The 144179-nt window shown below is 42.7% G+C and overlaps 1 protein-coding gene across 2 annotated transcripts; it reads right to left on the bottom strand.

Moving 5' to 3' along the window:
* Window positions 1-37161: 37161 nt before the first annotated feature.
* On the bottom strand, window positions 37162-116413 carry RAB28 (RAB28, member RAS oncogene family). Of its 2 annotated transcripts, XM_066281079.1 has the most exons (8): window positions 116130-116413; window positions 111140-111236; window positions 106016-106104; window positions 95160-95289; window positions 55258-55361; window positions 49466-49543; window positions 39417-39511; window positions 37162-38176 (listed from the first exon to the last, which is right to left on the bottom strand). In XM_066281079.1, the coding sequence occupies exons 1-7, from the start codon at window positions 116202-116204 to the stop codon at window positions 39422-39424; spliced, it is 663 nt and encodes a 220-aa protein (XP_066137176.1). In that variant the 5' UTR covers window positions 116205-116413; the 3' UTR covers window positions 37162-38176; window positions 39417-39421. The 2 variants fall into 2 exon arrangements, with proteins under 2 accessions (XP_066137176.1, XP_066137175.1); XM_066281078.1 differs by lacking the exon at window positions 39417-39511.
* Between the last annotated feature and the right edge of the window lie 27766 nt (window positions 116414-144179).

Genomic DNA, 144179 nt, shown 5'->3' with positions numbered 1-144179 from the left:
GGAGAATGTAAGCAGGGGTGGATGACATTCTCCCAGGACTAGGGCGTTGGGTGGGAGCCTCACCACAACCTCAAAGGCATGCAGCTCTGAGAGTCTGATTCCAACATGGCGCCCACGCACCTCCCTCAGCAGTGCCGGCTGAGTTTGCAGGGGAGGAATAGGGCCCCTCCTGAGCAAACAAAGGTGAGATCCTTGCCGGTGTGGGCCTCATTCTATGGAACGTCTAGAATTCCAGCTGACCCAGCCTTTCCCTGGGCATTCGGGCCCTCAGCATCTGGCCTCTGCCTGTTTCACGAAGCCCCCTTCCAGAGGCACATATCTATTACCCATCTGCTCCATTCTGCCCCGGCCTGCGCTTGATGGCAAGCCCGTGAGAGTGAGAGCCAGGCCTCACTGGTTCACCAGGCAGAGGGCTTGCAGGGATTAAGAGCACAGGGCCATAGCCTGGCCACCTTCCTTCCCTGGCCTATGTGTCTGAGACACCCACAGAACTATAGCAAGGATTCAAGGGTCAATATGCATAAAGTGCTTAGAATGTTCTAGCATAAAGTAGGTTCTCAAAAGAAGTTAGTTACTCTTATTATATCAGTATGTCCTGTACCCAGCACAGTAGCTGCCAATAAAGATTAGCCGAATAAAAAACAAAAGAATAAATTAGCAACTAAATATTAATATAGCTTTGCAGTCACTGACTAATCAACAAACATTTCTTAATCTCTAATAAGCCCGCAATGCGCTGCTGGGTACGGAAAAGACAGGGTGAAACAGATATGTGGTTCTTATTGCTGAGGACTTTGCAATCTGGTGCTAAAGACAAATATCAATATTGGTTAAGCTGATACATTTAAAACAAAACCTAACACAGGTTAATAAAGGAACCGACAGATCAGGCCCTTTTAGAAGGCATAGGTGATCTAATCTGATCAAGTCCTCAGTTGGAAGGGACCGCCAACGAATGCTTTGGGGGGGGGGGGGTGGGGAGGAATCACGTGGGCTTCCTCACGAGAAAGGTTTTGACTCTCTTGAATAATGCTCTTCATTTTCTTAATATTTTACCAGTTGCCCGGATTCAATGGTGAAACAAGGCAACATGGGGAGGTGAGGGAAGGGGGCATAAACCCAGCTGTGTGAAGACCGTTGGGTTTATACCCTTTATCCACGTTACTATATTTAATCCCAGCCTTAAAGCCATTCAGCAGGTGTGGCTTTTCCCTGACAAATCCTGGCGTCAGTCTCCGCTCTCCTCTCCAGTGTGCGGATTCACAGACCCGCTTCCCTGGAAGAGCAGAGAGCTCCCAGGGGCCCTGCCCTCTGGCCTGCCCGGGGCGGGGGAGTACTCTGAGTTTTGGCCAGTCAAGCAGAACGAGGGTTCCTCGCAGTCAGTCATGGGATTATGTGCAAATTCACCATCAATGTCCTCACAAAAGAAAACATAAGCACCATTGATTACCTTCTAATAACCATTTTATTACACATTTTATATTTATGAAAGGGCACTGGGAGAAGACTGTTATTATTTCTCTAATGCAAAGCAGATGGGCCTGACAGAGGTAAATGGGACTTTCTGGGTGTGGCCCTGAAAGTTTGTGTTTTCCCGGAAGGTTTTGAGCCGGGGCCAAGCCATACCCAGAAGTTCCCATCCACCCCTGTCTCGACACATGACTTTCATTAACAAAATTGCATCGCTCCTTTCTGCAGAAAGTGGTACCATTACTCTAATAAAAACACGTCCATTATGGATCAATTGCCACCTACGTGGTGGCGAGAAGGACTCAGAAGCAAGAGGGCAGGGACTGGTGAGAACAAAGGAAAGACTGGCCTCGCAGAGAAAGGCCTGAGCCGCTGGACCGCCTTCCCAGACTGGGGCCAGACAGGAAGGCTATGGATCAAACATGTACCCTGAGTGTGATCGCCCTGGGATCAGCCCTCACAGACAGAACCCGGCCTTAGGAGTTTCTGCTTTAACCGTTAACCAGCCCTGCCCCCGGCGTGCTTCTTGTCAACGGAAGCTGACAAGGCGACACCGGGCGCGCCCCCTCCAGCCCCGGGCTCTGGGCTCACCTAGACATGTGCGCCTTGCTCCACCCCAGTACCGGCCCCTGTGGTGGCCAGCCTCGCGCTCGCTTTTTTATTTAATTTGAGCTTCTTGACTTGGTGGCGGTCATGCTAGGTTCACCCACTATTCCCACCTGCTCCCGGTGTGCTCAGGTGGACCTGCCTGCCCGACCTCCACTCCGACGCTGAGCCTTCTGAGAAACGACGATGTTGCCTATCTTGGTGGAGGTGTTTTCCTCCACACCCGTGACTCTCAAGCTTTTATGTGCATGAGAATTGGCTGGGGAGAGGGAAAAAAAGAATTCCTGAGTCCTATCTCTACAAACTCCAACTGTAAGGTCTACAGTGGGCCAAGAAGCTGCATTTCTGATGGTGGATGATGGGGGAGATGGGGTGCCCGGGAGGCCCTGGCCTCCGGCCCCCGCACGCCGCCGGCACTGGTGAGCGACCAGCGGAGGGTGCGCAACAACCCCTCGTAACTGTACAGCGCTCGCCCCCTTCCGAGCACTTCCGCGTCCATTCTCCTCTGTCCTGATTCCCTCTACCCTGATTCCCTCTACCCATGTAAGTTATCATGTCCAACTTACAGAAGAGGAAAGTGAGATCAGAGAGGGGATGTGGCTCTCCAAGGGCAAGTGCTCAGGCCCTAGCGCACAGCCCTGCCTCCAGCCTGAGCCTCGGCTCTGACTCCCAGCTGGGGCCCCACGCCAGGAACAAGGCCTGGCACGCGGCAGGCACGCAAAATCTCTCCTGAATGAGTAAGTCAAAGTAGAGCCGGGTCCTTGAATAGCATCCCTTCACCCCCATCCCTCTGCCACTGTAACAAGCGCTGGCCCCGAGCAAAGCAGACTCACCGGAGAGGCTCTGCGCTGACCTTTGTGTGCGCCAGGGGTAGTCAACCTTTTTATATCTACCGCCCTCTTTTGTATCTCTGTTAGTAGTTAAACTTTCTAGCCGCCCACCAGTTCCACAGTAATGGTGATTTTTATAAAGTAGGGAAGTAACTTTATAAAATTTATAAAGCAGAGTTACAGCAAGTTAAAGCATATAATAATAATTACTTACCAAGTACTTTATGTCGGATTTTCGCTAAGTTTGGCAGAATAAATCTTTATAAAACAACTTACTATAGTTAAATCTATCTTTTTATTTATACTTTGGTTGCTCTGCTACCGCCTACCATGAAAGCTGGAGCGCCCCCTAGTGGGCGGTAGGGACCAGGTTGACTACCCCTGGTGTAGGCTCTGGGGACAGAGACCAGGGGTCGGACTCCTCTGAGCCCTCACCAGCGTCTGGGACTGGACCTGGGGCGTGCCTGATGACTCTGCGTTGAAGCGTTGGATGTGATTGGGGGAAAGTCATTGGCACTGACACCCGGTTTCTTCCCCTGAAGGGACTCCGGCTCTCGCTGGGAGAATCCTGAGCCGCTGAGCAGGTGGGCACAGCCCCACAGCTGTGCGAGCAGCAGCCTTTGTTGGGAGCCCACAGGAGCCCAGAAATGTCAGCAGCAGTGTGGCCCCACGGAAGCAGGCTTTGGGGCCAGACAGGGTGTGAGTCCTGGCTCTCGCCGCTCACCCTCTGTTCACACTGACCGTCAGCTTCTCAGCCTCGGGGTCCTTGTCTGGAACGTGGAAACACTCTCCCTCCCTCTGTTCTCTGGGAGTATCAGGAGGCCAACGCTTGTAAAAACCTAGTTCCTGATAGGCACTCAATCAATGGTAATTTTATTATATTCTGGTTTTCAACGTGGATTTAAAAGTACAATCTAACCAGAGAAAGAGGAGTCACACGCAGGAACACTGTGAGTCAGAGCCGGAGACTAAACAGTGTGGTGCTCCCCAGAAGAGCTGAGGGGTCTGGCGAGGACCCACGGCCTGGACAAGCTCCGCTCCGGAAGGACGCGGCCCAGCCCGGGGCCTCAGAGGATGAGGATGTGGAGAGCCAGAGGGTGGGAGGGCCCTGTGAGTGGGAGGGGTCCCAGGTGGGCGGGGCCTGGCCGTGCAGCAGCAGGCGGGCAGGTCCGAGGGGCCCCTGGGGGAACGGCGCATTCTCTCATCCAGGCCTGCTTCTGCACAGACAGGATCTGAAACAGTCAGGGCCTGGAAGGCAGTGTATTTTACAAGTGGTGGTCAAGACCAAGAATGGACATAAAATCAGAACGCTCAGGTCATGAAGGCCACATCAATTTATTTGAGGGCCATAGCTGTTGCCCGAAGCATCCTGGCAACTTGAGGGAAAGGAAACTGAGGTGGTTCTTTAATTCCGTCTGCCGGAGACAAAGGAAAAGCAGGCGTTGGTCCTCGGAATACAGTGTTTTCCCTAGTGTTGGACTGTATAAGAAATGTCTCATTGGAGTTATGTCAAATAAAGCTTCACATCTTGAATGAGAGTCGTTCTCTATGATGGGGTCTACCAGGTATCCCTGAGAGCCCCTCAGCACAGATGAAAGGATGAGGCAGAGCCTGGCAGGACAGGATGGAGAGGATGGCATGGCCTCCGGGCGCTTTCCGGTGCCGAGAACGGGCAGCAGAGGGGCTGTCCACCCGGGAGCGCGGCCGGCTGCTGGCCCCTGCGGCTGGGCCCTGCGGCAGCCCCCACTGCGGGCACAGAGGCCAGCAGGGCCGGGCCCTGCCTGCCCCTGGCTTCTCCTTCCCACCCGCTGGGCACCACTGCACGCCGGCCACACTGGCCTTCGGGAGAGCTGCAATCCCTGTCCCACCTCTGACCCCTTCTGCCTGAGCACTGTCCACAGGGCTCTGCCCTCAGCCTTTCACGTGGTGGCTGCCTCCTTCTGTTTCAGGTCTCAACAGTCACCTCCTCCAGTGGGTTGACCCTGCCCAACCCTCTAAACAGGGCCTCCCCTGTCACTTTCTGGCTCGGTCTGATGTCTCTCCTCCAAGGGCCTGATGACAACCTGGACTGATGTCCCTCTAACCCATCTTTTCTCATGTCTTGGGGTCTCCCCACTAGCATGTAGGAGGGCAGGCAGGGTCTCACCTAGCTTTCCTCCATCACGCCCCAAGAGCCCAAGATAGCAGCTGGCACATAGTAGGTGCCCAGAACATATCTGTTGAGCCAATGGGAAAAAACCAAAGGCCTCCTATCAGAGCCTGGGCGGCAGGCTTTCCTGCGCAGGACCCTGCCTTGAAGATCCACCATTCGGGAAGATAGGCTTCCGAGGAAACGACCTGCCCTCCCAGGAGAGCCAGCCGACTCCAGCACACAGGGGACCCGGTCCCTCCGCAGGGGTCGGCTTGCCCTGGGGGTCTGGGAGAGCCCGCCCATTCTTTGCTGCCCTGCTTGGCATGGTAGGTGGAGAGCGGCACACACCAGGAGAGAGGGTCCCCTTCTTCTCCTAGCCTTTCCTGTCCAATCCCCAAAGGAAAGTTCCCCAGTGGGAATGGAAACATACCTCCAACCCCAAAGCACCCGGAGTGCTCCATGGAATGACAAAATAAAAAGAGACACTGTCTGCAGATGAATTTTAAAAATTCCCTTACTTGGCCCTTTTCTGGTACCAGGGTCCGCTGGCATCAATATGCGGCCAAGGGCAGCAGCCTCTCTTGAGGTGAGCCTGCCACCCTGCCCCCCGCCAAGGCGAGTGGTAACCAGGGTGAGGCCACCCACCGGCGGCGGCAGCCCGGGCTGAACTGAGGGCTTATTATCACCCTCCAGACCTTTCTGTTCCCTCTGGTTTCCTCCTTCTTTCCCACACTCTCCTATGGCTCCACCAGGGCCACCTGGCGCCCGTGCCCAGATTCCTGCCTCCCGGCGTGCGCCGCTCTGCAGACACCTGGAGCTGGGAACGTGACCTAGAAACTTCCCCAGCTGGAGACCAAGGTGGTCAGAGACTTCATTCCTGCCCAGCCACGCGCAAGCTGTGGGACCTTGAGAAAAACTCTTCCCTGCCCTGGTTTAGTCTTCTGTGAAAGAAGCAAACTGTTCTCGTCCGTTGTGCCACCTTCACGACTGTCCCCGCCGCTCCACGCCGCCTGGCCCATCACCGAAAACACGCGCCTCTGGCGTTGGCCTTTATACTTCCTCTCTAGTTAAACAACAATATCGTGGGGCGTGCTATGTCTATTTTTCTAAGGCACACTCAAAATAGAAAGCTGTTAAAAAAGTCAACCATCTACACTGAAAGACCTCTTGTATTCCATCAGTCCAATGCAGGCTCACTTTGGGAAACACCGGATTGGTCCACTGACCTTTGAGATAGGTTCTGACATGCGCAGTTCTTAGTGGAAGCCCAGAGCACGGAGACCGCCAGCCTCATCCCTCGGGGCACACACACTGCGGCTGGGATGTCATCACACCGTGGTGATGAATCTGCTCTCTGGTATCTTTGGAATCCCAAGTTCACTGCTGACAGTAATGAGCCCCAAAAGAGAAAGACCTATTCTCAGCACAACTTGGTTTTTCAAGTGGGTAAGCCCCTATTGTGTGTCATACCTGATGCCGGATGCCCATGGGACAGTCGCAGCAGGAGACACAGGGTCTGTCCTCTGTCCTTTTTCGGTCCAGCAGGAGATGGTCTAAGGAGACAGCACATGAAGGCACAGTTCCAGTACAGGCTGCAAATCTGAGAGAGGACACTGCCTGCCCCCACCTGTGATCCCAGCACCTGGCACACGCCCCCCGCGCACCGGCGACATCACTGGCTTATCTGCTGAGGTTCCATAACGGGGACATGTACAGAGTGCAGGGCATTAATAGAGACAGAGTCGTTCCTCACAGGGGCATCCCAGAGGCCCCCGCTGAGCAGGCTTCTAACAGGCGAGGTGTCCTCTAGTGAGGAGGCGCCTCCAGGCAGACGAATTAGCCTAAGCAAAGACCTGGAGCACGGGGACGCGGGAGGAGTGCGGAGACCTGTGAGTCACCTGAAAGGGCAGGCCGGTGGGAGTGAGGGGAGCTGAGGAAACACAGGCAAGCTGGCCACGTGGGGGGCACGGAGGGGCGCGCAGGGGACTGACGGCCATCTGGCCATCATGAGAACGGAATGAAGAGTGACCGGCAGTGGGGCCTCCTCACAGAGAGCTCCCTGGCACCTGTCTCACCGAGGAGCATGGCATGACAGAGACCTAGAACCCCCGAGCACTGTGCAAACGGCCTCAGAGTCCAGGCAGCCCGATTCTATTCGAATTTCAAACTACGTGTTCAATGTATTGAACGATACTGTCAACTGACTTGACCTAACTGGCATTTTCTACACCCAGTAACTGCAGAATAGACTTCCTTTTTAAATACCGAGGGAACATTAACTAAAATAGATCACGTGCGGGACCACAAAACGAGTCTCCAAGATTCAAAAGGAATAAAATAATCAAAGCAGAGTATGTACTCTGACCAGAGTGGAATTAAATTAGAAACAGATAACAACAACAACAAAAAATCTAGAAAACTCCCCAAATATTTGTGAGTTATTTCTAAATGATCTGGTTTAACCAGAAATCAAAATAAAAGATAGAAATATGTGATAATTAAAAACCCAATACATGAAATTTGTAGGATTCAGCTAAAGCTGTCATCACAGGGAAATGAAAGGTAATGTGTGTGGTAAACGCCTTCTCCCCAGAGGCAGCACACGCACTTCCCTGTCCCTGCCACTGAGTACCGCCACAAACCCTGGGCGCCGACGTCACATAGAAAACAACATAAGAAGGCTTGTAAGATGGAGAGGAAGGCAGATTGGCTAGACCTCAGGCCCCAGAGGACAACACAGCAGAGAGGTCCCTGCATTGCCTGTTTGCCTCAGATGGTCCAGACTGGGCGCTAGAGAAACCCCCAACCCCAAACTCCAAGAGGGGCGACAAAAGGCAGCCAAGGACACGGTGAGATGGAGCCTAATAAGATGGAAACTTCTAGATGTTAAATGCTCTACTCCTGCCAACAGGAAAAAACTACGCCCACCCTCCTGGCGCCTACCACCATCAACAGAAGCCAAGTGAGAGCTTAGATGGCCACCCTCCCCAGCCTGTCACAACACCCCATCCCCTCCAGCAGGGGGCGTCAGAGAAGCAAATTGAGGCATTCATCCCTGCTGGAGGCTACAGGGTCCTGAACTTCCACCCCTGTCTGATGGTAAGGAAGCCCCCTCCCCCAGCCCTACCCCTCGGTGTCAGAAGTGACTGGTGGAGCAGGACTTTCACCATGCCAGCAGTAACAAGACTGTGCTCTGTGCTGTTGGTGGCGGACCTTGGGAGCAGTGGACCTGTCCCCCTTCCAGCCAGGACGGTATCCGCTGATGATACCCACCCAGGGGTAGAAGTCCACCTCCCCCCGGGGGTTCACAGGGCGGAGTCCTCCTCTCCACGAGAGAAGTGTCAGAGGGAGCTGAGGACAACAGAAGGTTGAGAAAGATCCAGACACTCCCAACAGAATCCCTAAAGTTGTCCAGGTGTCAACCAAAAATCACTGATCATTCTAAGACCCAGGAAAATCGTCACCTGAATGGGAAAGGCGCCCACACCACGGCGACACAGATAACGGAATGATCCGTCCCAGATCTCAAAGCAGCTGTTATAAAAATGCTTCAATGAGCAACACTCGGAAATGAAAATCTTGAAACAAATTTTAAAAAATATAGTCTCAGCAAAGAAATAAAGAAGAATCAATTACAAATTTTAGAACTGGTCTTTTTTTTTTTTTTTTTGTATTCTCATTGTACAGAAAAGAACAAAGATGTTGTAGTCATAGAAATAGGCAAGATTATACTTTGGTTAAAAAAAATCTTACACTTCATTAGCTTTTTCTTCTTCCCATAAAGTCCATTGTGGATTCAGATGACCCCAGGGCAGATGGCTTCCTGTGGAGGCTTCAGGATTCCTCCTGCCTCAGTCCTGTGGAACCCTATTTCACCAGGTGCTCCCACCAAGGCCCAGGTGGATCTCACTCCGGCAGGTGCGTTAGCCTGGAGGTGACCCACCTCTCCTGTGCTTGTAGCCCATTGGCCGGGGTGGATCACATGACCCACCTAACAAGGGGAATAGAGAAAGGTGGCTCTCCCATGAACTAAGATCCGGTTATGGGCGACACTGGAAATCTCTACCACAAAGGTCCGTTCAGAAATGACTTCCCCAGGACTTCCTGGCTAAGCAGGGGCACTGACAGAATGAACACCAGGTCTACCCAACTCCAAAACCCACACTGTCCCAGCACATTGCGCTCTGCCACACAGGACTCTTTGGCAAAAAAAAAAAGAAAGCTCCTCTCAGCTCCCAAGTGGCTATGGCATAAAATCCGAGTCAGAGGCACTCCAACGTCAGAGTTCACTGGAGGTCAAAGGAGCAGGGTCACCCCCAGAGCGTCAGAGGGGGCTTCTCTCTGGGCTGAAGACCAAGGTAACGTGCGCACGTCTTCAAAGCAAAGATAGTACCTGTGACGCTCTGGAAATGCCACTTCTCCACAGCGTCCTCTGCTTACCGTCAATGACCCACCCACAATTCCTGGGGCCGGACTGCCGGGACATGATGATTGCTCTGTTCCCTGATCTCTGTAGTCAGATAGTCAGACCAAAGATCTGGCTTGTGTCTCCTTTATTGGACAGCTGCACAAAGCACCATCATTGCTCTGGTATTCCGACAGTTGAGCAGGGCCCGAGGCCAACAGTCACCTGTGTGTGGGGAGAGCCACTTCCACTCACTTAGATCACCCAGAATGTGACTGGGTTGCTCCCCACTCCTGAGACGGGAGAATCCCTGTGACCAACAAAGGGTTCCTGTGTAGACCAGACCCTGGTAGAAGCAAGCATCTTTTGACGCATCTCCAAAGACAATAGTACTCGACAAGAGCACTCACAAGAAGATTGCATTGAAACAGGTGCTCTGCAAAATGGAAGCCGAAAGCCCAAGAGGATGCATGCTTTGGAGAACTATGCATTCACATCTGCTGCTTAGGAAAAGCCTTTTCACTTCAGCCCGAGTAGCTCCAGCTGCGTTCCCCGTCCTGCCCAGGCTGCTCCGAGCCGAGCCGCGGTGGCAGGGCAGCACAGAGGCCGGGTGCGGCCTCCGGAAACCAGAGTCCTGAGTTCCAGGTCGAGTGCCCTGTTCTCGCTGTGTGACCAGCTAATAGGAGAATGACATTACTGCTCGTGCAAAGTTGAGTTAAATGAAATGACACATAGTGAGACACCGAGCACAGCATCTGGCCCAAAGTGGCCATTCAATATGCTCATGCCTGTCTTCTTTAGTTATGGTGAGTACCACTGATTTTGGAAAGGTGCTGAGGAGGTAACACCAGAGGGTGACCGGCTGGTTGGTGGCCTTCCGTGGGGCACGTCCTTTGGGAATGCGTCCCAGTCCAGGTCTGGCCCGCAGTCTCTGAGGTTTAGAGCCTGGTTCTGCACGCCCAGAGGGTCAGTCTCGGGCTGGTGGATGGACATGTCTTGCGGCCCTTTGTTGGTAAGGAAGTCTCTCTCCTTCCTGGGACCCCTTTCATACGGATCCGGGTTAGCCATCAGTCAGGGTCATCACACAGTGGGCATTCTGAAAGCCGAGTACAGAGAGGCTGAATCCGGATGGTGCCTAGACCACTGTTCCCCGAGGATTACATCTTCATTCACATTTTGTTATCTTTTAGATGACAGTCTAAAAGAAAAGCATATAGGCATATTCTAGACCTGCGCTACCCTCTGTGGCCACTACATTTTTTAATTCAGATGAATAAGAATTAAGCACATGTAAAAATTCAGTTCTTCAGTCACTCCAGCCACATCCCAAGTACCGGTGACTACAGTGCTGGACAGCATAGGGAGTTCCATCTGACGGAGCTGCTCGGGCCATTCCACAAAGCACCGGCGCAAGGTTTAAGACCTCCAAGTACGATTTGTCCTTACCACTGAATCAGAACCAAACAATACCACTTTGACAGAGGCTAACGTTAATTAGCGTGATACGTTCCCAGCAGAAGCGATTCTAAGAGTTGTCACCCTAGCTAAGAGGAGAACAGGTGACTGACAGCAAGAAGGGCCGCTGTGATGGGATCTGTGGCTTCTCGGGCCAAAGGCAAAATCGAGTCCACGATCATAGTAAGAACACAGTACAACCAGCCTCCGCAGGAGCCCCTGCCTCCTAACTCCTCCTGACCCACTCAGAAAGTCTCCACAGGGTGGCCCCTGTGACTTTACGTGAGGAACCCAGCCCGCTGGTCCTCCGGGCTGGGGGACAGAGCCTACCACTTTGTGTTTGGCTGCCAGGCCTGGTCGGGTGACAGCTCGTGCACTCCCCGGACCAGAATCAGGAGGCTCCTGCGGGTGCCTCTCAGCCGAGGGAAGCCTAAGGGAAAGAGACACCTACCTTCTGTGTGCCTCTGCCTCTTTAAGTGCCATTCTGAGATAGTGCCATGACGTGCGGTCTTCTCTGTCGCCCTATTGCTGCACCTGCCTCTCTTCAGGCCCCGCCATGAGTCCCCGGCAGGAGGCATGACCACAGCTAGCCTGCGGCCGGATACCGTGATGACACCATGCTTCACTCACCGTTCTTCAACACCAAACGTTCCTCAAAGTATGCATTTTTGTCTTCTTCCCCACGGACGTGTATACCTCCAGGCTAAGTGGAAAACATTTAAATTGAAAAAGAAAGAACCAAAGATCCTCTATATAGAATTATGTTCAGTGTACATGTATGAACAAGGAGAGAAAACACATTCTGTCCTGTGGCTACGTCCGGGCAGGGGGACCCAGTTGTTCAACATCTGTCTACCGAGAGCCTTCTGGGTGCCGAACCGCTCGGGCTCTGAGGATGTGGCAGCGACCAGCTTCATGGGCTTCCGCCGGGAGGACCAAACAGGACCAGGAAACAAGCAGGTGGAACGGTCTCTTCAATGGTGACATGTGTCAGGAAGGAAAGTGAAGCTCAGAGGGGGACAGGGAGGCTTGGGAGGAGGTGGTGAGAGTGGTTGGAAACAAGATGTTCACTCCGCAAAGGGCCCCTGACAGGACGGCGTGTGAGCGCAGACCCACCAAGGTGAGGGTGTCACTCCAGCCCAGGGGGCCTGAAACCCTCCCCCGGGGGCTCAGCCCTCTCTCCCCGAATCCTTAAGACCCCCTCTGTCCTCCAGGGACCACCTCCCACCAAGGCTGCCTTGACCTTTACTTCCTGGTACTTGCATTAACAAGACAATATCCTGAGCAGTTTTGCTTTCTCACATTCCAAACCTAAAATTGTTGTATTAAATATTCTCTTTCAAATGAAACAGCCACTGCCCAGAAATTCTGACAGACCCCTTGTCCCCAGAAGACTAACTGCCTTATGGAAAACAATGGTATAGCAGGTGGTATTCTTCCTCTTTGGAAAATCTCATTTTGCACATTCTGTCTGTCACAGACAGTGTTGCGTATGTATACCCTTATCAGTAGTGGTCAAGGATCAACCAGAAAAAGACACTGTAGGGATGTCAGACTGGAAGGGAAAGATATTCTGTGTGTGTGTGTGTGTGTGTGTGTGTGTGTGTGTAAGTGAGAGGAAGGGAGATAGAGAGACTCCTGTATGTGCCCCAACTAGAATCCACCTGGCAACCCCTGTCTGAGGTTGATGCTCTGCCCATCCGGGGCCGATACTCATATGCAAGCTATTTTTGCACCTGAGGCCGAGGCTTCATAAAGCCAATCTTAGCACCTGGCACCGACCTGCTTAAATCAGTTGAGCCATGGCTGCAGGAGGAGAAGAGAGAGAGAGAGAGAGAGAGAGAGAGAGAGAGAGAGAGAAGGAAGAGGGGGAGAGAAGAAGCAGGTGGTTACTTCCCCTGGGTGCCCTGACCAGGAACAGAACCCGGGACCAGGAACATTCCACACGCCAAGTCAATGCTCTACCACTGAGCCAACCGGCCAGGGCTGGGAAACAGGTACTAACAGAACCATTGGGGGAGCTGAAGGAAAGAGCAAGGGAGGGCTCCCACCAGTGCACAGATTCTCACTAGCGAACAGAGCATCTGAAAGTCAAAGGGTCGCAGAACCCCCACTGAGGACAACTACAGCAGCAGAGGGACAGGTGATCTGCCTAGCCTGGGGGCTGCTGCAAAGCCCCACATTCGCCAACACCCACACCTCTGCCCAGCAGTGCCAGGGAGCGATGATACCGACTGTGCCTCTGTTCGCCTTGTAAATCACGCCCCAGTGCCTGTCGCCCCTGAGGACACCTCATCTGGAACCTTGCCGCAAGGAGTCTGCGAACTTGTCTTTCCTGGGCTCTGGCTGCTGGGACTTGGGGAGGGACATGCAGTCTTCACCTGCCGACATTGATGACAGACTCCCTTGCACAGTCCACTCACTTTCCATTGATAAATGGCACCTGTGTAATCGTGGGATCCCTTCCCACCATCCCAGCCCAGGGGAAGCATCCTGGGGGGCTCTGGGGGGCGTCCAGGAAGAATACGGCAGCTCTCCCGTGCCAGGCCTCCTGAGTCGCACAGCCGTCCTGAGGGAAGACGGCAGGGAGAACCTGCCCATGGCGGGACTTAGCTCCCTGGGGCCGCGCGCAAGCAGCGGGTGGGCTACTGATCCAGCCGGTCTCCCCGGGACAAGAGAGGTGGCTAGCGCTGGAACCAGGACCCCTGCCATCCACGTTCTCTCTTTCCTCCCCCCTCCTCCTTGCAGCTCCCTTGCCCCACCCCGGCTCACTTACCCTCCCCTACAGACAGCCCTGGACTTTAATATCCCCTCGGACAGGCCCTGTGGTGCCCAGAAAGGGCCTCCGTGCAGCAAGTAAGCAGATTCCCTGGGACGAGCAACGCCCGCTCACCCCCTTCTCCAGGGTTCCAAGGCCCGAGCGCAGCAGCCTCGTCTTACCTCCATCCCAGACAAGAATGCCCCAAAATAGCAATTCTGCAAATTCCAAGAAGGAAGATGGAACAAGCTGAGTGTTCCTGTAGTTCTGAAAAGGTTTTGAGTCGCCGGAGGGTGCAGGACAGGAGGGTTTCCGAGCGTCCAGAGGGAGGTGAGCTGCGGACTCCCTGTGCTAGGGCGCTCCTGAGCTCTGATTGGCCGGAATTGGGGGCGGGGGGCGGGGTCCTTCAGGGGTGCACAGTCACCGGCGGGCAGGCTGGGACGAAACCGTGTGGTGCGCAAACTCGGTTTTACAGGGAACAGAATTGTGTTCATTCGCTCAGAGTAAACTGACGATGGCCCTATCGGTAGGCTGTGCGGATGAACTGGACCCAAACACAATACGTCTCCTAATAAAAATTTTAAAAAAACTGAAATCACTAATTCATTTCTCTTACCGAGTGAGTCCTCGGAGCATAAAATGGGCAGAAAATGTGTTCCCGTTTAAAACCCCCATGTTCTGCCTCCGAACGTCAAGTCGGAGGGTGGCTAATGAGATAGAGGAGGTGGTCCATGCTGTGGCCCTCACCCCGAAGAACACCGCAGTTTCTTAGCCCTTTTTGATCACAGACGCTTGAGGAATCTGGTGAATGGGAGCCAGTGTCTGGAGTCCGCTCTACCAGCTCCACGTGCTCCCCATCTTTCTTCTTCTGGCGGCTGTGTGAGACTCCTGCCCCGCCCCACGTGGTTCCGAAAGACTGTCGGTGCCAATGAGGGGTCTGGGGTGCAGAGGGGACCCAGGCTGGTCCACCACAGCTCAGTGCTCTAGTCCCACTGGATGGAGAGGGCACGGCTGTGAGACCCACGCCGGCGACTGAGGGTCACTCTCTTACCACTGGGTAGGACTGAGCCTGCAAATGTGAGTGTGGGGTCGCTGGTGGCCCTTTTTGACCAACAAGTAGAAAGATGTCCAATTCAGAATAAAGTCCGAGGCAGGCAGTACAGACAGGTGGATGGAGGAGAGAGAAACAGCAGCCATCGGCAGCTACTCTGGAAGTTATTAGTGTCCTGGGTAGGAGCGCGCGGAAAATAAGCCAGGAAATTGTCTTCACGATCAAGGTTTCCGTCCTATCCAACCAAAAGAGTCTAGGATAAACAGATCCACTTCCTAAAGAAAACGCAATACCTACCCATGCATAAAACCATCCGTATAACTTCGAGTGTGCCGCCTACAATATTCAAGGCTGGAGCCCCACCCAAGACCCGAGGTGAGCAGCCTAACCCACACCATTTCCTAAGTGGTGTCTGCTCTGACTGTCAGAACTGTCTTCCTCGGCATCACGCTCCTGTTACACGTTAACATGTTAGAACCTGGAAAGGGAAACACCATGAGCCATTTCTAGTCAGTAACAGCCATTAGCGAACAGTCTTAAGAAAAAAACAATTCAGCCTGACCAGGCAGTGGCACAGTGGATAGAGCGTCAGACTAGGATGCGGAAGACCCGGGTTCGAGACCCCGAGGTTGCCAGTTAGAGCGCGGGCTCATCTGGCTTAAGCAAAAAGCTCGCCAGGTTGGACCCAGGGTCGCTGGCTCGAGCAAGGGGTTACTCGGTCTGCTGAAGGCCCACGGTCAAGGCACATATGAGAAAGCAATCAATGAACAACTAAGGTGTCGCAATGCGCAACGAAAAACTAATGATTGATGCTTCTCATCTCTCCGTTCCTGTCTGTCTGTCCCTATCACTCACTCTGACTCTCTGTCTCTGTAAAAAAAAAAAAAGAAAAGAAAAAGAAAAAAACAATTCAGAACCACCTGCACAGAATTATTTGGGCACTGGTGATAGACAAGGGACATCTGGCTCTAATGATTTGAGTTCAAGCAAGTCACCTCCCCCGTGGGGACAGTTTCCCTCTTGGTATAACGAAAAGCGTGAACACGTTTACAGAGCTCCTCCCACGAAGATTCGTCAAATGAACCACAAATGCCTCTTCCATTTTCTATTAGAATACCGTTTAAAAAGCCAAGTCAGAAAGGAATGATTTCTTCCCAGAGCATGCACTCAGCCTCCACTCCCCACCCCCCCTCCACCCCCGCACCTGTGAGTCCGAGTATTTTGCAGACTCACCCTGGTTTCTTCTCTGCGGGGCTGTTTATGAGGATACTACACCGAGGAACCTAGCAAAATGCTAAATGCATCACCTTATCCTCTAATTCCAGGAAGACTCCAAACTCAATTAAATCTCCCTGGGAGGGTTGGGAGATGAATGTGTTCATTCATTCCTATATAGATTCGTGTGTGTGTGTGTGTGTGTGTGTGTGTGTGTGTGTGTTCGCGTGCGTGCACGCGCGTAAGCGGTTTTAAGATAAAATGCCAAAATATGTGGGAAATAGTCGCATCGGAGGAGTAAAATTTAGATCCTGCAATTTGAGACACGGAAATACATTTCTGCTAGAATCCTCTCAAGAGAAAAGTGAGTGGATGAAAACCTGTAGCTGAATATATAGTGTTTTTCTCTTTAAAACAACGCAGCGCCATCATCATGAGCCCCATCCTCGCTCACCCTGAGACGCCGTCATAGCCGGCGGCGGTGGAGACCAGAGGGGCCCACGCCGGGCAGATTTTGACGAGGAGGAGAGGAGAGTATCCTGGTAGGGCACAGCTCGTCCTGAAGAGGGGAAGTCCCTTTATATGAGGGTGACTACAGAGCAACGTGCTGGCAGCGGTGGGGAGGCTCTGGGTCCAGTCCAGAGGGCCCACTGGTCCCAATTTGTAGTAAGGGGGCTGCCATCAAAGAGCAAGTATACATTAGAAAACCGGGACCCCTGCCGGGCGCCCGCAACCGTGCAGGCAGCAGCCGGGGCAGCGGCTGGACGCGTGCTGGAGCGCATCGCCAGCGGCCGGGAGGCGGACGCTGATGGGCCTGGCAGCCCTACGGAAAACTCGGATGAGCAATGCCTGGCAGACACGGGGCTCCAGAGGTCAGGAGTGGTAGGGGAACACAGCTGGAGCCGCACAGCTCTGAAGAACAAGATCCTAGAGGACACACGGCGTGTCCACTGGTGGCGATTCTCTGAACCATTTGGAAGACTTTGAGAAGACCCGGAAGCGGGAATTTCTCCCCTCCACCCCCTGCGGGAGGGAGAGCTGCTGTGTTTTCTATGGTCCAGGGCACCAGATGCAGAAAGCCTCCCTCTTCCCCCGAGATAGCACAGCCTGGGCAGCAGAAGTGTCAGGAAGGCAGGCCAGTGCAGCCCTGCCCAACAGTGGCCAGAGGTCATTCAGAAGCGGGAGCGGAGGGCTGGGTTCTGCCACCTCAGGCCCCGAGACCGGCGGCCAGACTTCCCACTCTCCTCTCCCTGGGTTCCCCGTTTCTGCAACAAGGCTGCACTGTTTGCATGAAAACCTTTTAACTGGAGGTGATGAAATGAGATTGGAATATTCCAGACTCAAATCAATGTAAATGATACTTAAAAGTCTTGGGCCTGGAAGGAGGAAAGGGTGGGAAGCTCTCCTTGTTGGTGATGGAAGGCTCTAAAAGTCACAGCCATCGCTGTTCCCCGATCTGTGAGCCAAACATCTGCCCTCCATACAGCACGACAACAAGAAATAAACAACCTGGACCAAAAAGGGGCAAAGGACACACTGTGCCATCTCTCCAAAGAAGCCGTACCCGTGGCCAGGGAGCGCGCACCAAGAGGCTCAGCACCGCTGGCCGTTAGGGAAATGCGATCGAAACCACGTTGAGATAGCACCTCAGCCCAGCCGGACGGATGGACAAGAGGGAGCACATGGACAGTGGACCATCACCTGGCCATAAAAGGGAACAAAACTGTGACATACACTACAACCTGGATGGAGCTGAAAGACATTATGCAGTGGGAAGTACACACCAGAACAATACTGCGTGATTCGGCAGACAGAGAGGGGCCCACGCTGCGTGATTCCGCCTGTGGGAGGTTCCCAGAGCAGTGAGAGTCCTGGTGACAGAAAGCAGCAGGGCCTGGGGGTGGGGGGTAGCGGCCGGAGGCTGGGGGCAGGGACACGGGAACCTCTGCTGAACAGGACCCATTTCCAGGGACAGATGGTGGCAATGGTTGAGCAGCAACATGGATATATACTCAGTGCCACTGAACTGGGCTGCTAAAAATGATTAAGCCGGTCAACTTTAAGTCGTAGACGTTTTCCCACAATGTGAGGAAGAAGCTGTACTTTCCATACTCTGCATGCGTCTTTGAGCCACGATCACACACCCAGGTTGAGAATCTTTGGCTTTCGTGGCCTGGTTGTTAAGATGAAGGCCCTGTCACCAAGACGTGGCCTGAATCACCCCTGTGAATCAGGTGTTCACGCCTCATACTCCGGTTTGCAGTCACGACTAAGTGGATTCCCAGGGTTCTGTATGACCCAGGCTACCACCATGTGGCAGAGGACAGGAAGGGACAAAGAACTGAACGTTAATGTCACAGGGTAAAGCCCCAGCCATCTCAGGCAGCTGGAGGGGCCACAGGAGGCCCCGGCACCCACCCCAGAAGGCCCTGTTTTGTCAGCCGACCTCCCAGGCCCCTGCTCTCTCCCAGTGAGCCACTGGCTTCATTTACGCAGCTATGCGGTTACACAAAGGGGAAGACCACACCCCTCCATCTGCTAGGAAGCCCTTGTTTAGAGAGGCACAACGGGGAAGTTCTTAGGCTATAATATCTCCTGCCTGAAAGTGCCTTCCGGGCCTCTTCCAACCTCAGCACTATATAGAGATGTCAAGTGTTTATCCAAACGGCCTCCCGCGGGCTGTGGCCTGTGGCCCAGCCTCCTCCGCCTGCGGCTGTGTCTGACCCACTGTGTCCCCGCTTCCCCGGGGCTCCCCATGCTGACTTGCTAGCTGTCCTCCTGGCTGGCCCGGCTCAGTTTGCACATTCATTCCAACTTTGCCTAATCTGCCCAGGAGGTTAGTGAGGAGCCTATCTGCAGACAGGTTAGCAGAGCAGAAATCCAGGGTGCTGAGGGAGGAGGGGAGGGAGGACAGGGTCCCTCTGTGAGCACCAAGGCGGCGGCTGCAGCGGGCTTCGGGATGTGAGACACGTTGTCACACCAGCGTCCTCGTCAAAGCGGAGGCACCCAGCGGTGTCGGGGGAAACAAGCTTTGGACAGGGTGGTGAATTCTGAAGTCTCTCAGCCTATGGAAGGGACAGGCGGCCACACAGTGGCATCCTGCCAGCACGCTGATGGAACAGGAACACGCGTGTGGCCTTGTCGTGTTCCGGTCGTCCTCGTGCCTCCCCCGCTGGGGACTGGCCTGCACGACAGGGCAGGACCGCTTTCTCTCGCGTCCTATTCTCTTGGCCGTGGCCAAGCTGGGGGCCAAGGGCTCCTCCGACGGTCAGCTTTTCTGTGTCCTGTGTCCTGCCCTGTGGAAAAACACAGGCACAAGGCAAAGCCAGCGAGAAGCCGCCGTGCCAGCCTGGAGGTCTTCCCCCGACGGGTGACCCTACCTGCTCAGTCCCCTACCTGTCACGTGCCTGTGGCGGCCCAGCCCCTTCCCGGCTGCTGCCTCCCGTTACAATGTTACAATGTCCTCTAAGCAATGGAGAAATGGATGGAAGAGTCAAGTGGCAGCAACTCTCCGTGACAAATGGGGACAAGGGGCTGCGTCCTATTCCCTCCTCCTCCATTGAACCTCTCGTCCACCCTGCGGACAACACGGATGTGAGTGCAGACCGCATCCCGTCTGTTACGGCGTGCCAGAGGACAGGCTGGGGACCCCGCGGTAAGCCCACGAGGGAGAGAGACAGGCCAGGAGAGGGGAGGGCAAGCGGAGAAGTGTGCTGGGACAGTGACCTATGAGGTACTAAATCCCCAGGTTGCTAATTTAGGGTAGCAGTCTTTTCTTTTTCATTTCCATTTATTGATTTTCAGACAGAGAGAGAGAGAGAGAGGAAGGGAGCAAGACAGAGAGAGAAAGAGAGAGGAAACTTTGATTTGTTGTTCTACCTATTCATGCCATCATTGGTTGATTCTTTTTTTTTTCTTTATGACAGAGACAGAGAGAGACAGAGAGAGGGACAGATAGAGACAGAGAGATAGGAAGGGAGAGAGATGAGAAGCCTCAATTTTTCATTGTGGTACCTTAGTTGTTCATTGATTACTTTCTCATATGTGCCTTGACCTAGGGGGCCACAGTAGACCAAGTGACCCCTTGCTCAAGCCAGCGACCTTGGGCTGAAGCTGGTGAGCCTTGCTCAAACCAGATAAGCCCGCACTCAAGCTGGCGACCTTGAGATTTCAAACCTGGGCCCTCTGCGTCCCAGTCTGATGCTCTATCCACTGTGCCACTGCCTGGTCAGGTCATTGGTTGATTCTCATATGTGCCCTCCCTGGGGGATTGAACCCGCAACCTCAGCATGCTGGGACGATGCTCTAACCAAGCGAGCTACCCGGCCAGGGTGGTAGCAATCTATTTTCTGTTTTAAACAATCCCAGTGAGTCCAATGGCAGACTGGGAGGTGGAGTACCCTCTGGATGGGCCTGCTTGATGAATTCTTTCCCGTGTGGCCGACATGTAGCTGACTGAGCAGCTGTTCTTTCCAGCCCTACCACCTTAACCACACTTTCTAGATTGCTCTAAAAGCTAAATCTCGATCTCCCGGCCTGCCCGGAACTAGGGACGGCCTGGTAACCATCCAGCGGTGGCCAGTGGGCAGCAGGAGAGAGCCCCTGGGAGGGTGTCAGTGGTAGGAGGAACAATGACTTCCAAAGTCGTTCATGTTCTCATCGCTGGAAGCTGTGAAGACGTCTCTTCCTCCAGTCAAAGGCACTCTGCGGGTGGGAGTAAGGGGAAGATCCGAAACTGGGGAGATCATTCTGGATTACCCAGGAGGCCCGAGATTAGCACAGGGGTCCTTATCAGTGGATGAGTCAGAGAAGGCCAGACAAGGCGATGTCAGAGCCACGTGATGAGAGACTCGGGGCAGCTGCTGCCGGCTGTGGAGGGGAAGAGCTGCACGAGCTCAGGCACGTGGGCGCCTCGAGCCCCCACGAGGCCAGGAAGCCATTCTCCCCTGCAGCCTGCCCGGAAAACAGCAGCCTTCGGACCCCTCGACGGCAGCCCAGTGAGAACCCTCTCAGACTTCTGATCCAGGCCCGTAAGACAATATACCTGTGTTGTTCTTCGCTGCTGTCGTGTGTGTGTGTGTGTGTGTGTGTGTGTGTGTGTGTGTGTGTTAACTTTGTTACAGCAGCAGTCAGAAACTAACACAGCCTCTCTTCCCAAATAAACGCACGTCATCCTGTCTCCTTCCTCCCCCTTGCTGCATGGGATGTGGACACAGGGGCTGGAGGCACCGTGCCATCTTGTCATCATGCGACACTGTCGATCAGGACGAGCACCTCAGACTCAGAAGGGCACTGGGTCCCTGTGGCTTGCCCTGGGCTGCCCACCCCTGAACTCCTTGTCACAGGAGACAGATAAAGCTCAGACTGCGGAAGTGCCTGTGGTGGCACTTTGTGCACTAGTGAGCTGGGGCTAACACCCCCCCCTCCCGGAGCTCCCAAGAGGGAACGGTCCCCAGTTCAGGAACTTTATGGGCCAGCCAGGGAACACAAGCATGGCTCCAAATGAAGTTCTATAATCTCACAATCAAATAAGTTACGTTAAAAAATACAGGTAGTCAGTACTCAAAACTCATCGATTCCTAAATAGTTGACAAACTTTGCTGTGCTCTCGAGGCTACGAGGCTATACACATCTACTCTACCTGAGCGGTGGAGACGCCCTGCGCCTCCCAGCTCTCTCCTGTGTGCCAGCCTACACCGTGTGAGGGGTGCTGCCTCTTCCCAGCTCCGCGTTCAGGCCCATCGCACGGGGAGCTTGGCTGGAATCGGCCATGGTGGAAGTGTTTCCGCCATGGAAACCAGCAAACACTACAAATCAGCGTTTTATTTTTCCCCAAGGAGTCACTTGTTACTCATTTACTGACCTGCCACTGGTTTTGAGTTTCTGCAGCCAAATACACTTCTAACTGATGCATCCCTAACGGTTTGTAACGGTGCTTGTTGTCAGATAAGAGCCACAGTTGTCGACTCAAATTATATTTGTCAGGAACTAAATTCTCCTAGTTGTCCTTTTGTTTTTAGTTTGTTGTTTTGTTTTTGTTTTTGCTTTTAAATAAAGATGTAGGTACCAGGTGCTGTGCTAGGCAGTCTTTCTTATTCCACCTCACACAGTCCCCCCCGTACCCCTGAAGGGTAAGTGTGCTAACCCCCTTGCACACGTGAGTAAACCCCAGAGCAGGGGGCGACTGGTGCGCCAATGATGAGACCAGTTGGGGGCCAACAGAGGATGTGAACACCCCTCCGTCTGACCCAGAAATCTGTGCTCATCCTCCAGCAACACAGTGTGCTTTGCACATAGGGGACACCAAGTAAATATTCGTTGAGTTATTGCAACAAATATTAACTCTTCCTTCCAGATAGTTGGGGACCCAAGATGCTGGGCTGGTGTGCAAGGCGGCTTTCACACCATATGTGCAGAGGACATTGGCACGGAGCTCTCTTTCCTGAACATCAAAGAGAACTCTGAAACACTTATGGTTAGGAGATTGAGTTTCACGAAAGTATTAAATTTATGTTTTTTTGAACAGCATCACTGGGGGGAGGGACCGTGGTTACAACTCTCTCATCTTGAAATAGACACAGAGTAATTTCCTCCTTTGCTGGTTGTCAGCCTGGCTCCCAATCACTTCCCCCGGACCTGGCGGAATTTCAATGACTCTAAAATTAATCTGTGGGGCAGAGAGTTTGTCCAGCGCCTTGACATTCCGGGAGCTGTGCTGTGGTCTCAAAGTCAGTGCCTGGGAGGGGGAGTTAGGGGTCAAGGGTGAAACCCTCATTCCTGGCCCAGTTGGGGAGCTTTGGATGATCCCATGGACACGTTTTCCCCCTGGTTTTATGATGAGAAACCCCAATAATTGTTCTGAACTTGAGCGATCAGTAACTAACGTAGAACTGCTAGGCACATACATGGGATTTTTAAAATGTATTTGTTCAACGTGGGCCTATAGTCCTAAGGCAGATAGACATGGGAACAGATGAACAATGTGATGCCTCACTACACAGTGAAAAGGGCAAGTGCAGGTGGCTAGAAGGGCACAGAACCCAGGAGGGCAAAGCCCAGGGAGGTGGGGGAGGGAGAGATCTTTTCTGAGACGTCTTTTCTGAGATGATGAGGCTTACGTTTAAAGAAAATAAAATGGAACTAAGTGAGACATTAGGGTTGGGGATGACTGGCAAAGAGAACAACACATCTACTGAGCAATTAAGATGGTTCAACTACAAGCAGTTCAGTTCTATAAAGCCCAGAGTGTAGACACAGAATGGCAGAAAAACAGCTAGAGGGGCAGGCGAGGGCCAGGCCTCCGGAGAAGCAGAGTGCCTGGAGTTTCCCCCATACGCAATGGGAGGCCACCAGAAGTTCAACGACAGGGTGACATCGCCATGTTTGTGTTTAGCAACCATCCTCAAGGCCCTGAGATTCGTGAAAAGGTTATTGCAAAAGAACAGGTAGGAGGCGAGGGCCAAGGCCGGGTCTGAGGCGGGACGGAGGGCGTCAGCACACAGGTTCCACACGCTCATCCAGAGAAGTCTCAGAAGGAGTCACCCGCAAGTTGTTTGTGTGTCATCCAAGTGAGGTGTCCAACAGAAAATGGACCTGTGACTTCAGAGATCATGCTTTGTCACATCTCTGAATTGAAGCTAGATCAAATCCTGGCACACAGAAAGCTCTTGGCAAGTATTAGTGAACTGGAAGCCTGAAAAAAAGTTTAGGAGAAGGATTTGAGGCAGAAATAGAGGTTTGACGGTGATGGGGGGTAGGCGTTGGAGGGTAGTGGGGAGGTGAGCAACTCGCTGAACGTTGTCAAAACTGGGAATGAATGAAACTCCAGAGGAGAGTTTCTACAATGAGAAGAAAAGAGGCCTGACCTGTGGTGGCGCAGTGGATAAAGTGTTGACCTGGAAATGCTGAGGTTGCCGGTTCGAAACCCTGGGCTTGCCTGGTCAAGGCACATATGGGAGTTGATGCTTCCAGCTCCTCCCCACCCTTCTCTCTCTCTGTCTCTCTCTCTCCCCCTCTCTCTCCTCTCTAAAAATGAATTAAATTTTTTTTTTAATTTAAAAGAAAAGAGGGCCAAGAATAAGATCATCGCGTGAGCAACACGAAAGGAACGGGCGAGACAGACGAGCCCAGGAGGTGGACACCAAGGGCACAGAGGGTCGGAGGGCCATGAGCAGATTAGTACAGCGATGTCACAGAGGCCAAGGCAGTGAAGTGGAGAACAAGGTGCTAAAGATACATCTTGAGAAAGGTCCCCCGGAGCCATTGGGGGGGGGGGTCTTCGCAGAGCAAGTGTAACAGAATGGAGAAACAGAAACCAGCCTCCCCTGAGCTGTCACATGGTGGTGAGGAGAGGGACACTGGGCGGGGCAACTGGAGGACTCAGGCAAAGGACAGGAGAGCCTACATGTGGTTGTTAAAGAGTTAAAAATATAGAAGAGAAATGGGATCCTCTGTTCTGTAAGAGCCCACAGGCTGGCGGCTGGCAGCACAGGTGCAGAGGATGGGTGGTCGAGCTTCCATCGAGGTATGAAAAGATAGGGCTAGGCACAGAGAGTCCCTCATACAGCACAGGTCGGCTGCTACATCATTTACTATGGAGAAAAAAGCTGGGGAAACCCTCTATGTCCAAAAGTAGGTAGATAGTTGTATGTTATGTTATACAGATGTTATATCTACCTAATGAAATGTTGCCCTCATAAAAGATAATGTTATAAAACTATGGGGCCATATGAAAAAAAAAATGAGTTATAATATGATGCTAAATAAACAAGATGGGTAATTACCAATTCACAAGTTCCGATTCTTTTTCAGGGAAATTCCAGAAAAATCTCTAGGACATTAAACACCAGCTCTGCTTATGTTAAGGTATGAAGATGTTGCGGGTACTTCTTAGTACTTTGATTTTCAAACTTTTATTCTGAAAAACAATTTTTTTTAAGTTAGAGTAGGACTCACTTGATGATAGCCAAGTTTTCCCATAGACAGTAACTCTCCTTCTTCTATGTTAACTTGCCCAAGATTTAGAGCTCCAGCCAGCACTCCCCTCTGCTAGAAATCTTCCTCCCGTACTTCAAGTTCCCCACGACGGGGGCCATCCCCTGCCTCACAATCTACTTCTCATCTTTTCCTTCTCAGCCTTTCCCCTGAAGGATCTGCAGGCCGCCCTGGCCTGAAGACAGGCTTCCGGCTGGAATGTCCAAAGCACTGCTTCCAACCCACAGGACAGCTCCTGTCCTTGCCCAGGGCAGGTGGCCGAGGGGCCAGCCAGCCCTGCCCTTAGCAGATGTTCCACTCCACGCTTCGCCTACGGTCTTGCCGAATTCTTAAAATGTGCTTGAGACAGGGATTTTGAGGGGGGTGGGGGAGAGCCCAGGGGTTGGGAGGAGAAGGCACTGAGAACTGCCAAGACTTGCTATTAGGGCAAGACAGTTACGGAAACGGGGCTCCCCGTCTCTACATTTGCCGAATGGGGGGGGGTAACGAAAACTACTTTACCGACTTCTGAGAATGTTTAAAAAGGCACCACATGCGTATATATACGTATCTATCTTAACTCTGTATACGACAACATATAATATGTTGACTTTAGAATTCTGCACCCCGGGTCCGCGTGTTGATGTGGTTCTTTACAAATCAGGAGACCCTGACCACGTGACTTCACTACCAGTGACCCAGGATGAGACAGGACGGCAGGGCGGTGCCTCCGCAGATGCTGCCGAGGACAGACGGCCGTGCAGGCCATGGGGCAGCCGCTAAACACTCCAGAACCTGTGCACGTCCCTGGGGACCTCTCACGTGTACATGGGGCTTGGGAAAGAAGTGAAATTGACGACAGAAAAGGAGAGGTACGTTTCTTGCGCTCGCGAGCCTGCGCACTGGACGTCCCATGGTTACTCGGGGGAGAAGGGACGAGGAAAGTTGGTTAGCCGGCCGGGCGGACCCGCTGTGCCATGGCTGACGGAACACTCGCATCCCACGAGGTTAGCAAGGCCTCAGGGAGGGGAACGCGGTGCTCACAGTCACAGGGAAAACAAGAATTCAGGTCTTCCTACTCTCCGGCCCACACAGCCTCTCGAAATAGTTCTGGTTTTACCAAGAGCAGGAGAATGGGAGCACGACGCCCTCGGTGAGAGGGAAGGGACGCGTTAACTCGGAGCCATGGGAGGGCACGTCCGGTGCCTCCCGACCGGCCAGCGACAGGCCTTCCTCTGCGAAGCGCCCTTACACCGGCCGGGCTCAGCGCCCGCGGCCGGGCCTGGGACTGCGGCCACCTAGTGCCGCTGGGGTCCTTCCACGGGGCTCAGGGCAAGGCTAGCTGTGAGAATCTCCGCCAAAGAGCCCAACCCAAGCCTCTGATCCGAGTGACGTGGGCCGTTTTCTGACCCAGATTGTTGTGTCTCTTAGAACTACTTTGGCTGCCAGTGACTGAAACCGACCCTGAACTACTAGCTTAGGGAAGGGGGCGAGTTTCTTAGGAGGACGTAGGTCTCATGCAAAGACAGACAGGTATTTAGACTCCGGGACACACCACAATCAGGGGTTTGAATGCCATCAAAAAACTCCGTCGCTGTCTTTTATTTCTAAGCCTCTGTTCCATTCCCAAATCCAGTAACCCTAGAGAAGGGACTCACTGGTGTGTTTGTGTCAGGAGCTCACCGCTGAGCTGACCAACTTGGCCGGAGGCGGGGGGGGGGGGGGTGAGTCACAACGGAATGTCCCTGCCGCTGCTTCCTTTTGAGGAGGAGGTGGAAGCAGATAGGCACCATGTGTCAATTGTAGTATTTATCAAGGGCCAGGCTCTGTGCTAAGGTCTAGGACAGAAGGGCAGCTGGGAAGGAACCAGACCACCCCCTCAGTCTGGAAGACAAAATGACATGCTTGATACGGCCTCGGAGGGGCCACCACCATGCTGACTGGATAGAATGAAATCGCCCCTTACACAGGGTTTGGACTCCACAGTCAGCAACAAGGCAAAAAACGTCCATAGTCAAATATGATGGCCCCAAGTGCTGGGAAGCCACCCACCCAGGAAGATGCTCGGGGCACAGAGCCAGGCGGAGGCCACAGACACGGGCAGTGCGGAGCCCACCACCCCCCTCACTCCCGCTGCGTGCTCGCTAACAACGCCGCAGGCAGAAGCGCCCTGCCTGTTGACGGCAGTCTCTCTCCTTCTTACGTGCCCTGTTACCAAGTTTGTGGAGGTGACCCTACAAAGCTGGAACATGTGTGGGACGCCTTAGCTGCCCAAAGCCCCACAGCACTGGGCGTGTGGAGCAGCGTCCCTGCTCAGGCTTGCCCGACTTCTCGGTCCGGGGTCGCACCCCAGTTCCAGGCCGGTCCCCAGAGTGACTTTATCCCCCACTCCCTGAGTCTTTAAAGATGGAGGTTCTCATCTACCCCCCCCCTTGGAGATCCTGGTCCCAGCCCAGGCACAGCACAGAGTCCCCATTCAGGTGGGTCCACATGAGTCCGGCCGGACTGGGCTGAGCCGCGTGGGGAGGCCGGCTGGACAAGCACCGGGGACTGAGGCTTCCAGGGTGGTGGGTGGGATGCCATTCGTTTTCCTGGGTTGTATATGCTATAAGGAGCCTATCCAGGAGATGTTTACAAATGGAGAGGCTTGCTGTTTCTAACAGATTAACTCTAACATATTGGTTCAGTGACCCGACAACCCATTTCCATGAACTGTTATACTTAACTCTTTTCCTGGACAGTAGGCAGATAAAGAGGCCACCGGGTTGACAGGGAGCGGGCTGGCCATGCCCAGAGCTTCCATTAAACAGTTAAGGTATGGGCTTTGCAGGTTCTGATATACCCTAGGATTCAGCCAGAACTCACGCCTCGCTTTTCCCTACATGGTCATCAAAACCCTGTGGCCCACCCCTGCCCAGCGCTTCTTTCTGACCCGCTCTAGGCGAGGGTTCCTCAAACAGCCCGGAGGATCGCTGCTGCTGTTGTTGCTTTGGTCCAGTATTCAGGCCATCGTGACAGAAAGGCCCCAGGGGCCCAGGGCAGGTCCGGGGGCCTTTTCTGATCTGGAATGGGAAAACAACCTCCAGAAACACTGACACATCCTCAGCCCGAATCGGTGTCAGTTTTCTCACTTCCTCCATCTCATCGAACCTTTAAACCACTCCAAGAGGTAGGCAGTGCTTTCTTCATTGTTTCCATAAGGAAACTGAGGCTAAGAGAGATGGACTTAACCAAACTGACACAATGAACAGGTGGTGGACCTAGAGGTCTGACATGGGGATCTGTCAGATGTCAGCATATGTCCTTTGGGGATATCTACCTGATAGCCCCACTCCCCATCCCAGGGGGTGATTGCTGGAGCATCTACACCAGCGCTTCTCAACCCTAGATGCTCATCAGAGCTTCTTGGAGTGCACGTGTCCACACACACATATACACACGCGCGCACACGCGCACACACACACACACACACACACACACGCACAAGGCCCCAACTGAGCCCAAATAATCAACTTCTAAGGCATCCATATTTTAAACCTAGACATCCATATTTTAAAGCCTCTCTAGTTCATGCTCAGCCAGAGCTGAGAGTCGCTGGCCCTAACCATTTCACTTACCGCTGGACTGGGATGAGCATTTCATAAAATTCTGGCCAAGAAAAGGGCTGAAAAGTCTTTTGGGAAATGGAGCTTTGAGGACATTTTTCTTCTTTCTATAAAGGAGACATGAGGATGGGATAGGCCCTTTTTCCTCTTTCTGACGCTTGGACTCTGCGGTATAAAGATGTGATGGCTGGCGTTCTTGCAGCCATCTCGGGACTGTGAGGGAGACAGCCTAACGGCCGACAGGCTGAAGAGGACAACAGAGAAGGAAAGAACCTGGAGACTTGCTGCATCTTTGAACAACTTAGTTAAACCTGGAATGGCCTTGCCGTGAGAACACTTGTTATAAGAGGTGATCAATGTTCTTAACTATTTAAGGCACTTTATGTTAACCATAACCATACATTTGCTTGCAGCAAACAGATACACCCACTAATGAGCTTCTCCTCCCCACTGCCAGACCTGTTTTGAACAGAAGCAGAAGTACATCAGCAGGCGGGGCCTGCCAGACAGTAAGGCCTACTGCGCTCAGTTTACTGCCCAGAGGAAGAGTACCTGATGTGAGCCCGGGGCGCGTCATGAAGTGACTCGTCACCAGGAGAGTGCTTCCAGGAAACACCGTGATGTTCATTACGCACTGACTTCGAGCCGAGAACAGGGCACAGCAAAGTGCTACAACAGGTTTGTCATTTCGTGCCATCCTTCCAATGACCCAGTGAGATAAAGGTCATCATCTACGTTTTACCCAGTAGGAAACAGGGACCCTGGGAAGCCGAGGAGTTTGAGCGAGTTTGCATCGCTGGGGAGTGGGAGGGACAGGGTGCTAGCCCCCATCTGTCAGACACTCTCAGGACTGCTCTTCTGGTCGGGAGACCGTGTTGTTTCATTTCCCCATGAGTTATGATGCTCTACGTGTTCGCACATTCGCCGAAGTGCTTAACGACGCGAATAAAAGGCATTCATCATTGTAATCCCTAATGGAGATAACAGAAATATTAGCAAAGGCTGAAGTGAAAACAGTTCAAGTGAGGCCTGTTTTTTTTTTCTTTTTTACAAGGCCAAAGAATGATTTACTTTATCACACCAAAGAATTTTATTTGACACGTGCATACTTTATCATCTCTGGTCTGCTGAACATGTAAGTTTATATTTTTCCTAGCCATAAAATTTAAATAATTCTGGCTCCAAAAACTTACAAGAAATCCCATTCAAGGTCCAAGCATTTCCCTGGAGAGTTAACTGTTCAATATGGGGCAAGAATTTAAACACTATTTCCATCAGGAAGAACAAATTCTGGAGTCAAAAAGAGCAGGGTTCAAATCCTGGTTCAGCATCTTGCTGACTGTGACATTGGACAAGACATTTACTTCTCCAACCACAACTGCCGCTGAGGCTCAGGATGAGGATGGAATCAGATGGCCTACGAAAACAGCACGGCCAAGCAGATGTCTGAGAAAGCTTGGCTGTCGTGGAAAATATGCACAAAGTGCCCGGCGTGGTACCTGGCACAGCGTGGCTCCTGACAAATCCTTGACGCCGTCCTCCATTTTCCCTCTCTCATTCCTCACCATCAACAGTCTTCAGGGGTGGGCCTCCAGGAGCACCAACACCATGAAAGCCCAGGGCCCCCGTGCTCGGTGGCAGAAGGAGCAACGAGACCAGGGCCCCCGTGCTCAGTCGCAGAAGGCGTCGTGAGACGGCACCCACATCCTGGCTCACTCAGCCCTTTGTCAGCTCTCTACAGCATCACCCCCATGCCCTGACCCAAGCTCAGGGCAGCTAGCCAACCTTTAGTGGGCCACCTGCCAACTGAGAAGACAAATTTGAGAAAGTGTCAGAGGATTGGGATAAGGGACAGAACAGGGGGAGAGGGTGGGGTGAGAAGAAATGGTTAGGTTGGCTCAAGAGCCACGAGTGTTGGGGAAAGCTGGAAAGAGACAGTGCCCACCCACAAATTAGGAACCAGTGGGGGGATTTCAAAGGACTCCGGACTGCTGGGGGGGAAACACACAAGACAGGCCTTGGCAGGGGACGACCTACCCGTGAGGAAGGGGTCTCCATTAGCGCTCTGTCAGGGTGTGTAGCCAAAATTAGGCTGCAAGACTCACTCTGAAAAGCAGATAAAAAAGAAAACAAATAGTTCACAGACTCATTTGGAATCGTTAGAAGTGTGTGAGGTCCTCCTCCCCAGGATTCGAGTCTCATCCTTGCCCCGTGAAGTTTTTTCAGCAGCACAATGGTTATCACCCCCACTTTAGAGATTGGCAAACTGAGGCTTCAGAGCTGGCAGTAAGCTTTTGGACACACACAGGAGAGGTAGATACAGAGAGTTGAGTGTGTCCAGTGGCTTTCAAACAGAACCCAGGACCCTGCCCTCCGGGGGCAGCCCCAGAATCAGTATTTGCAAGCTGGACAGGTGATGATCGGCCAGGCTTGGGAACCGCTGACCCAGCGCCTAACAGACTCCCCGCAGAGGAGGAAACGGAGCCGTGGCAGTGGTGGTGCGGTTTGCCCAAGGTCACACAGCCGGCGAGTGGCTTAGACTGTCAGTGCCTTGGTTGGCTGTCTCCGGGAAAGAGTGCTGCCCGGTTCACTACGCGGGCCGTCAACAGTGACTCATGACAACCTACAGTATAGATGGTCTCGCTCATTCAATAAACCTTTACTGGTGCCTCTTTGGTGCCAGGCGCCAGGGAGACAGATAAAAACAGCAGGGTCCTTGGCTTACGAGAGTTCACGGTGTGAGTGGGGTGAGACAAGGAACCTCCCGGCCACAGGGTGGTGTGGGGCACGAGCTCAGCTCAAGACTCCCAGCCTGGGGTCCCCAGACCCTGTGGTCAGAGGGAAAGCCAGAGGGGCCACTTCCATATACAAGCAAGGGGCCCAGGGGGTCTCAGCGAGCTCCACCCGAAAGGGAGCGGTGGGGAGGACTCGGCTTCAGCAGAAGGGAGAGAAAAATAAGGAAAACAAAGGCTCCTTATATGGGAGGGTGGTTACTTTTGTTTTAACAAGCCACTTGTGTGCTGTGACTTTATACAACTCAAGTTAGAATAAACGACGTTGAATGAAAGGTCTCTAAGGCCGTTTACTGGGTGTATAAGAAACAATCTGACGTTACTAAAATATGTTAAGACCAAAACAGAGGCACCAGAGAGAGACGTCCCTGTGGGCACAAGTCTTCATGGTGTACAGAGTTCCTATCTGCCTTTGCTCACGGTTGTGGATGCAAGTCAGCGCACATCAGTGCTGCGTGGGGGACCGGCAGGTCAGCGACCCTCCTCCGGAGGCAGACTGACCTGGCTGCAGACCCCTGCTCCATCGCTCCCTGACTGGAACACTTTGGACAGGTTACTTGACTGCCCTGAACCTCAGTTTCTCCATCTGTCAGAAATTCAAACACCCATTGTATCAGTCACCTATTGCTAGGAAGCAATTTACCCTAAGATTTCGTGGTTTCTAGAATCGCAATGGTCTATCTCTCAGTTTCTGTGGCTCAGGAATTTGGGAGCATTTCGGCATTTCAGCACCAGGCATGTCTCCCTGGGTGCTTCTCGCTCGAGGTCTCTGGTCAAGTTGCAACCAAAAGATGCACCAGGAGACCCTCTCCCAGCTGCCGCATCACAGGGCCGGCAAGCTGATGCTGACGCGGGCGGGATGTGCTCGTCAGCTGGCCCTCTCCCTGCTGCCGCCTGAGTGTCCCCACGGCACAGTGTCTGACTTCCCACAGGAGGAGGAATTCAAGGGACTGGCGTGGAGGCTGCCGCGCCCCTTACGAGCTCACCTGGGAAATCACACGACACCCCGTCCGCAGTGTTCTCGGGGGTCACACAGGTCAGGGTGAGAAAGGGGAGCACTGGGTGTGAGTCGCAGGAGCCAGGACCACAGGCTGACCGCCATACACACCCCATGTGAAGATGCTCCCAAGAGGCTCAGTGTCCCCACACGGCAGCCATCATCAGCATGGTTGCCAGAGCACATGCAACCGCCCTCCACGACAGCCCGCCAGCAGCCCAGAGACACTGGATGGCATGATGCGTCATCCGGCCAGTTGGTTTTTGAGCCAAGGAGAAACAGCAGGTTTTCTAATTCGCCTCCTCAGGGTCCCTCTTTCCCTCCAGGAAATCCCGGGAGAGACACGGAGGTGAGGGACCACTTGCTGGAGCTACGTAGTCACCAGAGCGGAGGATAAACAGACGTCTTGGAAGGATGGGGAAGCAGCAAGAGGATTCTAAATATCAGGCTGAGAAAGTCATTTTCCTTTGATGGAAAAGGCCACGAGGAGCCACGGAGCGGTCTGGAACAAGAATGACCTCATTCAAACCCGCGGGTCAAATTCACGCTCAGAGCCGCGCGCGCAGACGCAGGCGGGGCAGTGACTGAGGGAGGAGGCTGCTGGGGCGTCTGGCAGCAGAGTGGGGGAGGGGAGGGGAGGCCGGGCGCGAGCCCAGGAACCCCGTCCTAAGCACCCTGTGGATTCGGGCTAATGAGGGATTAAGTCGGCCAGGTCACCAGGCCTAGACCCGGGTGGCTGTCAGAGCTGGCCTCCGCACAGGGCCAGTGACATCGGCCTCCCGCAGCCTGAGCTCAGCCCGCGTCGGCTTCAGCCCATAGTGTGGGAGGCCTGAGAACAGCCAGCGTGACTTGGAAGCAGAACCTTAAAACAAATACTCTGCCTCCCCTCGTTTCCAGCTCTGCAGTGTGGAAAGTTGATGCCGCGAGGGGCCAGACCGAGTGGAATGCGTGCGGTTCGGAGCCCAGCCCGAGGGCCCAGCTCCACAGAGAGGCTTACTTCCCAGGCAGTGGGGAGGGAGGGGGTCTCACTGTGGGCTGTCAGTCCCTGTCTCACCTCCCTGTCGCTCTGTCCTGTCTAGGTAGAATGGCCTCCTCTCGGCGCCCTGCACATTCCCCACCAGGATGGGTTCTCGCCTGGTAAAGTGGATGCCAGGATACCCCGCTAATCCAGGGGCGAGGAGTGTGTCCTTAGGCTCTGCGTGTTTCCGGGGCCTGGCGTGAACACAATGGTTTTGCTCGGTGGAAGAGTGTGACAAATTATTTTCTCTCCTAATCTCATTCACAGCCAGCGGCGTTGGCCGCTCCTGGGAGCGGGCTCCGGATGCGGAACTCACGCCCTGCCCCCCCCTGCCCCCCATATCCAGAATCTACTTCTCCAGGTGGTCTCCGTGCGCAGCCCGACTCAGAACCGGCTCTCTGCGCTGACAGCCAGAAACCACATTAGCTTTTGAAGGCAGTTCTGTTACCTCTTGTCCCTGATTCCAGTTATCTGAAATCCTTTTTTTTCACACTGCTATGCCACATCTTCCTAGACTGTCGTTCTACTGAGGCAATGAATGGTCTGATCACATTTTGCTGCGTTGTACGTGTGCCTAGACCAAGATCTTGAGGGCAAAACACAGTCCATGCTCACCTCTGTTTCTTGTGCCAAGCCAAGGCCCGGTACCTGATGGTCTTATGTAAGAAGTAACAAGAAAGTAAAGCAACACTGCCAAACTGATGGGGGAAATAAATACCCAGCTGGGTCATAGCTTGACCTGGGGCTGAAGGAGGGCGAATTCTCGCCACTCCTCACCCTGCCACCCCACGTGGGCTCTGGGCAGGGCAGGTTCTCCCTCCCTGTCCTCAGCACGGCCGCCCACGTTGCTCAGGGCTAGCCTTCCTCCTCCACGTGCAGTGGTCACAGTCACCTGGACTCCAGAGGATACAAGCTTTCCCCCTTGGCTTTTTCAGAACCCTCAGCAAACGTCCCCTCCAGCTTCCTCGGCTCTAACGGAGCTGTTCGCTCATTTCTGAGCCCCTCACCCGGACCAGGGGAAATCGCCTAACGCGTTCAAGCCAATGAGGCTCGACACCCAGGGCTGTGAGGGGCCGAGAAAACGGAGGGCAGCGGCCACAGGCGCTCAGGAAGCCGCTGCTGGGAGAAGTGGTGACCGCACGCTGGGGGAGCAGTGGACAGATGTCTGCCACAATGCTCAGCGGGTCGGCATTTCCATTTCCTTGGAATCTTTCAACTGTTTTCCAGGATGTCCAACATTACAGCAATCACTAGCAGGGGTTATGGCCAGAAAACTTTTCTATTTTTAAATGACACACAAATTATTATGCTCCATCACATTGTTTCAGTGATCGACTTTAAAGGGCCCTGGCTTACCTCCTCCTGGAATAATAAAGCAGTCACAGGAGTTCTCTGGGCCACTCCAAAAACCACTCCATCGCGGTTGGCCACACATAATAGAGGGTGCACTTGAAAGGCAACGTCCAATGACCAGTTCTGGCTCAAAACTTTTGTGTTTTTCAAAAGTTCAATAAGCAGCAGAAGTGACCACAAGGAGTTTGAAACTTTATAGCGTGCGTCTTCAGGAGACAAAGTGCCTAAAACTAGATGGAGAAGACTTGTAATTTTTTAAATTAAAAACTGTAGACAGGAGAGGTAACAAAGTAAAATAAGCATGAGTCCTACGTTTTTGTTTCAAAAATAAAACCCGAGGTATGGGGAAAATTGTAATATGGAATTCAGAAGTCTGCTTTGGCCATAGGCTGTATTGCATGTTCACTGTGCCTGCTGACCTCGAGCCAAAGGGTGCTCAGTGACTGGTTAAGCTGAGCTGGGACAGACATAAAACCAGTGGGGCTAGAGGTGGGGCAGGGGGGGACTCTCTGTCCCCACCTCAGTCAGCAGAGGGCTAGCTCACCACCACCAGCCTCTCTCTGGACACGTGCGGCCAGTCCGGGAGGCTGGGGGTGGGAGATGATGGATGGATCAACATGGGCCACCCATCCCAAAGGGACCGCATCCCAAAGAGACAACTTAGCACCAGGTCCAGTCAGCCCCCCGGGGAGGAGGTCAGATGTGTGCTGTCCACCAAAGGCAGCGGGTCAGTGCCCCGCCTCGCCCATCCTGTCTCAGAAATCAATGGCTTGTGTGGACCCTGCCTCTGCCACTGACTACAGGGGGGACTTGGTGTGGTCACTAACTCTCAGCTTCAGTGTTCTTATGTGTAAAATGAGGACATGGACACCCCTGTCCCTGTCACAGATCAAAATGAGAAAAAGAATAGCTCCTGGGACCAGTGCCTGGCAATGTCAGGACAGAGCTGTCCTACAAAAGCTGTCCCTGTCAGTCCCTGCTCAGTGCCATCCGGTACTCAAACTTTCTGAGCACACAGCTAAAGGGATGTTGTCTGGTCACAGACCTTCTGTGAGTCCTTTCTGCCTCCTCTAGAATTCTTGTAGCTCTTAGCTTGTACAATCATAGTTGTGCATGTCAAGTCATCCCTTTGAATACTGCTATAATTGGACTAAAAAGAAAAAAAAAAGAAAAGCCTCAAGTCTTCACATAGATGTAGAAACAACACGAAATAACCAGAGGAGCACGGCCTCACCTCCTTCTGAATGCAAAACCTTGGGCACTTTAGTTTAATCGGGGACTCCAATCCATCACAGCCTATGTAGCAACAACAGCAAAAGCAGACTCCTCTCCTACTAGACTGTACGGCCCTTGAGAGTTGAGATCTCTTTTACTCAACCTGACATCCTCCTAAAGCATGTAGAGAAAAGATGTCCCTAGAAAACTAAGCAGTGTATGTTAGGAGGATGTTGACAAGAAGGATAAACTGAACTACCTTAAAGGGCTTATAACCTTGAGAGGCTTATTAAAAGTATGCTTAATTGCTATACAATGAGAAATATAAAACTCAAAGTAGAATAAGACTTGACCCACTGCCTAATGAGTACAACAGTCACAATCTTTAAACTTTCTTAAATTTCACATCACCCTTGACAACTGTCACCCTGGCCTAGGACAAAAGATTTCCTATAGGGTCTGGATCTGTGATTCCACGGTCTCTGGCAAATTCTTATTCCCCTCCAAAATTCCGTCTCCTTCCCACACAGGATGTGAAGTAACAAGTGTGCTGCAGTGTCTTCCAGGGGTAAGAGGCGGGTCCAGAGCGCCGCACATGCGCAGCTGGTCTCCCGGGTGAAAGGCTCCCTGCCTGGGCACTCCTAGGGAACAGCACAGACCCAGAGTGGCCCCTCAGTGAGCGCCTGACCTATTAGGCAGTAAAACACAAGGACACGAACGACTGTGATTCGAGACAGAAGGCCAATGGCCATCGGAGGTCCTCGTGCGGAACTTGGGGCCATGGAGAGTCGAGACTCTGAGGAGGGGCTGCATTCGTTCCAGCTTCCATGTGGCAGGTAGAGAGCGCCCACCGTGCGGGCACAGCGCCTCAGCGCATAGACGCAACAGGACCATGACCAAGACAGGGCCCCACTCTCGTGACGACAGGCCGGCTGGCAGAGGGCGGACGTTGGGAGCGGACAGAGAAGCTCCAGGCAGCGTGACCCGTGCGCAGGCAGGAAGGCAGAGCGCCATAAAGGACGGCAGTGAGTCCTTGGTGCTCTGCTCAGAGGAAGAGGACACAGGAGTGACATCAAGGAGAGCGAGGGAAGACACACTGCCAGAGACCCCCTGAAATGCCACGCTACAAAGTCTGGACCTGAATCAGCACAACGAAACCACCTCCAACCTTAGGTGACTGAATGTCTATTAAACTCCACACGATCACTGACATTACAGCCAAGTGGACTTTGTGTTCTGTTACTAAAAGGAAGATGGTTGGGGGTAAAAAAAAAAAGTCCCCCTAACAGGTGATTGAAATAAATTTATTTGCAGGAGGAAAACATCTGAACATCAGGTACAGGTCTGACCCACAGTGATCCACAGCAGTGGCCGCCCACCTGGGCCCGGACTCAGCTGCAGGGGCACGTCCACGCGGCGGCTGGACGCGCAGCCAATCTGAAGGCGTCTCGCCTCTGTCCCATGCGCAGTGACCACGATGCAGCGATAAAAGTACATCAGACGCTCACCACTTTGTGAGCTACAGTATAAACAACTTAGGTCCTTTTTTAAAAAAATGAAAAAAAATATTTCTATTGCAGATCTATTTCAAGCATTGTCATTAGCTACAGCTTTATATCAATATATTCTCACTGACCGCAGACAGCTTGGCTTGCCTGCGGAAGTGTCCGTCGATCGGCCGCATCACGCATCTAGGTGCGGCTATGCGTTCGGCTCCGCGGCACACTCTGCGGGTACGGTACGCATTGGGATGGGAGCGGAGGTGTCTGTCGATTGGACGCATCACGCATCTAGGTGCGGCTATGTGTTCGGCCCCGCAGCACACTTTGCAGGTATGCGTTGCGACGGGAGAACCGCGCTGTGGCAAAATGCTGGCTGATGACCAAGACTTAGTTTCCACATTTGTTTTAAAAAAATGACATCTGGGGGGAAAAAGTGAAGACTTTAAAGAGAACCAACATTATTCTTGTTCGATGCAGTCTAATTCCAGAGAACGGGCTTTCCATTTTGAATTCCAAGTGTGTGGTCCGAAGTTGAATTCCTGCCAGTCTAGGGAGCTGCCCACGGCTGTATGGCCGCACTTAACGATGCAGGAGCCGGAGGAAAGTGTTAACCGAGCACGGAGATGGCCACTGATAAACAGGGTCCGGGGTCCTCCGAACTCACAGAGGGGCGGGCAGCCAGAGCCCCGCATAGAAAAAAAATGCGCTCACTGAACGGCACACATAGAGCTTCTAGGAGGGTTAACAGTTCTTGACATAGGTTCCTGGTTGTAGTTTACAATATCTGCCTTCACCACCCGCTGTCATGAGAGAAAACAGAGTTATTATCAGAACATCAGAACATTTAGAAAGAGCTCCTTAAAGTATATTTTTATTTTCTGACCTTTGGTGAACTCCTGATGAGAGACATCATAAATGAAGCAGGAGCTGATATTAAAAGACTCAACCAGAACAAACTAATGCAGTGCTGGGCTTGGGAGGGAAGGGGACTGCTTTTTTTTTTAAGTTTCTGATAGCAATTCCTTTACTGAGTCTTCCCTAGTTTTATGACATAAGCTTGAGGTTATCACAAGTATAATAAAACACTGATAAACTAATATGAAACATTAAACTCTGGTTATAACAAGCAAAGGAACTAAAATCAATCACATATTTTAACTAATAGACAAGACTTCGTTATTCAAAGGAAAAAATGTCATCATTTATTAGTATTTCCATAAACCATTATCCCCAGCCATAAATTTTTAGAATGTTTACAGCAATTAGTAAGTTAGTGAAAAGAGGTATAAATGTTAGAGGAGTCACATATAAAGGAGAAATGTTTTGAGCAACCCAATATTTAAAACTTTGCCAATTTTTAAAACTTTCTTTCCAAATCCCTAACGTACTTCCAAATAGCTCACTAATGAGTTATGAATGATTAACAAAATACAGAATGAGAAATTTAGAAAATTACCACATACTCGTGTTTTTAAAATAATTTAAACCAAAAGATGATTTAAACTCTTTCCTCCTTTCCTCTAACCCACATTCAAGAATTATCTTAAATGATAAATTTAGCAATATGCCTTAATATTCATCTCTAAGTAATAATTTATATTAAAACAAATCCTTTGCTGTTTTTAACTCTTTTACTAAGTCTGTACACACAGGCAGACAAAAAAGGGTAATTCAAGGCAAATTTTAAAAATACTCTTTCAATTACCAGGCTATTTCAGGAAAAATGGTAAGGCAGGAATAATGCAATAACTGCCTAATCCTCCACTTCACTGCACATGTAATAAACACAACCATAAAGACAAACAGTGTGAAAGCAGCTGAAATGTTATTTTAATTTGTTCCCAATTCCTTACTTAATTTGTAAGACTGCTGGCAAAGGATCAATTTTTCAAAGTTCTAAAACAGGATGTATGCTATATTAATCCCAATACTGTACAATAATCATGGGAGCTTCTCTATTCACAGGAGGAAGAGAGCGCGACAGCATTCCCTGGTCCGCACCCCTCCGCCCCCGAGCCGCAGTGCGGGAGCCGCTGGTACCTGTGCTACTGCACTGAACAGAGTCTGCTCTGGGCAGAGCTGCCGGGCTGCAGGGCGTCTTCCGGGTACGTCACTATTTCTGCCCTGACAATACGCTGTCAGTTCCACACAACAGAAACAAGATGAAGAAGAAAGAATAAAAAAAAGGAAAGTATGTTCAATGATTGAAAATAGGCACACCAAAGCAGAAAAGGAAATATACACATAAATTTAAACATGTGACAAAAGAAAACAGAATATAAACATATAAAAGGAAAATAAACAGAAATCCAAGAAACATTATTCTTTATAATTCTATTTAATTGTTAAAACAGACATGTTTACCGAACCTCCCAGACAAGTTGTGAGTTCTAGTTCTGATATCACAATTACACATGATATATATAATTCCCACTATGTCAGACAACAACCAAGAATTACTGTGCTTTTCTATGCTAAAGTGCAGTAAAGTATTAACTCCATTTCCTTCAATAAACATCACTGAGGCTCTACTGCGCCAGTCACTCCGTCTTGGAAACGTACAGGCAAATGACACAGGATCTGGTCACAACTGCTGTTTGTCTCATGGGAAAAGATACTTGTCATACACAATCAGTGCTTTACCGGTAGGCTGATGACGTGGTGCAGTAACGCAGAGAAAGGAGTCCTTACTTTTCTTTGGAGGCAGGGAGAGGAGGTACATATATCAGAGGCAGACACGTGGCTTTTACAGTCTTCACAGTGAACACCACGTACGACTGGCTGAAGACTTTCTGATGCTCACTGCCCACTCCTCACAGCACCAATGTCCATCGCTCCCAATTCCATATAAAAGTAAACAAGTCCAAAAATGCACTTTTCTATCATTAAACAAAATTCTAACAGATAGTCCTTAAGCACAACAGCTGTTTTTCCCAATATTTAAGACTTTTGCTAAATCAAGAATCTCAACTACTTTGTTAGGTTTTGTTTGCTATCACCGTTAGGATGAAAAGATGACATATGACAAGTAAGTATGATAGAGAGAACATGCTCTCCAAATATTTTAACTTCAAACTATCCTTTTTTATTTTTATTTTTTAAATTTCAGAAACTCTTGCTTCAGAACAGCATCTAATAATTAATGCATATAGAACAACATGTTAAGAAGGCCGCTGGCTGTGTAACGTTTATAAAGACTGAATAAACAGCCGAGAGCAAGCGAGTGAGGTGCCACAGTGTATTGGCCTGGGGTGGCTCTGTGCCAGTTCTGTAGCAAGCGGAACTGGGTTCTGGGCAGGACTTGTGATTTACTAGGCACTCAGCCTGATGCTATCAACAGAAGCATTACCAACTGCAACGTGAGGCACTGGGGGGAGGGGTGTGTCAGTGAAGCACTGAACACTATTATCTGTCCTCCCCAGACCTAATTGTTTAATGACAAACTGTGGGTTACAATAAAGAAAAGGGAGTTTCATAATCAGTAAGCAACTCATTGATCCTCCATAATGACGGTTTAAACCAGTGGTAGTCAACCTGGTCCCTATCGCCCACTAGTGGGCGTTCCAGCTTTCATGGTGGACGGTAGCAGAGCAACCAAAGTATAAATAAAAAGATAGATTTAACTATAGTAAGTTGTTTTATAAAGATTTATTCTGCCAAACTTAGCAAAAATCCAAAATAAAGTACTTGGTAAGTAATTATTATCATATGCTTTAACTTGCTATAACTCTGCTTTATAAATTTTATAAAGTAAAGTTACTTCCTACTTTATAAATCACCATTACTGTGGAACTGGTGGGCGGTTAGAAAATTTTCCTACTAACAGAGATACAGAAGTGGGCGGTAGGTATAAAAAGGTTGACTGCCCCAGGTCTAAACCCTATCCTATAAACACAACCAGGTACTGACCTCCGGTCAAGACATTTGGTCCAAGTATTGACTAACATAAATGACTTGGATATTCACCATTAATTTTCATCAAATTAATGAAGAACTTAAAAGGCAACATCTTTCTTAAGACCCTGGTTGTTTGACAGAAAGCTTTGCAAAAAGTTTCTGAACCAGAAGCCAGACCCAAGGCTTTGCTTTCTATAAGCAGCAAAACAGAATTTCCATGTCATAAACTTCATGCTAGGTGATTTCACAGTAGTTGGCTTGTTTACAAGTCATTCACTGATGTTTTCAAAGAAAATGTTACCTACAAAACACCAACTTTTATTTCTGGAGCCCCAGGAACACTCAGTTCCTCTCTGCTATTAGTCAGTGGAGTGAAATGAGTGACGTGGCCACAGGAGGAAGGAAGCTTTGGGCTTGAACCCCGGGTTCACCCTTTAGTGCATCGGAGTAATTGCGAGCGGGCTCTCCAGAGGACAAGCACGAAGGCAGCTTAGGAGTTGAGGGAGTCAGGTGTAAGCAGCAGAGATGAGCTCTTGGGAAGACATTAAAAATAAACTGGGTCTACTATGCAATTGTGTCTTAATCCAGACAGCAGTAACATAGTAATTGCTGCAAAAGTCCTAGTTTCTCATGCTCAGGATACGGAAACATACCTTGACAGCTAAAACACTTGTCACTATCATTCTGAGCCAGTCATTATTGAATGTATTGAAGACATTCAGATAAATAATACATGAACTCTGTTTTTAAGATGCATAAAAGTCCAGCATGGAAAACAGATGTGTAAACTATTAAACAATGTTACGATTGTTATATACCCAAAGTGTAACAAGATTATAGATTACCATTTAAGGCATGGATAGAGCATCCTGAGAACCATGGTAACTGCAACAGAAGAGCTTAAAGAAATGTGCCAGCAGGTGCTGCCAGCCACACTCCTGCCTTCAGGGAAGCCACTCCCCTAGCTGGTCTCCATGATCTCCTGCTCTAGAACAAGGCTTCTCTACATGGTCTCTAACGTCCCATCTAGTTTTAAAATAATATGAAAAGATCAATTTAAAAGGTGAACAGAAAAAGATGTGATATATAAATCTATTAAGCAATGTTCGCTATCTGAGGGTTAAGATAGTAAGTACACGTGAGAAAACATTTTCAGCAAGGAAGACAAATTGTCTTTAAGATTAAAAAACAAAAAAAGTATCCCAGTGCAGTGTTTGTAAATAATTAGGAAAAAAGCATATATAACAAGATTAACATCTAGGAAAGAAGAATCTAAGTCCCGCAGGGCTCCCTAAGGAAGGCCAGTATTCAGACACAGCTGGGAAGCAGAGGTCCCTAGGACCTGGGGCTAAACAGGCACTTGTGCAGCCCAGTTATGCTAAGTGAGACAATTAAAGTCTGAAGAACACCTACTACCTTCCGTATGCTAGAATCTTTTATATAGAGTGTGAAAATATTCAGCGGTCACGTACAGAATATATATTTTTAGCAAGTTTAGTACCTCAGACATGAATTTTTTGTTTTAAAGAAACAAATGCATACTTGGTTCAAATCAAACACAAATTCATAGTTTAATAACTGGCAAGAATAACAGTCAAGATTTAAAAATGTATTAAGAATGTATAAACTCTGAACAGCAAGTATATATGACAAAACCTCCTTGCAATTCAGACTAAAAAAGATATGACATCTAACTGTGCTTTTTTTAGACTGTCTAATGCGTTGTCTAAGAGCCGAGCACTGAACTTCCCAGAGAGTAGCAGTGGTCAACTTAGTTCTTCTCCTAAAGATCTGAGGACTCTAAAAAACAAAACAATCTGAACAATCTGGGATTGTTTTACATGATCTCTGAGAAGAATAGTTGGGGGTAGGGGGAGAAGAAAACATAAAAAATGAAAATAAAACTAGTAACTAAATTGGGAATTGTGAGAAATGCAACTAGAGTGTAGTTGACTGTTTAAACATCTCTCTGCCCCCATTTATGCTGGGAATTCCTTGAGGACAAGGGCTTTTATTCATTTCTGTATGCCCACATTCCAGTGTGGTCCCTGCCACAAGGTAAAACCTCAAAAAATGTTTGCTATATTCATAAACTGCATTCTCATTCTTCTCTCCCTCTTCCCCCTTCTTTGCTTTACAAAACTTGCACAAAGTGCCGATAACTCATTTTAGATAGCTCCCAAGCAGGAACGGTCAAGGTTAAAACTAGAACAGAATTTCAGTGAATGGAACTAAGACTAAGACCTTATTACAAATATTTATGTCACAAACTCAATTACTGTAACATCAGTTTCCACATGACTGGTGAATCTACCATCTACTTCCTTCTCTATAAAATAAAACACTTTCAAGCATTACACCAAATTCCCTCAGGAATGTTTTAAGTGGAATAAAATCCACAGAAACCAGCCACTAATTTTTTCTTCCTCCATTCCATGCCTTCTTCTCTCCTCCTTCCTTCCTCCTTTCCTCTCTTCTTTCCTTCCTTCCTTCCTTCCTTCCTTCCTTCCTTCCTTCCTTCCTTCCTTCCTTCCTTCCTCCTTCCCTCCCTCCCTCCCGCTTCTCCCTCCCTCCCTTCTTCCCTCTCTCCTTTCCCTTCCTCTCTCTTTCTGTGTGTGTGTGTGTGTGTGTATATATATGTGTGTGTATATATATATATATATATATATGTATCTTAACTTGTCTTTTTTTTTCTAGTCCTTGATATCCAAATGGCCAAGATGTACATGAAAAAATTCTCAACATCACTCTTCATCAGGGAAATGCAAGTTACCACCACAATGAGCTATCACCTCACACATGTTGGAATGGCTACCATCAAAAACACAGAGACGTTCTAGGGAGGCTGGAGAAAAGGAACCCCTGTGCACTGCTGGTGGGAATACGAAATGTGGCAGTCACTATGAAAAACACTATAGGGGTTCCTCTAAAAATTAAATATAGAACTACCACATTACCAGCAGTTCCACTTCTGGGTATTTATCAACAAAAATGAAAAAACTATTTCCAAAAGATATAAGCACCACCACGTTCATGACAGTGTTATTTACAACAGCCAAGATATAGAAACAAACTCAGTGTCCACCAACAGAGGAGTGGATACATAAACAGTGGTATACAAACACACACAAACACACACACACACACACACACACACACAATGCAATGCCGCTCAGCCACGAGAAAGGACATTCTGCCATTTGTGACGGACAGACCTTGAGCGCATTATGCTGAGTGAAGTCAGTCACCCAGAGAAAGACTAGTGCTGTATGATACCACTTGTAGGTGGAAGTTTAGAAAGCCAAACTTGTAAAAACAGAGAATGCAATGATGTTTATCAGGGATGAGAGGCGGGGGAAAAGGATTGATACTGCTTAAGGGAACTTAAATCAGTAGGAAAAAAAGTGCCAGAGATACAATATAATGTGCAGTACAGTGAATAATTCTCAAGCCTGCTAAGAGACTAGAACTTAATTATTCCTACTACTAAAAAAGAATTATGTAACATTATAGAGGTGCTTATTATCATTACAATGGCATTCATATTACAATATATGAATGTATAAAGTTAACATGTTATATACCTTAAATCTACACATTATATGTCAAATATATGGCAATTAAAAAAAGAACACTGATGGCCCAACAAAGCAGTGGAACAGTGACAGCATCAGCCTGGGACGCTAAGGACCCAGGTTTGAAACTCTGAGGTCACCAGCTTGAGGCAGACTCATCCAGCTTGAGCGCAGGGTCACTGGCTTGGCCGGAGTCCACCCCCTCCCCATCAAGGCACATATGAGAAAGCAATCAATGAACAACTAAGGTGTCGCAACAAAGAACTGATGCTTCTCATCTCTCTCCCCTCTTGTCTGTCTGTCCCTCTCTCCTCTCCCACACCCCAAAATAAAAAAATTAAAATTAAAAAACTTAAAAAGAACATTATATTCAATGCAGTTTGCAAATGCATTCTTAGAAACATCTTTTTAAGAAATGAACTGTCAAGGCCCTGGCCAGTTGTCTCAGTGGTAGAGCATTGGCCTGGCGTGCAGGAGTCCCGGGTTCGATTCTCGGCCAGGGCACACAGGAGTGCTCATCTGCTTCTCCACCCCTCCTCCTCTCCTTCCTGTCTGTCTCTCTCTTCCCCTCCCACAGCCAAGGCTCCATTGGAGCAAAGTTGGCCTGGGCGCTGAGGATGGCTCCATGGCCTCTGCCTCAGGCGCTAGAATGGCCCTGGTTGCAACAGAGCAACGGCCCAGATGGACAGAGCATCGCCTCCTGGTGGGCGTGCCAGGTGGATCCCGGTCGGGCGCATGTGGGAGTCTGACTGCCTCCCCATTTCCAACTTCAAAAAAATACAAAAAAACCCAAAAAACAACAAAGGAAGAAATGAACTTTCAAAATGTTTCCACTGAAATGTTACTGTGAGATCAACCATTTATTGGCAAAGGCACCAAATTCATCTGGTTCAGGAAAGGAGACTGAGGCTTCCTTGCACAAAGGACTCAGACAAATGTTACAGAGAGAGATTCTAGTAGCTTCAATTCATCTTCAAATGAGGGGATTCAAAGTAAAAGCCATCAGCAAACTGAAGACTGAACTAACCCTCACTGCATAATAAACGGACAGGGTGCACTAATGAACAAGGTAGGATGTGCAGGGAGGTTAGAGCACTACACAGTCCACACACCAGGATACCGCTCCAGGGAAACATGCCTACATGTTTAAGTATGACTAAAAGTAAACTAAGAATATTAATAAAGCTTCCCTAAAATGTTGCCTTCTAAAGTACCAACGTACTCCGTGTCTCTGAGTCCCCACGGAAGCTGAGCACTGCCCCCCAGCACAGGCTCAGCACACCTCCTTCAGGGGGCCCGCCTTTCTCCACATCCAGCTGAGAAACACCAGGGCTTGGACCTCCCCTTCTCTTTTACCCTGTCATCCAGAAGCCCTACTGACTGTCCTGGGAAACGTCTCCCACACCCATTATTTCCTCCCTACCCTCCTTGTTTCTCTCTTTACCATTGGACCACACAAAAGCATCCATTGATTATCCTATCTAAAAATAGCTTTCACTTACTTCCTTGATTCAAAAATTATTTCCCACTGCCAATATGTTAGATAATATTTATCACCCTGGCTGTCATAAATCTCCATAACCTTTTTCCAAATTCCTTTGACACTCTAACACAAATAGTCATTTATTTTAACCAAACTGCTCTTCTTTTCCCAAAATATAACCTAAGCTTTTCAACTTGTTCATGCCAGCTTCTCTTTCAGCCACTTTCTTACCCAACTCCAAACTGCCCAACAAATCTGCGACAGTATGGCAGAGTGGAAGCCCAGGGACTCTGCTGTCAGGCCTCCGTGCACACCTGGCCCCACATGGCCTACCCACGGCTCAGGGGATCCAAAGTTACTCCACCTGTCCGCAGTCTCAGCTCCCGGTCCAAAACACAATGCCAGGCCACTGGCCGCACAGTTGTGAGGAGGATGCAGTGAGAGAGCACGGGGCCTGGCACATGCTAGGTGAATTTTCCTCACTGAAGGCAGGGACTACATCGTCAACTCCTGTAAACCATCATCAGACCCACCACTGAACCACATTAAATAATATATGATCAGTAAACCATTTATAATTATTTTGTCATCATGGTTTCTAATTAACCAGACATCCCTTTTCAAACACCATTTGGAAATAAAAGCTAAAGAGCGGAGGACGCCCTTGGTTGGCCAAGTTCTATGTGATCAAGCAAACCAGGGTGAGTTCCCTATCATGTATTCCACCCACTTGGGCAAAATCAAAGAACTGTTTTTAGGTGCCAGTGAACACTTTACATAGCACAGAATATCATAAACTGTGCCTGACCATTGTAAGTGCTAAAATAAATGTCTTTTGAATAATGAGAAATGAGCCTGACCAAGTGGTGGCACAGTGAATAGAGCGTCAAACTGGGAAGCAGAGGACCCAGCTTCAAAACCCCAAGGTCGCCAGCTTGAGCGCCGTGGCCTCTTCTGGCTTGAGTGCAGGCTCACCAGCTTGAGCATGGGTCACTGGCTACAGCATGAGATCATAGACATGACCCCATGGTCGTTGGCTTGATTGTGCAATCACAGACATGACCCCATGGTCACTACCTTGAGCCCAAAGGTCGCTGGCTTAAAGCCTAAGGTTGCTGGCTTGAGCCCAAGGTCGCTGGCTTGAGCTCAGAGGTTGCTGGCTTGAGCCCAAGGTCGCTGGCTTGAGCTCAGAGGTTGCTAGCTTGAGCCCAAGGTCACTGGCTTGAGCTCAGAGGTTGCTGGCTTGAGCCCAAGGTGACTGGCTTGAGCTCAGAGGTTGCTGGCTCGAGCCCAAGGTCACTGGCTTGAGCAAGGGGGCACTCGCTCTACTGTAGCCCCCAGTCAAGGCACATATGAGAGCAATCAACAACTAAGGTGCCGCAACAAAGAATTGATGCTTCTCATCTCTCTCCCTTCCTGTCTGTCTCTCCAAATCTGGCCCTCTCTCTGTCTCTGTCACAAAAAAAAAAAAAAAATTAGAAATGAAAGATTTCCAGAGATCCAAGTATTTTAATGAAGTCCTAGAAATAGCCACATCAGCATAACAATTTTTAATAAATACTTGCTCTAATTATTTTAAAACACATACATATACACCCACATACATAGTGACTATGAAAGTAAGACACTGAACTAAAAATGTAAAAGAATTAAAGAAATGAAACATATATACAGACAACTGAGAAGCAACAGCCAGAGGGAACGCAGGGAGGAGGTGGCGGGAAGGGGCAAAGGAAGGGCAGCGGGTGGAGAGGGACTCTACCTGCGGCGTGGGGGCATGACAGCGTGTACAAATGCTGTGATGCTGAGTTAGCGGGTGGAGAGGGACTCTGCCTGCGGCGTGGGGGCATGACAGCGTGTACAAATGCTGTGATGCTGAGTTTGCGGGTGGAGAGGGACTCTGCCTGCGGCGTGGGGGCATGACAGCGTGTACAAATGCTGTGATGCTGAGTTAACGGGTGGAGAGGGACTCTGCCCGGGGCGTGGGGGCATGACAGCGTGTACAAATGCTGTGATACTGAGTTAGCAGGTGGAGAGGGACTCTGCCCGCGGCGTGGGGGCATGACAGCGTGTACAAATGCTGTGATACTGAGTTAGCAGGTGGAGAGGGACTCTGCCTGCGGCGTGGGGGCATGACAGCATGTACAAATGCTGTGATACTGAGTTAGCGGGGTGGAGGGACTCTGCCCGCGGCATGGGGGCATGACAGCGTGTACAAATGCTGTGATACTGAGTTAGACACCTGACATCATGTCAACACAATACATAAAAAATAAATTAAAAGAAAAATGGGTTTTGAAAGAATTAATCACTGATGAAATTTGTGTTATACAGTGTGTCCGTAAAGTCATGGTGCACTTTTGACTGGTCACAGGAAAGCAACAAAAGACGATAGAAATGTGAAATCTGCACCAAATAAAAGGAAAACCCTCCCAGTTTCTGTAGGATGATGTGGCAGCATGTGCACATGCGCAGATGATGACGTAACAACGTGTATACAGCAGAGCAGCCCACGGCCATGCCACTCAAGATGTGGACAGTACAGAGGAAAGTTCATGTGTTCTGTGGCTCGCTAAATTCGAATCTGTGACCAAAGTGCAACGTGAATATCGGCGCGTTTATAACGAAGCGCCACCATATAGGAATAACATTACTCGGTGGGATAAGCAGTTGAAGGAAACCGGCAGTTTGGTGGAGAAACCCGTTCTGGTAGGCCATCAGTCAGTGACCAGTCTGTAGAGGCTATACGGGATAGCTACCTAAGGAGCCCTAAAATATCTGTGCGTGAGCCCACATCGAACTGCACTGAACAGGTATGAAACTGGGAGAGTTTTCCTTTTATTTGGTGCAGATTTCACATTTCTATCGTCTTTTGTTGCTTTCCTGTGACCGGTCAAAGTGCACCATGGCTTTACGGACACACTGTATTAATCACATCTTTCCAACAAAAAGGACAAATTGAAGCTTCAAGTGTATCATAATTTAGCAAAAAGTTAACATCCTCCATCTTCTGTAATAAACAGTGATTCGTACACACAAGCTAAGATTTTAGGGACAGATCCATAGAATGCATAAATATGAAAGAATTCAGAGAAATAAATTATTCTTTAAAATATAAAGTTCAATATAATCACCTGTGACTGTTCTATTTCTGCTTTGTTTAACTTGATTCCAAGGATTTCAGCAGCAACTTTCTGAAAACACAGGAAGACCTACATACCAAAAATAGGTTTAAATGATTTAAAACAGGCACACTTAAGTTACCTTCAAATAAATTGAACTTTCTAAACAATGATAAACAACAAAAATTACAAAAATATGATGTAACAAATTATTCCAAAAGTAGCTATATTTATCACATACAGCAAAATTTTAACGTAATAATTTTTGAATGATTAAACACATAATTAGAAAATTCATGAAATTCAATGTATTGGCCTAAACATACACATGCATCCCTAAAATCTTACATTTTTAAAGATTTAATATAATACAATTAATTACAGCTACCACTAATGCCCTGGCTGGGTAGCGCAGTTAGTTAGAGCAGCATCCTGATATGCCAAGGTTTCAGGTTCAATCTTTGGTCAGGGCACATAGAAGAATCAACCAATGAAGCCTGACCAGACAGTGGCACAGTGGTTAAAGTGTTGGACTGGGACGCAGAGGACCCAGGTTCGAAACCTGGAGGTCACCAGCTTGAGCATGGACTCATCTGGTTTGAGCAAGGCCTCACCAGCTTGAGCCCAAGGTCACTGGTTTGAGCAAAGGGTCACTCACTCTGCTGTAGCCCCCAGTCAAGGCACATATGATAAAGCAATCAATGAACAACTACGGTGCCACAATTAAGAATTGATGTTTTTCATCTTCGCCCTTCCGGTCTGTCTGTCCCTATCTGTCCCTCTCTCTGACTCTCTGTCTCTGTCAAAAAAAAAAAAAAGAATCAACCAGTGAATGCATAAATAAGTGGAGTAACAAATCGATGTTCCTCTCTCTGACTCTAAAATCAACAAATAAAAATTAGGTCCTGGCCAGTAGCTTAGCTGGTTAGAGTGTCATCCTGATAGGCCAAGGTTGTGGGTTCAATCCTGGTCAGGCTGATACAAGAATCAACCAATGAGTGCATAAGTAAGCAGAACAACAAGTCAATGTTTTTCTCTCTCCTCTCTCTTCCTCTTTTCCTCTCTCTCTAAAATCAATAAATAAGCAAAAATATTTCATTACAGCTACATTTTAAAAAATACTAGCAAAACAAATTCCTATAGATGCTGAAGAAAATTATCTTTGATCTGGCTTTAGCCTAGCCCTTTAATAATCTTTGTGGTTCTCATCAGCTCAATAAATTATCCACATCTCTTGAGCAAAACAACTTAAAAATCCTTACTGTATTTACTCAGTTCAGAATAAAGGAGCAGTAGAGTCCATTATCAGTGAACAAAAACCTACAAATTCTTTTCTATAAACAGCCTTTTCACACATAGCTTCTGCTGAGTCCATTATGATTCCGAGAGCTCCAACCCAGGGCTTACCTTAAAGTATAACTTGTCTCTGCTTCATAGTGCCCTATCATTTTCTTATCCCTGCTTCTCTTTTTTTTTTTTTTTGTATTTTTCTGAAGCTGGAAACGGGGAGAGACAGTCAGACAGACTCCCGCATGCGCCCGACCGGGATCCACCCAGCACGCCCACCAGGGGCGACGCTCTGCCCACCAGGGGGCGATGCTCTGCCCATCTGGGGCATCGCTCTGCAGCGACCAGAGCCACTCTAGCGCCTGGGGCAGAGGCCAAGGAGCCAACCCCAGCGCCCGGGCCATCTTTGCTCCAATGGAGCCTTGGCTGCGGGAGGGGAAGAGAGAGACAGAGAGGAAGGAGGGGGTGGGGGTGGAGAAGCAAATGGGCGCCTCTCCTATGTGCCCTGGCCGGGAATCGAACCCGGGTCCCCCGCACGCCAGGCCGACGCTCTACCGCTGAGCCAACGGCCAGGGCCCCTGCTTCTCTTATGATTACTTACTATTTACCAGAATTTTTTCATTTAATTTTGATTTCTAATTAAAAAGATAGATACATGCTCCCAAGATACTGTCATTTGCACCTCAAAAAATACCATATATTACAGTTCACTGATGGTCAACGTTTGGGGAAAGACAGGACAGTTAGTGTGGTAGAGTGGAGAAAAAGAAGGGGACTGTAAAAGAAAATGAAGAAGAAAGAAAGAAGGTACAAATCATATACTATCTGGGAGGCTTTCAGTAGGACTGCAGCTTTTACTCTGAGCGAGATGGAGGCGTGGCAGGGTGGCTTGATGTGACTTCTATTTTAACACGTTCAATCTAGCTGCTGTGCTGTGTGTTCACTAAAAATCAAGGATATAAAAAAAAGAAACAGCAAAGACACTATTGTAAGACATGATGGGTGATGGAGGCTTGAAACAAAGACATAGCCGTGGAGATGGTAAGAAATAATCACCAAATTCTAGACATATTTTCAAAATAGAGCCAACAAGACTTGGTGATGGGTAGATGTGACGTATTGATGGAAAACTGCCATTTATTGGAGTAGGAAGACTGAGAGATCTGAGGAGGGAACACCAAGAGCCCATCTGGACCTGCACTAAACTGGGACTGCCCATTAGACACCTAAGCAGAGGCGGTAGGTGGGCAGTTGGATGTTGAGTCTGGTCAAAGCCATGAGGCTAGATGAGGTCACTACGGAAATCATTTCAGAAGAAGAAATACATAAAGACTGTGCCCAGGGGCACTCCAATATTTGGAAGTTAGAGAGGAAAGGAGTCAGCAAAGTGGACTGAGAAAGGTACTTAGCAAGGAAGGAGGAAAACCTGGTTTTCTGGAAGCTAAGTGAAGAAAGAATTCAAAGAGGAGAGAGTGTCAACTATTTTACATGCTGCAGTTAAATCAAGTAACATGAGGAATAAGAACTGGTCATTGAATTTAGCAAAATGGAGGTCATTGGTGACATTGGTAACAGCAGTTTGAGTGAAATTTGGGGGCAAATGTCTAACTGGAACTGTTCAAGAGAAATTCAGAAGAAAGAACTAGAGATAACTCCCAAAACTTTCTACTGGAAAGTGGAAGAAAGAAGGTAAAAGCTAGAGAAAGGCGTGGGACCAAGGGTTTTCTTATTGCTAGGAGAAGCGGTCATCATATTTGTATGCTGACAGAATCCAGCAGAGAGGATATAAAACGATGATGCCGGAAGGAGAAATTGCTAAGCAATGTCTGTTCGTAAGCAAAGGACTGCCCCAGCTGGGAGCACAGACAGTCTATCCCATAGTAACCACAGATAAGACAGAGTGGCTAGGAACAGATGCTGGGTGGGAAGGACAGAGGCGGTAAATGTAGCGCCAGGAGTATGGGGAAGTTCTGTTTCCAATTTATTACAAAACAGGAAACACAGCCATCCATTGAGAGAATGGACAAGGAAGTTTTGAAGATTTGAAGAGAAGAGAAAAGCTCTGAATAGTCATTTGTCGAGGAGAGACAATGCTGTAGGAACGTGGAGTATATATAATTACTGAGGAGCGTTGCGGCCCACTCAGTGACGGGAGTTCTAAGTGAAAACTCCAGCATGCTTCTGTGTTTCTCTCGGACATGTTCAAATACATAGCTGCAGCCATAAAACAGTGCGGTCTTAATTTAAAACAGTGAAAATTTAGCCAAGTGAGTACAATAAAGCGAAAGGGAGAATGAGACTAGAGTATATGCCTGACAATGATTGTCACTGGTCCTGAGATTGAAATTAGAAAAGATGACAGACACAAAAGGAGATCAGGGACACTGAAAGGCCATTCGGGTCATAGACTGATTGGGTTAGGGCAGTCATGGGTGCGAGCTACAAAGACATGGTGATCAGTGATTGGGGTGCTGGAAATAAAAGATTCCTGGTAACAGAAGGACTGCGGTGACTATAATGATAATACATGGGACTGAGCTGCTGAACTGGGTGGAGGACAAACAAAGCTGTTGAAATCACTCAGTATTCCGACAAAGGGAGTATTAGAGTCATGGTTAATAAGCCAGGAGCTCAACTCCTCAAACAATCAGTGGGGTAACCTCATGAGTTGGAGATGACCAATAATTCTAAAGTGATTCCACCAAACCATTTCAAAGTTGTGTATAAAAGGAAAACAATGAGAATATTTAATGGTGTTTCAACATAAATACACAAAAAATACTATGTGGTTAAATACAAGTTAAAATACTGGAAGTTCAAATAATTCTAAAATGGCAAAATACTCTGAGGAAGATTAGTGAGGGTAGAGCCCAATCCATGGATAGACTCGCAAGGAACATCGCTACCGTATTTTTTTAATGGCATGTGTGGGTATATGGCCATGTTTGCTTATTCTGGGAGAAAGGGATCCAAGAGGTCAAATTTTTAAATGTCAGACCATAAAAAAGATTAAACACCCTTTATTTTATTTTATTTAATATTTAGCCTAAGGATAAAACATGAAGGAAGTCATACGGGAAAAAATGTTAAAAAGATTAGGTCACAGAAAATATTCAAACTTCTTTTAGTTCACTATATCAAGAAAATTAATAAACAAAAATCTGGGTAGTGAAAAATATTTGCAAAAATTATGACAATGGCTGTTATCCCTAATTTGAAAATGGTCACAGTCTGGCCTGTGATGACGCAGTGAATGAAGCGTCAACCTGGAATGCTGAGTCGCCAGTTTGAAACCCTGGGCTTGTCCGGTCAAGGCACATGTGACAAGCAATCAATGAACAACTAAAAATGTCACAAAAAATTTTAAAAGCACATTACAAAGACATAATAAATAGGTAACAAAATTTTTAAATTTCAACCTCAATAGCAATCAAAGAATTTCAAATTAAATAGCAAAATACCCCCTTTTTGCCTAACAAATTAACTAAGATTTAAAAATAAATAAATCCTGAATGTTAAAAAAGAGTGCAATGGTATGACACGCACAGTGCTAGTGGGGGTAGAAATTAAGCTGGTTTCCTGGTGCTAATGTGGCAGTATGTTCCGGTTCCTTTCCCAGGAAGCTCTGTGCAGGGGACACTCAGGGAGAGCATTCTATACGGTGTATAACTAACTGCCCACCAGGCTGCATCCCTGAAACTCATACAACATGGAGTGTCAACTGCAATTCAATTCTTTTGAGTTTTTCAAAAAGGAAATAATCAAAACATCAATGCTTACAGACATATATTATTTTTTCAAAACTTGGAAACAACTTAAATGTCCAACAATGGAAATTTGGCTAAATGAATTTTTAATGGATTACTAAATCTAGTTAGTACTTTAAATGACATGGCAAAATTTTTGACAAATGCAGATATTAAATAAAGAAGTAAAATACAAAACTGTTTTTATATTTTTATCTTAATTCTTTAAAATAAATATTTAGTGTGGTTAATGTGGTGAGCCCTGAAGTGTCACTACCTGGTCTTACAAATCCTATTTCCACCATTTACTGGCTATGTAACCGAGACCTCCACTCCATAATCTTGCTAAGACTCATCTATAAAATGGATTAGTACACATATAACCTGAGTAGTACTGTGCCTGACAAAGTAAGCACTCAGTAATGTAATCTGCTGCCAGTAACACCACCATCTGTGAGGAGTAGAAAAAGAAGTCTAGAAGGAATCACAGGAGGTTATGAATGGTCACTCTGCATGCTAAGATTATCAGTGATTTATATTCTTTTTAAACTTCTATTTTTAAATACCTTAAAATAACCACAAAATGATGTTAAATTAGTTAGAGAAATAGTATAAACAGAATAAACATGCATATCTAATTTAATCTACTTATGTCTTCAATCAGCATTAATTTGTTGCAAAAGTTAAATAATGGGAGTATACGACCTATGAATATTAGTAAATAACAGTAAAACCTCACTTATACTATTTACTATATGTTATTTTACTTACAGAGTCTCCTGTCTTTGCTGAGACAAAGTGGCTACTAAAACCATTTTCCTGGCAATACCGTAAGTGCTTTTCAGGTTTTACTGTTCGCATATGTTCCAAATCAACTAGAAATGGGGACAAAAACAGAGAAAAAAATTCAGTGTTACAGTCGATCAGCGCATTTTAACATGTTTAAGTTTTACTTATTTTCCAATATTAGATCCCAGCTTAGACACTACTGTGTAATCTTGATCAATTACCTTAACTTCTTTATACCTTGGTCTCTAAATCTAAAAACTACGAATAACAAATATACCTACTTGATATGGAGTGTTTGAGAATTAATACCTGTACACTGCACAAGGACCAACATCTGAAAAAGGCTTAAAAAATGGAAGCTGTTATGCTTATCTATATAGCTTCAGGCACACTGATGATACTCAAAAAAGATTTACTTAGTATAATGCAGGGGTCCCCAAACTTTTTACACAGGGGGCCAGTTCACTGTCTCTCAGACCGTTGGAGGGCCGGACTATAAAAAAAACTATGAACAAATTCCTATGCACACTGCACATATCTTATTTTAAAGTAAAAAAACAAAACTGGAACAAATACAATATTTAAAATAAAGAACAAGTAAATTTAAATCAACAAACTGACCAATATGTCAATGGGAACTATGCTCCTCTCACTGACCACCAATGAAAGAGGTGCCCCTTCCAGAAGTGCCACGGGGGCCGGATAAATGGCCTCAGGGGGCCGCATGTGGCCCGCAGGCCGTAGTTTGGGGACCCCTGGTATAATGTGTTTAAAACAGTGATCAATTTAAAGATGCACTTACCCAAGCATATTTGATTGAAACAGTTAAATTATTTTAATAATTAGAGTAGTTCTGCAACTTTCATAAATATCAGTGTTCATACAGATAATTTATTTTCTGCTAAAAGACATCAGTATTTCATAGTTCATTTAACTTATTTAAAGCCATAGTTTAATTTCACAAAGACACAGCTCAGCTGCTTTCCAAAAGCTAAAATACACATTTTGGAAGGTAAGGGGCAAGCACGTATTTCCACGAGCACTGGTAAGTGCTTTAAAGCAAAGCACAGTGTCCACATCCAATCCTGGTTTTATCCGGCACAGTCTATTTTCCCAAACGCAATCCTTTATTGAACAGTTTCTCTTTTTACAACACTAGAAACCCTATAAGGGTGTTGACTCAATGCCGTCAAATTATAAGGCAAATATATTCACAGGATTTAAGGACAACTAGGCTCTTTGAGTCAATATAGGGGGAAAAAAGTTAAACTGATTTCCTGAGGAAGGGACCCAACTGACTTGTAAAAACTTGTAAATTTGCAAATCTAGTAAGTCCACATAATAGTGTCAATTGATTATCAACTAAAAAGTGCTCTCATTTTACATAAAAGGTTTTATTTAAAATTATATTGAAGGTCTTTAGTTTGTAGGCTCAAGAGATCTTTCTCTAGGAGATTTTTATTTACTGAGGGATCCCTGAGTCCCATTTATATCGCTTAGCTTGAATAATATGGAGCTTTTTTCTTTTCTGGCCACAAGTTGCTGTTCCTTAAACATCACTGAGACCTTATTTACAAGAACAAGCCAAAAAATGTCCAGATACCACAGGCATCAATTTGCAGAAAACTAAAATACTAAGCTATTAGCACTGACATTTATACATCTAGATTATCATAATATTCAAGTTAAACTACTTTCCTAATTCAACAAGAATAAGAACAAATGATATCACCAGGAAAAATCCCCAATGAAATCACTATCCAACTTTTTAATGAAGTTTGTCATTTTGTGTGTGCATTTGTCTTTTTAAATGGAATAGTCTATCGTTATTCAAGTGTTTTCTTTCTCTTTTTTTCCTCTCTCCCTCCACCCTTCCTCACAACTCTCTAACTACCACATAAGTTTATCTATAGCATTAGGGGATTTACTATTCAAGTAAAAGCTTTTTCCTAATAAAGATAGCAGTATAAGACTAATATGTCACTGACTGACATTTTTGAGTACCTATTACACACCAAGTACTGTGCTAGGTAATAAGAACCCAAAGATGAAAAAGACACAGTCCAGGTCCTTAAAGTCACCACCATTACAATTAATATAAGACCATTAAGGACATAAAGGTTATTTTAAATATCTGAGATTCTAACAAATGAGACAGCAGAGATTATAAAAAAAAGAAGAAAAACTCTCACAGAATTCACCACAAATTTTTCTTCTGTTATGTGATAATTTAGTGGGAAACATTTAAGAGGGCTTTATTACTGGAGTACTTCATTCTAAATGATCCAGAAATGCAAATTCTGAAGATAAACTTATAGTGAGACACTAGTTAAATCTTTTTATCTTCTATTTTTATTTTTCTTCTATTTTTAAGAGCCTTCTTAAAATTATTATCTAGTACCTACTTATCATACATGTGATAACACTGTTCCATTACTGCTCCAATGATTTAATTTTCTTTATGTCCTTCACTAAACCATATCATTTTTCTAGATGTTATACATTATTTTATAAAACAGAATTAAAATTTCTTAACAGATGATCTTTTTTCTTATAGCTAGAGACAGAGACAGAGAGACACAAGAGAGAGAGAAAGAGAGGAAGGGAGAGAAATGAGAAGCATCAACTCATAGTTGTGGTACTTTAGTTGTTCATTGACTGCTTCTCATACATGCCTTGACCCTTGACCAGGGAGTTCCAGCCAAGCCAGTGACCCCTTGCTCAAGCCAGTGACCTTGGGCTTTAAGCCAGCGACCTTGGGCTTCAAGCCAGCAACCTTTGAGCTCAAGCCAACAACCATGGGATCATGTCTATAATCCAATGTTCAAGCGGGCAACCCTGCACTTCAGCTGGTGAGACTGTGCTCAAGCTGGAGACCTTGGGGTTTCAAACCTGGGACCTCAGCATCCCAGGCTAACACTATCACCAGTCAGACCCAACAGATCTTGTTACTAGTTTATTGCTCTAGTGATGGACTACATACAGAAACCAGTCTTATATAAGAAATAACTCTTCTAAACTTTTCAATTGTTGGTATTAAGACAAATGTAGAAGAAACTATGTGGTTCTTCAACTACTCACTGATTCACTGGAAGAAGAACTAGGACATGATAATAAAGAGTGAAGCTCTAAAGCGATACTGCCTGGGTTTGATTCCCTGTTGTGTTACTATTTGTAGGACCTTAAACAAATTACTTTCTCATCTATAAAATGGGGACAACAGCTCCTACCTCTACATGTTATTATAATCGGAATTGATAAAATAAGTGAATACATATAAAACAAAGAGCAATATTCTGATACATATTCAACAAGTATTAGCTAGTATTACTAGAGTTCATCTATCCATTCTAGGTGCTGGGAAGGCTAAGAGAAATACATGTAGAGAGATACCATACAATACAATTCTGAGCCCAAGAGAACAACAGTGGATTATACAGGAAAAGGTACAATAGGAGTATAGAGAATGGAAATTTCTAGAACTGCTTAGGAAGACAGGAAAGATCTCCCAGACAAAGTGATGCTAACAGATGAGGAAAAATCAGACAACCTTGGAGTCAGAGAGGAAGTACATTCTTTATCAAAGGAATATCAGCAAAAGTATATGAAAGAGCACAGCTTTCAAGAGCTGGTAAAATCTGCAGGGCTGGAGCACGTGGGTCTTGTACCCTAAGAAGTTTATATACACAGCTACACTTCTCACCCGTCTTACCTCACACACTCCAGTTCACCTGAGCAAAAATAAAGCACAAAAAGGAAATCCTGTATGACAGTGGTCGGCAAACTGCAGCTCGCAAGCCACATGGGGCTCTTTGACCCCTTGAGTGTGGCTCTTCCACAAAATACCACATGCGGGTGCTACCTCGATAAGGAATATACCTACCTATATAGTTTAAGTTTAAAAAATTTGGCTCTCAAAAGAAATTCCAATTGTTGTACTGTTGATATTTGGCTCTGTGGACTAATGAATTTGCCAACCACTGCTATGATATATTAGAAAACCCTCAACTTTACCCTGTTGGATTCAAAGCACTTCCATGCATTATATATATAATGACAATTCAAAATTCAAAATCATTCAAAGGAAATTAAATGATAAAAATAATGGCATACACATGCAGCTAATTGTTCTTGCTCTCCAAAATCATTACTATCCTACACATTAATCAAATGTAAAGAGGATTCAGACTAATTTTGTATAGTAGTCCCTCCTCATCTGTGAGGGACACATTCTAAAATCCCCAGTGGATGCTTGAAATGACAGGTAACAACAAACTCAACGTATCAGCTCTGGGGATAATGACTTAACAGTCTAATTCTTTTTCTGAACTTTTAATTAAAATAGTGAAGACATACAAACTTTAAATGTTCATTATAGAATGGAGAATTGTATACCTGGTTATTTATTAGGACTTTAAAAGTATTCATTAATAACAAAAATCATAAAACTGAACCCATAAGCATTATAAAATAAGATACTCTGCCTGAGCGCTGATTTTATCTAGTTCTTTACAAAGTACTTACAGCTGTACATACAGATTGTGAAATTACATATTTAAAAATGATCCCTCATGATTAGCCCAAACATGACAAGTAAAATACCTTTAATAATTTGTTAAACTTGATTTACATGTGCTTAAAATTATGTATATATTTTGACTTCTAAAACACATACATGCTAATTAGGCTAGTCTATGATGACTTTTCTAATTTTGTTTTTTAATTACAGTTTGCATTCATCATTATTTTGTATTAGTTTCAAATGTAAAGCATACCAATTAGGAAATCACATACTTTACAAAGTGTTCCTCCCAATATTTCCACTACCCACCTGCCAGCACACAATTACATTATTGGCCACATTCGCTGTGCTTTATTTTACATCCCTGAGACTATCTTGTAACTGCCATGAGTTCTTAATCCCGTCACCTTTCTCACCCACTCCCCAAACCCCTCCTCCTGGCAACCCTCAGTCTGTTCTCTGTGTCTAGGCGTCTGTTTCTGTTCTGCTTGTTCATCCATCTTGCTCTGTTGATTACACATATAAGTGAAATCATATGGTATTTGTCTTTCTCTGTCTAGCTTATTTCACTTGCATAATCCCTTCTAGGTCCATCCATGCTGTCTCAAATAGTAAGATTTCTTTTTATGGCCAAGCAACATTCCATTGTACGTATGTACCACTATATTTTTACCAAGTGTCTGTTGATAGACACTTGGGTGGCTTCCATATCTTGGCTATTGTAAATAATGCTGCAATGAGCAAAGGAATGCATATCTTCTTTTGAATTAGTGTTTTGGGTTTCTTCAGATACATGCCTAGAAGTAGAATCGCTGGGTCGTAAGGCAGTTCCATTTTTAATTTTTTGAAGAAATTCCACACTGTCTTCCATAAAGGCTGCACCTATTTGCATTCCCACCAACAGTATATTAGGATTCTCTTTTCTCCACATCCTTGTCAACATTTGTTGCTTATTGATTTATTGATAGCAATTCAAACAGGTGCAATGAGGTGATATCTCCTTGTAGTTTTAAATTGCATTTCTCTGATGATTAGCAATATTGAGCATCATTTTATATGTCTGTTGGTCATCTGAATGTCCTCTTTGGAGAAGCATCTTTGCAGGTCCTCTGCCCATTTTTTAATTGGATTGTTTTTTTTTTTTTTGGTGTTGACTTGTCTGAGTTCTTTATAAATTTTGAATATTTAACCCTTTCTCAGATGTGTCACTGGCAAACATCTTCTCCCATTCAGTAGGGTGTTTTTCCCTGTTGCTGATGGTTTCCTATGACAACCCCTCTTTTAAAGACCTGTTTGTTCCCTGGTATTCAGGCTTCCTTAGCCAAGATCTCCACTGCATCTCTCTATAGAACTACTCATATAGTGAACAGAACAGTCTTCAAAAATACAGTACCGACTGTAAAGAATAGCTTAAAACTACATATATCAAATGTATAATGGCACTACTGATCAGACTGATATAAAATTTTAAGTTAAGTCAAATTTAAAATGCTTAAAAACATTACAATATCTACATTATTTTTTATACAGGCCTGAGACTATAATATTTCCATCTCCTAAATATTCATTTTTTAATATGCTATAAGAACATATTCTAAAATAAATTACATATTTAATTCACACCAGAATGTATGACTTCATTATTCTCAAAAATGAAAAATATTATATACTAATTATATCATTGTGTATCCCTAGTCAATGGACAAACACATTAAAACTATAAACTATTTTTGCTCCTCAGTCTATAATGATGTAAAAAACAGAATATTCTCAGTGAAAAGATTGTAAAATATGTCACTGCCTAACTTAAAGTAAAAGCAAAAAACAAATATAGCACTTGCATGGACTTTCACAGTAATTTTTAGGTTATCAAGGAAACATCTAGACTCTCGAGTGTTGATCTGGTTATACTCAATTCAAACAAACTACTTGTCACATTAACTACCTCCAGGAAGTTACTCCAAACACAAAATAAACTGTTTATGCCCCTACTCAGATAGATAACATGACAGATTGTTATTAGTTGGAGACAGATGAAAAACATTAATTTGATTGTGAGCATGTGTTTAATTTTACCCTGCCATGTACACTCTCTAATGCTGTCTTTCTATGATGACACAGTAAATCATACTGTATTAGAAGAATTGCTAATGCAAGAAAATAAAAATTACCAGAACTTGACTGTGACTTTGTAGCATCTTGAACCAACTTTCTTAAAATATGTAACTGCCTGAAAATCACTGGGTTCCACAAAACAGATAAAGTAAAAAAAAGGTGTCATCAAAGAAAAGACTTTAAATGTAGCGCAAATGTTAAAACCTCCATGCAGTTTAACCTTTTCCTGCACAGTTTTTATATTTCTTTGTAAAATGCCTCTTCCTTACTTTTCCCATTTTCTATGGTTTTAAGTGTTTATCTTATCAATGTGTAAAGTAAGGACATTTGCCAGATTTGTTTTGAACATTCCCCTCAGGTCAGAATTTTCCTTTTAAATATTTCATGATATGTTAAGAGACAAAAATTAAGATTTTATGCAATCAAATACCGAGGTACTAAAATCACTATTGCTTCAGCTGTGCATACTTGCTTCTTTTGTCACATGCAGCTTAAAAGCAAAAAAGAAAAAAAAAGAAACAAAACTCATAGTATAATAGCCATTTACAAAGTATTTGCTAAATAAAAATAGGTTTAGACCATTAGAAAAACAAAAAATATCAACTATGTCTAAAATAATATAAATTTCTCCATTTTACAGGGCTGAAAATTAATGCATGAGAGTCTCACACCACAATAAGAATATCACAAATACATGCGAGCAAAAGCACCTGGAAAGGAATACACACAAATGCTAGTACTCACATGAAAATTACAAACGACAAATTAAATGTTACTCAGTGAAGTATACAGAGATGAGATGATGAAACAAAAAAAAAGACAAGCAAAAGGTCAGGACAAAAGATACCAGTTCCCTCTAAAGGTAGAAAGGGGATTGATAAAGGCACCTGGTAGGCAGACCTCTAAGGTGCTTGCCAATGCTCTCTATTCTGATCCAGGAATAGTTATTCTTCAAACTATACATATATTTTGCATACTCATGTACGATTAAAATAATAATTTGGAAGTCTCTTCAAACCTAATTTTTTGCATATCATCATAAATAAGGGTCACAGTTACAGAAATATTCATGGTTTTCATCATTTTTCCCAAGGATCTCTGTTACTCCTTTAATTATCATATCATACTCTTTTGACCTATATATGTCACGAACCTTGTGAATTTTCTCTTCAATTATTTATCACCTGACTCTGTCAAATTCTCTTTTGTTCATTGCTTTTAGGAATATTCCAAAACTTTTATAGATTTTCATTAATGCTACAAGATTTGCCCAAATACTCTGTATTGTATTTTTATTGTATGGCCCTATATATCCACAAACTGACCTATAAGGATATAAGCAATAATGATACATACTGTTAACTCTGCAGAGACACCAGAACAACACCAACAGGAGGCAGTATGAAGAGGATAGAAAGGGCAGTATGTAAAAATTCATATGATTTCCTCAATTTATTTAGTTATCATTAATTAGATTACATAAATCCCTTCTGGTCATGGGTAATGGATAACTACTTCTCTAACTCCAGGCTAAAATAATTGGCTTAAATGAGAACCATAGAGTAAATAAATCTTTCTACATATATGCTTGTCTACAATTTTTATTGCTTTCTATAACATTTGTGCATAAATCATAAAGATTAGCCTTTTCCCACATGCCAAAAGCATAAAGAAACTGGAAAATTAATAAAATGCCTTTCCTTATTTTAAATCATGTTTTGGGCTTTGTTCATAGACATTCTTTTAGAGCATTTCATACTAGCACACTGCTATACAGGTTTATTTGCAATGTTCTGCATGATAGATATAGCAAGGTCCAAGTTCATTTATGCCTTTCATACATACACTTGCATGAAAAAAAGTATTTGGTATTTGTCTTGCCTAGACACCATATCCTAGGATTTGGCAAAGAACAGAAGCCATAGTAAGAATTGCCTCAAATGGCAATTATATATCGGCTTTATTAACCCTTCTTTAAATTTTTCTTTATTTCCAATTGCCCACAATGACATTATATTAGATCTGTGGAAGAGGGAATGCCAGAACATGATCTAAAACAACAAAAACTAAACCATAAAGAGAAACTGGAAAAATACCTGTTCTGGTTCCCAGTCAAGACGGCAGCACAGGTAAACGTGGTAAAACTCCCGCCACAACCACATCAGAAATACAACTAAACTGCAGAACAATCATCATTCAGAACTGCCTGAAATCTAGCTGAATAGAAGACCTACGACTAAAGACGTAAAGAAGAAGCCACATCAAGACTGACAGGAGGGGCAGAGATGAGGAATAGGCTGGCCCCATAACCGCGAGCGGCAGATAAAAACTGGGAAGTCTATCTGGGCTGCAGAGGTTCCCCCTGAGGAGCGAGGAGCAAGGAGTCCCAGCCCCCAGTTCCAGGGCCAGGAAGAAAAGTCCCCACAACTTCAGGCTGCAGAAGCCAGTGGGGACTGTGGCTGAGGGAGACAGAGGCTGCTGGCATCTGAGGCAGCTCCTCCCAAAGGGCCCCCACGCAGACTTACTCAGACTCACTTCCCTCCATGCTCCAGAGCTAGAGCTGCAGCTCTAAAGGCACCCGAGACAGACTGCTAGAAACTGAAGTGTCTGGCATCAGTAAGAGAGCTGGAGGAGCAGCTTTTGCTCAGACAGAAGTGCTTGAAAAAGCCATACTTCCTTTTCTGAGACCCCTCTCCCACCCTGTAAGTGGGTGCCATATATGAGTCCCCATCACCCTGGTTCCCATGTTCACCCTGCCCTGGTGATTCCCTGAAACCCCACCCTCCCACGCTGCAGGCCCACCCAAGCCGTTTCCAGCACCTTTCCCATATGAATGGCCTGTTTTTTGGCTCATGTTTCAGACTTTCATAAAATCTCTGAAACAAGCAGCATCTGGACTTGCCACGTCCTGCACCTCCTGCTAAGTGGCCCCAGGTACAGCACTAGTGGCAGCTGCCCTTGGCTCACAGACTGGCCTCTCCTGGGCACCTCTAAGGCCAGCACAAGTAGCAGCCACCTGCTGATTGCTTTGGAGCTTCTGCCAGTGACCCTGGGAAGAACACAGACCATGGCTAGCCTTCGTGTGCACCTCCCCAGAGACAGCACACAGGTGACAGCTTCAGACCACGTCACAGTACCATCCAACCACCTCCACAAGCAGCCCTGCTCCACAGGGTGAGCCCTGCACCGCTGACCCGCCACAGCGGACTGAGCAGGCCCCGGAGCCCCGCTGAGAGCAGCCCTGCTCCACGGGGGGAGCCCTGCACCGCTGACCCGCCACAGCGGACTGAGCAGGCCCCGGAGCCCCGCTGAGAGCAGCCCTGCTCCACGGGGGGAGCCCTGCACAGCTGACCCGCCACAGCGGACTGAGCAGGCCCCGGAGCCCCGCTGAGAGCAGCCCTGCTCCACGGGGGGAGCCCTGCACAGCTGACCCGCCACAGCGGACTGAGCAGGCCCCGGAGCCCCGCTGAGAGCAGCCCTGCTCCACGGGGTGAGCCCTGCACCGCTGACCCGCCACAGCGGACTGAGCAGGCCCCGGAGCCCGGCTGAGAGCAGCCCTGCTCCACGGGGTGAGCCCTGCACCGCTGACCCGCCACAGCGGACTGAGCAGGCCCCGGAGCCCGGCTGAGAGCAGCCCTGCTCCACGGGGGGAGCCCTGCACCGCTGACCCGCCACAGCGGACTGAGCAGGTCCCGGAGCCCGGCTGAGAGCAGCCCTGCTCCACGGGGGGAGCCCTGCACCGCTGACCCGCCACAGTGGACTGAGCAGGCCCCGGAGCCCCGCTGAGAGCAGCCCTGCTCCACGGGGGGAGCCCTGCACCGCTGACCCGCCACAGTGGTTGCAGCCAACAAACCTGGGAGTCAGTTCCTCCCAATCACATATTTTAGGTGGAATGATAAACCTAAAATCTATGTAATTTTATTAACCAGTGTCACCCCAATCAAGTTCATTTAAATAACTTTTAAAAAGTTTAGACCTCACTTTATATCAATAATTGATCACACCCCATTACACTATACATTTCTACATCTACAGCATAATGTGCAAATATGTCTGCCTTTGGGATGACAAACACATCTCTACCTTTGCTATATACTGATTTAATGTCACACTTGTTTTCTGTTCATTTGTTTGTTACTCTTTAGAGACATTTTATTTGTAAAGTGTATATACAACCATTGATGTGCACTTATTTACATTCCTTAGGAGCATATTTTTCTCCTCCTTGTCATAAAATTATTGTGATTTATTAAATTCTTATTTTATTAATTTTTATTGATTTATTGGGGTGAGAGGTTTCAGGTACACAATGCTGTAACACATCATCAACACATTACATTGTTTGTTTAGCACTCTGTGTCAAGTCCCCTTCCATCATCACTTACCCCTCCTTCACCCTCTTCTACCTTCACCCATCCCCCCTCTCTAGTACTCACCAGGCTGCTTTCTGTGTCTATGGGGTTCTCCTCCCCTACCTGATCCCTTCACCCTGACTCACTCCAGGGCAGGGGTCGGGAACCTATGGCTCTAGAGCCAGATGCGGCTCTTCTGATGGCTGCATCTGGCTCACAGACAAATCTTTAATAAAAAAAAAATGTTTAAAATATAAAACATTCTCACGTATTATAATCCATTCATTTCCTACCACTCATGTTCATGGTTGCAGGTGGCTGGAGCCAATCACAGTCTACGGCATACTACCCTGAATGCGCCCGATCTCGTCTGGAGCCAATCACAGCTGTTCTCTGGATCAGCACCAAATTTTTATTGGATAATGCATAACCTACAGAGGTTGTTGTGAGGTCAGAAAGTAAACCTCCCTCCTTTTAATCAAGTAGTCAGCTAGCTAACTGCAGAAACCCTTTTGATGAAGAAGATGGGTAAAAGAAAAAAAGATGAGGGGTATCGTACTTTTCAGCAGGAATGGACAGGAATTCGCCTTTGTGGAGAGAGCAGGTTCTGCAGTGTGACTAATACACAATGATAAAGTTGCATCGATGAAATGGTCAAATATAAAGCAGCACTTCGACACACGCCATACTACATTTGCATTGAAATATCCAGCGGGGAACAGCAGGAAGAAAGCATGTCAAGAGCTCCTGTGCAGAGTGCAAGCTAGTCAGCAGCAACTCCGTGTTTGGACCCAACAAGGTGACTGGAATTTGGCTAGCTTTGCTGGTGCTTTAACAATTGTGAGAAACAGAAAGCCATTCACAGATAGGGAGTATGCCAAAACATTCATGCATGATGTTGCCAATGAACTTTTTGATGACTTTTCGGATAAAGACAAGATAATCAAACGAATAAAAGACATGCCTCTGTCAGCAAGAACTGTTCATGATCATACCATCATGATGGCAAATCAAATTAAGGCAACACAAGTGAAGGACATAAATGCAGCACCATTGTTTTTTCTCGCTTTGGATGAGTCAACAGACTTAAACCATTTATCCCAGTTCAGCATGATTGCAAGGTATGCTGTCAATGACATACTACATGAAGAAAGTCTTGCTGTTTTGCCTATGAAAGAGACAACAAGAGGGGAGGATTTATTCAAGTCTTTCACTGAGTTCACTAAAGAAAAAATCTACCGATGGGTAAACTTATTTCAGTGTGTACTGATGGTGCTCCGTGCATGGTGGGGAAAAACAGAGGATTTGTAGTGCTTCTTCGTGAACATGAAAAGAGACTCATCCTAAGTTTTCACTGCATCCTACATCAGGAGGCGCTTTGTGCTCAGATGTGTGACGAGCAGCTTGATGAGGTGATGTCGCTGGTCATTCGAATGGTCAACTTTATTGTTGCCCGAGCTTTAAATGATCGCCAGTTTAAAACACTGCTGGATGAAGTTGGGAATAATTATCCTGGTCTGCTTCTGCACAGCAATGTGCGTTGGTTGTCAAGAGGGAAGGTGCTCAGCCATTTTGCGGTTTATCTGAGTGAAATCCGGACATTTATTAAAATGAAAAATGTCGAGCATCCTGAGTTAGCTAACACTGAGTGGCTCCTGAAGTTCTACTATCTCGTGGACATGACTAAACATCTGAACCAGCTCAATGTGAAAATGCAAGGCATTGGAAATAGTCTTATCCCTTCAACAAACAGTGCTTGCATTTGAAAACAAGCTGGAACTCTTCATCGCTGGCATTGAAACAGGTTGTTTACTACACTTTGAAAAACTGGGCGAGTTTAAAGACGCATGCACAGCAAGTGACCCTGCTCAACATCTTGATCTCCAGCAGCTAGTGGGCTTCACATCTAATCTCCTGCAGTTATTCAAAGCGCGCTTTGGAGAACCTCGTGAGCGCACATGTCTTTTTAAGTTCATCACCCATCCACACGAGTGTGCAGTGGACAGTACCAACCTGAGTTGCATCCCCGGTGTCTCCATCAGAGATTTTGAGCTACAAGCTGCTGACCTGAAGGCCTCAGACATGTGGGTGAATAAGTTCAAGTCACTGAATGAAGATTTGGAAAGACTTGCACAACAGCAAGCAGAGTTGGCGAGCAAACAAAAGTGGGGAGAAATGAAAGAATTTCAACCCGCGGACCAGCTGATTGTCAAAACTTGGAACGCGCTTCCCGTCACATACCACACATTGCAGCGTGTGAGTATTGCTCTACTGACAATGTTTGGCTCTACGTATGCATGTGAGCAGTCTTTCTCACATCTAAAAAACGTTAAGACCAACGTATGATCACGTTTAACGGATGGAAGTCTCAACGCCTGCATGAAGCTTAACCTCACCACGTATCAACCAGACTACAAAGCCATCAGCAATACCATGCAGCACCAGAAGTCGCCTTAATGGTAAGAAGTACTTTATTCATCATTGGTTAGCAATAGCATAACAACGTTATTAAAAAGAATTCAGAGACTTATTGTACTTTAAAAGTGTTAGTCTTACATAAAATGCACACATTTACTTGTATTTAATCTTAAATATATTGTATGGCTCTTATGGAATTACATTTTAAAATATGTGGCGTTCACAGCTCTCTCAGCCAAAAAGGTTCCCGACCCCTGCTCTAGGACATCTAAACGTAAAAACTTCTTTGGGTTTTTTTGTACACTCTCCTGCTTACTGTTTTATTACACAGGTCTTGTGGTAAAAAGCAACTGTTTTTAAAAGAGTGTTATGTCTGTTTGTAAAACTAACATCTAAGCACAATATTTTTTAATCCAAACTATTATTTAAAGTTCCAAATATGACTTAAAAGGCAGATGAAATATTAAAAATGAGAATACATAGCCCTGGCCGGTTGACTCAGCAGTAGAGCACTGACCTGGCGTATGGAACTCCCAGGTTCAATTCCCAGTCAGGGCACATAGGAGAAATGCCCATCTGCTTCTCCACCCCTCCCCCTCTTCTTCCTCTTTCTCTCTCTTCTCCTTCTGCAGCCAAGGCTCCATTGGAGCAAAGTTGGCCCGGGTGCTGAGGATGGCTCTATGGCCTCTGCCTCAGGCGCTAGAATGGCTCTGGCCACAACGGAGCAACACCCCAGATGGGCAGAGCATCGCCCCCTGTTGGGCATGCCAGGTGAATCCTGGTAGGGCGCATGCGGGAGTCTGTCTGCCTGCTTCCCTGCTTCTAACTTCAGAAAAATACAAAAAAAAAAAAAATGAGTATACCTAGGTAGCACTAAAAAAAAATTAAAAGTTGCTGTTTAGAAGATAAACAGCAAATTCAAAATGAGCTGGTAGGAACAACTCTCTATAGATCTAATAATAAAAGTTTCAACTATGAACCCTAGAAAGGTAGAGCAGATCAATTATGGTTTGATCAAGCAGAAGAACCAGGATGGGTGGTAAGACAGAGGATTTATCATAGGGGTTGGACCTTGCATACTGTGAGACTCTTGGAGCGTTAGGTGTAGGCTCTTGACTCTGCAGCTAGTTGAGCCACAGTCAGTACAAGTCAGCCAGACGGGCAGTCATTAGGGGAACAGGATATAGAGAAGGGCAAGGACAAAGCAGATTGGTGAAGATAACTGGAGCTGACGAAGGCAATGGAACAAACTTTAGTCTGTGAGAACAGCAGGATGGTAGTAGCAAACTGGAGCTCACATCAGTCCCTCAGCAACTGCAACCCTAATGCCAAGGGTGACCTATGGGAGAAGCCTGCACCCTCCTCAGGGAGCTGTACGGGCATGGCCAGTGTTCAGAGGGGCTGAAGGGGGAAATCTGGCAGGAGCTGAAGAAACAACTGGTCCATGTGTTATCCACACTACAAGGTGAGCTAGCCTATCAGCTGCCACAGCTCATGGCACACAGCACTAACCCTCAGAGCCAAAAGGCATGCCGGCCACTTCACTTCCTCCTACAATCTCGTCAAAATGTCTCCTGTGAGCAATGCCACCAGAAAAATACAGGGAAGGAAATTTTAGAAAATGCTATTTCCAATTTAGCCAAGTTGACCTGGCACAATGCTACCACAGAAACAAGTCAGTGCCTTCACATAAACTGCTGTATAGGTACAAAGAAAGGAAAAAAAGCTAGACAGAATGGCCAGGTCCTCTACAGCACTCCAGAGTCACCCTTTTAACTTCCACAGTGGACAAGGATCTCAGTCACTGCCTGTCCAGGTGCCCATATCAGAAGCCAGACTGGCAACAAGCCCTCCGTACTCTATGGTCAGGGTGAAATATATCACAAGGTCTGAAATCTGCCCACACATTCAAGTGAGAGCTGCTAAAAAAAAAAAACCAAAAATGACCTTCACTCTAAATATAAAAATCCCGACCAGCTACTAATACTATTCAATTCTATCTTCATATTTCAATAAAAGTAAGCAAGAGTCTAGAGATCCTGATCAAAAACATGAATGTGTACACAGACCCACTGACCCTCAAAAAATAGTCAACAAAGAAAATGAAGGACAAAGAAAAAACTGTAAGCAACCCCTTTTCATGTCACTAGTCTCCTCCCCTCCGGCAGTGGGGGCAGAAGAGGCGGAGTATACAGGGTAGAAGGGGCAGGACTTCCGGAGAGCCGCTGGCATTGATTCTGGGCCTTTCTTCCCCTTCCGTGTTGGAGTCACAGTAATGGCTGTAGCAGGACATGGAGCAGTCAGGAAGGCTGTGGCTTGTCTGTGATGGTACTATCCATACCTTGATAAGATCATAGTAATAGAGCTGTGTGATTTGTCAAAATCAATCAATTGTACACTTAGGATTTTTTCATGTCATTGTACGTAAATTTTACCACACACACACAAAAAGAACTCTAATGACATGTAGGACAGTGTTTAAGTGTAAAGCGCACAGTCTACAACTTCTTTTAAAATACTTACTGACACACTGCTAGACTGACAGAGGGAGGGACAGATGCATAGGTATGTGAACAGCCAACAGAGCAGCATATTCACTGTCAACTCCAGCTGAGGGTTAGCAAACTATAGCTTATGGCCAAAGCTGGTTTGCCACCTGTTTTTGTAATGGTCCATGAGCTAAACAGTTTTTATATTTTTAAAAGCCAGAAAATAAATGAAAAGAATAACTCATGATGCATGAAATATGAAATTCAAATTTCAGAGTCTATAAATAAATATTTATTGAAACACAACCACCTTCTCTTTCATATACACATCGTCCATGACTGAATTTGTACTAGCCTGGAACCGCTGAGCAGTTACATCAGATACGGTATGGTCTGCAAAGCCTAAAATACTTAATATCTGGTTCTTTTCAGAAAAAGTCTGCTGACCTACAGTGAATATACAGGTGTTTACTATAACATTCTTTCAACTTTATGTATGTGTGAAATTGTTTATAATATAATGTTTTTAAAAATCAGAGCAATAACCATAAGCTGATTCTGCAGCGGCCCACAAGGAAGGGAGGAAAGAGTCTATCAGTTCTCAGTGCTGCAGCTAGCTTTTCTAATCCTGCCTGAAGAACTCATGTGCTTGGAGTTGCAAACAGGTGAACAAACTAGAACTGAGACTCTAGTATTAAGGAGTTGCTCCCTCCATTAAAAATAGGCATAGGAACTTTCTCCCCACTAGCCAATGAAAGTGACAAGAAAAGCTGATGTTAAATGAAGTCCTAGCTCAAAGAAAGGAAAGTTTAAAAATATCCATGGGAAATCAAAACTTCCCCCATTCTCTCTCTGTTGAAGACTAGTGTTAGTTTCCCAGGGCTGTAACAAAGTAGCACAAACTGGTGGCTTAATACAACAGAATTTTATTCTCTCACAGCTGTGGAGGCTAGAAGTCAGAAATCAAACGTTGGCAAGGCCATGCTCCCTAGGAGGGCTCTTGGAAGAATCCTTTCTTGCCTCTTCCTAGCTTCCCGTGGCTTCAGCAAACCTTGGCATTTCTTCACTTCAATCTCTGCCACCGTCTTCACATGGCTTTCTTCCAAATGTGTCTATCGCTGTTCAAATTTCTCTCTACTTCTAAGGATACCAGTCATTGGATTACAGACAACCCTAACCAATATAACTCAACTTGATTACATTTACAAAGACCTTATCACCAAATCAGGTCACATTCAGAGGCACTGGAGGTTAAGATTTCAATATAACTTTTAGGGAGAAATAATTTAACCCACAACAAAGATTGCTCCTTATTTCACTGAGAAACTAGAAACAGTCAAGAGACCTTCTGCACATCAAACATAGTATAGCAATTGTCTGTAACTCCTATTACTGTAAGTCAATAAATAATCCATTTTCCAATCTAAAGCCAAACCATTTATTTGTACACTGAATACTATCTCCCTCACAACTTAACATAACTTCAGCAACTGTAACATCTCTCTCCTACCTAATCAATTTTACTATTTCATTTCTATCAGCATATAAATTTCTCTTATCTTAAAAATCAAAAGCAAAAACAGTTCTAAAACTTTTCCTTTGTTTTTTTCTTTTTCTGTTTGCACTTTTCCGAAGCTGGAAATGGGGAGGCAGTCAGAAAGACTCCCGCATGCGCCCGACCAGGATCCATCCGGCATGCCCACCAGGGGGCGATGCTCTGCCCATCTGGGGCGTAGCTCTGTTGCATCCAGAGCCACTCTAGTGCCTGAGGCAGAGGCCACAGAGCCATCCTCAGCGCCCGGGGCCATCTTTGCTCCAATGGAGCCTTGGCTGCGGGAGGAGAAGAGAGAGACAGAGAAGAAGAAGAGGGGGAGGGGTGGAGAAGCAGATGGGCACTTCTCCTATGTGCCCTGGCCGGGAATCAAACCCGGGACTCCTGCACGCCAGGCCGACACTCCACCACTGAGCCAACTGGCCAGGGCCTCTAAAACTTTTTACCTCACTTTCCTTTTCCATTTGCTTTCTTTACAACAAATTCTTCAGAAGAATCATCTGGACTTACTAAATCTAATTTGTCTTTTGTCCTCACCACTTCATCAAAATTGATCTTACATACAATAAATTGTTTCTAAATTAGTCAATTATTGACCCTCTTCTTACCTATTAATAGCACTTGAATAGAGAAGCCCCCTTGGAACATTCTCTTCAGCTAGCTTCTAGAATATCGTATTCAATACTAAAATCAGATAAGTAACACTCTGTGAAATGTTCTAGAGGTACAATGAGATGTAGTACTTCCAAGGCATTCTTTAAAATTATATCAGTTTTATCAAGAATATCAGCAAGATTGCATGATACAAGGTTAACATACAGAAGGCAATTGCTTTCCAATATACCAACAATGCACAAGTAAAATTTGAAATTAAAATCATAATATCATTTACATTACTACCCCCAAAATTAAACACTTAGATATAAATCTAACAAAATATACATAATATTTGTAGCTTAGAAGAGATATATATGATATGTAGAGGAAAACTACAAAACTATAACACAATCAAATAAATGATGAGAAGTAAATAAATGAAGAGATATTCCATGTTCATGGATAGAAACCTCAATATCATCAAGATGTCAGTTCTATCCACTTGATCTACAGATTCAGTGCAATCCCAATTAAAATCCCAACAAGTTATCATTATAAAGGTTAGGCAAAAGACCCAGGATAGCCAAAACAATGCTAAAAAATAACAAAACTAAAGGACACTACCCAACTTCAATATTTACTACAAATCTCAAGCAGTCACAACTATGTGGTATATTGCAAAAGAATAGACAAACAGATCAGTGAAACAGAACAGAGACCAGAAATAAATCCACATAAACACAATCAACTGATCTTTGACAAAGAAGCAAAGACAATATAATGGAGCAAAGACAGTCTTTTTAACTACTGGTGCTGGAACAACTGAACATCCCCATGCCAAAAAAAAGAAAAAAAAAAAAACACAAAACTCTAGACAGTCTTCACAAAAATTAACTCAAATGGATCAAAGACCTAAATATAAAGTACAAAACTACAGAACTCTCTAGTTTTATCCCAAGAAGATAAAAAAGGAGAGAACTAGATACAACAACAAAGGTATAATTCAGAAATTTAAAAACAAGTAAGTTGAGCATCGTTAAAATTTAAAACTTCTGCTCTGGTAAAACAATGTCAAGAGAATGAGAAGACAAGACCCAGACAGGCAGAAAATATGTTCAAAAAACACGTCTAATAAAGTAGTGTCATCTAAAATATACAAAAACTCTTAAAATTCAACATTCATTGAGAAAACTTTTGACCCCGTTGAAAAGTGGGCCAAAGTCCTTAGCAGAACCTCACCAAAGAAGATATACAGATGGTAAATAGCATATGAAAAGATATTCTACATCACATATCTTCACAGAAATGGAAATTAAAACAACACAGCACTACAACCTACTCAAACAGTCAGTCTGAAACACTGATAACACCAAATGGCTGGTGGAAATGCAAAATGGTACAGCCATTTTGGAAGACAGTTCAATGGTTTCCTACAAAGCTAAACATAAAATTACCCTTCCATACAGTCCAGCAATTGCACTCCTTGATAATTACCTAAATGAATTGAAAAATTATGTCCACAAAAATCCCTACACAGTGCTGTTTATAGCAGTTTTATTTATAATTGCCAAAACATAAAAGCAACCAAGATGTCCTTTAGTAGGTGAATGGATAAACTCTGCTAAAAAGCAATGAGCTACCTAGCCATGAATAGAATTCACTAGTGTAGCCATCTGATCCTGGACTTTTATTTTTGGAGGGTTTTTGATCATTGTTTCTATTCCCACCCCTTCTCAACACCTGCTTGTATTATAGCAGTGAAATAGTGAAATATAAAAGAAAAAAGAAATTAAAACTTAGGCTATAGGCATGATTTAAAATGTCACACTGATAACTTTTACTTAAGTTTTATGACTGTAATATTACTTTCAAATCTATTATCTCTAGAGACTTAAGCTTGAGATGTTAAAATTGAAGGCAAAAATTTGCCTGATTATTTAGTTTCAACCTGGAGAACCACTGACATCCCCATCTTTTGCTTTTATTTTTTTAATTTAATTTTATTTTTCAATTACAGTTTACATTCAATATTATTTCGTTTTAGTTTCAGGTATACAGCACAGTGATTAGACAATCATGGACTTTACAAAATGTTCCAATATTCCTGGTATCCACCTGGCACCATACACAGCTATTACAATATTATTGACTATACCCTCTGTGCTTTATTTTACATCCCTGTGTCTATTTCTTAACTACCAATTAGTACTTCTTAACCCTGCCACCTTCTTCACTCTGCCCCCCAATACCCCCTCCCTCTGGCAACCATCAGTCAGTTCTCTGTATCTATGAGTTAATTTCAATTTTGTCTGTTCACTTAGTTCTTTATAGTCCATATATAAGTGAAATCATAGAGTATTTGTCTTTCTCTGACTGGTTTACTTTCACTTAGCATAATACCCTCTAAGTCTATCCATACTGTCTCATATGGTAAAATTTCCATCTTTTTTATGGCTGGGTAATGTTCCATTGAATATATATACTACTACTTTTTTATCCACTTGTCTATTGATGGACACTTGGGTAGTTTCCATATCTTGGCTAATGTAAATAATGTGCAATGAACACAGGGGTGCACATATTCTTTCAAATTAGTGTTTTGGGTTTCTTTGAATATACAGTGTGTCCGTAAAGTCATGGTGCACTTTTGACCGGTCACAGGAAAGCAACAAAAGATGATAGAAATGTGAAATCTGCACCAAATAAAAGGAAAACCCTCCCAGTTTCTGTAGGATGATGTGGCAGCATGTGCGCATGAGCAGATGATGACGTAACAACGTGTATACAGCAGAGCAGCCCACGGCCATGCCAGTCAAGATGTGGACAGTATAGAGGAAAGTTCAGTGTGTTCTGTGGCTTGCTAAATTCGAATCCGTGACCAAAGTGCAACGTGAATATCTGTGCGTTTATAACGAAGCGCCACCACATAGGAATAACATTACTCGGTGGGATAAGCAGTTGAAGGAATCCGGCAGTTTGGTGGAGAAACCCTGTTCTGGTAGGCCATCAGTCAGTGACGAGTCTGTAGAGGCTATACGGGATAGGTACCTAAGGAGCCCTAAAAAATCTGTGCGTGAGCCCACATCAAACTGCACTGAATAGGTATAAACTGGGAGTTTTCTTTTTATTTGGTGCAGATTTCACATTTCTATCGTCTTTTGTTGCTTTCCTGTGACCGATCAAAAGTGCACCGTGACTTTACAGACACACTGTCTACTCAGAAGCAACATTTTTGGGTCATCAGGTAGTTCCATTTTTAATTGAGGAAGCTCCACTGTTTTCTAGTGGCTGTATCAACATGCATTCCTACCAGTAGTGCAAGAGGACCCCCTTCTCTCCACATCCTCACCAACACTTGTTTTTTATTTATTGATGATAGTCATCCTGACAAGTATGAGGCAATATCTCATTGTGGTTTTAATTTGCATTTCTCTAATAATTAGATTAGTGATATTCAGCATCTTTTCATATGTCAATTGGCCATCTGTATGTCCTCTTTGGAGGTCTATTCAGGCCCTCTGCATATTATTTTTAATTGTATTTGCTGTTGAGTTGTCTGAGTTCTTCTCCTTCTCCTTCCTTTTTTTTTTTTTTTTTTTTTTTTTTTTTTTTTTTTGTATTTTTCTGAAGCTGGAAACGGGGAGAGACAGTCAGACAGACTCCCGCATGTGCCCGACCGGGATCCACCCCGCACGCCCACCAGGGGGCGACGCTCTGCCCACCAGGGGGCGATGCTCTGCGACCAGAGCCACTCCAGCACCTGGGGCAGAGGCCAAGGAGCCATCCCCAGTGCCCGGGCCATCCCTGCTCCAATGGAGCCTCGGCTGCGGGAGGGGAAGAGAGAGACAGAGAGGAAGGAGAGGGGGAGGGGTGGAGAAGCAGATGGGCACTTTTCCTGTGTGCCCTGGCCGGGAATCGAACCTGGGACTTCTGCACGCCAGGCCGACGCTCTACCACTGAGCCAACCGGCCAGGGCTTCTCCTTCTTTTTTATTTATTATTTTCTGCCAGAGGCAGGGAGAGAGAGACGGGAACATCAAGCTGCTTTTATCTGTGCCCTGACTAGGGAATTGAACCGGTAGCCTCCATGTTCCGGGGCAGCACTTCCATCAGCCGAGCTATCTGGCCAAGGCTGAATTGTGTTACTGACTGATCTTTAGAGAGACAGAGAGGAGGGGGGGAAGGCAGCGTTCAGCCGAGCTATCTGGCCAGGGCTGAATTGTGTTACTGACTGATGTTTAGAGACGGGGGGGGGGGGGGGGGGGGGGGGGGGGGGGGGGGGGGTTCAGCCGAGCTATCTGGCCAGGGCTGAATTGTGTTACTGAGTGATCTTTAGAGACAGGGAGGAGGGGGAAAGGCAGCGTTCATTTGCTGTTCCACTCAGTCTGCATTCTTTGGTTGCTTCCCATGTGCCCTGACTGGGGATCGAACCCACAATCTTTTCATTTCAGGACAATGCCCTCAACTGACTGAGCTAACCAGCCAGGGCATCTGAGTGCTTTATAAATTTTGGATATGAACCCCTTACCAAATGTTATCATTAGCGAATATCTTCATCTTCTTCCATCAGTAGATTACCTTTTCTGTTTCATTGATGGTTTCCTTTGCTGTGCAAAATCTTTTTAGTGTGACGTAGGCCATTTGTTTCTTTTTTTTCTTTAGTTTCCCTTGCCTTAGGAGATACATCAGAAAAAATATTGTGACATTCCCATCTTTTGAAAAAATGCCTATGAGACTTTCATAAAGATTCAATGCCAAAGCCTTATTAGGGAAGAGAAGGCAGCGCAGAACTCACCTTCTTAGCCTAGGTCGCCACTTCGTTTCATCCGATCTAAAAAGATCTGTGCATAACTGAGGATGCACCCTGCAATTCAGTCCTTCCAGTTCTGTATCTAAGCCTCACTAACTTTCAAAGACTAAGTCGGAGTTCCACATTCTTCTTAACCCTTAGAGGACACTCGTCCCTTCCACTGACACAAAGAACTAAACTATATGTTGTCTTGTACTCATCCATTATGTTAACCCTACATCCACATGAGACAACAAGCTCCCTCAAGGCTGAGTCATAATATCCGTGCCATGGAAGCAGGCATATGCTAACAGGAAGAATTTGGTACTCCATGGGCTAAATATTATGTTTAGTTTGCTACTGCCTTTTTATGCTGCCAAATTTTACCGTTATTTCAAATTTGGGAGAACTCAGAACATGCCTTTAACACACATATAGAATCAAATGTAGATTTGAAAGCAGACTAAAGAATCTGATTTAGCCTAATTAATCACCTAATTAACTCTTTAAAAGTAATTTAGATAAAATACAGACCACAATAACATTTATTCTTATTTTCCCCACTGTTAGCAATATGTATCATTTTTACAGTATACACTGATTAATCTCTCCCATCTCCTGAATGATAATGAGAATATATTTTCATAGTAGCAACTGGTGACATTTCAATAAATCAATGTGCTGCAGTGATACCTAACTAAAAGCTTATTTCACTATAATGATGCTTCCAGGTTTCCCTCAAGTCAGGTGGTTACTTGAAGTTAATGATCTGTGACATACCACACAAGTAGTCCTAAAAAGACTTATTATCCACTGCATGTGCAACAATATTTGCTTTATGGATGGCTAAATGAATGAAGACATTCAATGTAACTGTAAAAGTAAAATCAAAAGAAAACTTACAAGTAACATGTTTTCTTTAAGTAAAAGGGCTGTGACCATTTTCCATTAATACTTAACCTTTTGCTGGAGCAGTGTGACCACATATCCATAAAGCCCAAGGACTGTTCTGGGTTAATGCTAATTAACTGCTCCCAATCAAAAGAGCAGCAGCTTTCCAAAAATGTGAGATCATCAACCTCTATTGTTGGCATCAAAGTCACATTACAAAGCTTAGTGAACAATAAGAATAGACCAATATGCTTTACACGTAAGTTGAGAGCATGTCTTTTAATCAAATTTACATATACATAGGCAACAAAAACATGCCAAGAAAAAAATTATCTTATTACGTACAAAATTTGCTAATCTCAAACGATACTCCTTCACAGCTGCCAGATTTTGTAAGCATTCATATGTTTATCATTTATAATTTTATTTCACTTACTAGACACAGCTTTTGTCCACCATATGTATGTCCACTGTGGATTAACTATTCCCTTAGGTACAATTAAGGCCTTTCCATTTGTTGTAAGAAGAGCTAAGTATGAAGGACACAGCCAGAAATAACATTTATACCTCCACCAAAAACAGAAGCACATTCAAACTCAAACGATGGTTTATGCAGCATCTTTTTTTATTAGACACATGTCTACAGAGCAAAATAAACTTGAGATAAAAATTCATGGCAACTGTACACCAGCTTTCACCATTCAGATTGAATATCAAAACTATACCAAATCCATCAATTGAATTTAAATATTTTTTCAGAAAAATATACTTCTAAACTACAAGTGAAGATTGGCTTCCAAACATTAATTATAACAAAATTTTAATCAATTTATATATTTCAAAGACATTTCAAAAAATTTTAATGGTTTTTATTTTTAAATTCTTAAATTTAAAATATATAGATAGCCTGGCCAGGTGGTGGTGCAGTAAATAGAGCATCGACCTGGGATGCTGAGGACCCAGGTTTGAAACCCCAAGGTCTCCAGCTTGAGCATGGGATCATAGCCATGAATGATCCCAAGGTTGCTGGCTTGAGCCCAAGATCACTGGCTTAAGTAAGAGGTCACTGGCTCTGCTGAAGCCCCTGGTCAAAGCACATAAGAGAAGCAATCAATGAACAACTAAGGTGCCACAATTATGAGTTGATGCTTCCCATCTTTCTCCCTTCCTGTCTGTCTATACTGGTCTGTCTGTCCCTCTCTCTCTCTCTCACTAAAAAATAGATAGATAGATAGATAGATAGATAAAGTGGTTGACTTAGTAATACCTCTTCTGATTACCCATAACTAGAACACAGGATTGGAAGAGAGAATGAGAAACACAATACAATTAACACATATAGCACCTATTATATATATAAGACATGGTTCTAGGAGAATAAATAGCAGTAAAGAATAGACCAATATGCTTTACACGTAAATTGAGAGCATGTCTTTTAATCAAATTTACATATACATAGGCAACCTCCCTATAAAGTAGGTACTATTATTATTCCCACTTTACAGATAAGAAAACTGAGTTACAAAGAGAGTAACTTACCATGGTCACACAATAAATGAGGCCATATCTGAACCTAAGTGATCTAACTTAGAAGTCTGTGCTAACACTGTCTCTCCATATTAAAGATATTAAATACAAAATAAAATACTTGATTACCATAAAATAAATAATAAGGAAAAATATAATTTCTCATTAAAATTAAAATTTTAAATAAAAATTGAGATTAATTAGGGCTAAAAGTTTAGTTTTCAAAAAAATTGTGTGTAATATAAAAGACTTTTTGCATGATCTTATGTGGCAATAACTCATAGGCACCAAATTAGTCTATTACTAAATTCTTCATCCAGATAAAAAAAAAAACCTGGGCTAAGAATGTTACAAAAGCTAGGGGGAAAAGCCTTGTTCTTGTTTTCACTTTACCCTATCAAAAGATTATAGTTCCATCTTTTGCTGAGGTGGAGAATTAATTAATGACTGTCTAGCCATGAATAACAATTATTATATTTATTGAGTACTTTCTGTGTGCAAACAGCTGTGAACAAACCAGGCTCTGCCTTCATGGTCACAGAGCTTTAAACACAGAACACCACCACAATTTAGAAGGAAAACAGTATTAAAATCAAGTGGTAAACTATCTAGTATTACACTCTAGTCCTTCTCTATTTGTTCACCTCCCACAACCCTCTGTGAAGAGGTTAGGAATTGGGAAAATTCTCAAGACCCCTCATGTTCTAGCTTTTTACTTAATCTGAATAATAAACTGAAGAATAAGGAATGGAGATGACTCATTCAAAACTATAAAATAGAACAAGTTCAAAAAAATGCATTTTATATCAAGTGTTTGCACACTTGATGTGCAAACCCCTCCCAACTCCCTCTCTCTCTTCCCATGATCATAAAACATGCTGTCAAACCTCCCACCCTGTAAAAACACCAGAGTTCTGACCCACGTTCCTTCCAGCTGCTGCCCCATTGTAGACTGCCTAGGACAGTGGCATTACATACACCTGTTGCCTTCATTCACTGTCGACACTGCATTTCCTTGCCATCTCTCCTGCATTCACTCCACTCACCTTTCACTCCTCCAAGAACCTGCTTGCCAAGGTCACCACCAATTCTTTAGTAACCACTCACGGTCCTCATCTGTCGACCACTCCCTTCTCCTTGAAACACCTTTGGCTTCTAGGACACATCACATGAGCTCATGATTTTCTTCCTGCCTCCACTGACCACATTTTCATTCCATTGCTAGCTCATCTCTTCACACTTACCCAATTTTGAAACATGGCTATAACCCAAGAATTAATCGTTGGACCTCTTCTCTTTTTATACTAACTCCTATTTAAAGTTCATCCACTCTCAAGGATTTAAATATTATTAACATGCTATTAACTCCCAGACTTTTATTTCTAGACTTCATTTTGTCCCTTAACTCCAGACTCAAATATCCAATAGCCTATTAAACATCTCCACATAGATGCTTAAAAGTACTTCAAACATAGCATCTCCAAAACTAAACTTTTCATCCTCACTCAAAACCTGTTTCTCCTGCGTTCTTCCCCACCTCACTAAATTGTAACTTTTTTTTTTTTTGTATTTTTCTGAAATTGGAAACGGGGAGGCAGAGAGACAGACTCCCACATGTGCCCAACTGGGATCCACCCGCATGCCCACCAGGGGGTGATGCTCTGCCCATCTAGGGCACTGCTCTGTTGCGACCAGAGCCATTCTAGCACCTGAGGCAGAGGCCATGGAGCCGTCCTCAGCACCCGGGCCAACTTTGCTCCAGTGGAGCCTCGGCTGTGGGAGGGGAAGAGAGAGACAGAGAGGAAGGAGAGGGGGAGGGGTGGAGAAGCAGATGGGCGCTTCTCCTGTGTGCCCTGGCCGGGAATTGAACCTGGGACTCCTGCATGCCAGGCCAACACTCTACCACTGAGCCAACTGGCCAGGGCCTTCAACTTTAATATTCAGGATGCTTAGGCCAAAATTTTTGGCTTTATTGTCTTTCTTCCAGAACCCTTCTATGAGAAAATCCATCACCCTTACTTTTAAAATATATCCAGGACCACTTCTCAGTGCTTTCACTGAATCGCCCTGCTCCCCACCACCAGGATTTCTCACCCAGATTACCCCTATACGTAGTATATTCCCAAACAGTTACTGGAGTGATCCTTTCAGGTGAAAACACTTCACTGTGATCAAAGCCCTGGGTGGCTTCCCATCTCATGCAGAGTAAGAGGCAAGCGCTGACAATGGTTTACTAAGTTGTTTCTGAGCCGTCCTCTTCCCAGGTCTGTCCCTCCTTATATCTAAATTCATCTCCTACACTGTTCTTTCCTTCACTGCCCCTTCCACACAGCTACACACACCCACACTTCCCCATAGTTGGGGGGGGTACGCACTGCCTCGAGGCCTTCTCAGCAACTTGCCCCTCTCCCTGATGACTGCTTCCAGACAGTCAGGTGGCACTCTCTCCGCCCCTACACCAAACGCCATCTTCTTCGCCTTTCCTTACCGTGTTTCAATTTTTTTTTTTTGACAGAGACAGAGTCAGAGAGAGGGATAAATAGGAACAGACAGGAAGGGGTAGAGATGAGAAGCATCAATTCTTCATTGCAGCACTTCAGTTGTTCATTGATGGCTTTCCCATATGTGCCTTGCGGGGGAGGGGCTACAGCAGACCGAGTGACCCCTTGCTCGAGCCAGCGACCTTGGGCTCAATCTGGTGAGCCTTGCTCAAACCAGATGAGCCCGCGCTCAAGCTGGTGACCTCGGGGTCTCGACCTGGGTCCCCCGCGTCCCTGTCCGACGCTCTATCCACTGCACCACGGCCTGGTCAGGCCATATTTCAAATCTTACCTCTCCTCCAGGGCTTCCCTCTTCTCCCTTCCCTGCTCTATTTATACAACACTTACCACCATTTAACACTGTATGTATTGTATTTATTTACTCATTTATTGCTTGTCTTCTTCTAGGAACCCAGCAAGATGAGAAAAGGGATTTTTGTCTGTCTGTATACCTCTGTAACCCTAACACCTTGACAGATATGTGCTCAAGTGTTATTTGTTAAATGAATACATGAAGGCATGAGATAGCAAACAAAGAAAATACCTGCAGAATCAGTTTATTTAGACTGAGAAATCTAGACATTAACTGGAATTTATAAAATAATGTTATAAAAAAGAAAAATTTAATTTTAAGCACAAAAACAATTTTAAGTTAAAAACAAATGCTATTTTTATAGTCCCCAAAAAACATTCCAAAGTTGGCTATATTTCTAGGGTGTGCCTAGCAAACAGTAAAAATTCAATGAGTCTTAGCTAGATTTATTATTTTTGTTGTTGTTACATATATGTATCTATTTGTGTATATATAAAAGTGGATTTTTAACAATCTAAAAACTGAATAATAAAATGAGCCTAAGAAGTCATCTCTGCAGAGACAAGACAGGGTTAAGCTAACGAAGTTGAATCCAACGCCCTTTAAGCAAACTTACTAAACACCATCTTTAGTAAGGCGAGTCACCATGTTTCAGGAACAGAAGTATGTATTATGATTACCTAGAACAAACCCCTCAACTGGTACTTGAGGGTGATCCTAAGTGGTTTCATGAACTTCCTAAGGTCATAGAGCATCAGGCCAATAGCTGAGGTTCTCCGATTCCCGCTCTGGGGTTCCTATAACCTACATTGGATTTGTTCCACAGCTACTGCAAATATGTTAGGTTACATTAGTAAAAATTTCAAATCTCCTTTTCAAAAAGGAATGTTTTATAGCTTTATCTTTTTAATATTTAATATTAATTTAATATTTAAAAATAAATTTCTTCTAAAATTTAAAAGCAGATTCATCCTAAAAAAAACAAAAGGTGGATTATGTTCTTTTTAACATTTACTAATCTTTCCCTAAACATGACAAATAAAAAGATGAGTATAAACCATTTAAACAGATTATTATAATAAAACACACAATCCCCCCCAAAAAAATGAAACAAAACCCCAATACCTTTAATGCTTCTCAGGTTTTGTTTATACTGTAACACTGTCAAAATTATTTGAAGTAGAGATTATCTGAATAAAAAGTAACTATGAAATTACATAATAATATCACTGCAACAACTGTCAGGTTAAAAATCATTTTTAATTAGTATTATAAAAAAGTACTCATTTGACACTTTTCCCCCAATAATAACACTGGGGAACAAATTTTTTTTTTCATTTTCTGTTGCATGAGGTCTTAGAACTGTTTCTATATATTTCTGCATCGCTGTTTCCAAATCTGGAATCCGTTTTTTGGTGCATGCTCTAGTTTTTATGCAACTTTAATTTCTTTTTGTTACAGTTAATGGCATGCATTGGTTTTTAAATTGGAGTTAAAGGGCAACAACTCTTGGATTGAACATAACCACAAGGAAATTAATGTTTTACAAACATCACTTTTAATTAATTATAGTTGTTTTTAAATGTAAAAAATTATTATCTGGGCCCTGGCCAGTTGGCTCAGCGATAGAGCGTCGGCCTGGCGTGTGGGGGACCCGGGTTCGATTCCCGGCCAGGGCACATAGGAGAAGCACCCATTTGCTTCTCCACCCCCAACCCCCTCCTTCCTCTCTGTCTCTCTCTTCCCCTCCTGCAGCCAAGGCTCCATTGGAGCAAAGATGGCCCAGGCGCTGGGGATGGCTCCTTGGCCTCTGCCCCTGGCGCTAGAGTGGCTCTGGTCACGGCAGAGCGACGCCCCGGAGGGGCAGAGCATCGCCCCCTGGTGGGCAGAGCGTTGCCCCTGGTGGGCGTGCCGGGTGGATCCCGGTCGGGCGCATGCGGGAGTCTATCTGACTGTCTCTCCCCGTTTCCAGCTTCAAAAAAAAAAAAAATTATTATCTGATAAAACACCCTCTTATTTTGTTTTAAGATTGAATCATGGCTTCTTCGAGTAGGCGTAAATGTAAGAATAGTCTTGACACCTGTTATATATGTGGCTGTTACACACTTCAACGTCAAAGGCACAATATTTCATCATTTGTGACAAGTGCATATATTGCCTATTTTCAATTTCCCCTTGGCAATCAAGACAAGAATTGGGTTCCTCATATTGTGTGTCATAATTGTGAGAAAATGCTGCGTGATTGGACAAAAAGAAAACGCAAAGGTATTCCCGTGGTTTGGTGTGAACCTAAGGACCACAGCAGTGACTGTTATTTCTGTCTGATCCATACAAAGGGCATTGGCAAGAAAAAATGGCATATGATCATATATCCTAATATTCCTTCAGCAATACGACCTATCCCACACTCTGAGACACACCCAGTTGCAGTTTTCAATGGTTTTATTTCTTCTAAGGACGAGGAAAGTGAACATGGTGATCAAGTGTATTTTGATAAGATGCATGAGGAAATGGTTGTAGAATCTCAAGGGTCTTCTTCTGATGCCAAGCAGTCATTAACCCCTCAGCAGTTTAGCCAACCCAAATTGAATGACTTAGTAAGAGATTTGGGCATATCAAAGAAAGCAGCTGAGTTATTAGCCTCCAGGCTTCAAGAAAAGAATGTACTTCACTGGTCAGCTAAAGTATCCCATTTCAGGAAGCGTGAACAAATTTTTGTGGACTTTTTTTCCAAAGACAAACACTTTGTTTACTGTCATGATATCAGTAGTATTCTCAGCCAGCTAGGTGTTACCACTTACAGTCCAACAGAATGGTGGCTATTTCTTGACAGTTCTAAACGGAGTCTGAAATGTGTTCTTTTGCACAACGGTAATGTTTACGCAGCAGTTCCAATTGGTTATTCAACTCATCTGTGAGAAGATTATAATGACATAAAAATTGTCCTTTACTTTCTGAAGTATGAGGAGTATAACTGGATCATTTGTGTGGATCTTAAAATGGTAAATTTCCTACTAAGACAACAGAGAGGTTTCACGAAGTATCCTTGCTTTCTGTGTTTGTGGGACAGCCGAGCTTGGGAGAAACTCTGGACACAGAAGGAGTGGCCGAAACGTGAAGCTCTGGAAGTAGGGATGCAAAATATTGTGAATGAACCTGTAGTTAATCAAGACAGGATCATTTTCCCCCCACTTCACATCAAACTTGGCTTAATGAAGCAGTTTGTTCAGGCTTTAAATAGAGAAAGTGAATGCTTTCAACATACTATTTCTGCTTTTCCTGCCTTGTCTTTTGAGAAGATAAAAGCAGGTGTATTCGATGAACCTCAAATTCAAACCCTCATATGTGACGAAGAATTTGCCAAGAAGATGAATAAGGAGGAGAAAGCAGCATGGCAGACTTTTGTGGCAGTTACAAAGAACTTCCTTGGCAACAAAAAAGCAGAAAACTATGAACTTCTGGTTCAAAGGATGCTGTTGGCTTTCCACGATGTTGGATGTAATATGAGCATTAACAGTCACCTTGATAAGTTTCTTGAAAATCTTGGAACTGTTAGTGATGAGCAGACTACTACTGGAGCATCAAACGAGATTGTCCTCAACAAGTACACAAACGCAAGAGCTACAAACGCAAATTTTTGCCTGAATATAATTTAAATAAGTTTTGTGCAAATTTTATAATTAAAATAAGTGTTTTCATATGTTCTATTTCGAAATTGTAGACAAATTCTGATGCAATCATATCTTTCAGTGTATTTACTGCATTATATAAATTATATTTTCACAAAGATGATGCCCAAGAAGACATTCTACTTCATTATGTTAAACTAAATGTTGAAAATTTTACAATAAGATGAAAAGCTAAAATCTTGAATTGCAAAAAAACTGTAGCTTACAGAGAAAAACTAATGTCAGATTTGAGATCAGAACACTCGAATTAGGTGAGAACAAGTGTTTTTGTGGATGCAAGAAACAATTTGTTCCCCAGGGATTAGTCACAATTCTAGTCTGAACACAAGTTTATGAATTTAAAAACACTACTCAACCAATTAAACTTGGAATACTATCCAAATGCTCTAAAAGTAGAGTAGGAGTGAGAAGTATCATTTAAGAGAATAGCTTAGAGTGAATGTACAATATTCAAATACTCTCTCACTCAGTATAAAAAATACTGATGCCATTACTATCAGAATAAGATACTATCAACATCTCCCATTAAAAAATAGTCATAGCTCTAGTTGCCAAAAACTCAAAAATGAAGCAACTGAAACAGAAATACCAGGTTCATATGGAAAAGACACCTGGATATGATGCTTTGAGATACTACTCCCAGGCACAAAGAATCAAAGTGTTAGAACAAATGGACGAGGCAGCAGAATGTTTTCATTTAGAATGTATAAACAAAACGAACTTTTCAAATCCTCATAAGTTTTGTTTATGCCTTATAAATTATAAACTCTCTTAAGCAAACTGATAATGGCTTACTCCTTCACTCTGTTATAATAGGGTAAATGACAAATTTTATAGAAGTTAATATGAATCCTTCAAAATAGGAATCCAAGTAAATGTTACCTACTTTACAGTTTCACATTTCTGTTCTCCACATAAAATAAGAATTTTTGAAGACTCAGAAGAGTCACAGTATAGGCAAGTACTTTCATGTAAATTCTCATGAAGTTTATCAAAATGGACTTATAACCACCTCTTATACTATTCTATTATGGTGAATAAAGAAGTCTTTTAAAAGCTTTGTGATACTTTTATTGAGAGCATCAGTAAAATTTTCAACTTGAAATCTACTTTTTTACTAATACTGTTGCACTGAGTTCAGAGAATACAACTTACAGGGTACATTAAAATGTAACCTTTGAACCTGGCAGTGTAAAGCATCACTTCCTGGGCAGAGATAGTACTCCAGGAACAATCAATTACTGTTAAGAAGAATATACACTCAACATTGTTAATTAGTGTTGATGCACTCTTCTCTATGCCCTCATCTGTCATGAAGATTGTTTAAAAACCTGAGTTATTAGTCTTTATTTGGGAAAGGATCTGGTTAATATCTTTAAGAGTAGAAATCATTCATCTATCCACTCTGTCCTGGAGCATGATAATTCCTACCCCCAGTACAAGTTACGGATAACCACCACCCCTCCACTAACTAAGAACCTATAAATCAGGAAGAGGGCAGCTCCCATGCAACCCCTGTTCATTTCTGTTTACAATCTATCCAACTGAGAATGTTAGCTGGTCAGGGGAGAAACTAGCTGATGGATCAGATAGTAGGAAAACTTAACAGCTTAAAGACAGAAAATAACAATGATAAATTAAAAGGGTATGTGATCAGCAAACATGGATTAATTTTTAAATTACTCTTAAAAATTAAGATTCTTGAATGTTCATTTCAATTTGAACCTTTCCTAAAATACTGGGAAAAAATGTAAAATTGTTCTTCAGTACAGATTATGATTTTTGAAATTAAAAACAAAATTTAAGAAGGTATCAATAAAAAATCAAACGAGTTAGGGTTCTATCATTATGTAAAAGCTACACATTAAGAAAAAGAAGCAAACTTATTAATTCTTTTATATTTACTTACTCTAAAATCATGACAAAAATCTACACCATTTTATCTCAAACACAGCCCAGTACAGTGTAACTCCGATGTATTTCCTAAGAGTCTCTCTCTGCCGATATGCACCAGGACGGAATGCAGTAGGCCAACTGCCCCAAAGGCCATCTAACAGATTCCCTGGATCTACATATGTATTTTTCCTCGTTAAGAAAACCATTTTCCCTGAATAACACATCCCAGGCTATAAACACTTCTAATTTCAACAGCCTTCATGAAAAGGCTTTTATTCATTCATTCAGTATTCATTCATTCCGGCACTGTTCTAAGTGATGAGGGCCTTCGCTTTCACAGAGCTTAGACTTAGTGAAGAAAGACAGAGTGAAACAAACAAGAAACAGTATCAGACCTCACTGAGAATGTGCAGAGTGTCCTGACAGAAAGGGACTAGATGGCCCCTTTCAATTGAGTGGTTGAGGAAGGCAACTCTGAAGAGAGGACATTGGAGACTCAATGACCAGTGGAGCCAGACAAGCAAAGACCAGAGGGAAAAGCCTTTCAAGCAGAGCAAACTCTGAGGTACAAATGAACTTGGGGTGTTCTAGGAGCCGAGAAGACGACAGATGTGCCTTGTGCATATAGTGGGCGGGGAGCAGGTAGTAGAAGAGGTAGGTCTGGGACTGCCTAATGCCTGTCAAACCTGGGAAAGGGCTCTGGAGTTAAATCTAAATGTGGTGCGAAAGCACTAGAAGGTTTTAAGTAGAAGAGTCGTGCACTATGATTTTCCATCTGGGAACTGGATTGTAGACGACCAAAGCTAGGAGCAGAAGGAACAGTCACGGGACACTGCACAAGTTCACGTGAGAGGCAGGCGGCCATGTTGGGCCGTAGCCAGAGTCCACCTTAATAAGCCCCTGAGTGGACAGGAATTGAAATCCCCTAAGCTCTTCAGTGCAGGCTCCGATCAAGTAAGAGTGCCCCAAGGCTGGGGCAGCAAGCTCTCCAAGGCCAGGAAACCGAGTACGAGGCCTGCTGGCTATGGCTCCCTGGATTGCAGAAGGTACCCTATGGTAATACAGTTATTTCTGGGTGCTCAAGTGGCTGGATCTGTAGCCTGTCAGATCCACATGGGGCTGCAGACATCACCAAACTTCAAACAAACTTCCCATATAATGCACAGAGGAAGTAAATGATCTACCCTCTTTCTCATTTTGGAACTGGAACTTGTCTACTAGAGAAAAGTAGGGCCTCTGTAAGATTAGGACATAACTGTATTTATTCATCTCAACAACCAAACAGCAAAAAAAAAAAAAAGTTTAAGTTTTAGAGAACGTGAATATGGCAGAGAAAAAGATCAAAATTAAGATGCAGGTTAGGAAATATAAATCACTTTAAGTACTCTCTCTGGCTCAGGCTTTGTGGAAATTCACAATGGCTAGCTGAACACACAGAGCAGGCAATCAAGACGTTTGCTGAGCATGACCTGGGGTGACGCAGTGGATAAAGCGTCAACCTGGAACGCTGAGGTCGCAGTTTGAAACGCCGGGTTTGCCCGGTCAAGGAACATACTAGAAGCAACTAAGACTTGATGCTTCCTGCTCCTCTCCACCCTTCTTTCTCTCTCTCTCCTCTCTCTAAAATCAATAAATAAAATAAGGGGGAAAAAAGTTTGCTGAATGAATAGCCCTACCCAACACATGGTCTGAGAACTATTAATCTGGAACAAAACAAGAAATAAGATGGTAACAAAGGAATTCTCCTCCAGGCCACTTTTGTAAAACTATTATTTCAGTTCTACTAATGTATAATCTGTGACCATTAAAACTGAAGCAGTAGCTAGAGCATCAGACTGGAATGCAGAGGACCCAGATTCGAGACCCCAAAGTCACCAGCTTGAACACAGACTCATCTGGTTTGAGTCAAGGCACATATGAGAAAGCAATCAATGAACAACTAAGGAGCTACAATGAAGAATTGATGTTTCTCATCTCTCTCCCTTCCTGTCTGCCTGTCCCTATCTGCCCCTCTCTCTGACTCTTTCTGTCTCTGTCACAAAAAATAAAAAATAAAAATAAAAAATGAAGTTATAGTCAGTGCTTTTAGAAGGCTACCACAACTAGTTATAACCATAACTATTATTAAGCACTTACATTGGATAAGATCACATGCTAAGAGCTTTTCATGTAATATCTCATTTAATCTTTAAATCAATTTTATCAGACAGAAACTATTACCCTTACTTCCAGATCAGGAAACAGAAGCTTAGAACTATAAAATAGCTTGTCTGATGTCACAATGCTATACAATTGAGAAACTGAGCTTGTAAGTCTGTCTAGATTGAAAGTCTTATGATCCTGCCCTGGCCGGTTGGCTCAGTGGTAGAGCATCAGCCTGGCGTGCAGAAGTCCCGGGTTCGATTCCCGGCCAGGGCACACAGGAGAAGCACCCATCTGCTTCTCCACCCCTCCCCTTCTCCTTCCTCTCTGTCTCTCTCTTCGCCTCCCGCAGCGAGGCTCCATTGGAGCAAAGATGGCCCAGGCGCTGAGGATGGCTCCTTGGCCTCGGCCCCAGGCGCTAGAGTGGCTCTGGTCGCAACAGAGCGACGCCCCGGGGGGCAGAGCATCGCCCCCTGGTGGGCAGAGCGTTGCCCCCTGGTGGGCGTGCCGGGTGGATCCCGGCTGGGCACATGCGGGAGTCTGTCTGACTGTCTCTCCCCATTTCCAGCTTCAGAAAAATACAAAAAATACAAAAAAAAAAAGTCTTATGATCCTAACCATATTCAGTATTTCATTAAAATTTTAAATAGTATAAAGAACACTAGCTAATGTCTGAAAGCTTTTTAGAATAGAATATAGAATTCAATAAATTTGCTTTAAGCATTATATACATTTAAGTATAATATACTGAAATAATTTACGAAGTATCAATTCTGTCATTAAAGCAAGTTCCTTTCTCTGCTGCCTACTTCATAAACCTACTCTAGTATACTTTTTATATTCAAACATAGTAAAACTCAATTTTTTACAAAAATAAACCTATAATTCACCCTCACCTAAGAATATCCTCAATCCTCAGCCCCAGTTTCTGAGTTTACTATATTTTATGATTTTTTATTTATTTATTTATTTTTATTCATTTTAGAGAGGAAAGGGAGAGACAGAGGAGAGACAGAAGGGGGGGGAGGAGCTAGAAGCATCAACTCCCATATGTGCCTTGGCCAGGCAAGCCCAGGGTTTCGAACCAGTGACCTCAGCATTTCCAGGTCAATGCTTTATCCACTGCGCCACCACAGGTCAGGCCTGAGTTTACTATATTTTAATACAAAGTAAGTGATTTTATAATTTACTAATTATAAACTCTTACTATGGGACAAATTCACCTGCGCACACATACACACACACTTTGTGTGGAAACTTTCGAGCCTCCAAAGCTTTGGTGAAAAGCTGGCTACTGCTGCCAATATATTTATAACCTATACCGACTTCTTTTCAACATATGCTTTCTACTAAAGTTGCCAAGAGTAGGACGCAATGACATATTTTAAAATGCATATTTAGGCAGAAGACTTGTAAAGATACCTTGCAGAATAATCCAGTTTCAGATGTCCTCCTACTACGTGTCTTTCTCGCTGCCTTTCACCAGCAGGTAGTCTTTACTTTCTAGTATAATTTTATCCTCAAGAAAAAATGAATGCATACTACCACACTAATGTAATACCAATTTAGAAACACAAATTGTAAGATCTTTCATTATATGATCATATGAAATTGGGCCAATGACAGATTATGCAATAAGTAACATTTAGGAAAACGTTCATCTATAATCTCTCACTATACAGTACATATATAATGTTCCATGTGACGGCATACTCAGTTACATGATCTTATTCTGAAAATGAGTATTGTAAATATGAGAAAGGGTTAGTGGTAAGCCAAAAATGAAAAAACTCTCTTGACTGTTATGCTATTAAATCTCAAACATAACACTGCAATAATATTTGCATAAATTCATATAATTTATATAAACTTTTTTTTAACCTAGGAATGGCACGACCAGCCCATCTAGTCCAACAGCCCATCTAGTCCGATATCCTGTCTTTGACAGTGACCGACGCTGGACGCCTCACAGAACGGCATAAACACATAATGTGTATAATTATGCTCCAGAAGGTGGTTAGGTTATATCCTGAGAGAAATGAAAACAATCCCAATCCCCATCCCTCCCCTCTATAATTTCCCAAAAGGTGATGGGAAACCCCAAATAAAGCACAAATTTAACCATAAAATAAGCCAATGCTTTGGTAACATAATAACCAAGAAACGATCTCCTAAAATGAAAAGGTTCCACTTAAAATAGAACCTAAGCTCATCAAAACCCATGACTCGTAAAGGAGGATTTCAATGAGTTGTCAGGTAGCTGATTCATTCAATTAGAATTACTTATGAAACAGGTGAGTAAAATTTAACTAAAGTTTAAACAAAAACTGTATCTTTTATCAAAACCATCCATCTTAGCCCTGGCCGGTTGGCTCAGTGGTAGAGCGTCAGCCTGGTGTGCAGGAGTCCCAGGTTCGATTCCCGGCCAGGGCACATAGGAGAGGCGCCCATCTGCTTCTCCACCCCTCCCCTTTCCTTCCTCTCCGTCTCTCTCTTCCCCTCCCGCAGCCGAGGCTCCACTGGAGCAAAGATGGCCCGGGCACTGAGGATGGCTCTATGGCCTCTGACTCAGGCACTAGAATGGCTCTGGTTGCAACAGAGCGGTGCCCCAGATGGGTGGAGCATTGCCCCCTGGTGGGCATGCCAGGTGGATCCCGGTCAGGCGCATGTGGGAGTCTGTCTGACTGCCTCCCTGTTTCCAACTTCAGAAAAATACAAAAAACAAAACAAAACAAAAAAAAAACCCATCCATCTTGTGATACGCAATACTGTCTTTAACCCTCTGAGTAGTATAAATGTTCATGTTCGTCCTAGTGCCTCCTGACCATCCAGAGTACAACCTATTTTAAAAATGTGTAAGGCAACATTAAAAAAAGGCAATGTATGTTCTTCTTGTTTCCACAAATTGTTTATCAAACAAACATGATTTTAAGTTAATAAAATAGAACTGGAACTAATTTCATTTTTTGAAAAAAAACTCACTCCCAGGGGTCAACGAGCATGAAAAAACTCACTACTCAAAGGGTTAAAAGCAATATAAATTCGTATTTTTAACTCTTCAGAGAAATGATATTCACACCTGTTTTGTAATGGTTTTACAGTAAGGCTTGGATTTATTAAATGTTCATCTAAGTGTGCAAAACCACATAATGAAGAAATCTTGGTTTAGTCCTTTAGGAAGTACTATTTCCTAACAATTACAGACAAAAAAAGCGCAATATCCTTTTAAAGACCTTTGGAGAGATAATTCTCTTCATAGTGTACTTGGGTATTGATTTAATAATGCCTGTAGTCAGGAAACAGCTCCTGACCTAAATCCTCCATGGGATAATTTGAACTCATTTTCTCTTTTTCTGTCCTCAAATACACTGTAAAGGATCAGGTTGTATCATAGTATTTTACATATTTGAAAATCCTTATTAAGGACTTCTTTTCCAAGTCACTGCACTGCAGGACGGTGCCCCTAGCAACAGTCTTGTACTGCATTCATCATTCTGATGTGCCTGCCATATGTCAGAACCAAAAGACGAATCTCAAAATTAGTTCTCCACCTTTTTCACAGAGCACTACTCTTTCCGTATTATACCACCCTTTCTCAAAGAAAATATCTGTATTTCAGAACCTCAAAAATTAAGAAAAGGAACTTTATGAGAGACGGTAGCAAGCAACAAAGCACACAGAATTCCCCAGAATCAGGGATCACTTTACAGAGATGCGCCTCCTGCAGTTCCTGGGGCAGAGCTGAGGCTGCAGGCCAGCTTCAGAAAGTCCGCAGCTGGGCTGCTGCTCTCCATAGTCAGGAAACCAGAACACACATCGTCAGAGCAGAACTCACCTTACCAGGAACGGCCAGAGCAGCAGAGCAGCTACAACGGATCAAGCATCTAAACTGGTACTAAAAAGATTGTATGCAGCTTTAGGAATTTTCTCCTCAAGCAATTTGCTTATGCCGGGAAGGCCGTGTATCTATTTGTTTCCAAACATCAATGTTCCAGCAATAAAAACAACAGAATAGGCTAATAAACTCTATGGAAATAAGCATTAGTAACTTACTTTTATTGCCCACCAAGGCAATCAGAGGCTGAGTTTCTGACTCCTCGTTCACCTTCTTCACCACAGTGTACCAGTCTTCCAAATTCTCAAAGCTTTGATAATTTGTAATGTCATACACCAAGAGGATTCCCTATCACAAAAGAGTTACAGGATATTAGGAATGCACTACTTGAAAAAAAGTCATACTAACTACTCTTAAGTTACACTTCAGATATGCCTAGAACAGTGTAAAAATACAAGTGTAGGTTATTTTATATATAAATTGACTTCAGCATAGTTACTAGAAGACAGATAATAATCAATGTTTTCATTCACTCAAACCCAGCAATGTAAGCTAATGAATAATTTTATCAAATTATAAGTGGTTTCCCAATAAGATATCTGGGATACGCTTGGTAAGCTACAATCAATGTAAGAAAACCATATTACAGAGGTATAATCCTGTCTATGACTTTCATGAGGTCAAACATTTAAACCTTTCAATAAATAACCATCTGCTGCTGCTCTTTTTAAATATTTTCAAAAATGGACATTTCATGACATCCCCAGATAGTCCATTTCAGTGGTTTAACACAATTTTCTTTAAATGAAATAAGTCAATTTCCTCTTTTGGTCCTCTGTGCATTGGGAGAGCAATGTGCAAGTATCCTCCTTATAATAACCCTTCGTGTACTTGAATATAGTTAAGAAACTCCTTTACCATCTCCTTTCCAGAATAAACAAACTCAATTCCTTAAACTTGCCTCAAAGGACCTATTTTCTATCCCTTTAATCATGGCTGTTGGTTCTTCCCAGGACACTCTCCATACAGTTTTCTGACATCCTCTTTAAAATGAGCAATGTAAAACTGGACATGATACTGTAATAAGAGCCTGAACAAAGCCAAATATAACAGAGGAATTGCTTCCTGCCTCTTATATATCATATTCCTTTTAATATATCCCATTATTGTGTGGGAAGAAGAAGTATGTACACACACAAAAATAACAGTGCCACATTCTTGATTCTTATCCAGTTTGCGGTCAAACACTTAATACAAAACTCTGCATATATTATAAGTCTGGACCCTGCTAGCATTTATGTCTCCTTCTTTTTAGGTTATAATCATAAATGCTGACTACTTCTTTGCACCTACAATGTACCACACAGCTATCTTGATCTTTTCATTAATCTTCACAACAAGCATGCAGAGCTGCTGTTACTATCTTCATCTTACTAAAAACAGAGTTTAAAATAACCAAGGTCACACAGCTAGTTAAGTAATTGAGCCAAAATCTGAATCAAAGACTGAATGAATATAAAGTTCACTCGCTCACTGCACAAACATTTGACTTCCAATTATAGGTCTGGTATTGTGTGGGGTGCTAGGGATATAAATTCCAAAGCTCAAGGAACTCCAAGTCTTGCAGCAAAGCCGAGCACATAAACAGACAAGGACGCAACACAGAAGACATGGCCAGCGATATCCTGGCAAATATTACCCAACTACTTAGGAGGATAGCAGGGGTAGGAGTGGGGAGACTGTTATGTGAAGGGTTTGCTAATTTCTGTGGTGTAAATATGTCTGTTGGCCATTTTCAATCAGTCACTTCACTGGACACAGAGCTGAGTAGGACCTCATTATATAGCATCACTAAACATAAATAATCTCCAGAACATAGGTAACAAAAACATATAGCAGAATAACTAGTAAGTGTGCACTTTGAGTATACATTTGTTTTTAATTTATGATATTACATATAATGTTTTATCATAAATATATTCAACAACTGACTCACAGAAGCTCCTGAACTTAACATTGACTCTCCCAAGCTGGCTCTAGCACTGTTACAATCTTCCACTACCACTCTCTTTTATTAAACTACACTGGCCCCCACTCAGTTTCTCTGAGTCTGGTTGTTTGCCCACAGTTTAAATAGTCTATAATTATTATGCAAAATCACTTGTCTGATTCATTTCAGTAACTTAGACTTCTGTCTGTCTTCCCAAATGCACTGAAATGACATCCAACAGAGAACTATTTGAAACAATGAGCATAATTCCACTTTTATTGTTAAGAATAAGGCCCAGAACTGACCTCTGAAGAAAGCTAATCTTCAATCTATTGATTCCAATCCAGTTGTCATCAGTGGTAATATACTGCGTTAACAGACATCTGCCCTGGAAGTCAGATCACTGTTATGTTGAAGTCTTGCTCTCCTATCTACTGATCTTGGTTAATGCTTTTACCATCTACCTTTACAGTACTTGCCATGTCTAAATAATTAAGTAAAGTAATAAAATATAGGTTTAATTAAAAACTAACATACATAATTGCTGAGAATTATTATTTTTTTATTCTGAGTGAAAAAGAATTACATTTTCAAAGCAATTTTTTGTTTGGGGTTTTTTTTCTTTTCTTTTATAATTTATTTTTCAATTGAATTTTATTGGGGTGAACTGGTTAACATAATTATACAGATCTCAGGTTCCCAGTTCTACAAATACATCTCTGTACACCATATTGTGGTCACCCCCCAAGTCAACTCTTCATCCATCACCGTATCCACCCTATATTTTCCTCCACCTCCCTCCTCAAAACAATTTTAAGGTAGTTCTTGCACTCATAAATTGAGCCTTGACCTACAGTGATTCTTAAACCTTAAGATTTTTGGAACCCTTCTAATTAATATATGCAAATATTCACCTCAACATGGTTCAATATCTGAACAAGATGGAAAATGTACAAATAAAACAGAGCTATCATCTCTTGATAATCAGTGCCTAGTCAGAGCTGTGGACTAAAAATTAAATACCATTGATCCAGACCAGGTGTTCTATGGCCCAGGGTCAAATCCAGCTCCCATCCCATATATTTTAAATAAACTTCTATTGAAATATACTCGACCTCATTATTTTAAGTATTACCGATAACTGGAGAGTTGGGTAGCTGCAGCAGAGACAGCATGGCCCATAGAACCTAAAATAGTTTCCATCTGGCTCTTTAAGGGGACATTTACCAATTCCTGATGTAGTCCAATGTGTCCTGATAGTTCTCAGTAAGTGACACCGACAAATCTCCCAGGACTCATAGAAAGCCAGAGGAGAAGAACTTTTGGATTAATCTAGCTATCACCCAGCACAAATCTCTACTTGTTTAGATACCCCGTTCTCAATCCCATTTCATATAAAAACAATGAGTTTATCTTTGCTCTTAAGATGGCAAGTTTGTACCAATTCTGACTTTTACCTGGATGGTAAAATTTGAGAAGGAAACATAAGAAAAATCAAAGACACTAAAATATAAAATAAATTCCAGGACAGATGGGTGCTAGATTTTCCAGGTAATAAATTCCTAACCACTATGTTGTGCCCCTGAAAGTAATATCATATAATACTGTATTTCAACTATAATTGAAAAATAAATTTTTAAAAAATAAAGGGAAAAAATTGAAATTCCAGAACTTTCAGTTTCACTTCCAACATGTAAAGAGCTTGGAAGTCATCGTGTCTTTCCTTACAATCAGAAAAAAAGCTAAATAAACTGAAAATCAATTACTTTTCTTGGCTATAACAAAGCTGAGTTTACCCGACACATTTCTGCCCTGAAATCTGGAGAGACAGCTAAATTCAGAGTCATAGCTCAAATCTGCTTACTTAAAGCATAAATTTTTTTAACTTTATTTATTTATTTATTTATTTATTTTTTACAGAGACAGAGGGTAAGTCAGAGAGAGGGATAGACAGGGACAGACAGACAGGAACGGAGAGAGATGAGAAGCATCAATCATTAGTTTTTCATTGAGCGTTGCAACACCTTAGTTGTTCATTCATTGCTTTCTCATATGTGCCTTGACCGCGGGTCTTAACCCCTCGCTGAAGCTAGCGACCTTGGGTTCAAGCTGGTGGGCTTTTGCTCAAACCAGATGAGCCTGTGCTGAAGCTGGCAACCTCAGGGTCTCGAACCTGGGTCCTCCACATCCCAGTCCGACGCTCTATCCACTGTGCCACCGCCTGGTCAGGCAAGCATAAATTATTAAAGGCAGTAAATGGTAGAAACAACTAAATGATAAATTTGATATGCTGCTGAAGGCTGAGTGTGGTCTTCCTTGAAAATAAAAAATTCCTAGGGCATACAGTCTTAGAGGTAGTGGGTTTTACCTGCAAAAACCCCCACCAGAACCATGGGGTAAAGGTCAAGAAAGATTCCATTATGGCTCTGGCATGGGAAGGGAGAAAGTAACTATTGTAAAATATGCCTAGACAGTACCCATAAAAAGGCATATTCCCCAAGAGAAAAAGCTGACTCAGAGTCTCCTATGGAGACAGGGAGAAAGGGCAGTCCCTAGTTACAGCCTGTCTAGCCATCCTGTTTCACCTCAGTGGGAAGAGCTATGAAACACCTGTGAAAGTCACAGCCCAGGGCCACAGGCCACTAAGAGGCCAGTATTCATCATCCGAGTACAGAATGCTTCCGCCTCCTTCACACTAGACCACAACACCAGCAGGACACCAGTATAATGGTAGCAGGTGACAGCTGAAAAAGCCGCAGGACACAAACTACAAGTACAAAGACTTCTTTGAGATACTCAGAAAAAAGGAGACACGAGGAGATAAAGGGATCTGATGTCCCTGGCATCTACACTTTCAGCCAACATCAAACACAGCCGGACTCCTGGCCATGTTACCATGAAACCTCACCATAAGCCTATTTGCCTGAGTTCTTATTACTCAATACATCCCGTCTAGCTTTTAACAAAAAAAAAATTAGAAAGAATACTAAAAGGAAGTTTGAAAAGAACTGGCAACCATTAGAACCAAACTCAGATGTGATATATTGAATAGAATTTAGAATTCTCACACCAAGGATTTACATAACTGGAATCAGCAGCACCTGCGGCCGGCACCAGGGGCGGCTTCCTGGGCTTGCCACGCTGCGGGGCTGTGGGGCGGCCCGCAGGCCCTGGGCCCTGGGCCCCAGCCTGTTGCAAGCCTCTGATCAGGTCTGGGAAGGCCCAGTGAGGTCAGCACCTCCAGGGCCATGATGAGACACAGTGACTCAGCTAAGCCCCCTCCCCCGCCATCATTCGGGGGCATCTCAGCTTCCACATCAGCTTGACCATCGTCAGCCCCAGCGACTCTGCGGAGAGGCCCAGCAGGAGAGCCAGCCGCAGTTCCCAAGCAAAGAGCAGGTGGCCTGGGCAGGTGAGGACCATAGCCTCAGACCACCCCCTCGGCCCCACCATCGCCCAGGACCGACCGCCTGTGCCCACGAGAACTCGGGCCTCCCCCATGCACTACGGGCTGTCCCGGACCACCGCCTCCATTTACCTCTGCCCCAGCCCAGAGCGCCTGAGCCAACTAGACGTGCCTTCGGTATCCTAAGGCAGGGAAAGGGTGGATCAAATCCTTTCCTACCAAAATGCCCGACCACCTTTGGGGTGTCTCCAAAAGTGTGTAGTTTAACCTCCCCTACCCCAAAGAGGAGAGATTAAAATTCATTGTGCTGTGAAAAGTAAATAAAACAAAAGAATGAAGTGAAATATTTAAGTGTTGAAAAATATCAACCTAGAATTATATAGGTAAAATTATTATCCATGAGTGAGGGAGAAATAAAGACGTTCTCAGACAAAAGAAAACAGAAGGAATTCATAGCCCTATCAGACCTGCCCTGGAAGAAATGTTAGAAGAGATTCTTCAGGAAGAAGGAAGTAATATTACAGAAAGAAATTCAGTTCTGCAGGTAGAACACTAATAATATATTGAGCGATTTTAGCCGACGGACAAGTGAAATGATTACAGCAATGATGTAAGGAACGGGAGGGATGAATTGAGAATATTCTTTATAGAAGGATCTGAAGTACATGTGAAGCAATGCAGTGTTATATGGAAGTGAACTTAATTAAAACTGTACATTGCTGCCTGACCGGGCGGTGGCGCAGTGGATGGAGCGTCGGACTGGGATGCGGAAGACCCAGGTTCGAGATCCCAAGGTTGCCAGCTTGAGCGAGGGCTCATCTGGTTTGAGCAAAAGCTCACCAGCTTGAGCCCAAGGTCGCTGGCTTGAGCAAGGGGTTACTCCGTCTGCTGAAGGCCCGCGGTCAAGGCACATATGAGAAAGCAATCGATGAACAATTAAGGTGTTGCAATGCGCAACGAAAAACTAATGATTGATGCTTCTCTATCCATTCCTGTCTGTCTGTCCCTGTCTATCCCTCTTTCTGACTCTCTTTCTGTCTCTGTAAAAAAAAAAAAAAAACAACCCTATACATTGCTAAAAATATATTTTTAGTATAATTGATAGGCTAAGAAAGGAGATAAAAGTTTTAAAAAAAGTAAAAATAAAAGTAAAACTAGTAAAGACCAAAAAAGAACAAGAAATAGAAAACAATCATGACAGATATTAACCCAACTATATCAATAATCATTTTAAATGTGAATGATCTAAATATACCAATTTAAAAACAGAGATTGTCAGAGCATATGAAAACAAAGACTCAACTATATGTTGCCTTCAGGAAACTCACTTTAAATATAAAGACACAGGTTAAAATTAAAGGGATACAGAAATACCATTCTAACACTAATAAAAAGAAAACTAGAGTTGCTTTTTAATTTCAAATAAAGCAGATTTCAGAATAAGGAAAACTGTTTAAAGCATAAAGATTGGCATTCTGACAAAGGGGCCAATTCCCCAAGAGAACATAAAAATCCTTCATGTACATACAACTAGTAAATGTCAAAATACATGAGACCAAAACCAACAGAACTCTATAGGATTCCAAATCCACAGATTCAGTAATATCACTGGAGACTTCAACACTCCTCTTTCATTAATTGATACATCAAGCGCAAATCAGTAAGCTGAAGTGAACAGCACTAACTGACCCATCGACCTGCCATTCATTCTTCTCCTGTCTTTGTCCCCATACCGCCCCTGTGCTGCCTCTTCCCAATTCACCCTCCAAGTGTCCCTCTTCTCCTCAAATCTTTCTGCCATGACTTTTGGAAATCAGGTTTCAAGTTTGAATAAATCCTTCTGTATCTTCAAATTCTTCAACAATAATATCCCCCATTTTCTACATCTTAACTTCACTTTTTCCCCTGAATTCCCTTCTCATTGCAAACCTAAAGACTTTACTAAACATTACATAAAGTTATCTTGTATAGTACTTTGTTTCCATCTGTTTCACTTATCATGGTATCTAATGAGCAGGATGGAATAACTGATAGCAGCTTTGAAGAAACAAGCACCGGGGGCAACACAGCAGTCTTGGAAGGTGTTTCACAGATTTACTTCTGAAATGTAATAAGGCACAGCACACACACAATTTAACCTTCCCCAAAATAAAAGGCTCCCTATTCTGAAAATGCAGGTAATTTTTCTCCCTCATTTGTATGACAAACAATCTACTTTAGTTTTTAATTATATATAGAAAAAACTCATATAAATTATTCATAACGACATATACTTTGTTGAATAAGTACAATCTGTAAAAAGAAATAGTAAAAACAAGAGAGGTCTGTAAACATAATTAGTTATAAGTTGACAAATATCTAACAAAAAAATTCATAGTAAAAGACAGTAGAGGGTCTCAGGGAGTTCAGCTCTCAGACCTGACCTCTCCGCGGGTGTCACACAGACATCCAGTCCCTTTGCTGGTGGGCAGCAGGCTGGCTCATCTGTGGGGGGCACTGGCACACAATAGCAGTTATGTTCCACCTCACCAATGACCATACTGCATTGAGCTTATGCTCAGTAGGGCAGTGTTTGCAAACCACTTAGAGTCCAGGGTGGAAAGAGCTACAAAAACGAAACACGCAGTCTTTCTCTGAGGTTTATTAGCCTCTGTTAGCCACAGGTTACAGGGCACTAAACACTACCCACTGTGTATTTGCTCATAACCATTACGAAAAATAGCCTATAACATCTTTCTGAAGACTCCTAGAAATTTTTAAGGCAATTCAAAATCTGGGAATTTAACTAGGATATTCTTCAATTCTTAGAACTAGTTCTTGTCAAAATATCTCACTAATTCTTTCTTGGGTATCAATTCAATTTTGTTTTAACCAACACTATTCAATAGACTATTACTAAAGTTTAATGCTACTGGGGGGGGGAGTAAAGTAGGTAAAATAATCAGTTTTATTTTAAACTAAGTTAATTCCCAGACTACAAATAAGCTTCTTCATGGATGTTAAGAAAAGTTTTTTATAAAACAGACTCACTAGCTTAATAACCCAGATAGGTTTAAGATAATTCTTTCTATACTCAACACATTAGCTAGAGAACCTAAGACAAAATCCTAATTATACATTAAACTGATATTCTCAAAACACTATTTATGGAAGAGTTCTACCCTGTAGCACGTGCACTCAAATCCAAAGCACTCAAGAGATAGGCAGTCTACAGCAACTTTGGAAACAGTACAGATCCACTTTGAAGAATAATTATATGATGACATAATATAGTTACATATTAATATGCTATTAGAATGTTTTTGAAAGCATTGTTTTTGAAAAGTAACATTTCCCCCAATTTATAGTAGTGAATTATAGTCAGAGCTTCTTGGCCTGGATAAAAAAAATTCACACATATTTTAACAAAAGAAACTACTGGTAAATGTACTTTATATATTTTACATAGCATGTCATTTAGAATCTCTGGAAAGCAGAGAAAATTTATTATCATTAATTTATGACAATTCATTTTATCATTTCAAAATTACTAGTTTCCTAAGAAAATTTCATAGAAATGTATCATGAACTTCTCAGAAATACTGTACTACACTGTTGTTTAATAAAGCATGGAATATTCTTACAACATTCATAGAAACTGTAAAATGTAAATAATAAAAGGCACCACCTTTTATTTTGAGAAAAAAGACAGGTACCTTCAAATTGAAATCTTATATGACAAGTTCTAAAAAAAAAAGTATAACATTCTCTTCCTCCAAAGATATGAGGTACATTATTAGAATACAATAGAGTAATTTTACTAAACTCAGTACTCTCAAAAAAGATGGAAAGTTCTGAAATGTCTACAAATTTCCGCACTAATGGTTACTGAGTATAAGCAGATGTATAACAGCATAAGATATACACTGTACAAAAATTATTTGAGGGGACAGTCATAATGTACTAAATGCCACTGACTATGTACTTTAAAATGGCTATTATATTATGTGAATTTCACATCAATATTAATTTTTGTATCATATAATTTTATATTTTAAAACTTTAAATAATTAAAATATATGAAATAATAAATTTTTAAATGATTTGGTATGGTAAAATTAAAAGAATTCAATGCATGAGTGTTATATTCTCCTAAATTTTCAGTGAATTTATTAATTGAATTTTATATCATAGTTTACCCTGAGATACATAAAATCATCCTGTTTCCCACTAACTCTATAAACCATAAAAAAATATTCTATTTGACACTCAGAATCAAATATGATAAGAAGCTTGACTAATCTAATTTTGATTGTTTAAAAAATTTGGTATGTGTCCTTGAAGACAGATTCTAATGAAGCAAAGAGAAAAAATTATTTTCAAATCCCATTTACCAACTATGAGGGTGAAACGAGGACTGTTGATCCCCATAAATCTCTGTCCAGCAATTTTTATTTACTTAACAACTTTAAACATAATCAGTTTAAAATTAAACAACAATAAAGTCAGAAACCAAAATCTGAGACATACCTTTTAAGAGAAAAATGAACATGCATGAAATCAAATCATATGGTTACAAGTAAAAATGTTAAATGAGCAGAAAGACTGTTCAGGAGACAAAGAACACTGCAGATGAAAGGCAGGAAGAGAGAGTTCTAAGAGCCCATATGTATCAATAATATAAAAATCAAAACTCTAGGACCTGTATACCTGATTCAGAACCGTGTGAGCCTCATCTATTTAAAAAATAGTTCAGAATCTATTTTCCATCAAAAATTAAAGTAATGGTATTTAACCATTATCAAACTCCATAAAAAAACATGCTTAACATTATCTGTCTTCATCTTCTAGATTAATTTCTTATGAGCAACATAGTTCCACATAACCAAGTCATGATTCTCTCACTGAAAGCTTCAAACTCCCTCTCCAGTGCCTTGGTATGATATTAACGAGACAAGCTAATTAAAAGTGGAAGAGCAAAAATTAATACCATGTCAATAATTAACTTTGTAAAGTATACTGCTACCATGCATATTTCCTATTTGTACAATCATTTAATTTAAAAACATAAATTATGACTATATAAGCTCATGTTGCCCACTAATTTTTGTTTTATATATATACATTTTCATCTGAAAAAACATCATTATCATGTTAAAATACTGTATGTGCTTCATATATATAATTAAACATACTTAGTTTTCAGATACAATATATTGACATCTATTAAATCAGGAGAACTATATAGACTGATTCATAACACAAAAGTATATAGACATTTAAATATGCTTTTTGTCCTTACAACTTAAAATGAAATTAAATTTTCCCTTTCTCCGTTTTCATTCATTCAGCTTATATATTTTGAAAGTGGTCACTATTATGAAGTCAGCTAATAAATATCAAAATATCATTTATCATCATATAAAAAGTATCAAAATATCATTTATCACTACATTTATTCAACTGCTGACAAAAATATCTTATAATATAAGTAGCATATGAAAGCTATTAAAAGTCACACCAGTTTCTTGACCCAAATCATTCCAAACAGAATTTGGGGAGGAGGAAAGCAAAGGATTAGCACACATATAAATGTAGTTTCTCTGCCTATCAGATAGAAATCATGTTAAAAGAGAGTTGTGTGTGTTTAAGAGGATGGTATTTTCAGTACTGGAATAATCACAGAACTCTTGTCATACCTGTGCTCCATAGATATATTTATCCAACATCTTCCCTCCTATTGTCTGCCCTCCTATATCCCAAACTTGAAGAGCAACATTCAAGTTTCCTAAAATATAAAAAATAGATATTTATATATAAATAAGAATATAATAAAAGTTAAGTAACAATTGAACACAGTTTCACAGAACACTAAATCACAAAGATAAAACTCTATCCTAATTTGCCTTTTATTCTGCAGGCTCATATAAGTCAGATGTTTGGAGCTATGAAGTAATGTTATCAAAAGAAATCCTGGTGAGAATTTAAGTTTATAATATACTTTTACCCCATTTCCATGGGACCACATTTATAATCACCTTCAAAACAAAAGAAAATAAAGAAAGCTTTAATTCATAAATTTCTTAAACCTCAAGAAAAAATTTTCTTAAACAGAAAATAGAAATATAACATACTTGCACCTAGGGTAAGAAATATACTTCAAAAATAAAAATTTAACTTTACATACTAACTTACCCATTTGCACATAATGAATTTTGCTGTTAAGTTCCATATACTGTAAAGGTTCTATAACCACAGAATGATACATTGTACATAATAAAAATAGACCCATAGTTTCAACTCAAATGAATAAATTTTTTAAATTTGAATGTCAGCTATTGCATGTAATAGTAAACATAATAAAAATTATGTTTTCAAATTTAACTTATAAAATAGAAACACAATTGATACCCTCTTCGGAAGTGATGTAGGATACACACCCTGTGTATCATCAAAGCATATCATCAAATATTATGACTCATTTATACATGTTCAAAGTATTTCCACTGAAACAAATTACAATACGTGCTTCAAAGCCTTCATAAAATAGTGTATCAAATCTTTTTCCACATACAGGCATCATAAAAGCATACTAAAATACAAAGCAATCTTTAAAAAAAATTTTATTTATTTTGCAAAATATTTGGTTGACACAAAAATATATGAGATAGGACACCCTCTCTACTCAATACAGTTAATGACTAAAAAAAAAGGCTATGTTCAATATGCCTGCTATTTTAAAATTTCAAACTGTTTCTCCTAACAAAATTATGCAGTTTGCTCCAAAGGTAGACAAAGTCTCAGTACCTTCAAAATGAGCTCCCCCCAAAAAAATGTATCTATCTGAATGGTGTGCAAATCAAGAAAACTCAAACCAAAAACTTAGGAACTAAAAAAAAAGTCTCACTTCAAAAATAAAATATATATATATATATATACACATATGAATTGTTATACCAAAACACTAAAATTGGAGAATGTTAGTCACACCACTCAACTTTGCAACTGACAAGAAAGTATGACACTGGACTGACCAGCCAAGTTTTGCCCTTAACTCTGTTTCGTTGGGTGTGCATTACAATCTTTCCATTATTTGGATGTAGGTCTGTTCCATCTGCCAACATGCAGAAGATTTACATGAGGAACTTCCAATTGCATTACTGAGAGCTACTGAAGTTTATCACCTGTCATCATTCCCACATACACACACACTTTCAACGCTCGCAGAGTAATGAAAGAAATGTTCTTCAAGCTCTATGAATACGAAAACCAAAATGTCTCAGACTAAGACTTGTCCAACTACTTGTATAAACCTAATTTATAAAAATCTAAATTTTCAAGATTTGAAGCTGAAATCATTCCCTTAGAATACTGCCTCAAATTAAGCAGGTGAGAGAGGGCTAGCCATCGCTAGAATTATATTAAGTACTTTCATAGGCCCTCAGATAAATAGGCAGTACTCTATTCATTTTACAATCATTTATTTACTTCAAAAAACAGTATTTAACAGAATTAACTTCTTTAGAGTAAGATGTTAGGCAACACAATAAAAGGCACCTAATCCCATTTTTTTTCAAGGAAAATAAACCCTTTCATTAGAAATATGAAGCAGTTTTTCCTTTAAGTTCTGAATACTTCACCTATAACCTTAGGAACACAGTCCTCATTCCATGTTTTCAAATTCTGATGGCAATCATTTGAAGACTAATCATTATTCAACTGTCTCCATCTAAAAGGTTTATGTTTATGTGTTGAGGGTATTTTTAAATCCATACCTGTCCAAATAAACAGTTTGCTGTGGTTGGCTTGTTCATCTACGTCTTCTAGTGCCTCGGAAATAAAACAGCTATGCATAACTGATAATCCATGAATAGACAATGCTAGCCAAAATATAAAACTTTGACTCTCATCATAACCTCAACAAATATTAACTTTATAGTTACTTCATACACAGGAATATATTTTTAATTTCCACATTTAAATTTGAGGCTTATTAATGCATAACAATAAAGATAAATAAAATAACATAAAGATAGAATTCAACTCAACATTCATTTTAGTGCTGGAGGCATAAACATGAAGCTTCCCAGTACATTTTCAAAATCGCATACCGAGAAAGCTGTATAAGAGTATGTAAATAACTAGTATTGCAAAATTTTTAAAATCACAAATCTATATAATTTTCTAATAATAAACATTAAGAAAATTGTCAGCAATCTAATCCCAAATGCAAAATGATACAAAATTCCACTCTTCTGTAAGAAATTACATGCAACTAGGGGGGAAAAAATAAAATAAATGAGGTGACAAAATACAGGTAAGTTGCTTCTGGTATGAACCAAAGCCACAAAGAGGATTCAACAGTGACCTTGTAAAAGTACACTTGGTGCCTTGGTTAACCTTACTTAAAGTGCTGCAGAGTCAAGATGGAACTAAAAACACAAGTCTGCCCACTTCTTGTACTAAAGACTTAGAAATCCTTTTCACAGTAGAACGCTGTTTACTGGACTGTACCCACAGCTTCCTGAAAGTATTTTGACTAAGGCTCTTAAGAAGCTCTATCAGCAGAATCTCTGACTAACAGATACACTATTTTAAGCAGTAAAATCTGCACAGTGGTTGCATCCAGACTATACAGCATACCGGATCATGAAATATACTAAAATGGATGAGTATTTGCAAAGTAATGACCTTGACAACAGGCATGAAGAGAATGTGAATAGATGGACAGGAGGTTTCACACCACTAACAATCTGAATGAACGTAAGTTACGAGGATACTAACAAATACTGGATTCAACAACTGTACTGCTATACTATCATATAAATCCAATAATGCTACCAGCAATGTTTTGGCTAATAATACAAATGTTGATCATCATATATAAAACACAATGAATTAAAATTAAGATTAAAGTATATTAAGGATATATTATGAATTTCATAATTTATCCACTGTATTTCTTGATGTACCTATAATTATATAAAACCAAAACATACTAAAACAATTTTTCCTACTGAAATTTCTACCATAATTTTGAGTCCATTCAGTAGCATAAAACCAATTGCCTTTTCAAAAAAAAAAAGAATTTTTTCTAGAACTCGCCCATCAAAATAAAACTCAATCAGGAAAATTCAAATATACATTCATTGAATATATATTTCCTAATGTCATGTTTTGAACCTACTTTCTAACTCTAAAATATTATACTATAAATTTGGATTTCAGGCATACCAGTTTTTGCAAAGTAATCAAAAATTTTAAATCAGTAATATTGTGCAACACATCAGAAATAATCACATATGTGGAACAATGTCCAAAATGAGTCTTAAAATGTTTTAAATGTTTGAGTAGATGCTTGCTCCTTTAAGCCTTTGAACTAAAAATTCACAAAAATTAAACAATATTAATGATACCAAAAGATGGTGCTAATTAGCATTAAAAGAAAACAGTCAACAACTAAATACATACTGAGGTTCTCTGTGCACAACTGGAACCTCTAAAAAACTGCTGTAAAAAGAAATTTTTAGCATGTATATTATGTGATTTGTGCATATAACTGATGTAAATATTATGTATGTACCAGTAACCTAGCTGTAAGAGTGAGAATAATACAAATGAGATTTTTAGTTTTGAATACATTAAAAGAAAATACAAATGAAACTAACTATGCATATGTTTCTCATTTAAACCTCTTGCTGAACAATAACTCCACAACAGAAAATCAGAATTCTTTTGTCACACTATATCTTCTAATTTATTTGTTATTGGTAGGCAAATAAATACAGGCCATCACAAAATATAAGAATATATTACTAGTAAGATGTGCAGCATGCCTTTAATTACCAAGAGTTTTCATTAGCTGCTCTAAAACTGCCATGGAGAGCTGTCTGAAAGATGGGGTGTTTGAGAGACTGAAATATTTCAATACTACTGGGTTTTATTCAACCCTTTCCACTATCAGTCATATTCTGACATATGATTCACACTTGTAACAGTTTCTATTCAAATGGGCTTCCTCAGAGAGGAGAGGGATGCACTGGTTTAGAAGGTCAATCAAGATAAACTGCCTTTAATAAAATACTTTAAACATATAATTTAACCATCACAGTGAATGGACAGAGTATTTTAAAGCCCCAATTGTTCAGAAACTAACTTAAAACAGAAACCACTCTTTTTTGTTATTATTTCCCTGTATTTCCCACAAAATGTGCTGCAACTGGCATCTAAATAGTCTCTTTGCATGGTGAACTGAAACATCTTGAATGCTCAAACTGTATTTTTATGAGTGCCTAGGGACTCTAAATTTTAGTGGTCTATTAAATGCCAGCAATTTCATGCCGCCTTGCATAAAACAGCATTCACATATTAGAGCACAGAAGTTCCATAGCTACATTATACTTCTGGTCCAACTTTCTCCCAAACAAAAAACTGAAGCAGAGGCTAATCAAAATAGTATTTTAAAAAAATAATCCTTTCCAGTCTTTTCCATTTAGTTTATGCAATCTATTGATAACTGTATAGCATTCGATTTTTTAAAAACGTTTTAGAATGTTAGAAGCAACTATTGTTTATCCTCAAAAAATGTGTAGTCAAAAACAGTAGGAGAGTTGAGGCGTCTTCATACATAAACTTTCTTCCCACACCCAGAGACAATGTCTTCATGGTAGCTGCTGCTGAAATACATCTTTTTCAGATAAAATCTACCGATTACACATATTTTCATGTAGAAGCAACTCTAAACTTCAGTTTACACATTTCTGCCTAAGTCTCTTATTGTAAAACACGCCTACTTTTCTGTTACACTTTTTGAAGTCTCTTACCTGGCAATGTTATCCTTCTCAAAAAGAAATCCAGGCCTACAGTTTGTTTGTACTGTTTCCCAAAAGTTTCTTGAGCAAAACACGTAGCTAAGGAGGTCTAAAAAAATTAATGTACAACATATTAAAATTAGTATCTTTGCTTTAGAAATTTAACATAAGATCACCACTAAATGTTATTAAGTAATCTTAATATTCATGCTCCCATTAATCCAAAAAAAAACCCAAAAAAACCACAACTATAAGCAGTTCTAATCAGTTACAAGGGAAGGAGAGACTTAACACTTCCCCAGGTAAACTTCACTGGCCGAAAGCTATCCCTGGGACCACAGATTAACCCTTGGAGAGCTTTAAATTCCGACTGTCAAGCTTCTTTTCCTTGCTAGAAATTAGAATTTGAAAGTTATCAACAGAGAAAACTAAAGCGTCATGATAAAAGATCTGAATCATATATCCATATGTATCAGTGTAATTCAAATTTCAGAGAACTCTTAAGTTTAATTTCTGAGGTTAAATATTTTTAGGAGTTTGGGGTTTTTTCTTTTAATAATTATTTTATTGGGGTGACACTGGTTAATAAAATTATACAGGTTTCAGGTGTACAATTCTATACTACATTATTTGTATATCGTATTGTGTGTTCACCACTCCAAGTGGAGTCTCCTGACATGGTGACTGAGCAGTCTATGCTCTCAGCCAATAATAAGAAATGATTAAGGAGGGGAAAAGCCTTTTTATAGAATTTCTTCCCACCCCCACAAGAAAAGTATCATAAGTATATCATTTTCCTCTATATTAAAGCTGTCAAATGAAGATAATTCTACAGAATGACTCTGAGAATATGTAGCTTTTAAATAAGATTTGGTATTTTTAAGACTGACATTAAGCTGGCAAAAATATTTATATAAATATTTCCCATGCATGAAACATAAAGCTTAAAAGTCATAAGAATATTAGAACAGGAACAGATATATACAGTACCCATATTTTTTTAAAAAACTCAAAGTTGTATTCAAAACTCTACAACTTTATTTTAGAGTACCATTTCTTATTAAAGCAAAAAAATAGTTAATCATTCCGGTAACAACTGAAATAAGTCAGCTCACAAGCTTCTTAAACATTTTAAATGCACTATTTAGTTGTAAACTTTCCCAAATAGAGCAGAAAGGCAGCTTCATGAAGCTTTTACCCTCTTCAAGACAGACTCCCAAAGTTAAGGAAAAATAATTTTATTTTAAAAATTAAAATTAGATGTCAACTCCTAAAGTACTTAAAATTAAGGTAAAATTTCCTAGATAGTTTATTATACTTAATTATGACGTAAGTACAGCAGTGCAAAAGAAAACTTGACCAAATTTAAATTCCTTTAAATAAAAAGACCTAAAATTCCTTTTGAAACAAGAACCATATTTCTCACACAAATGGCAACTTGCATGGCTTAACTCCAATTCTTTTATTTTTTTAAATTCTTTTATAATAGTTAAATACTCATCATTTATAATAAATTACTAAGACACTTGGTCAAATATTTATTGAGCACTATAAGAAAAATGATCTGCTAGACAATGAGAAATCAACTCATTACACCAAAATGAAAATGTATTTGGCTTCCAGCAAGCACATAACAATACTATAAAAACTGAGAAATCAGATTTAAAAAGGTAAGTACTCCTTTTTAAACCCTTTCTTCCTTTTATCCTTATTTATGCCATTGAACTTGTTTAACTCCGAGCACAAAATCACTTGTGAAGAGGATAAGAGTTCTAGAGAAAAATAACTATCATCACCACTTATAAATACAGATATTTCAAAATGTTTAATTTATGAATAGCTGAAAGAGTATTTTAAATTAAAAAAAACTCAGGGCATATGTAACATAACCATAATGCCATTTAAGATAATTTTTCATTTTCATTTAAGATTCTCAAAGTTCAATATTTTTATATTAATGAATATTCAGAAAAATTCTAATATTCACTGAAATTTCTACCTTCACACTTTTGAGGCAAATACAAAGCGAGGGTCTTAACTGAAATGAAGTATAATCTGTCCAAAGTATAGGTCATGGGGAACACAAAATATAAAATCGGTTCTTATATCATCTCTACACATCTACTATAATTACTACAAAAATTAAACAGGATCAACCAAATCAGTGGGAGGCACTTCCTCTTCAGTTCTATAGTCTCTGTGCTATTTTTCAGATCCAGTAAGTTCTCACATGTCATTGTATATATCTGCTTCTTAAACAATTATAAAGTGAACAATCATCTACCACTTCTGAAACATTTTATCTGATTTTGTATATATTTTTGGTATGGTAAAATTTCTGCTAATAATTTTTAACCATACTACACTAATACTGAAAAGATCATAAAGTATATTTTGTCTTTAGAAAAATCTGTCAAATTTATAATAAAATTAAAAGTATGAATCAAAACAGGAAAGTAGAAACATGTGTGACTAGGGGGAGGAGCTAAATATCTCTTGGATAAACTGTTGGAGGTCATCTCAATAATCGATTGCTTCTTTTAGTATGTATCAAAATGCCCGGAGTTAGAACTAGCAGAAGGAAATAATGCTAGAAAAAATGGCCAGGAGTTAAATCAGGATACAAATTAGAATGAAAGCCAGGGTGAATTCATAAAAGAAAAGAACAGTAAAGGAAGCAGAATGTCAATGTTGGCAGCCGCCAATAATTTGAGAACTGAGGAAGGTATGGAGAAAAAAATTGATACATGAATAATGATAAAAAGGTTAGGCTTCTGATGATGATATCTGAAAATTTCTAGCAGAAAAAGTCTTTAGGGTTTTAAAATAGATGAGTCAAGATGATGAAGACTAAGTCAAAACACCATAAAGAATATTGTTACCTTCTGAAGCAGAATGATAGTCCTTCAACAACACAGAAGGGGAAAAGTATGCTTTGTCCTAAGCAGAATTTTAGACAGAGATGAAAAGCTATAATTACTCACACTAAATTAACAAGAGGAACATGTGTATGCCAGGCTAAATGAAAAACCTAGATACAGAATTATGAACAAAATTCAACGGAGTAATACACATATGATAACAGATACATATTGGGAGAAATAAATAAAAGTTTAAAGACTTGTGATAGAATGTAGGATAAAGAGCAATTTTTGTCTTTTTACAAGTGTATTAGTGTTATAGATTGTCACTAAAATTTAAACAGGAAATAAATTGCTTTGATTTGACTGTAAAAAATTTTTAGAAATGAAAGTTTACAAGGCATCCAAAAGAAAATATGAATGAGAAAACTAAAAATATAACTTAAATTTTTATTGAATAAGGGTGTTCGCAACCATGTTGATTACTTTATTCTTTACTTTGCTTAATGTTTATTGTGCTGATTTTAGAGAAAGAAAGGGAGAGAGCAGGAGAGAGACAGGAATATCTGTTCCTATATGTGCCCAGACCGGGGAGCCCACTGGCAACCTCAGCGCTTTGGGATGATGCTCTTACCAACCCAGCTATCCCTCCAGGGCAGTGCTGATTGCTTTAAAACAATGCATCCATTCAAAGAGCTGATTTAAGTGTACAAGAACTCATATAATACTTTATAAAGAAAAGTGATCCCAAGTACTTCTCTTCCCCAAAATGCTTAAGGGTAATCAGAGCATATAAAGTTGTTTTTCCTCCGCAATAAAAATCAGTAACAAAATATAGGAGAAAGTCAAAAAGAAATGAACAGAATTCTCCAAATTTTACACATGAGTGACATGTTTCCCAAGGGGTCTAGGAACTCAGCTCTCAGAACCCAAGGCAGGCAGCTGGGCTGCTTCAGGGAAGAGGCCAAGAGCAGTGGTCACCACGGAAACCAGGGTCCAAACTTCAGCGGTCACAGGGCACAGGGAGGCCGAAGCCGGGAAATGTAATAATAACCTGGAGGCTCTGGCTGGGGAAAGGGAGAAGAAAGAAGACAAACTTGAGCAGTACTCCCAGAAACAGTGTTGACGCTTCTGGCAGAAGCGACAGGTGTGAAGGCACCCCGGCCAATGGCCCTTCACTTCATTTTGGGGGGTGGGGGTCACAGACCCCTTTGAGATCCTACGGACCGAGCTCTCCAACGAGCAAGAGCAAGTACCGGACCATGTGCATTCCATTTCAGGAACGCCTCGATCGTGGGTGAAACAGCCCGGGTTAGGACGCCTGGGGACAGGCTGCCGGACACTCCCACGCACGCTCACTCCCGTTCATCCACCCAGCCCGCACCCGAGGGAGGCTAGACTTCAAGACAAGGATCCCCTCGGTCCGCACCCCGCCCCCGACGGGGGCTCGACAGGGATCTGTTGGAGCAGTGCTTGTGCTGACAGGTGCTGTGCTGGGGACGGGGACGCGCAGGCAGGATGCTACAAGGCAGCAGCCACCGTGGGTGGCGCGCGCGCACGTTCGGGAGGCTCCCCGCGCGCGGGTTTTCACGTCGGGTGTGGATTTGCACACTTCGCGCTTCCAGGCCGACCCTGTCCGGACCCCCGTGGACCGAGGGAGCACGGCCAGGTCAGCCATCTGCCCTCCTGTGACCCGACCAGTAAGCGCAGGGGCGCCAGCTCTCAACCAGGGGCGCTGACTCCCGCTCGTGCGCGGGAGCGTCCGAGACCCTGCCGGGGGGACAGGGGCCGAGCGTGTCCCGGCCCGAAGTTCCACGGGGGCGGCGCCGTGGCCGATCCGGCCGGCCGGCCGAGGGCGGAGGCTGGGGCGCTGCCCTGGGAGGAAGGACAAGTAGGAGTTCGCGATGCAGTCAGGGAGCTGGCAAGTGACGCTTTTTCGTTAGTTTGGGGGGGACTGGACAGCCGTCCCCGGCCTCGGCCGCGCGCCCGCTCCGTGTCCGGCCCCAGGCCACGCGCGGGCGGCCCGGGCCCAGAGGCCCCCGGGCGCGGGGCGCTGCGGGCGACGCCGGGCGCTGCGGGCGAGGCTGGCGCCGGGGTCCCTGCGGGCTTGGACGGGACGGCGAGCCGGCTCGAGGACTGACCTTCCCGGAGGTGCCGTCCCCCAGCACGACGATTTTCAGTTGCCGGTCCTGGCTCTCCTCCTCAGAATCCGACATGATGTCCCGGGAACGAGATCGGCCTCCCCCCACCCCCACCGCCAGGCAGTGAGAGGACGCGAAGGGGGGAGGCTCCGGGGAGGGGAGAGGAGGAAGGGCGGCAGTGGGGGCAGAACCCCCGCCCGGGAGCCGCGGCGACCGCCGGAGAAATCAGGGCAGATTACGCGCCGGGCGCCATCTTGCCCGCCCTCGCTGCTTCTCGGCGCGACCCCGCCCCCTCGGCGCGGCCCCGCCCCCCGCGCTTGTCGGCCGCGCCCCCTTCCTCTTCTCCAACCCACGCCGACCGCGAGCCGGCCTGTCCGGCCGGTCCATTCGAGGTCCTGGGGTGGGGGAGCCATCCGAAGCGACCAGGCGAGGCGCGCCGCCACCTTCGCAGGGACAGTCAGCGAAGGAAAAATGGGGGGTTCCCATTCAATTTAGATAGGAAAATGGAAGCCGAATAGCTAGCAGACATTGTGTCAAACTCTCTTGTATCCACCGCTCCCAAGAAGCTTCCTATGGAGTATGGTTTGGCCCAACACAGAGGGGAGAGGGCGGTGACGCTTGGGCTGCGCTCTGTGGTTGCCATGGAAGCCAGGCGTGGGAGGAGAGGCGGCGGGGCGGGGACTGTTTCTGGGCACCCAGGACGCCGGTTGCCAGGGAGAGCGCGCGGGGGCGGGGCTCTGGAGGTGAAACAGCAGAAGAATTCCTTTTCATTTATCAACCCCGGGACAGCAGTTGTCAAAGCAGGGCCTGGGGAACCCTGGGTAGGCAGGGGTGAGCAAGTCAAAACTATTTTTATAGTAATACTCTTTTTCTTTTTTCTTTTTCTTTCTTTTTGCCTTTTTCATGTTCATTCTCTCACAAGCACATAGAGAAGATTTCCAGAGGATGTATGAGGTGTATGACAACACTTTGGCAGCTAAAAGAGACGTGCTTATTGTTATGTTTCAACATTTCCTAGTATTAGTATCAAGATAGTAGTGATAGCTCTAACTTAAATAAACAAAAACTCTTTGGGGTTCACATTAATTCTTAAGACTGTAGAGGTGCCCTGAGTCCGAATTTGAAAACTGCTATCCAGTAAGGTAGGTGAAAGACATAACTAAACTTTGTAATATGGTGAGATATCATCTACAATAATAATTCCAGCCTACTATGTTTGTCTTATTGTTAATTCCTAGACATGGATTATCATGGTCACTCCTCATGGGAATACTAGAAAAACAGGAAGAATTATCCCATTTTACAGATAAGGGAGCTTAAGTCACAAAAAGCTGAGCTTGGAGTCAGCGTCTTTTTTAGAATAGGAATTCTAATGAGAAAGCAGGACAATACAAGAAGTACCCAGCCTGGCCTGACCAGGCAGTGGCGCAGTGGATAGAGCGTCAGACTGGGATGCAGAGGACCCAAGTTCGAGATCCCGAGGTCGCCAGCTTGAGCACAGGCTCATCTGTTTTGAGCAGAGCTCACCAGCTTGGACCCAAGGTCGCTGGCTCGAGCAAGGGGTTACTCGGTTTGCTGAAGGCCCATGGTCAAGGCACATATGAAACAGCAATCAATGAACAATGAAGGTGTCGCAACGAAAAACTGATGATTGATGCTCTCATCTCTCCCCGTTCCTGTCTGTCTGTCCCTATCTATACCTCTCTCTGACTCTCTCTCTCTGTCTCTGTAAAAAAATAAAGAAAGTAAAATTATAAAAAATAAAAAAATAAAGAAAGAAAGAAGTACCCAGCCTGGAGCGAGAATCCTGGAGTTCTAGTCACAAACCCGCTGAATATGTGACCCTGAGCCACAGTCTCGATAATCAAATGTAGTAATCAATGTAAAGTAACACAGCACAATGCCTGGCATATATTAACTAGTGTGGCCCATGTTAGAAGATCACTGCTTTCTAGGATTCTTACGGATACTCACAGTTTCTTCATTGTAGATAGGGCTGGTCCACGATAGTAGCTCCCCAGTTCAGGTTAGTTTCCAGTCTTTCCTACTCCCTACCACCAGCAACAATTGTCTGCATCACTGGGTGAGCTAATGAGAATAAGAAGAAAAGAACATATGAAGGCTTTGCAAAGTCCTTTGTAAATGTTAGTTGGAGGAATCTGTATCTAATAAGGATAGATTTAACCTGGTTTTGGTCTATGAGGGGAGTTTATGGGGCAAAACCTTGCTTTTCCACTCTTTCTTAATGAAGATGGTTACGTGACTCAGTGCTGACCAATGAGATAGATGCACAAGGACTCTCCCCCTCCCTTTTTTTGCTGTCATTATTTGAATGAGGAATATGTTCGGAACTGCTCAGTTTTTGGCAGACCATTTTCCAGGCTACTTATTATGGAGTATAATACTAAGGCACTTTAGTGACGTATTCCATTATGAAGACCAAAAATAAATAAATAAATAAAAAGCCCAGTTGGCACAACTATTTTGGCCAAAAACTAGATTTAGCTAAGGTATTAAGACTGGTATTCATGTGCAGTTTTATATGAAAGGAAATCTAAAGAAAAACTTTTCATTTTCCAATTATTATTTCCTAAACACCTGACTCAATGTAGAAACATCATTGATTTGGATATGGGTACATCCCTATGACAGTGTTGATATATGTAATAAAAAGACAATTGCATTAAGTTGGTGACCATGTTCCACACATCTCTGGCAAGATTCCAGGCTGCAAATTAGATTTGAAGACTTGAGCCATATTTATAAATTAAAAAGAAACAAATATTGCCATGTGCAGAGTACCTTGCAGCTAGCACGGAAAAGCTGCCGGGAGGGTGCTTCACCATGCTAAAGAGAGAGAGCCGAGCCGCAGAAAACAAAGATGTCTTCACACGGCCATAAACTGTGGGAATCTTTTTCCATGTTCTTAAAACTGATACAGTAGCAAAATTCTTAGAGAACAATTCTAGAAACAAAAAAGTTAGGGTTCTTCAGATATAAAGCAGTAAAAGTAATTACACAAGATAAATCTGACTGCTATCTGTAAAACCAGCATCCCACCTCATTTTGCGATAGGGGTTCTGGCACCTGTAACATATGATAATCCAAATTTTGTTGAAATACATCCAGATTCAAGGAGTTTATTCCCTCATAAAGCAACTTGGACTATGGTCCACTTATTAGAATATTCTTTCTGAGATGAGCTGAAGTCTGACACTGTAAATTCCAACTAATGATATTAGGTGTGTCTTCAGGAGTACAACAGTGCTTTCTCATTCTAAAGGAAGGTCTTTGAATTGATTCATTATATTAATGGTTGATTTGACAAATATTAAATGAATGCCTACTATGCACAGAGCATTCTTGTTCACAACTTCTAAGCAATGAGGACACACATACAAAGGAGCAAAACATACAAAGTTTCTGCTCCCATGGAACTTGCAATTTGGTGAAGTATAATAGACTTAATATGACTTGTGCAAAAACATTGGGTCCCACCTAACTAGGCAGTGGCACAGTGGATAGAGTGTTGGACTGGGATGCGGAGGACCCAGGTTCGAAATTCCGAGGTCACCAGCTTGACTTCAACCTTACACCATATTAAAAAATCAGTTCCAGGCATTTTGGAAAGCTAAGTCAAAAAGTAAAAAGTATGTTTTGGGCAGTAAGTAAATATATATATATATTTTTTTTTTTTTTTTAAATAACATAGGAAAATGTTTTCATGATTTTGGAGTAGGTAAAGAGTTGTTAAAGAAGACACCAAAGAAACTAACCTTTAAGGTTAAGTTGATTAAATGAGATAAAATAAAAATTTAAAGTTCTGCTTATCAAAAGTCATCTTGAAGAAATAAAATCGTTATAGTGGAAGAAGATACTTAAAATGCATATAACTCAAAAGGAACTTGTATTAAGAATTGGAAATTGTATCTGTTTAAATAAACACAACTGAATAAAATATTGGACAGGCTTGAATGGGCATTCACAATATAGCCAATGACATAAAAAGTTCTTAAGTATGTTAGTAATGGGGTAAATTTAAAAGAAAACCACAACAAGCTACCACTACATCCCCATCAGAATGGCTAAAATTACAAAGACTGACATTGCCAAGTGTTGGCGATATAGAACCATTAATCTTTCCGTGCCCTGCTGGTAGGAGTATAGAGTTCTAGAACCACCTCAGACACCTGTTTGGCATCATCTACTGGAGCTGGATACATGCTCTACAGTCCAACAATTTTATTTCTTAGTATCTCTTCAACCAAGATACATCCAGAGACACACGAGAATGTTCACAGCAGCGTAACTCTTCAAAACTGAGGCCAACCCACATGTCTGTCTACATTTGAATTGTGGTGTATTCACACAATGGGACAGTGCTTGGCAATAAAAATGAATGTCACTACATTTACAATTTGTAAGGATTTCATCAATACAATGTGGATTGAGAGAAGCCAGACACAAATGAGTGTATCTCCCGTGATTCCATTTATATAAAGCTACCTCAAAAAATCCTTCTAGCATTAGAAGACAAAATAATGCTTACCTCTGAGACAGAGGAAAAGGCGAGCAATGAAGAGCAGGCACACGAGAAGTGTTCAGAGCACTAGTGTTGTGCTATTTTTTTACTTGGGTGGTTGTCACATGGGTGTGTGACATATATATATGGTTGGTAGTAAATGCATAGTAAAATTGAGTCTAGAAGAATATAAACCAAGTTATTAATAGCCATTAGCAGCAATGAGATTATAAAGGTAATCACTTTCCATATTATACATTTCTGTGTTGGATAGATATTTTACAGCGAGAATGAATGTGTGCTTTAATCAGGAAAAATAAAACAAGAAAAAATACATCAATAACAAAAGACGAAATCATTACCTACAGTCCTTTTTATAGTGGGCAGATGAGAGCTTTGTCGTGTGACAAGTAAATTCCATAAATACAGAAAGCCTGTTAGTTTCATAATCGTGTAAGAGCCTTTGTTTGAGAAGAAAAAAGGAAACGTACTTGTAACAGAAGCCGAGGCTGGTGTGTGAGCTGCGCTTTCCCAGCTAGCTGCCACAGTTCTGCCTCATTGCTTGGGGACGTGTTTCATTGACTCCTAATGCGTAGCTCCAGACAAAACCAAAAATGTGTAAAGCAGGAGAGTTCCCAAATCACCTCCACAGCTGTGAAAACCAGACCCATCATAGCTTACGAGTGAGTCTGGCATGGTTAAATAAGATAATATGAAATGTTTTGGGGGGAAAATGGAAGTTATGGTACAAATGCAACATGTTATTTGAAACTTGATTATGGTACTTTTGGGATATGAATTTCCCTGACCATTAAGAACCAGCATAGAGAGCTCAGTGACTTTAAGAAAACGATGGCTTTCCATATTCTGTAGCCTGGTGGTGGTACAAATGTTCTCTAGGACATGCTGTCCTTTATCTTAATCCCTTCTGACACTGGGTTCACACAGTCTTCCTCCCAAGCATAATGGCTTTCCCTGCAGTGGCCCTTAGCTGTATCATGGGGACTTCCAGTTTCCCTGTGTTGTTAAGATCAGGTTTAAGACATTCAGACAAGTAAGATGTTAATATAAAGTGTTATCCTAACTTTGGGATTGTAGGTCCCAGAAGCACGTTCTTTGGGACACTGGTCCCATGAATTGCTGTTCAAATAAAGCTTGGAAGCAGCTATAACTGCCCTATTTTGGAAAGTGGCAATGGACTTGAGCAGATCACATTCTGAGGCAGTCAACAATCTTAACTTCTTTGACCAAAGTAATATTTACTAATATCATATAGAACTAATGTTGACGAAAACGTTATATCAGCAACCTTGCCGCAAAACCAAAGCATTCCAGAGGCGAAAGAAATCTTAAAAGGAGTTAAGGAGCTGACTTCCAACACTTAACTCCATGTTATAGAAAGGTTCCTAAGCAGAAGGTCTCCGTTGCTCCCTGCATGTGTGGAGAGTTCAGTCTTATAATATGTGTTTTGATTCAGCATGTATTTACACCTTTCTCAGTGCCTTTGTCACTATTACTAAAATACGTTCGTGTCATGAGAACACGAGGAGCTGCTCAAGCATTGTGTTACTTAAACCAGTGGCCTAGATTCAAGAGGACATGATTTTCATTTGCTGTCATGTTTATGTCTTTGGACAAGTAATTTAAATTCTATGAGTCTACGTTTCCTCACCTACAAAATAGATTATAGTAGTATAATCGTCATAGGGTTGTTATGAATCTTATCAATAATACATGCACAGTGCTCAGTACAATACATCTATGTTAGAGCCTGTTATTAAAGTGTCTCAATTTGACATCAAGTAAACACATTAGAATATAAAATATTCAAATGAATTTGTCCTTTAAAGCAGTTGCAATTGCAAGCTATACAGTTAAGCCAGTGGTGCTAATATTTTTGAAATATCTTTTTTTGGAAGGCAATTGAAGGGAAGAGAGAGTAAGCTTTCTGACTAAACATGATAAAATAAAATTTGGTGTGAAGCGTGAGAAACATTTTCCTAAGAAAATAACTGAATTCGCTTGACCAGGCAGTGGGACAGTGGGTAGAGTACCGGCCTGGGACACTGGAGAACCCAGGTTCAAGACCCCAAGGTTGCCAGCTTGAGCACGGGGTCGTTGGCTTGAGCAAGGGGTCACTCAGTCTGCTGTATCCCCCCCCCCAGGTCAAGGCACATATGAGAAAGCAATCCATGAGTATCTAAGATGCCACAAGGAAGAACTGATGTTTCTCATCTCTCTCCCTTCCTGTCTGTCTGTCCCTACCTGTCCCTCTCTCTAGAGATTCTCTCTGTCTCTGTCACACACATACACACGCACACAAAAAAACTGAATTCAGTAAAGCATTCAATATAGGTCCTGTATATACAAACTCGTGGATTAATACTACATACTGTGTGATGATTAATTTTCAGAAACTGAAGTTTCCTGGAGAAAAAGGAATTCTACTGCAAGACAGCCACCTAGAAATTCTGCCTGAGTTTCCCACCTGCTGGTCTACCCTTCAAATTTCAGAGGTTCTGGTCTTCCTTAATCACGGAGCCCGTTCAATAAAACCAATCTCTTTCTCTCTTTCTGTCTCTTTCATAACTTTGTTGGCCTAGTATTTATGCTGCCTTTGCAAATAAAAGGATTTACCAATTTCTCTTTTTTTTTAGTGTCCATTACGAACCAGACACTTTATGAGGAACTAACATACATTATCGAACTTCATAATGATCCAACAAATTAAAAAGTAGTTGATCTTGATATCTGGAAGTGTGATACCTCCCACTTTATTCTTCCTTATCAAGATTGCTGAGGCTATTCGTGTTCTCTTTTGGTTCCATATAAATTTTTGGAATATGTGTTCTATATCTTTGAAGTAAGTCATTGGTATTTTAATCGGTATTGCACTGAATTTATAAATTGCTTTGGGTAATATAGACATTTTAATGATGTTTATTCTTCCTAACCATGAGCACAGTATATGCTTCCACTTGTTTTATCTTCCCTGATTTCTTTTATCAATGTTTTATAATTTTCTGAGTACAAATCTTTAATCTCCCTGGTTAAATTTATTCCTAGATACTTTTTTTTTTTTTTGGTTGCAATGGTGAAGGGGATTGCTTCCTTAATTTCTCTTTCTGACAGTTCATCGTTAGTGTATAAAAATGCCTCTGATTTCTGGGTATTAATTTTATATCCTGCCACCTTGCTGAATTCATTTATCAGGTCCAGTTTTTTGACTGAGACTTTAGGGTTTTCTATATACAGTATCATATCATCTGCAAATAATGATAGTTTTACTTCTTCTTTTCCAATTTTGATGCCTTTTGTTTCTTTTTCTTGTCTGATTGCTGTGGCTAAGACTTCCAGAACTATGTTGAATAAGAGTGGTGAAAGGGGGCACCCCTGCCTTGTTCCTGATCTTAATCATCTCACACCAGTGAGAATGGCACTCATCAACAAAACAACACAGAATAAGTGCTGGCTAGGATGTGGAGAAAAGGGAACCCTCCTGCACTGCTGGTGGAAATGCAGACTGGTGCAGCCACTGTGGAAAACAGTATGGAGATTCCTCAAAAAATTAAAAATTGAACTGCCTTTTGACCTAACTATACCACTTTTAGGAATATACCCCAAGAACACCATAGCACTGTTTGAAAAGAAGAAATGCACCCCCATGTTTATGGCAGCATTGTTCACAATACCAAAGATCTGGAAACAGCCCCAAGTGTCCGTCAGTGGACGAGTGGATTAAAAAGCTTTGGTACATATATACTATGGAATACTACTCAATAAGAAATGATGACATCGAATCATTTACAACAACATGGATGGACCTTGATAACATTATACTGAGCAAAATAAGTAAATCAGAAAAAACTAAGAACTATATGATTCCATACATAGGTGGGACATAAAAATGAGACTCAGAGACATGGACAAGAGTGTGGGAGTTACGGGTGGGGAGGAGAGAGAGGGGGTTGGGGGAGGGGAGGGGAACAAAGAAACCCAGTTAGAAGGTGACAGAAGACAATTGGACTTTGGGTGATAGGAATGCAGCATAATCAAATGTCAAAATAACCTAGAGATGTTTTCTCTGAACATATGTACCCTGATTTATCAATGTCACCCCATTAAAATTAATTTTAAAAAATCAATACATAAAATATTTAAAAAGAATATTTAGAATTGTATACCTGAAACATATAATTTTATTAACTAATGTCATCTCAATAAATTTTTTAAAACGTAGTTGATCTTAAGTTATTATAAATTATAAGTTGTTTTGCAGAAGATAACACCCTAAAAAGTGGGAGTAGAAATATTTAAAAATCAAAGCAGGAAGTAAGGAAATGTGAAAAAAATAAGTAGAAAAAAAGAAATTACTCTGAAATCCATTTTCATTTACTTAGGAAACATTTTGAGTCATCTTGGACTAAGCCTAATTAGCTTTTGCCTAAGTAAGTTTTTAAATTTTGATATAGTGAAAGAGAGTGTGTCTTTCCCTGATCACTCAACCCTCCACTACCCTGTAGCATATATGTGAAAATTATTTAAGGCTGTATACTGGGGAAAATAAGGAATAGAATGAAAGTCAAAAATCAAGGGTTTAATTCCAGCTCTGATGATTACTTGGAGGCCTGAAGTCAGTCTCTCAGCCTCAGTTTTGATACCTATAAAATGAAAATAAGAGTAAACGCCTTGCAAGAGTACCGTGAAGATCAAATTAAATACCATTATTGTAAAGAGTTCTGTAAACTATACAAGAATGTGCAGATACTTGTTGTTTTTGTTAATTTGAACTTCCTAGATATGACATTTTGTTTTGTCATACAATTTACTTATTATAGTAAAGACAAACTGGAAAAGCAAATAGGCTAACTTTCCACTACTAGCAGTTTTGCAAACTATACAAAGTCCTCCCAACATAAAACTGAAGACTTTCAAGAACTAATACTCTGAGTTTTTTTAGTGGAACTTTTAGAAATGAAGATGACAATCACTGAAACTAAAATCTCTGTGAATGGGTTAAACAGTAATTTGAAAAGCTCAATCACTACAAGATACCATGGGGATCATGAAATTGCCCAAAATGCAACCCAAATATGTTAGGAGCTTGTTCTTCAATGACAGGAATGAAGAAACACAAAGACTAAGAACAAGGTGAGAAAGTGTAGCTACAACTCAAATTAGAGGAAGAGAGGGGAGAGAAGATGCAAAAGAAGCAATATTTTGCAGGTAAAACTGAAGAATTTTTAAAAACTAATGAAAGGCATTAAGAAGCAGAGAAAACACAATATTCTAAGTAAATTAGTAGAAAGTAGCACCTAGGCTCATTGCGGTAACACTTCATAACCTGCCAAAGACCAAAAATATATATTCTTTATATCCTATATTGTATAGGCTGATCACAGACTAAAATTAATGTGTTTCCTTGTCACCAGGAAAGTGCACAATAATAACCCACCATATGATATATTTCATTGTTATTTTTAAAGCATTTGGAGTTTTCTCGTGTTTTGTTTCGCTCCCTCTCTCTTTCTCTGTCTCTGTATCAGGCCAAGCCATTACTTGCTGGAACTCAAACCACAAAGCATTCTGCCAACTATTTATGTTCTTTCTCTCCTTACTTAGGTAAAGTAAATCCCATACTTGCTCAGTGGGGTTAAGGTCAAGACTCAGAGGAAGCCACTCCTTCCTAATTAGTTCCCCAGACTCCTCTGTTCCCTCCTCCCTTTAAATGGCCGCCACAGTCTAGGAAAATGGTTGTAGTCATAATCCTCCCGATAAACGAATCCTTGAGCAAGTGGCTGGTTTCCGGAAGGGGCTCCTTGCTGTGCTGCTGCCAGTAGGCTGAAGCTGAACTTTAGCAGTACAGGTCACAGCTGAAGGACTAGAGGGGAAAGTAGCTGTCTCTGAGCTCCACTGTGTGGTCTGCTCACCTGAGAAACACCTGCTTCTGCCCTCCACAGCCCTCACCCCTGATATCAACTTGTTAGTGAGTCAGTGAGAACATAAACTTTCTGATGTAAATGCGTGTGAAGGGTCTGTACTGGTGGCTCACTGGGGCAGAGGGACAGGGAGGCATGCTCTCAGAGAGCAATGCCAATTAAATACCCACCTTTGCAATCTTGAATGTCACTTTCTATTTAAATAATTCACTTCATTTCTGAGCTCCTGAGTAATTGTCTATTAACAGGTAGGAGCACCATACCCATTTCAGATTTTGTAGATAAAACCATTCAAAAGGGAAATATTTATAAATGCAAAGCTATATCTCAGACCAAGAAAAATAATATATGCAAAATGAGAAGAGGCTGCATCTTAAATACTATCAACAATGGCACGTACACACACACTCACACAAATGCACACCATTTTTACCTGAGCCCATGCTAAACACGAAGGTTTCAGACTTTTCTATCATTTTGTTTAGATTTACTTTCTCTCTGATTCTTCTAAGACAATAACTTTGCTCTGCTGTTCCCTGTGAAAATACAGTCCTTTAGCATTTGATATTGTCAATAATGTTATATCCACTATGAAGTTGAATTGTGTTTTTCCCCAGAGAAGAGGTTAATGGCCTTGCTGTGAGTGCCTCCCATAGAAACGTACTTTTCCATGAGACTATTTTGACTCCACCTTTACCTTAATTTCAGGAAAAAGACTTTATACACAGAATATAAAGTGCAAGATAGAGATTATAAGGATTATTTTCAGGGTAAGAAAAATGAGTTCGCACCATTAAACCTACTCAAAGAAAATGTTAATGAATACAATTTAGGCCAGAAAAATGATCCCATTGGTACTGATACATAAGATAAGTAAATAGTGATATATATAAGACTATATAAGATCTTGTGTTTAAAAAAAAATAAAATACGTACCAATAAAATATAATAAGTCAGGGGAAAAAAGTATAAATGAAGTAAAATGGCCTAAAGTCATGAAGAAGCAGGGCTTATCCCAGGAACGTAAGGTTGGCTTGACACCATAAAATTAAATAATTCAAGCCTGACCTGTGGTGGCGTGGTGGATAAAGCATTGACTTGGAATGCTGAGGTTGCCAGTTCAAAACCCTGGGCTTGCCCAGTCAAGGCACATACAACAAGCAATCAATGAACAACTAAAGTGAAGCAACTATGACTTGATACTTCTTGTTCTCTCCTCTCCTCTCTCTGTAAAATCAATAAATAAAATTTAAAAAAAAATTAAATAATTCAATACACTACACTTAAAGATTGAAGAATAAAAATTATGACCATCTCAGTAGACAGAAGAAAAGATTATAATTCCATAGAATTCCACATTTTTTTTTTGCTTTTAAAGAACTTTTTTTCAGCAAACTAGAAACAGAAAGGAATTCCCCTAATCTGATAAAGGAATTTACAAAGAGCTTACAGCAAATATTAAAAACAGTGTTAAGATGTTGAAAGTTTCCCATTAAAAGTTGGGAAGAGGATTCCTACTATCACTGATGTACTGGCAATCTTAGCCAGCACCATAACTTAAGAAAATGAAGTGATAATAATGATCAAAAATGAGGAAACAAAACTGTCATTATCTGAAAACCATCTGCATTCCTTTTACTTATTTATTTTTCTGAGAGAGAAAGAGAGGAAGGGAGAGAGGGAGAGAAACACAGATTTGTCGTTCCATTTGTTCATTCATTCACTGGCTGAATCTTTGTGTGCCCTGGCCAGGAACTGAACCTCCACTAGTGTACTAGAACCAACTGAGCTACCCAGCCAAGGCTTGCATCCATTACCATGTGGCTCCCTTCATCTTCAGAACCAACAACCAAGCATGACCCTTATCATCACATCCCTCCTGTGCTTCAAATCTCTTTCATTCAGAAGAACCCAATGAGGTTTAAGGGTTCACTTAATTAGGCCAGGCCCACCCAGGATAATTTATGCTCAAAGTCCACTGGGCCACATAAAACCTAACCTAGTCATTGGAATGGCTATCCCATTATGGTCACTTAAAGGGTGTGTACACCAAAAGATAGAGATTGTGGGGGCCATTTTAGAATTCTGCCTACCACAGCAACTCATTTGCTCCAATTATTTAGAATTAAGCTAGAGTGTTGAGTTTTCTACTTTTTACTTATCTGTATTTTGGCTCACATTATGGCCTGCACCTTTTATGAGGTGGTGTACACTAGCTTATTTAATGCCTTAACAATGCTATGAAGTAGGTACTATTATCCCAGTTTATAGATAACAATATTGAATTTTAGATTCATGATATGATTTTGCTAGGGTTACCCAGAAATAAATAGGGAATCAGAGATTCAAACCAAGCCCAGTCTACCTGCAGAGGCCTTAACTACTAAGCTAAACTGTCTTCTTTTGCCAGTGTTCGTATTTGTAGTCTAGCAAGAAGCTTTCCTCTTATCCTCAGCCAGCCATGCAAACTGGAGTCTGTTCCCATAATAAATGCTTATTTTTCTTACTAATTTTTTTATCGTCATAACTTTTCTTTCACACATTTGTCTTTGAGTTTGTGAATTTCCTTACTCATCTTTCCTACTGGCTAGTTGATTTAAAATTATTATATCCTTAGAAGAAAGCCTTCCAAACCTCAATGACAGAGTGTGATCATTTCTAATAACAAGTTTATCTTATTTATACTTTTATACAAAAGTTTAAGACATAGACTACAAAATCATTTTAATTTTCAGTTTAGTTTTTAGTGCCCCACTTAATTTATTTTATAACCCATCGAGTTGTGACCCACTGTTCCAATTACTGTCACTGCCTAGCATGTCACCACAAAGTAGTGGCATAAAACAGCAACCTTTTATTATGTTCAGGGATTCTGTAGGCCAGGAATTTAAGCAAAGCACAGCAGGGGAGGCACATCTCTGTTGTGCAATGTCTGAGCTACAGCTGGGGAGGTGGAAAGGGGTGGAATGATGCAAAAGCATTCGGTCCGGGAAACTCTGGAGACTTCTTCACTTGCTGCCTGATCCTGCGCTAGGATGACTGAGAGGTTTCGCTCAGCTGGGATTGCGAACAAGACTATCTAGCCATAGCTTTTCAGTGTGTCTTGGACTTCTCACAGCATAGTGGCTGTGCTCCCAGAGGGAGCATCCTGGGAAGGTGAGACAGGAAAGGACGCATCATCCAAGACCTAGCCCATGGTGGCAAAACGCGGCTCGTGAGCCACATGTGGCTCTTCCACAAAATACCACATGCAGGCACTACGTCGATAAGGAATGTACCTACCTATATAGTTTAAGTTTAAAAAATTTGACTCTCAAAAGAAATTTCAATCGTTGTACTGTTGATATTTGGCTCTGTTGACTAATGAGTTTGCCGACCACTGAGAAGCTGCAGAAGTTCTTCCGAGGGAGCCTCATAGGTCGTAAGTCGTATCTGCTGCATTCTCTTGGTTCTAGTAAGTCAGTGAGGCTGGCCTGGATTGAGGGGTGGGGAACTAGACTCCACCTATTCATGGGAAAGGAACAGGGGCATATTAGAGAAGAGTGCCTGGGATGGGAGACACGGTTGCATCTCTCTTTGGCAGATATGATCTACCACACTCACAGTTGGAAAACCATCCCTCCATTGACTTATGGAACAAGTATTTACATGCAATTTGTTTGAGGTTGAATTGTACCCTCCCCCACCCCCAAAAAATATGTTAAAGTCCTTATCCCTAGCACCTGTGAATGTGACTTTATTTGGAACTAAGGTCTTTGCAGATGAATCAGGTAAAGGTGAGGTCATTGCAGTGGATCTTCCATCCAATACAAAACTCTTAAAGAAGAGGAGGGAGACACAGAGAGGAGGACGCCATGTGAAAGCACAGGGACACACAGAGAAGAACCCCATGTGGAGGTGGAGGCAGATATTGGAGTGATGCTTCCATGAGCCAAAGGATGCCTGGAGCCTCCAGGAGCTGGAAGGAGGCGAAGAAGGATGACTCTCCCCTAGATCCCTCCGAGGGAGCGGGGACCTGAAGACACCTTGATTTTGGAACCATGAGGAATTGTATACTGCTCACAAAAATCAGGGAATATCCCAAAATGAATATGAGGCGATAAAAAAGAAGCATTGATTTTTTTTTTATTAAACAAGAATATCAGAAAAGCAAATGACAAGTCAAAGAAAGTGGCTCTATGGCCTGACCTGTGGTGGCGCAGTGGGATAAAGCGTCGACCTGGAACACTGAGGTTGCCGGTTCGAAACCCTGGGCTTGCCTGGTCAAGGCACATATGGGAGTTGATGCTTCCTGCTCCTCCCCCTTCTCTCTCTCTCCCCTCTCTCTAAAAATCAATAAAAAAAAAAAAAAAAAAAAGTGGCTCAATTATGCAAATGAGATGCAAAACCAACTTTTATTTCATTAGTAAAAATGCACTATACAAAAGGCTGAAAGTACTGGAGTATTTGCACATTCCCCGATCCCCTGGTTTTTGTGAGTAGTATACATCTGGTGTTTTAAGCCACCCAGTTTGTGATAGCTTGTTATGGCAGCCCTGGGAAACTAATACACAATCCCTCCATTTTTTTACACAGATACTATATACACCACTCTACAATTTGCTTTTTTTATTTATATATGCTCATATTTCATCATATTGAAATGAAAATTTTGTTTTCTTTCTTCTTAACATTTTTTTCATCTGAAGACATAAATATTGTTATCAACTCACTTCCTGAACACTTTGACCTGATGAGTGAACACAAGAATAATTTCCCTCCGGGTCCTGTTCTTCCCTCAATTGGTGTCTATGGGATCTTGTTACATGGTCTTCCCTTAGCATGTTTCTTCTTCCCACTCTAATTATTATTATTCAGATTTAAACAGCTGCAAGTAACAAAATCAAGCTACTTTCCTGTCCCACTTTGGAGAAATCTTTCTCTAGTCACCCCATTTTATATCACTTCAACTGAGCCATCCTGTGTGTTTTCTAAAGAGCTCTTGCTTGCAACCCATCGTCAGGCACCAATGCGATCAGTTAGAACTCTTCATGATTAAAGTAATAAAATATAACTTGAACTAGACTTTGTCCCAGGATACGAGTGTCTTATGGAACATAAGGACAAGACTGGAACTAAGCCTCACAGGGACTTGTCGTGAAACCTAGAAATCCCTAAGGAAGCCAGAGAGCGTTCCTCCCCTTATATTTACTTTTCTTTGTGTGTTGTGTATGCCAGTCACTCTACTGAGCCTGGTATCCTCTACTCCTGTGTCCTATCCTGGAAGATAGTCATGCCTCAGCTCCCAGAATCACATGACTGCAATTCCAATGGCATGCAGAGATGAATTCTGCCTCTAAATCTCAATTCCAAATTACCGACTGAGGGAGACTCGGACTGGCTCCATGGCTCAGCAGTCTAACCAAACGGAGCTGGGAGGCGGGGTCACAGACAGAGTCCATGGCAGGGAGGACACTGATCTGAGAAAGGGTAAGAGGAAAAGGACTTAAACTGCATAGTCCATAGGGAATGACTTGACAAAACTCTTTATACTTTCTTGTCTTTCAAACATAATGTTTCCCTTCACACCTGTTAGAATAACTATTATCAGTATGACAGGTAATAACTAGCGTTGGAGAGGCTGTGGAGAAAAAAGATCTCTCATTCACTGCTGGTGAGAATGTAAGCTGGTACCACCACTATGGAAAACAACATGGAAGTTCCTCAAAAAATTAAGAATAAAGTTACCATATGATGCAGCAACCCCTTTTCTGGATATCTACCCCCAAAATTTGAAGATATTTGCACCCCTACGTTCATCGCAGCATTATCCACGGTGGCCAAGATGTGGAAACCACCAAAGTGTCCTTCAATAAATAATTGGATTAAGAAGATGTGGTACATATACACAGTGGGACCCTACTCAGCCTTAAGAAAAGGTGAAATATTGCCATTTGTAACAACATGGATGGATCTTGAGAATATCATGCTGAGTGAAATAAATCAGACAGAAAAAGTTGAGGACCATATGATCTTACTCATTTATGGGATTCGTTAAAAGCAACAAGTGAACAAGAAAAACAAAAAATCACAGACATGGACAACAGTATGGTGATTATCAGAGGGAAGGGGGTAGAGGGTAGTAAAGGGGTCAGGGGTCAAATACACAGTGACAGAAGATTTGACTGTGGGTAGTAGGCACACAGTGCAACATACAGGTGATGTATTATAGAACTGTGCACTCGGAACCTATATAATTTTATTAACCAATGTCACCTCCATAAATGTAACATGGAAACCGATCAACGAACGAAAGCACTTTCAGGATTGGGGTGCCATGCACTGCACTAGTTCACTGTTACAAAGGCGTGAGGTCAGAGTAAAATAAAGAACAGATCTGGGAACAGAGTGCGGCTACCTTTGAATACTGTAAGTATGAATGTTGGTCTGAGGCAAAACACCCTTGTCCGATATTGAAGAAATATATCTATAATAAACACTCACTGAACTTAAATGAATGAAAGCTTCAAAACTCACTCTGCCCAGGGTGGGTAAAGTTATGTTTTAGCCTCCTTCCTCCCAGGCCTCTCCCTGTTCTCTCTCCGAGGCAGCAGCTAGCCTGGTACCCTCTGGCTTCCCGGCTTCTGTTTGCTTCTTCCTGACCTCCCTAGAACTTCAGACTCCTGCTCCTCCACCCTCTGTGCTCCTGGGCCAGCCGATGTCTGCGTGTCCGGGCTGAGTGTGTGAGGGAGAGTGAGGAGGCTGGGAAATGGGGGGGTGTCATACCTAACCACTGCCTCATTTTGAAAAGATAGTCCTATACAGGAAAAGAATTCGGTCGAATAAAATGTCTCCATCCTGTTACATCTATTTGTTTATTTACCCTTGGTGTTTATCCTCTTTCTTCTCTGGAACAACTGGTGGCAGCTCCCCTCCTCTCTATCCTTTCATCTTCCCTCCTGCTTCCCCTCCCACACCTGTCCCTCCAGCAGCGGTGATGCAATGCTGGCCTCAGGCGCTTAGACGCCTAGACCAGTCCTGAGGCCTGAAGAACTCTGGATCCCGCTGACACTCCCCAGTCTGGCATCCCTTCTTGCCCTGCCTCTGAACCTCCAACTTCGCCTTCGGGGAAGATAAGGGGAAACTGTAGGGCGTCTTGGGTGCGGTTCCCTGGAGAGACTGTGCTCCAGAGAACTGCATGCAGAAAGTTTGCCCACAAACGCTCCCTCTGGTGGGACTCCTGATGGAGAAGAGTGAGAAGCCAGCCCTGGAAACATCGGCCACTGAGGCTTCAGCCGCCCTACTATGTGCTGTGGAGCTGGGGTAGCTAGTCCCAGCCCTCCCATATTGAAACAAGGGAGCTAGGTCTTTGTGTTCCTGAATCAATCATCCACCGTGCTCTGGAAGGGAGCATAACCTTGGCCAAAACAGTTTTCTACAGCCCAGGGCCACTCCCCATGAGGGAGGCAGCTGTGAGCTGTCAGAGGCTGATGCCCCACCTCTGAGAATGAGAACATTAACCGCAAGGACAGGACCTAGCAGAGCATCAGAGGTCAGTAACCCAGAAATCAGGAGATCTGGGCTTTGGTATGGCTTTGCCTAAACTGTGTGTCCTTAAACAGATTCCTTTATCTCTATGGACCCTGGTTGCCTCAATTATAGGATAAGAGAATTGTAGCACAGTCCACAAATATGTGCTATAGAGCAATAACCCCACATGCACATAAAGAGAGGCAAGGGCTGTGGTTATAAGACTGAGACATCCAGCCTGACCTGTGGTGGCGCAGTGGGTAAGGCGTCAGCCTGGAAAGCTGAGGTCAAGGATTCGCGGCCCGGCCTTGCCCGGTCACGGCACATACTAGAAGCAACTATGAATTAATGCTTCCTGCTCCTTCTCTCCACCTTTCTCTCTCTCTCTCTTCTCTCTAGAATCAAGAAATATAATCTTTAAAAATAAATAACTAGCCTGACCAGGCAGTGGCACAGTGGATAGAGCGTTGGACTGGGATGTGGAAGGACCCAGCTTCGAGACCCCGAGGTCGCCAGCTTGAGCGCAGGCTCATCTGGCTTGAGCAAAAAAAAGCTCACCAGCTTGGACTCAGGGTCGCTGGCTCCAGCAAGGGGTTACTCAGCCTGCTGAAGGCCCGCAGTCAAGGCACATATGAGAAAGCAATCAATGAATAACTAAGAAGTCGCAACACGCAACGAAAAACTAATGATTGATGCTTCTCATCTCTCTCCATTCCTGTCCGTCTGTCCCTGTCTATCCTTCTGACTCTCTCTGTCTCTGTAAAAAAATAAATAAAAATAAATTTTAAAATAAATAAATAAATAAGTAAACAAAATAATGAAACACTCAACACTTAGGTGATACTTAATAGTATTGATTGACAAGCCCCAGTTTAAAATAAGGAAGTATATCAATATGTACTAATTTGGAAAGCTCTGTAAACAATATTATAAGGTGAAATACAAGTAGGTTGCATAAGAGATATGTTTGAAATTAATCACACAAAACAAAATTGTGTACAAAAATGTGTTAGTGGCTGGGAAGACCAACACCAAAGTCACATCAGTAATGCCCGCCAGGAATGTTCTAGAATTGAGGTGGAGCAGGATACAGGAGGAAGAAAAGTGAATTCTTGTATGTTATATAACATACAGTTTTCACAGTCACAACTTAGTTTTGGAATTTAAAATTTTTAAGAAGTATGAAGTAGATTAATATAAAGTGACTAAATGTGAGCTCTGAAATCCCAATCCTGAAATTTCGTGATTTTAAGATCATTCCTCTATTTTTCCTCTCCCTCCCTCCCTTGGACAATGATCCACCAAAATACTGGTGATCCTAGTTATCTTAGCAGGGCAGGGGTTGAGCTTGGCAGCAGGTTGATCCAAAGTGATCGAGGAAGGTTAGAAACCAAAAACAGCAATAACCTTCACAGTGCCTGCCCCTCCAGTGTAAACGTGGAAGGAGATCTGGAAAGCCATTTCACCGACACGCCCTCTCAACTCCGCTGTAGTCTTGACTCAGTGGACGGAGCAGTCGCAAGCGGTCTGAGAACTGGAACAGCTTCCAAAGCACATCAGCTGACCCACACAGGTCTTTGAGAAGGAACTTGGACTTTTCACATAGAAAGGAAAGCTAGCCCCCCAAAATGTGATTACTATCTTGGTAATAATAATCTTTAAATATGTGTAAATTCTTCTCGTTAAGACAGTCTTGATTTCCACCATTTAAAAAATAAGCTGTTAAAACGCTGCTGTTAAAAGAATCGCTGTATGTCACCCCTAAAGTACCCTAAAAATGAAACCTTTTGAAGGAAGTTTCTTTGCGTGCACTAAATAATATTTAAAACTTATAAACGCTAAACCCTCTAATACATAGGCAGGCACAGTGTTGAAATTCACCCTGAACTACTTTGCTCATGTACAGAACGTTGTATGTAGTACACTCTAGAAATTCAGCCAAAAAAGGAATGGCTGTGTCCCCTCTTTCTGCCAGAATGGGAATGTTTAGGGGAGAAGGCTCCTTAAAGTGAAGAAAAGGGTCAGACCCAATTAAACCTGCAAAGGAAACTTCGACAGAACGAATGCCATTAGCCCAAACTGGAATGTGGCCAAAACACAGGGTAATACTTCAACTCTTAGAAAAAGTGCCAGGGGGATATTTAACAGCTGCAGGTGGCCGAACGCTTTCTCCTAAGTCTCATCAGAAAAGTCATTTATAGCAACAATATTCACCAAGGTAAAGTAATATTACTTGACAAACTGCATATTCAATTACCATGTTTAAACTCTGACATTTGTCAGGTATCAATTGAAACTGCTTCTCTATAGGACAATAAACAGAGAAATGAAACGCTTCTGTTATTAAGCAAGCTTAGGGCAAAATTGTTATTTAAATCTAGCATGGCCTTTCTTTAAATGAAAAACCAATTATCCTTTTGTCCAATAAACTGGGCCTTGATGCATGCATGTTCTTAATTTTCCTTCTATATTTTAGAAAGTTTAGGAAATCCTTACTTTTATTCCCCTCTGTATTTTCTCACTATATGCTTATTTTATATAACATTAATCAGTTTTATACTTTCCATAATCTCTGTGAAAATAAGCCTGACTAGTTTTTTAAAAGTGCGTCATTTCATATTGTGAAATATTACGTAATATACTTTCTTAGATCTTTCTTAATGTATTTGAAATTTAATTTTTATGTTTTTACTCTTTTGAAAATTTTCCAGTTTTATTGAGAAATAATTGACATACATCACTATATCTGCTTAAGGCAAAAAGCATAATGGTTTGATTTACATATATTGTGAGATGATTACTACAGTAAGTTCAGCTAGCGTGCATCTACTCATATAAATACACTAAAAAGGAAAGAAAAAAGTTTTCTCCTTTAGAAGTCAGATGCTTTACTCTCTTAACCACTTTTCTATACATCATACAGCTATAGTTAGTTGTCCTGTTATACATTACATCCCTAGTTTCTATTTCTTTCTTTTTTAAAGATTTCATTCATTGGTTTTAGAGAGAGGAGAGAGAGAAAGGGTGGGGAGGAGAGGGAAGCATCAACTCATAGTAATAGCCTCTCATATGTGGCTTGGGCTTTGAACACATGACCCCAGCATTCCAGATCGACGCCCTATCCACTAGGCTACCATAGGTCAAGCCTATTTATCTTATAACTGGAAGTTTCTCTCTTTGGAACACCTTCCTCTAATTTCCTATCTCCCCCCCACCCACACCCTCTGCCTCTGATAACCACAAGTCTGATCTTTTTTTTTTTTCTATGAGGTTGGTTGTTTTATTTTGTTTTAAGATTTTACATATGAGATCATACAGTATTTGTCTTTCTCTGTCAGACTTATTTCACTTAGCGTGATGGCCATTCATGTTGTCACAAAAATGGCTGGATTTCCTTGGGGTTTTTTTTATGGCTGAATAATACTACATTATATACAAGAAGCAACTACAAATTAATGTGTATATATATATAATATATATATATGAAACTTTATTCACTCATCCACTTAAGTTGAACACTTAGGTTGTTTCCGATATTTTTATTTTTATCTCTTTCATTTCTTTACTTCCTTTTAGTCCTTTCTGTTTCTCTCCCTCCCTACCTCTCTCTCCTTCTCTCCCTGAGGGTTGTAAGAAACACTTTGTGAACTGTGATATAGAGGTGATGGAAAATGCAGGCCTGTTAAGTGACATAACACATCCATTCTTGAATCCTGCAAAGGATATTATGTGAGCAAATGCATGGAGTGAAACCGAAAAAAGGCTCGTTTTAAAATGTTGAATGCTTGAGAGCTCTGCTTTTACCTGCTGTGATTTAAAAGGCTAGAGGCCTCATTTTGAGCCACTAAAATTCAAAGTGACAGAAACCTACAAATTTTTATTGCTGTGCATTTAATAAAATTTACATTTACAAGCTGTCAGTTTGAAATGTGGAATAACTGGTACTTTCGCATTTAGACGAGCAGCTTTGGTTGTGTTGGGGGTTCATTACTACCTACTTACATGTTCCTTAAATACTCAGAATAATCCTTCAATCTATGGCTTTTGATATCTCTTAATTCAACACTGCACAAAAACACCATTGAGTTTGCACTAAGGTCAACAAAAGGAATTTATTGTGCTCCCATAAAATAAGGCATAATTAAGAGCCCCCTTTCTGCTTGTTTTAATGTGCTAATACGAGAACATTAGAACCAAGAAACGGCCAATTGCTAGGTGTCTGCAGCAGCTGCCTCGGTTTTTGGTAATTTACTTACTCAATTATGTCGACTCTCTTAAATCCACAACACTGGTGGGTGGTAAGGTAGAGGGATAATAAAAAAACATAGAGTAGGAAACGCCTTTAATGCATGTTTTATGTGCATCTTGGGTAACATTTTCTTGTTTGTTTGCTTTTGAGAACAAGAATTAAAGATTGTAACTTTAGGAAACTCAGCACAGGAATAAACGTGCATGGGTTTAAGACACCTTTAAAAATTATGAGATGTCTAATAATCCTGTGATTATGTGGACTGTTCTGAGAAAGAATATTAAACCAAATGTTTGACTCAGTATTACAAAAACAGATTATCTAATGGCTTCCAAGGGGGAAATATGAGAAGGACCGTTCATAAAGTTCCTTAATAGTAATAAATTATACACACTTCCTTCTTCTCCACGTAAACGGAAAGACAGAGAAACTCTGAGGCAGAGGATGTGTTCTCAGAACTTTGGAAGGGCCACACATTTTCACTAAAATCTCTTCAAATTGCATTGCTTTCCATATGAACCCAACATTTTTTTTCAAGTACCAGAAAAAAGCTCATTATACTTGTAAAATATCTAATTTTTCTTAATATGTAAAGAAGCTTTGAGTGACAACCTCTAAGTCTAACTTTTAGAATGCATTTGTTTTGTATGCAAGTTAAAACAAAAACTGGAGGAAAAGGCCCAAAGTGGAAAATTCATCCTGCTTTATCTTGCTATTTTTCAAATATAAAAATTCAATTATTGAATAAAATGCAAATTACTGACTTAACTTTGAAAATTCAAATGACCTCACTTCATATAAAAGGACACACTGAAAAACTTTGATATTATAAGTTGAGACTTGGATAAAAGAAAGGTTAAGCAATTTTCTTCAAATGTCAAAATTAATGAAGTGTTCATCATCCATTTTCTTTTCCATTGAAATCCCACAAAATGTCTTTGAATATCAACCTAAAAATTTGATATCCTTAAATTTTCCTCCTTGGAACTTTTTATCCTCTCTCAGACAAGGTGACATAATTAAAAACTAATAGAGAACAAAAGTACCCTATACTACTTTGTGTAATTACCTTTTTAGTTACTGTATCTGAAAACATGTTTATCTTTTGCCCCTGAGGAGAAAAGTTTTCCATTTTGTTCTCCAGGGAATGAAGGTATAAAATATTATATTCTACCCAATTAAATCCTATGCAATGTTATACTCAGTAACACAGGTCCCTTTCTAAAGTTTTCAAAAGCAATTTATGCCTCATTTTTCTTTTTAGTTGCCAGAAATTAATTAAATAGTTTGGAAGGGAGACTGTGACATTTTGTTTTCGAAATGAAAAGTGAAACCTGAAAATGGCTGAGGCTACAAAGTGACAGAGGCGTGTACAAAAGTCATCTTTGCCCCCTTTTCACTTTCCTAACAATGAAGTCACCGAGCAAGTGGGACCCGACTGAGACTTCACTGCAAAGATCACTGAGCCAGCTTCTGTCCGAATTCGGTACATTCATGACATCCAACCCCGGCGACTGTACTTGGTTCTGCGTTAGTGAGTCTATCCTGGAAGAGTCCGCCCCGCTTGGAAAATGTAGACAAAAATAACATCTATAACAGAGTAAAATAATGTCCCCTCTCCAAAAACCTGACCATATAATAATTGTATGGTAAACATAGCTGTGGCATAAGATAACGCATGCCAGAGACTCAGTTACTATAGTTTAGAATTTAAAAAACAACAACAAAAAAGAATCTTTTGCCCTCACCATCGGTTCAGAACGAGCTCAGGCAAAACACGAGTGCTTCCAAACTCACCCTTCCTCCAGCACTTAGCTTCAAAGTCTGTTTACGTGCGAGGTTTATTGGTCTAATGTACGCATCGACCATATCAGGCCTACATTAATTGACTGCTTGTCTTCAGCATAACCAAACTCTAAGTCACTAAAATAACACCAATATTCGTATAATTGTATTTACTAATCTTCCACTACAACCTCCTGCCTGACATAAGTATTGGAATTACAAGTCAGCCGGGCCTGAATAGCAATCTTCAAGAAAATTGCTTTAAATTGGCCTTCATTAGCGCGCACAGCACTGAAAAACAACTCCAGAGTGTGCGCCTTCTGAAAGGTGAGTCAGTAGCAATAGCTGCCCATTACATAGGCGGCCCGTTAACCTGCTCCAACGCACCCACCACATTCTATAAATACTATTCAAGAAGGACTCCTCGGCCATGGAATAATCCTGCTATTTCTAAGTATTGGGACTATTACGACCAAATTTAAAATTCCATCCTTCAATAACATGCATGTTAATTCAAGTTTACTTTTTTTTTTATCCCCCAATTTCAGGGAATTAGAGATTGTAATTGAACTTTAAAATTTCCTTTACATAATGTTGTTCCTGGGTTATATAAAAAAATTAGTACCACACAGTAACAAAGAATAAAGCAACTAAGACGTTCATAGGAAACTCCAACTTATTTAGATACCAACACCAAAAAGAAAATATATTTCAACTAAAGAAAAAAGTATTCTGTTTCATAGTGTTGCTTTGAAGAGCATGCTCTTTCTTGACATCTGCATAGTAAAAGGGAGTTTCATTGCCTTGGTCAACTCTCCTTTCTGAAAATCCTGCATTGGCAGACTTGGACATGGAAGGAATTTTTCCCGGGGATTAATTCACAGCTCTTCTTAACAACTCAAAATGCTGAATGTCTTCAGTACACAAGCCAGGGAATTTGCCCCTTGGAGTTATTTTTTTTTTATTTTTATTTTTTTAACAGAGAAATGTTTTCAACAGAAAAAGAAAATGCCACCTGAAATCTCTCCAACATATGAGATTGTCTGATATAAAACAAAGATGATATGAGCACCCCTTACCATGGAGTTCCCTCTGATTTACAGCTTGATTGAGGGCCAGCCAGCCCTTCATCCTTTCTACTGGTCCTTCCATTTCTGGACCTCACCGCTGGTTTTGTTCCAAAACATAACATTTTAAAACAGAACAGTAAACTAAAACATGTTAGGCCTAGCAAGCAAGACCATCTTCTTGAACGCCAAGTAATTTTTCCCAAAAATCTAAGTGCATAGCCTATTCTTCCATTTGAACTTGAACCATTTAGTTTAGTAAACATTAAAAAAAAACCAAAAACACGAAGTTCTGTGAATTGATGTCTGTTCAGTGAAACATGGCTATTCAATCAATAGAAGGATACAGGTCAGAGTGGTGGTTAAAATTTGGATCTTAGAGTCAATTGATCCCAGTTCCTCTATTGACTATCTGTACGGCTGTAAGGAAGTTATTTATGCTCTTGAAGGCTCTATTTTAGTGGGGATAATATCGAAGGTTTTCAGAACAACAAATGAAATAATGTTTGTAAGTAAGGTGATCAATTGTCCTCCCTTAAGGAGGACAATCCTTCTTTTGTAAGTTCCATCCTCCCCTCAAAAAGTGTCCTCCTACATGTCCTCCTTTTTGATATTGGAAGAACAATCAGTAAATGTCCGTATTTGATCGATGCAGAGTTGATCCATTGCATGTGATGTGACGTATTTGTATTTGACATGACGATTCGTCAAGGATCATCAGTACAGTGCGGCGAGACCTGATTATGAGATGCATGTGCTCCGCACGGGAGACCTTGAGAGAGCGCGCGATATACCGGGCACGCAGATGGCTTTGTGTACTTCTTACTGAAACATGACACGGCACATATGACATTGTAGACTCACGATTATTTGTTTCTCAGTGAATATTCAATCATAGATAGGTAACCATGATTCACGTTTTACTAATTCATTATCTATTTAATAATTTTCAAATACATATAATTTTATTTACAAGTATTTTCCCGAAATTCGAGTTTTAAAGTGGAAATCTAACTTCAAACCATATCTATTAACAATGCATTTTGATTAAATCATTGCATAAACAGACGTTTTTTAATTAGAAAATGATAAATACACTCGAATATCACTTCAAATTAGTGGGTTTGTTTGATATTTAGTTTTACTAAATGGGTACGTTTTTCTTAAAATTATTATTAAAAATTAATAGGCATGTAAGCATAATTACAACAAATATTACAAATGTTTTTATTATGCATTTATCATAGTGTTGCAATGAAAAAATGTTTGTTATTTACGATATTGTTTTCTTCAATTTATCTTTGTCCTCCTTTTTGTTGTAAAAAAGTTGGTCACCTTATTGTAAGGCGTCCAGCACGGTGCATAGAATGTGAGAAGCCCTCAATGATGGTAGATGGTAGCTCCATGTTTGAGTTGACCATTTTCAAAAAATTTTAAATGGAATAGTTTTAGAACAAAATGGCCAGTCACATCTTTTAAAGCTTTATCAATGTTCAGCTTAAATTTCAAGCCCTATACAGCTAGATATATCAGTTGGTTAGAGCATCGTCCCAATACTCAAAGGTTGTGGGTTCAATCCAGGGTCAAGAAATCTTTCTCTCTCTCTCTTTCTCTCTCTCTCTCTCTCTCTCTCCCCCCCTTACTCTCTCTCTTCCTTCCTGTCTCTCTCAAATCAATAAATAAAGTTTAAAAATTCAATTGATCTTTCATAGATGCCTACACTCACTCACCAGATAAAAATGTGAAAACACTCCCTCTCTCCACCTTTACACCCAAAAGCCAGGCTTTTTCTACTAAATAGCTGGACATCTATCTGTTCCTGTAAATGGGACATAAAGTGACAAACAGCATTCTTCACTTTTCTTCAAAGTTCTTCACTTTGTAATATTTGCCTTCTTATGCCATTTGGTTTATATGCAAATGGCATAAGAAGGAAAATGTATTTTAAGCATTTATTTCAAAATGTATCTTGACTCTGACTCGAATTTTTTTTTCAAAATAGTCCACTGTCAAGTAGAACTCTCAAGCTTTGTTCTTTATTCTAATTCCAAACTCAAACAAGTTACTTTTTTTGCTACTTAATCTTAAAAAAAGAAACTAATAAAAATATACATGGAAAGAAGGCATACAGTTTTTTTCCCCAATTCTCTTGAATATATAAGCAATTTTTTTATAGGTAGTATCTTATATTGCAACACCCATCAGGATCCAAGATTATTTACCTGTTCTTTACTGAGATACCCATTTCTAGATATCTCCTTATCCTATTAAAATTATTTCCAATTTTATGATTAAGAATAGAGGAGTATAGAAACCCAAGATTGAAAAAGCCACAAGTGGCTCATTGTTTGTATGGGTGAGAATGATTTCAAATTCGTTTGCACTGAGGAGAGAATTGGGCGTTCTACTAAGAGAGCAAGGCAGCTTTAATTTAGGTCTCATATTTGTAAGACAAAGTTATGAGGATAGCCTAGGCTAACTCAAAGGCAAAAAATATACACTTCCACTGTAATGATGGACTTGCCAATGTGGTCCCCGAGAAAACTGACCGAATAAAGGCAAGAGCAGTCAAGAGCTTCCTTATGTCCTCACGCCAGGGCCAGGGCAGACTGTTATGAATGTCAGGCAGAGATAACAACCCAGATCTGGCCGGTCTACACTTAACCATGCCATTTTCTACTTGCTTCCCTAAGTCCATGGAGGTGGGGACTCTAGAAGTCAATGGGAGTTCAGGGCACGTGAGCATGTGTATAGCAAGCCCATACAGCCCAACCAGGCCCATAAAAGCCAGGAAATGAACAAGTTCAAGTTCTCATAGTGTGTTAATGTGCCCACAAATGTACCTACTTTATACATTTAACAGCTCATGTAGTAATGAAAAATGCTATGTACAACATACTGCCCCATGTGCAAGGTGGGGTAATTAATATGCCTATATGTGCTGCTTAATTGTTTCATTCCCTGTATTTTTGGTTAATG

This window comes from Saccopteryx bilineata, chromosome 5 (genome assembly GCF_036850765.1).
Source record: "Saccopteryx bilineata isolate mSacBil1 chromosome 5, mSacBil1_pri_phased_curated, whole genome shotgun sequence".
Lineage (NCBI taxonomy): Eukaryota > Metazoa > Chordata > Mammalia > Chiroptera > Emballonuridae > Saccopteryx > Saccopteryx bilineata.
This window is presented reverse-complemented; position numbering and strand designations above follow the sequence as displayed.

Excerpts from the sequence above, each read along its gene's own strand:
- RAB28 (XM_066281078.1), bottom strand. The coding sequence starts at position 116,204 with ATGTCGGATTCTGAGGAGGAGAGCCAGGACCGGCAACTGAAAATCGTC. Across the intron at positions 95,290-106,015 it reads AATATATCTATGGAGCACAG|GGAATCCTCTTGGTGTATGA; the intron begins GTATGACAAGAG and ends CTTTTGTGATAG. Across the intron at positions 49,544-55,257 it reads CAGCAAAGACAGGAGACTCT|GTCTTCCTGTGTTTTCAGAA; the intron begins GTAAGTAAAATA and ends TTTGGTATGTAG.